The 110,127-nt window shown below is 39.9% G+C and overlaps 2 protein-coding genes and 1 non-coding gene across 7 annotated transcripts; 2 read left to right on the top strand and 1 right to left on the bottom strand.

Annotated features, from left to right (window-relative positions):
- The first annotated feature begins 16,463 nt into the window (after positions 1–16,463).
- On the top strand, positions 16,464–16,570 carry LOC123813293. Its single transcript, XR_006784720.1, has one exon. It is a non-coding gene; the product is annotated as a U6 spliceosomal RNA (small nuclear RNA).
- A 13,614-nt stretch (positions 16,571–30,184) lies between these two features.
- Positions 30,185–91,167, top strand: TCERG1 (transcription elongation regulator 1). 5 transcript variants are annotated; one of them, XR_006784189.1, is made up of 23 exons: positions 30,185–30,295; positions 36,219–36,444; positions 38,629–38,781; positions 39,750–40,143; positions 45,452–45,694; positions 50,761–50,823; positions 51,973–52,173; positions 52,910–53,022; positions 53,741–53,829; positions 60,666–60,826; positions 61,999–62,055; positions 62,210–62,276; positions 64,775–64,910; positions 65,721–65,810; positions 73,555–73,673; positions 78,180–78,330; positions 82,190–82,354; positions 82,647–82,829; positions 85,093–85,272; positions 85,934–86,017; positions 87,313–87,413; positions 88,235–88,328; positions 88,598–88,731. XR_006784189.1 is itself a non-coding variant. In XM_045825668.1 (23 exons), the coding sequence occupies exons 1-23, from the start codon at positions 30,237–30,239 to the stop codon at positions 88,797–88,799; spliced, it is 3,288 nt and encodes a 1,095-aa protein (XP_045681624.1). In that variant the 5' UTR covers positions 30,185–30,236; the 3' UTR covers positions 88,800–91,167. The 5 variants fall into 5 exon arrangements, 4 of the variants coding, with proteins under 4 accessions (XP_045681624.1, XP_045681610.1, XP_045681592.1 ...); XM_045825668.1 differs by lacking the exon at positions 88,235–88,328 and adding an exon at positions 63,350–63,400 and having other exon boundaries at positions 88,598–91,167; XM_045825654.1 differs by lacking the exon at positions 88,235–88,328 and having other exon boundaries at positions 45,536–45,694; positions 88,598–91,167.
- Positions 91,168–92,833: 1,666 nt separating this feature from the next.
- GPR151 (G protein-coupled receptor 151) lies at positions 92,834–94,075 on the bottom strand. The gene has a single exon (XM_045818867.1). It carries the CDS (start codon positions 94,073–94,075, stop codon positions 92,834–92,836), a length of 1,242 nt encoding a protein of 413 aa, XP_045674823.1.
- Between the last annotated feature and the right edge of the window lie 16,052 nt (positions 94,076–110,127).

The following is a 110,127-nucleotide window of genomic DNA, read 5'->3' as shown; positions in this document are numbered from 1 at the left end:
ACCCGGGAGGTTCTTTAATGCTGCATCTGGCTGCTTCATCTCTCCAAGGCCCGCCAGGTGAAGACATCTCAAATGAGAGTTCGGGATCTTGAGCAAGGATGCACACAGTCACAAGTGCCTGCATCTTGCTCACTAGCTGTAATCCTCAAAATAGCTCATGTGTTCAAAGTTGACCACTGTTTTCCAGGTACTATATGCTAAAAGAATCCTATACCAAATTCTGTTGTAAAATGCTTTCAGAAAGCTCCTTCCCCTTTTACAATTAGGGGGTGGAGTCTGGCAAACAAGGGGCTCTCAGCAAATAATGGGGAGTGGCTTAGCGAAGAAGTGCGTGGCCTTCCGAGTCAGACATGCTGCACTGGCGTTCAGGTTCTGCTGTGCAGTTGAGTAGCAGTGTTCATCCTCCCTAAGCCTGTGAATAGAGTAATCTTCATTTCTATCATGGGATTGATACTATTTGTCCTATAAAGGAGCTGAGAGCATGCAGTGAGCATGGGCACAGAGATATAAGGAGCCCTCACTAAATGCTAGCACTTGGTATTGTTGATGCTCCTTGAAATGGGAGAGACACCCTGCAGGACCAGCTGAGTCAAGGCGTGACTAACAAGGACTGAAGAGGAAGACCCTCCAGGCAGATTCGACTGCTCCTTCCCTGCCCCAGGGCCTTTTCCTGAACCTCTCTGAAAACTGGTTTTCTGCTCTCCCTTGGTTGTTTGCATGTCTGTCTTCCCATATACACTGGAGCTCTTCAAGCCTCTCATTAGATGTTGTTTCACTAGGGCCCAGCACAGTACCTGGCACATACTAAGTATAAAGTTGAATTAATTCAAATTGAAGCTTTAAATACTCCCAATGTGGTTTGGGACATCAAGAAAAGGGGAAAGGGGCCTCCTATAAGGAGACCCCATATAGGTTTGGATTCTTTTATTTGTAATAAGCCAAATTGGCTTCATCTAAATTGGCATAAGCACAGGTAACTGGAAAGTCTGGGAGTAGAATTGGCTCATCTGGTGCCACTAGGAATGACTTCACTCCTTCTATCAATCACTTGGAGTTGCTTTCTCTGGTTGGCTCCACGTCAAGAGGTTTTTTTTTTGTTTGTTTTTGTTTTTTGCCTCTGGCTAGCAAAATGGCTGCAGAGCTCCAGACCTAAAAGTTTCCCAGTTTTCAATCCAGCAAGAAAAGAATCAAAAGTGTTTGTCCCATCAAAAGACCCATGGCAACTTTCAAGTAGTCCCACGTCCATCATCTGAGATGATCATGATGTGGTAAGTTGATTGGCTTAGACCTGGGCTGTGTTCTCCTCCCTGAGGTGAGGACAAGTCCCCTTTCATCGTGAACTGAGATTGCATTCTCTGGGCTGATGCTTGTTTAAAATGTAGCTGGGATTTTGTCTTCATCAGGTATGGCCAGGCCAACACATCAGGAGACAACAGCCATTGAAGAGGTGGTTTGTTACCCATAGATCCCAAGAGGAGGGGACATGCCACACCAGGCTGTGCCACCTGGGGAAGCACCAGGGCACAGAAGGAGAAAGCATGGGCGAAGCCTTTACTGTTGTTTTCATAGGAAAGAGTGGGCAAGGAAGCCTGCAGAGCTGGTTTAGAGTTGGATATTTTGACCGATTTGAATAATGTCAGTGGGCTCTGGGATATACAGGTGGTCCCTAGCAGTCTGGTACCTGGCCCTGGGGTGACTAGGGCAGGCACATGGTGTCCAGGACTGTAGGAGCCTGATAAAAGGAGGTGGATGGGGCAAGAGATATGTACTCAGGACCAGTTCGCCTATTAAAGGTGTGCACACAGGCAAGTTGTTCGCTATCTCTAGGAATTAGCTACCCCTGGAAAGGGCAGTCCGGCTCCAAGTCCGCAAAGCCCCAACATGTCAAAGCACCATAAGGAACAACATGATGAATACCGTACCGGCTGTCAAAAAGCCACAGGTATCAACTACAAAGACCAAAGTCTTATATAGGGATGTCATTTCATTCATTTAGCTATTCATTTATTCACTTATTCATTTATTTACTCAATATTTATTGAGCGTCTCTGATGTGCCCCGCCCTGAACTAACTAAAAGGGACATAGAAGTGACCAGACCAGACATGCTTTCTTCCTGTCCTCCTGATAATTATGGTCATTGATCAAATCATTAGAATTCTTATGACTGCCTAGTTCAGTCCTGCGAGAGCTGCCCCATGTGATATGGGATCCATTAATTCATTTTTAATCCACTTATTTGTTTTACATTCTATTGAGATGTTTGGTGTGGAAATATATTCTGGGCCGGTGGAAAAAAGATGTGATCCTCATAAACGGAAATATCCCCCAAGCGAGGACAACCCTTCAGGACATGAGTGGCATTTTAGAGACTACAAAATGCTTTAACTATTCTCCTTTATTCCTCACACGACACCCAATTAGATAGAAATTATTATTACCTCCGTTCACAGCTGGTGAAGCTGAGGTTTTAAGAAGAGGGGAAGTGATTTGTCAGAGCATTTATGATCAGCAAGTGGCCAAGTCCTGTTCTCTTTCCTCTTTACTGGAACCTTCCAAACTGTGGGACCCCCCACCCCACCCCACCCCGCAGTAGCACACAGAGACAACATCAGAATAAATGACCTCACCCAGTGAGAGGTTTATTTCTTGTTCAATTCTCCTTCAATTCTTTTGTTCTCTCAAGTGTATCTTTAACACCTTTCACTGGTTAACACTTCTCTCTCAACCAAGAATGTGCGGCACTCGGTCTCAGGACCTTTAGCAGGTAAACTACATCTAGAATCTCATAACATTGTTTTGCTTTATTATGGCAAGCAATATTATTCTTTCATTTATGTTGGAGATACTAAGTTTTCCTTTGAAATAAATTTATTTTTGAAGTAAAAATGTTGATGTAGAACAAACACTAAATAAATAATAATACAGGTGGTTTGTTGGTATGTGCACACCAGGAGAACAGTGCCCAAACAGCTGCCACCTGGGAGCACTGTGTGGGCCGAGCAAGCAGCAAGGGACTCCTGGAGCGGGTAGAAGGTTCTTCTCCTCTCTTGCCCGGGGGGCGGGGACCAGATCTAGGTCAGGTCCTGCTGCTCACGAGCCTGCCTTGGGCAGCAGTTCTCAAGTCAGGGCCGCAGACAGATGCCAGTCCAAGATGTTGTTTCCAAATCCTTTGTGAGGAAAAAAAAAAAAGGACAACATGTATATCACTACAAGAATGCAATTGTTTTTTCTTAGGTAAGAATGACCTTTCTTCCTGGAATTATCTTCTTTACTTTTTTTTTTGTACAAGTGCATGTGTGCTAAAACGCTCAGTCTTTAAGATAAAGGGATTATAAAGTACAAATTGGCAGTTACAAAATAGTCATGGGGATGTAAAGTACAATAGAGGAAACAGAGTCAATACTACTGTAATAACTGTGTACAGTGCCAAATGGGTCCCGGAACTATCCGGGGGAACACTTTGTAAAGTACATGATTGTCTCACCACTGTGCTGCCCTCCTGAAACTGACACACAATAATATTAATAGTAAACTGTAATTGAAAAGTAACAAATAAATAAATAAATGCTCCTTCTTTAGTGATTACTTGATTGATGAAGTAGATGGCCACTGTTTATTGGATTGGCCCAGTATCTTTACTTGGCAAGACAAATAGGTGGCGATCTTAACCACCCCGTCCTCTATTTTTTTTCCTATATCACACTGCACCTCCGTTCTAGCAGACTTCAATTGCAGGAAACAGCTTGCCTTGTATTGTAAGAGGAAAAAGGTATCGATAGACCCAGCATTATAACTGCGGTCACTAGCAGTGCAAAACGGCCAGCCGTAAATCCTTATTGAACCCAGGCGCTGCTGTTTATCATTGAAGAGATCCTTCTTTCTCTCCAGTGTAACTAAATAAAGACAGGAGATTAGGGAAATAAGATAGCTGTTAAATTAAAGAGGAAAAAAGTTCAAGTTTCAAGGAGGCTGTTACAAAAACAAAGAAATATACAAACCAATCAACGCCCAAACTCCTAGACCAATCAGTAGCTCTCAGTGATCTTACAGACCACCTCACTTGAGATGGGCAAGTGGCAGCCCATTACAGATGATGACCCCACACCCTCTCCAGACTCTGACCGTGGAAATGTGAACTGGTATGACCAGGCTAACTCTCTCATCGAGCAATTTCTTTTCTATTCATTTGCCTGAGAAAATATCATCACCGGGCACAAATAATTAATTATAAGGATGCTCATCAAAAACATCATCAATAGTAGTGAAAAGCTAGATAAAACCTAAATATCCAAGAGATTGGGTAAATCATGGCACATTGATACACTAGAATATTGTGTGAATACATAAAAACATTCAATGCTGTGTAACAATGTTAAGAATCCACTGTTAACAGAGAAAAACAAAAGAGTGAAAAGTACAGAACACTAGATACAGCACGGTTAATTTTTGTTTAAGACTGGTGCAGTACATCTGGATGAGTTCTCTTCTTTTAGTGCAAAGGTGCTTTCTACAAATGTTGACAGTGAAAATGTACTCCTTTTGGTTTAAGGGGGAAAAAGTGATTTCTCTAAATCAGGCTCCATTTAACCTGTTTAAAATGGGTCAGCGACCACAAGCATGAGCTTTAAGATGTGTATGTGTGCACTTGCATTTTGCATTGCGGAAGTGCATCCCCTAGAACCAAAGAAAGACACTAAACCTCTCTGCAAACTCTTTGTAGATTCCCATCTGTGACTTAATAAATATTTGATGCAGTGGCCAGTCAACATCCCTGCATTAGTGAAACTTCTACCCAGGAGCAACTGTGCAGCTCTCAGCGATGAGACCGGAATAAGTTAAAAAGTGTGTATTCATTAGCCACTGCAACAGGGTTGGTTTTATCAGCTGGCAATTTCGCAGGCCAGATTATTGGTTCTGCTGTGTACTGCACGAGGACCAAAAGAAGCAAGCCTGCTTCTTCCCTTAACAGTATTTTCTTTCCTTTGTGTTCACAGCCCTGGAGGCAAATGCAGCGTGACTCACACACCCCTCCCTTCCCCTGGGTTAAACAGCTGCCAATCTTGAGTTTAGGATCTGCCCAGTAACTTCAATGCCAAAAACCTGGAGTGTAATGTAGTTTTGTAAAACGGGGTGGACCACTTATTGTATTACTGTAACCACCCCCATGGTTACAATAGATAATTAAGAAGTCTGCATGAACAAAATGAAGTAGGGCAGAGAAGGGATCTGAAACAAGCTGAAATTAAACCCAACTCCAGAGGCTTTCAGAAGGACCTGAGCAAATTCATTTCCCAAACATCAGTTTATATATCACCTCTTCCTGGAAGCCTACCAGGATCCATCTCCCCTGTTTGGTGCCCCTCCTCTGAGCTTCCATAACTTCTTTGCTTTTCCTGCTAGAGCCCTTAGGCTGTATTGTAGACACCTGCTTGTTTGTATCTCTCCCTACCAAACCGAGCTTCGAGAAAATCATCCTGTCCACCACTGTCCAGCATTAGGATCTGGCAGTTACAAAGTGCTGGATAAATATTTATTGAATAGAGTAAGTTTTTCTTGAAATTACTGCTGCAGAGGAGGGAGAAAATTCAGGAAGATCATAGGCCATCAAGTTAGAAAGTTTCCTCCATTTATTGCTTGGTGCCCTAACCCCCGTATTCTCTAAGCAAGCAGTCATTCAGTTTGCTGATACATTTCTCATGACAAGGAGTTTGCCTCCCTTCAGAATAGTCAGAAATGACCGAGGAAGAGGAGGAAAGTCGAAGACAAACGGCTCAGGTCCTGAACTAAACTGGGAAGTGGTTAATCCAGCTTCCTTTTTCTGTGGGGCCTTGATCTCAGCTGAGCATTAATAACCCCACTCAAGCAGCCACTAGTAGCAGTTTAAGGCTCCATCTTTAATACCAGAGGACCAGTCCTTGAACTCTAAGTCCTTGGACCCTTAAAGGTAATATGATATCTCTTCTGAAGCATCATTTTTATGTTTTTCCTCCACATTTTCAAATATACATATATATATATATATATATTTGTAGAGAGATTATATTTGTAGTTGTGTGTATATATATACATATACATACATATATATATAGGGAAAGAGAAAGAGAGGGATGTAGAAATATATGCATGATTTTAAAGAAATAGTACAAGACCTGAAAGAAGTTCATCCAAATGTTTGGGGCTGAGTCCTCAGACCTCCTGGGGTTAAGAATTCACTCTTGGTCATCAGGGTTCGTTTGGTGGAAAAAATATGAGAAATATTAGTGACTCCACATGTTATTATCTATACCACCAGAAGTACTTGCATTCCCTTTGGTTTCTTTTGGAGATGGGAAAGGATTTCAAAACCACCAGGAACCAGTGCACCATGGCAGAGTTTCAGGCAGCCTGCGTTGGAGTAGAGGGGCAGATATTTGCCAGGAAAAGCCTTGCATTCGTAAAGCCCTGGTGTGCCGCCAGCCCTTACCAAGCTAGTTCCAGATCAGAATGGGAACAGTAAATACTGATTTGATTCAGCTTTGACAGTGTTTGGGTAAGTCACTTCCCCCTCTCAGCCTCAGTTTTCTACAGCTACTATATAAGAAGTAACTAGCTCAGTGCCCAGCACATAACAAGCACTTAATAAACAGTAGTTCCCATTAGCACTATTTATAAAATTAGCATATGTTCAAGCAGAACCACCCCTAAATTTGTGGGCCTAGGGCAAAAATATATACAAATGGAGAACAATGTGTCAAAATATTTCAAAGTTATAAACAACTTAACAAACTGTTAAACACAATAAAATATGTTCTGTTCTTGTACCTTTGAAACAAAATTGAATGCCGGCCTTTTATTGTCCTTTTAAAAAAATTGTTATTTTATTGTGGTAGGAACACTTAACCTGAGATCCGTAACACACATTTTTATATGACTATCAGCAAACTTTAAAGTTGATTGATCTTTAATTTTTTGCCCATATATGGGAGTTCTGTTTGGCTAATGTGTGGATGAGTAATAAAAGCATGTATCACTTGTACATTATGACATATTTGTTACATAAAATTTATTTGTCTTCATTTTAGCAAAGTTACTAACTATATTATCATCAGAATTTTTGAGTTCTAATGATAGTAATACCAAATTATTCAACCTTTGTTAAGTCATTGTACTTTTATTTTTAAATTGATTTTACTATGAAGAAAACTTGCTGTTTAGCCAATAGCAACTGAAATTGTCAATAAAGTTATTGTGGTACCATTTACATCCAGAAATTGACAATGGATTTTACATACATAGCTCAAATTGTTTGATGGGGTCTTATATAAATTATCATAGAAAATATTATAAAATAATCTAACTTTACCAATATAAATCACTGTCACTTATATTGCAACTTTCACTTTCTCTCAAAGCAATATCTACATTCATAAAATATTTAAGCTCTTTGTTTCAAAAATTTCAAGGCTGGAATATTATAAGGAAGACCAAAAAATAGCAGGATGGTCTGTTATTTATTCAAACCTCTCTTTCATTGATAGTGCACCCTTGATTGTTAGTAACCCCAAAAGTGACTCAATAGAAATTAGTTTGGGAATTATTTGTGTGTGAATATCCTCCTTTAAAGTTGACACGAATATTTCTGTATACTTGTTCTGGTTTTCTTATATTTTACAGGAATGGCACATTTATTACATACTTCACATACAGCTTGTTTCAATGTAGAGAAAAAGACAGTCTAGCCAAACTCATATCAATTCTCACTGCTGGAGCTCCTGCAAACTTTGGCTAACATTATTAACAGCAAGCAACAGTTCACACCAAAACACTAGGGACAGAACAAATTTGAAAATAATTTTCTGTCAAAGATCACAATTCTCTTTACTAAAGATTATGTTATTTCTTGTACAATTCTAGTGCATCTCGTTATCTTGTGTAAATTAACTTTTACTGCTTTAATAGCGTTTACTTGGCATTCCCTGTGAGTGTCCAAACGTAGTTCTGGTGGCAAATATGACATTTGTTAAAATCAAGATGTCTCATCTTTGGCCAGATACATCTCTTAAGTAATCATTGAATTGTTTCAGAGACGCCGTCACTTATTGACACAACTGAGAACATATCACTTAATAAGAAAGTCAAATGATCCATTGTCTATGGCTCACAAAAAACAAATACTTGTTCCTTACCAATTGTCATGACCTTACCCTCATTATTATTTTAAAGCAATGCCAAAAATTCAGTTATTTTTACAGTTCAACCTTTTACAATGGGTGTAAAACCAATAAGATATTCATTAATTTTGACTTCCTTAACTTTTTATCTCCTGATAGTTCCACAATATGATAAATGTGAGTTGTTTAATATAATTTCTCCTAATATAATCTAGTTAAATTAGTTAATTTTTAAAATTGTATGTATATTTTTTTCTCATTTTAAGAAGTATTTTAAATTCTTCATTTTTATGTGATTTCAAAATTAGTTTTTATCCATCTTAAATGCTTGGCCATTTTGTCATCAAGTTCGAAAGTTATTTTTGCTACCATACTAGAAAATTTCCACTGTTTTCTATGACTATCGCACCATTGTTCTCCCACAGGTTTTGGCTAAATATAGAATTATTCTATATCATTATTCTGTTAAGAGTAGCACAGCAAAAAACAAAGAATATCACAGGAATATTCTGTATCTGTGTTTACCTGTTTATGGTTTCCTTTGTTGGTTACTATTGATTGTTCACTCATGTTTGAGACTATTTTTAAGTTCTAGTATTTGTATATGCTGAGGTTTTTGTTTGCTTGTTTTTATCTTATTTTTTTCTTCAGTGCAAGTAACATTTTATATCCTTTTACTCAAGAACCTAAGTATTCCCAGGCACAAGTGGTTTTCCCTGGCCAAAGGTGATTGTCAAAGCTGACTGAAATAGGTCATAATAGTAACAAAATACTTTGTCTTTCAACTTAAAATATAAAAAAGTTTCTATACTTCCTTTCTCCATTTGAAAAACATTTTATTTTAATATGAAGTGTTACATTTTCTGCTATATCTATTCAATGGAGAATTCATAACCGATAATTTGAGTCAACTAATGTTTTTCTGGATGCATTCCCATGATTTCAGAAAGGCTATGACAGACTTTTTCCAAGATCAATTTCCACTAAATGGTAAAGATCCAAAGTTTTCATTTTTCTCAACCAATTTGCCAATTTTCTTATAATTTATTTATCTTCTAATGTCAGGCCTTCTGAACTGTGAGTTTTATATAAAACATTATGCTTTTCATTTTCTTCTATTTGTCCAGAAAAGCATTTCATTAGCAAAGAAAGAAAGGTAAGATATGTTTCATCTGACCTATTCAAGTTGTGGATGTGCTAAGACTACATTCATTCCTTATTTTCATTGTTTTGCTCGGTAACTATATCTTCATTAAATAAAGAATTCTAATGCCTGCCATGAATTGTAGGTCAGTCGTGTTTTGCAGAGTGTGCTAACTTTCCTTGTCTGCAATTTTCAAAACTGAATCAGGTCACCCCCTTGTACATGTTCTACCTTTTTCTTCTCAGCCCTTAACTTGCTGAGCTCCATTTTACTGTATTTTGCTGTGTATAATGCACACTCACATTTCTGGCCCAAACTTTCAGGGAAAAAATCTTTTATTTTAATTTTTTAATTCAATGTTCTATGTATTTATATTTAGAAACAAAACTGATTATTGTATTCCAGGGTATTATTTTGCATACGGATATCATTATTGCTTTCTAGTTATACTTTTAACACATAAGCATAAATAAAAGAATTAAAAACATTTATATAGATATGGAATTAGTACTATCCATGTGTAATGCACATCCAAATTTTTCCCTCAAAAATGTGGACAAAAAGGTATGCATTATAGCTGGCAATATATGGTAATATTTTGTGGTTCTATTCAATCTCTACTTGTTCTCATTTTCAGTGATCTTTAGAATTAAAAGATAAAATGTAACCATATCCCAAAGGTTCCAAGTTTGCATATACTTCATTAAATATGTAATTAAAATAAATGTTAAATACTGAAAAATTATAATTATTTTTTCTATATGGTCTCAAAGAGTTATTTTTATTCTAAAATATTTGAAAGTATTAAGAGCAAAATAGAAATAATAATTAATGAACATTAAAATTTAAACACAAATATTCAAATAACGGTGCATTATTTTATTTTTAAATTTAAGTATACCTTATAGAACAGTTTTATGAACATAACTTGTTTATAATTCTTGTATTCAGTATTCATTTATTGCTAATGCAAAAAGTTGGTATCATGCTTCATGTTTCAAGCATGCTATATTTAGACTATGCATGAAAAAGATTTAAAAATAACATTGTTTAATGTTGCTAAATGTCCTTTGACTGCCATGTAACTATTGCAAATACTGTAGTACTTCGTGAACACTTACAGGTCCACAAACTGGAACTCGAAGGAAGCAGGAAAATAGATGCTCAGCACTCCTGGGAAATGATACTTTATTATGCAAGAATCTATAGCATTCTTGACATCTGAGAGGAAGGATCTGACAAGTTAATTAATTTGTCTTTTCTCTTACCCAAATGCTCCCACAGCTCAAATTCTCCTTACACTCTGAGGCAGTGCCCTTCCGTGATGTTGGCAGCAGGGCAGCCAGCATTCTTTTCACGTTTGGATAGTCCCTCTTTGTTTCCAGGACAGAGGACAAGACGAGGAGAAGCATTTCTGGTGGCCTGAGCGGCATTAGTCACCAGTGTGGATGTCTAGGTTTTTGGCTGCTCTGTGTCAGCAGTGGGCATCTGAGTGTGTAGGCTCTTTAATCAATTTACCTTTTCATTGTGTTAAATGGAATACAACTCAGCAATGAAAAGTAACAGACTACTGATATGTGCAACAATATATCTGAATCACAAGAGCTCATACGAGTGAGTGAGAAAAGTCTGGCTCAAGAAATTACATACTCTGCGGTTCCGTTTATATGGCATTCCCTACAAGGAGACACTACAGGGACAGAAATCAGGTCTGTGGGTGCTGGGGTTAAAGAAGGGACATAACTGTAGAGTGGCACAAAAGATATTTTTGGGTGATGGAAATATTCTATAAAAACAATATTTTATTGTTTTTCTATTACAAAATATTCTGTATTTGATTGCATATATTTGTCAAAATCCATTTAACTTTATTCTTAAAAAGAATTAATTATAGATAAGATTATCTATTATAGTTTATATGATCATGTTATATATAATATATAATTAAAAGTTATATATTATAGCCCTGGCTGGTGTAGCTCAGTGGATTGAGTGCCAGCCTGTGAACCAAAGGGTTTTTGGTTTGATTCCCAGTCAGGGCACATGCCTGGGTTGTAGACCAGGTTCCCAGTAGGGGGCACACAAGAGGCAGCCACACACTGATGTATCTCTACTTCTCTTTCTCCCTCCCTTTCCCTCTCTAAGAATAAATAAATAAATAAATAAACAAACAAACAAATAATTTTTAAAAGTATATTATAGCATATTATGTATGTTATATAATGATAAATTATACAGAATTATAAATTATAACACAAATGTATATTATAGTATAAATATATATTTGTGTAACAAAATTAAAACACTTACATATTATATACTGTGATTTTATTAATATTTTATTTTTATTTTTAGAGAGAGGAGAAGGGAGGGAGGAGAAGAGGGAGAGAAACAATGATGTGCAAGAGATATATCAATCAGTTGCCTCCCACACACCCCCAAGTGGGGACTTGGCCTGCAACCCTGGCTTGTACACTAACTAGGAATTGAACCAGCAACCTTTCAGTTCACAGGCCAACACTCAGTCTACTCTGCCACACCAGCCAGGGCAATATATAATTATATAATGTAAACTATATAGTATATAATATATAATTAGACAATATACTATATTATATGATATAAATATAAAATAGAAGACCCACAAGGAAGAAAACAATAAGCAATGGAAACTTTAAAAGTAATTTAAATTTAAAAAGCTAACATTTAAGAAAACTTTCTGGAAATACCTAGACACCAGTACCTATGAAAATCCATTCAGAATAATCAATGTCAATATATATTCTAAAAAGAATTTCTAGACTTTACAAAAAAAAAAATCATGTAGGTAGGTCTAAATATCAAGTCACCTAAATGGGAAAGGAAATGAGATTGCCTTTGAACTTTATTCCAGAAGAAGCAGGGTAACATATTGGGGAGATCCAAGGAAAGAAAACATGAACCAAGGATTTTATATGTAGCTAACAATACTGCAAATTATGAATATGAAAGAACAAAAGGCCCTGGCTGATGTGGTTCAATGGACTGAGCGCCAGGCTGCAAACCAAAGGGTCACCGGTTCAATTCCCAATCAGGACACATGCTTGGGTTGAGGGCCAGGTCCCCAGTGTGGCTGGGGGTTGTGTGAGAGGCGACCACACATTGATGTTTCTCTTCCTCTCTTTCCTTCTGTCAAAAAGAACCAAAGAATATTGCTCCCATGTGCCCTTCCTGAGAAGTTTACTAAAGAAAGTTTTTTTTTTCAGACAAACAGAATAGAAAGATGTTGGCATAAGGACTGATGGTGAGCATTCAATGTTTACCCATAAAACTATAATGATTATAAGAAAAGTAAGTGTCCAGCCCTGGCTGGTGTGGCTCAGTGGATTGAGTGTGGGCTGCAAACCAAAGGGTTGATGGTTTGATTCCCAGTCAGGGCACAAGCCTGGGTTGTGGGCCAGGTCCCCAGTGGGGGCTACATGAGAAGCAACCACACATTGATGTTTCTCTCCCTCTCTTTCTCCCTCCTTTCCCCTGTCTCTAAAAATAAATAAATAAAAATCTTTTAAAAAAAGTAAGCGTCCAGGCAAAGTAAATATTATACAATAATTAAAAAGAAAGAATGGGAAGAGAGATTAAAAATAAAATATACCTGTTTTACAGTTACTGATGAGATAAAAAGATTTATTAAAATAAGATGTTATTGGATAGGGAGGAGAGAGGAAAGAAGAAATCATGTACTGATTTCCATTTTGTTGGGAAACCAAGAAAATAACAAATATGAGAGGGAACTAAGGTTATTAGTATATAAACTTGAGTATAAAAGTAACCACTAAAATAAAACCTTCCTAAATATCACGTATATTTGAGAGAGCAAATAAAATAGATTACATAGTAAAAAACTGCTGGGAACCGCCCTGCCTGCTTTCAGAAGCTGTAATCCCCCCACAGCTAAGGCTGAGTAAGCAACCTTCAGACCAGAAGCCACTAAGGAGACAAAGCTTATCTCCCTGGTAGGGACATTGCTTCTGCTCCTTTTACTTCATCCATAACTGGCCCCCAATGCTTGGTTGGTTAGCCAATGATGGGTAAGATTCCCCAAGAGGGGAATGACCTAAGACAGGCACGATCATGTGGGAGGCCTCCAAGGAAGGACTTTGGGGGCTACAGCAAAAGGGGGTGATGGACCCCCTTGCCCCTCAGCTTTGACAAAGCCTGAGTCCTCATTCCATCTGCGAGAAATGTCCTAATCTCTTGGCTGCCTTACTTCCCTTGCTCCACCTAAGCCTGAAACAATGACAGAGGGTGATACAGCCCTGTGCTGGAAAGGGCGGGTTCCCTGGGCGATCAGGCCTAAGAACGAATATGTAAAATCCTATGAAATCTGCTTTGTTTAGAATGCTCTCAATTAAATGATAAGGGTCCAAACAAAAAGTAAGTTTGTTCCTCAAAGTTTTACAGCTCTTTAGCTATCTGACCCTGACTCAAAATAGGCCCTCAGAGTTCTTTGTTATCCATTGTTTGATCTCTACTGCCTGGCAATGATTAATGAACTTTACCTGAATTCTTGTGTAAACGAACCCAATAAAAGCCCACTGAGGAACATACTCCTGGCCCTTCTCCTTTGAGAGATTGGCCACCTTTCCTCCCCAAGCAGATCATGTCTTGGTAGACTTATTCTCATCCATGGTGGCCAGGGGGGCCCTGTGGGCAAAGCCCCCCTACAAAAAACTAGTGCTGTGAATGACTTGCAGACTTCTGGACAAGATGGAGGCTTAGGTAAACAAGCTTTGCCTCCACTCAAAACTACAACAAAAATTACACCTAAACTGCAGAACAAATTTCACCCAGATATGTCAGAAAGCCCAGATGAATGGAAATCTGACAACCAAGGATTTAAAGAAGCCACATTCATCCAAACTGCTAGGAGGGGCAGAGAGGTGGCAGAACTGTCAGTCCCACATTCACGTGTGGTGCATAAAAATTGGGAGGGATACCTCAAAAGAGAGAAATCCCAGCTTCAGACCAGACCACCCAGCCCAGGGGTCCAGCACCAGGAAGATAAGTCCCCATAACTTCTGGCTTCAAAAACCAATGGGGGTAGTGACTTTGAAAGAAACTGTGGCATTCTCAAGAGACTTCTCTTAAAGGGTCGCAATGGACTCAGGACTCACACAGACCCACACCCTCTAGGATTCAGCACCAAGGCAACAGCTGGAAGGGCACAAGTGGCATATGGGAAAAAAGTAAAGTAACTGGAGGAGGTAAATCCCAGGGAGACAGCTTCCTCTTGGGCAAATCTCCAGGGCCAGGCAGTGGCAATGTCCCCTCTCTAAGTCCTCCCCCACACAGAGTCACAAAGCAGTGAAACATGTTGTCCCCATCCTGGTGACCACCTAAGGTTCTGCCCCACACAATTTACAGGTGCCTTTTCTAAAACAGGCCATGCTACTAAGACAGGGAGTCAAAACAGCTCTACCTAATACACAGAAACAAACAGAGAGGCTGTCAAATGGAGTGGACAAAGAAATATGGCCCAAATGAAAGAACAGAAGACTCCAGAAAAAGAACTAAATGAAACAAAGATAGCCAATCTATCAAATGCAGAGTTCAAATCACTGGTGATCAGGATTCTCAAAGAACTCATTGAGTATGGCAACAACATAAAAAAGACCCAAGCAGAAATGAAGATTGTGTTAGGTGAAGTAAAGAAAAATCCACAGGGAATCAACAGTGGAGGGGATGAAGCCAAGGTTCAAATCAATGATTTGGAACATAAGGAAGAAAAAATCATTCAATTAGAACAGCAAAAAGCAAAAAGAATTTTAAAAAAGTGAGAATAGAATAAGGAGCCTCTGGGACATCTCCAAATGTATCAACATCCAAATCATAGGGATGCCAGAAGGAGAAGAGGGAGAGCAAGAAATAGAAAACTTATTTGAACAAATAACGAAGGAAAACTTCCCTGATTTGATGAAAGAAATAGATATACAAGCCCAGGAAGCACAGAGAGTCCCAAACAAGTTGAACCCAAAGAAGAGTACATTAAGACACATCATAATTAAAATGCCAAAGGTTAAAGATAAAGAGAATCTTAAAAGCAGCAAAATGAAAGCAGAGAGTTACCTACAAAGAAGTGCCTATAATGCTGTCAGCTGATTGCTCAAAAGATACTTTACAGGCAAGAATAGGCTGTCAAGGAGTATTCAAAGTCATGAAAAGCAAGGACCTACAACCTAGGTTACTCTATCCAGCAAAGCTATCATTTAGAATGGAAGAGCAAGGCAAATCTAAAGGAGTTCATCATCACCAAACCATTATTATATGAAATGTTAAAGGGAACTATGTAAGAAAAAGAAGATCAAAACTATGAACATTAAAATGGCAACAAATGCACAACTATCAACAACTGAAGCTAAAAAATCAAACTAAGCAAACAACCAGGACAGGAACAGAATCAAAGATATGGAGATCATTTGGAGGGTTATCAGCTGGGAGGGGGAAGGGAGAGAATGGCGGAAGAGGTGCAGGGATTAAGAAGTACAAATTGGTAGGTTCAGAATAGACAGACGGATGTTAAGAACAGTATAGGAAATGGAGATGCCAATGAACTTACATGCATGACCCATGGACCTGAACTAAGGGAGGGGATTACTGGGGGGAATAGGAGTACCAGGTGGAAGGTGGAAAAGGGAGGAAAATTGGGACAACTGTAATAGCATAATGAATAAAATATATATATATTTTTAAAAACTAGAGACCAGAATGAGGGGGACAAAAGACACAGGAAGAAGGAGCATGATTTAGGTGTGTTTGTGTAATGTGCCATGTGTCATTTTTTATTCACAGAAAGACATCTTTGTTGAAGTAAAAAAATAAAATGACTTGCATATGTAAGATTTCTTGGATACTAAATAACCCGATATGGTAAAGCTGGATACTAAAACATAGAATAATAGGAGTACACATAGCATACTACCATTTGGATAGAAAAAAAAAAGGCAAAATAAGACTATATGTGTATATAGCACATGTGTATATATTTGCTAATTTTTGCAAATAAGAAAAGATAAACCAGAAACTAATAAAATTGGTTATGTACAGGGGTGGAAGAAAATTTTTCTGTTACCTATTCCCTATTGTTTTGACTTTTAAACAACAGTTTTACATTTTCAAAAAATTCAACTAGTGCTTGCTTCAGCAGTTCATGTACTAAAACTGGAAAGATGCAGAGAAGATTGGCATGGCCCCTGCAGAAAGATAACACCCAAATTCCTCAAGCATCCCAAATTCTGGTGCTAATATTAAACTTACTATGGTAATCATTTTGCGAAATATGTATGTACATCAAATCATTATGCTGTACACCTTAAACTTACACAATGTTATATGTCAATTATATCTCAATAAAACTGGAAAGCTAATTGTTAAAAAGCCTGCTACCACAAAGAAAATGTTAAATCAACAAGAATAGGAAAACCCAAACATTGACTACAAGAGGAACATGAAACTACTTCAAGGTTTAAAGGTTTTTAAGCAACAGGTCTTTACCTCTAGGGGGCGATATTCTGAGAATGAAAACAAGCTGTGAACAGCCTTAAGCTTTATTAGTAGGTTTGTGTTGGTAGTGCTGTTAGTATAGTAATTCTGATACTATTGGGTGTATTGTAAGAAGGAGCAAATTAGTATATTGATGTTGGTGAAAACCAGGGTTCTCATTGTGCAAGGAAGAAGATAAAAATATGTGCTGGGGAGAAAATAGGAAGAACCCTGTGGTGTTGGATTGGAGCTGGCGGATCAAAGTAAAGCTGTGATTTGAAATAAAATATATTTCTGCCATCTGTCCACAGAAAGGGCCTAGAAACAATAAAACCCCAATAGCAATGAGCACTCCCACCACCCAGTTCTTGGTTTCTAAAAACCAGTTCCTGCTAGAAGGAACCAAGTCTCCCTGGAGAAATAGCTGATTCCAGGTCTGGATCAAGGAAACTACAAAATGAGCTCAGGACTTCCTCTGCTGGAGGGCAAAGAAACGCTCAGAAACGGACAGGACTGTGTCTGAAGGACACAGAGATTAGGTGGGAGGGGCCGAGTTTGGGACAAATTGAAAATCAAAAAGAAAATTGGTGGTTATGAATAATCTGAGTTCATAATGATGCTCAAGAAAATTTTAAAAGTGAGCACGAAGAAGGAGAAAGCTCCTTTTCGTAAAAGGTAGAGTACCAAATAATAAATATGGAAGACATGATAGTATTAGAAAAAGTGTGACTTGTGTAATCACTAACAGTAATAGTTGATTCAAGCAAGGCCTATTAAATGCGTACCAAACCATTGAATAAAACTTGGGGAACCAGTTATTGTCATATTCTCAGGACATTTAATTAGTAAGTACATCTCACAGATCACTTCTCAATGATAAAGAGGAAATAAATGCCTTCACAATGGAGAGTTCTGGGAGGCAGCACCTTAGTCAACAGATTAAACCCAGCACGACCAGTCACAGGACACCATGAAGGCCATCCGTCGTGTGGCTCCTGAGATACACTAAGACCCAACATCGCCTCTGTAGAGATTTTGCTAAAAACCTTTAATTACAGCTAATTCTGAAGGGAAAAAAAACACCAAAATCCAAATTATGGGACACCCCATAAAAGAACTGGCCTGAAAGTAAATAACAGGAAAGACAGAAACAAAAACAAAAAACCGGTTTCACGATAAAGGAGACAACAGAGATGAGAGCTTTCAAACAGCACATGGTTCTTGATGAGTCCTGGGTAAGAACAAACACAAAGACAAAATTAAGTCAAAATAAGCCCCCCCCCCCAAAAAAAAAGCTTCAAAGGACATTACTGGGGAAGTTAAACGAGATTTTTATATTAGATAATAATATAATTAAAACTATTATAATGACAGTTTGGTTATATGAGAGAATGTTCTGGTTCTTTTGTTTTCTCTTTTTCAAAAAAATTAATTTAGGTTAATTCACTTTTTAAAAAATAACTTTGAAAAAAATTTGAATTGCAGTTGACATACAATATTATATTAGGTTTGGGTGTACAACATAGTGCTTAGGCATTTGCAAACTTCATGACATGATCACCTTGATAGATGTAGCACCCATCTGGCACCAGACATACTTATTACAATGTTATTAACTATATTCCCCCATGCTGTGCTTTACATCCCTGGGACTATTTTAATAACTAGCTTTTTGTACTTCTAAACCCTTTCGCCTTTTAGTCCCATCTTCCCCAATCTATTACCCATCTGGTGACCACCAATTTGCTTTCTGTATCTATAAGTAGAATGTCCTTGTTTCTTGAGAGATAAATGCTGAAGTACTTTGAGGTGAAGCTTCATAAAGTCTCTAAGTTATTTTCAAATAAATCAAAAATACCCCCATATACACAGAAATATGTAACTAAATGTTTTTAGTTACGTAGGTAACTAAATGTTAACAAGTGGTGAAACAAGCTGAAGGATATTTGAGTGTTCTTGGTATTATTTCCTCACTGTTTGTTTTGGTGGGGGGGTTAAAATATTTCATAATACAAGGTCAGGGGAGGGGAATGAACACATGGACTGCAGGGCGGTGCGTGAGTCCAAGGCAATCAATCTGCCAGGGAGCCAAGCTAGTGACCTTGGACCTGGGTGACCCGGCCAGAAAAGATGAGCTATATACTGTATCAGTCAGTATCCTTTTGGCTTCAAGTAACAGGATACCTGAGTCAAAATAGCCTAAACTGTAAGGACACCTAATTATCTCATGTAACAAGAAGTCTAAAGGTAAAGGCTCCAGAGCTGGTTAATTCGTCAGTTCCAAAATGTTATAGCCGTCTACCGTCACTTTCTCTCTGGTTCTCTGGGCTTGACTTCATGGTTGCAAAATGGCTACCACAGCTCCATCTATGTCCTCACATCTCCAAAGCAGGCCGGAGGGGGCAGGCTAGCTGGAAGACTTTGCCTTCTTGTGTCAAGGATAAAACTATAGAACTCTTTCCCAGAAGCAAGCTCCTCCCCCCTGCCGCCACCTGAAGATTCCTTTTACATTTCACTGACCTTACAAACCAGTTCTAAGTCAGCACCTGGGGCTGTTCAGGTGAACAAAACTGATAGGGACAGATGGCTGTTGGTTGAGGCCGTCAACAGGGTTTGCCATGAGAGCCAACGAGACTCATTTGTTCAGAAATCTGAGCCAAGAAACTCGGCCTGCGCTTGTCGTTAGCAGTCAAGCTGGTGGTAAATGAGCAACAAGAAGTTGAGTACAGGTCATGACAAGCTGGCCAGGTACAAGCCGAGGTTAAGAGAGGAAAACCTCTATAGAGAGGGCGAGAAAGCCCTTGGGTGAGAAAGGAGAATGGCACCCATGTGCCCAGGTGGGTGGAGCTGTCTTGAGGGTTAGAAACTGCTCACCCTTCAGCTGCCTGGATCCCTGATACTCCTGGTTGTAATTTCAGTTCCAGGCCACAGAGAATGTACCAGTTAGAATGAACTTGCAGGGAAAAAAGTGCTCTAGCACAGAAAACAGAGTTATTTATAAATGTACAGGAATGCCTTAACCTAGCCAAGGCAGGAAGTTTGGCCTGTCCTTTGGAAGTACTATACCCAAAAAGTGCCAGAACTCGGCAACTTGTCTCTGGCTCATCCTTGGTGTTTCTCCATAGTCTATGTCATTCTTGTCTCTGCAGTAGGATGACACTGCTTCCTGTCCCCTTGTTACCATACATCTGCCCCTACCTTCTAAACTTGCATTCAAGTTTTGGCTCCACGAAGAACACATGTAGGGAGACCCCCAGTCCCAGTCTCAAATTCCCAGAATAAAGAAGCTGAGAGGCCCACGTTGGGTCAGATGTCCAATCTACGGAGTCCACAGGCTTCAGGTCACAAAAGACAAGGATGGGATAGGAGAAAGGAGTCACCGCCTCAAGGCTGGAAACATACCCCAAAAGGTATTCACCATGATGGTTAAGAGTGTTTTTCCGGAGGAGGATGGGAATTTGACCTTCCTCAGGGGTCATTTAGCAATGTCTAAAAACACTTCTGGTTACCACAACTTAGGGAAGTGATGCGACATGCATCTAATGGGTAGAAATCAGGGACATTGCCAAACAAACATCCTAGAATGCTCCCATGACAAAGAATTTTTTAGTACGAAATGTCAGTAGCGCCGAGGCTGAGAAACGCTATCTGTCCTTTTGATTTTAGTAGCAGTTCTTTCAACCAAACAGATCATCCTTACCCACAGAGCACCGTCCCGGGCCCGGGAGGTCAGAAGACTCAGTACATCTATTTGTGGGGCAGAGGGTGAATGAAAACATCACTCTCTGAGTGTGTGGCTGCTGACTGTTCTGCTGATCTCCCCCGTTCAGTGTGCGTTCTTCAGGGACGGGGCCCACAAAGGCAGATGGTGTTGAAGTTCTGCCCTGGTGGGGGTGGGGGAACTGGTAAACAAAAAGAGAGGATGGAATAAGCAGGAACAGATACAAGCAGATACAAGACAGATACAAGACAGAACTATCAACACACACAACTTGCTCCGGCAAGTGCTGAAAACATGAACAGCTGCCTAGCTGGTGCCTGCTCACCCCATACACCATAAGGGAGAGCCGTAAATCTTTAAGCCCCACACAGCTGCTGGCTGTGATAGGGGTGTCTTTTTTTCCACACTACCGTGTCAGGCAGGGAGGGACAGGCTCCAGGCCATTGGGGTTGCTTTTGGCGTAGTCAGTACAACATCTGCTTGTATTCTGGGAAGCGCATTGTGAGCCTGAAATAGTAAAACATCTTTTAAATTAAAAAAAAAATCTGTAAATGGTTCAGAGCAGAGAAAGCATCAGGAACAAGGGGAGAAAGAATTTTTTACAGCCGCTACTTCCCTGAAATTTCTGATAAACCTGAACCTTCTATTTCACAAAGGGGGATACGTCTTCTGGCATAAATCCCAGGAATCAGCTAACTCAGGATCTTTGCTGCCCTCTACTGATTATAATGGTGACTAGCAAGGGGTTGAGAGAAGGAGAGACTTCTCAGTAAATTGCTTCATTCCTTCGTTTAATGTTGTCAACACACATTTACTTAGCTTATCCTCTGTGCAGATTCTGTGTTACGCATTAAATACAGTGGCAAAAGATAGACAACCTCCCTGTTCTCATGGGACACACATCCTAACAAAAAGACAGGGTTTGTATAAGCCAACAAATAAACCTTTTAAGGTTGTTCAAAGTGTTCTTGAAAGCAACTAACATGATAGTGTGGGAGGGGGCAATTTAAGATCGGGAGGGTTGGAAAGAGACATGTGAGCTGAGACTAGGAAGGTGAGACAAAGCCAGCCGTTCTGAGAGCAAGGCCAAGGGCTTTTCAGGCAGAGGGAGAAGCGGTGTGAACTTGACGCAGAAAGGACTTGGTGGGTCCCTGAACACAGGGCAGGTGCAGGGGCAGTGTTGGGGGAAGGCTGGAGAGGCAGTCCACGAATAAACTTGGGTTTTATTCTGGATAAACTTTATTGGGAAGAAGTTATTGAAATGTTGCTCTTTTTGTTTTTAACAGATTATTCTCAGATTAACAGATTTACCTGGCCAGGTAGCTCAGTTGTTTGGAGTGTCGTCCTGATACTCTAACGTTGTGGGTTTGATTCCTGGTTGGGGCACATACAAGAATCAACTAATAAGTAAATAGATAAGTGGAATAATAAATTGACATTTCTCTCTCTCTCTCTCTCTCTCTCTCTCTCTCTCTCTCTCTCAAATCAGTCAATAAATACAAATTTTAAAAAGATTATTCTTTTAAAAACTACCTATTCACTATAGGATAGCAATACAAAATTTCCTAGGAATACCAGGGAGTTTAAAAAGGTGCATACCTTAAGAAAATAAATAAACATCTAGAGGGTTACATTGTCTCCTGTGTGGGTAATGGGAGGTAGGTCACAAGATGAGAGCAGGACACAGATGGGGCTGTGTGGGAGTCAGGCTGGGCCAGGGCGATGCCAGGACAATGCCATGGTGATGCACAGAAATGGGTGGGTTTGAGGTGCCTCCGGGAGGTGCCCCTTCAGCACCTGCTGATGGTGTGGATGTCGAAGACGGGGAGAGACAACGGGCTGCCAAGGCTCCAAGGGTGAGAAAATCAGCTCTGACATGGGGCTCCATTCCCGGCTCCTCGCAGGCCAGTGAGTGAGGGCCATGCACCTGTGGGCCCGAGCTCGCTCCCTTTCTTCGCAGTCTGGGTGATTACATCTGGCAGGTCTCAGGGAGGCATCCCTCATAAAAATGGCTGTAAAGCCTTTTGCTAATATGAAGCCTCCCATAAATGTCAGGTGGTGAGAATTACAGCCCCGCAGGCTCATAAAAGAGAGAGTGTGTCGTGGCCTGAGGAAGCCACAGCGACTGTGAGGGCACCGAGCTGTCTTTCCAAGCTGTATTTTAGTTTCAGGGAAGACGTGACCAGAGGAAGCGGAGGGCCCCCTGAGGCCAAAGTGGCTCGGAGCCTTTTTCGAAAGGCTCAGCTATCAAACCTGTCAGCAACGCTTCCCCTCACCTGGCCCAGGGCCGCTTCAAGGTGAAGTGGAACATATTCTCCATCTGCACTAACTCAGCCAGGAGGGGAGGAGTAGGGGTGTTAGGGAACCTGGCCTCCGGCAGCCGCTGAGTTCAGGGAATAAACAACAGGCTGTTTGCCACCCTTCGCCAGCCTTGACCCCGCCTGCCAGCTAATTAGTACATAGCACCCAGGTGTGCTTCCCTGCTCACCATCTGCCTGGCAATCCTTTGATGTACCCCATATGTCTAACAGACTTGACCCCCAACTCCCTTTCTTTCTCCCCTTTCATCTCTCTCTCTCTCTCTCTCTTTAGTACGTACTCAACGTACAAGCAAAAACCACTGGGATCGTATGACAAGTACGGCCTTGTGCTGGGGGTCCTGGAAACAGGGCTATGGGACAGAGAAATAGGATATGAAGACCCTACTCAGAAAAAGCGACCCATCTAGCTGATGGTCAGCTGGATGGAAACTTCGGGGAGCACAGAGACGCTAGAAAAGTAGAACAATGACAGATGAAGGTGGCTTCAAGCCAGGCACCGATCGAGGCCGTGATCGCAGGTGGCCTCCTGATAACCCAAGGAGGTGAGCACTATTGCCATTCTCATTCTCAGAGGAGGAAGCTGAGGCTCCAGGAGGCCGTGGCTTTTGCAGGGTGACACAGCTAGTGAGTGGTAAGACCCTTTTGAAAACCAAGTCTGCCTGGCCCTGATCCTGCCTGTGCACGTCTCTGTCTCTTGCCTATTGGCGAGGATACGAGATTCCTCAAAGTAGGGAGTAGGGGTTTTTTTGCTCCCCTGTTTTGAGGCCATGCTGTCTTTTGTTTTTCTAAGTTCCTCTCTCCCTCCCTCTCTCTCTCTCCCTCTATCCCTCTCTCCCTCTCTCTGTTTCTCTCTCTCACACACACACACACACACACACACACACAAATTGATCCATTACCCCCATCCTGATGCTTTGGACCTGCATGGCGCTTCAACATTGAGTTAAAACGATGCCAATATTGTTACCTGTTCATTGAGGAGGCATTTTCAGGAGCAAATGCCAATAACCCAAACAACCTCCAATAAACTCCAATACGTGCTTAACCCTCTAAAACACCAATAAATTTCTGGATCAATTTTCCTTTTTATTATTGAATTTATTGGCATTTCATTGATTAATAAAACTAGATAGATTTCAAGGGTAGTTTTCTATATTATAATTGTTTAATGTTTGCTATTAATTTTTTTATTTACCAAAATTATTTCTGACAGAATTAATTTTCACTTAAATTTCAGGGTGAAGATGTGAGTCATCCAGAAGGTCTGTTTGCATCAGGTTTTACTGAGTTTTACGCTGTGTGAGTTTCCTTTAATGACTGTTATTTCTACCAAATCCCACTTTCTTGGGTCAAATTTTGCAGATTTGCATTTCAAAATTTGACCTTTAGTCCATTTTTAGTGAATACCACATTTTACCACATGCAGTCACAGCCATTTTCAGTTTTAACTTGCATTGGTTGTTTTTCCCAGAAATAGTCATTGTGAGTTGGACAGCAAATTGATAGTTTGTATCTGTTTCTTAGCTAACCAGTGAGAAAATGGAGAGCGTTTTGTGCAAAAGAGAGGACTATGTAAAATACAGACAAAGATTCAGGTGTGGTGAGATAAGAACAGCAAAAGGAGATCAAATAATGAGAAGAAAAACTATATTCCCATTGTAATGGGAACAGTTAATGTATATTGAGCACTTACCTGAGTCCTGTTCTAAACACTATAAATGGGTTTATATTCATTTAACCCTCACAACAATTCTTTGCAGAGATATAATCATTATTTCCACTTTAAGATGGGAAACTGTGGCACAAAGGCTGGAAATAAATGGTTCCAAACACACAGCTGGTAAAGGCAGACCCAGGATTCAAACCCAGGCAGCCCGAGACCGAGAAGCTGCAGCTGTTTGTGTCTGTCGACAGGCAGCGCCAAAGCGTCCTCTGGAACGAGGTGGTAGGTGAGTCATAATGTGCTTCCTCCGTCCCATGACTTGCTGCCACTTGAAATGCCCTCCCAGGCCAACTGTGCCCAACACCATGGTATGCGCCCTCTAGGGAGCCAACCTGACCTCCAGGAGGCAGCCCCCCCCCACCCCCCCCCCCGCCCCGGGCCCCACCCAGGCTGGGTCTCTTGCCGCTGGGCTGGGCTTCTACCCATCAGAGCTAATCGTGGTTGGAGATCTTATCATCTGAGCCTCAATTTTTGCTTCCTAGTCTTCCGCAGGAGACCACGAGCTCCTTCAGGGCAGGAGCTGGGCGTTACAGGGCTACAAAAATTCTTGAATGATTGTGTGTCATTTCACTAGTAATGAATTCCATTAACAGCAATTTACTTTATCACTTGCTTTGGCCTAACAAGTTTTTCTGCATAAGGGGACCTGTGACCTTTCCTGGCAGTTCTAGAAACTTCCTAATTCAAAGCTCATTAAGTTTTGACGTTCGAAGGTGAGTGACTGGGATGTGGATTAGATCATTCTTCCATTTCCATTTTGTCCTAAAAGTCCTATAGTACCTGGTGATATGGAGTTTATTAGCAATGGGATCTGAATATGATAAGGGTAAATCAAAGTTCAAAAGCAGAATAAGTCTACCTAGAATACATGTCTGTGGTTATAGCTATAAACTTGATCTGTAACATTAATAAGTGATCCTTATGTATTAACCCAAGCTGCCCAAGTCAGATTTTAGTGTTGCCTAAAACTCCCACCTACTCTACACTTAAGTCCAATCAATCACCTAGTTTTGTTGATTCCGCCTTTTAGCTCCTGAACTGTCTCCTCTTCACCAGCCTCACTGTCATTGTCTCAGCTCAAGGTCCCATTGTGGTCAGTCTTAATAGCTCTCTATTCTTTCCCTAAGCAAGCATCATTTTCACTGTAGTTAGAGAGATCGTTTGAAAAAGCAAAGCTGATCCTGTCACTCCCCACTTATAATCCTTAAATAATAACTTATCACCTGGAGAATAAAATATAACCCCATCCATTTTTCTGGGACCATCTCCTACCTCTCCCCTGTACATTAGTTGTAGAGTTCCTAGTATGAATTCCAAAATATCATCCCTAGTGCATCCTTTCCTGGCCCTTGTTTGCTTCCTCGGTTTCTACCTCCACATTGGAGTCTCCTTCCAAATACATTCACTCCTGCATTTCTGCCTGAACTTCAAGCAGTATGGCATAAAGACTCACAGTAAATGCTGTATTGTGGACCTCCCTGCCCACCATTTAGGTGGTAGGAGTTCAGGCAACTTGCTTTAGATTTCTAATCCCCCAGTTACTTCATCTGTGAAGTGGGGATAATTAGTAGCTACCGTATATAACTGTCATGCATTAAATGAGAAGTTTCATATAATCTGCCTGCTAATCACTTAGTAAATACTAGTCATTTGTCTTGCCTAAGGTTTGGTTTGTCTGCTTCCTCTTCTAGACTATGTACGCCATGACAGTGACTTTCGTGTCTTTAGCAACTCTGACATTTCCTGGAAATTGGTGCTCATTTACTCTTTACTGGATGGACAAGTAAATGGATTTGCCAAATGAACAAATGAATGATCTCTGAACTCAGAATTAGAACACTTGGTCTGATACGTTTGTACAATGGAGAAGAGTTCAAGTAACTTCTAAAATGGTGAGTTATTGCTAGAGCAACAAAAATGTATTACCTCACTCCAAGTCCTGAGACTGGTGTGGTGCTTAATGCCACATTGCAGGCGAGGAGTCTTGTAAATTTTAAGGACAGAGCTTTCAGTTAAATTTAGCTGAGGTTCTAGTCCTGTCTCTGTCACTAGCTAGATGTGTGGATTTTTATGAATTATTTGGAGACAAACTGACGACAGTTGCCAGAAAGCCGAATCTCAATGGGTTGAGAAAAAGCCTCCAGAGAATGGCAGTTTTGCAGTTTATTTCACACATTACAATCAAAGGAAGAAACACAGGAGGGTCACTTGAAATCCAATGGTGGTAGATTAAGGGGGGGGGCAGGAAAATGGGGACATCTCTGGGGTAGATAAAAAGGAAAGTGGAGAGATACGCACTTCTGTTACATTGGTGGGCACGGGGCCGCTAATGGTGAGCATAAAATATAGCCCCATCCATTTTTCTGGGACCACCTCCTGCCTCTCCCCTGTACATTAGTTATATAGTTCCTAGTATGAATTCCAAAATATCATCCCTAGTGCATCCTTTCCTGGCCCTTGTTTGCTTCCTCGGTTTCTACCTACACATTGGAGTCTCCTTCCAAATACATTCACGCTTGCCTTTCTGCCTGAATTTTAAGCAGTATGGCATAAAGATTCAGAGTAAATGCTGTATTGTGGACCTGCTTGCCCACCATTTAGGTGGTAGGAGTGGTAGGAACAGCTCGTGGAGGTGTTCCGTGGAGAAAAGAGGACAGCGAGGGGCTCCGTGGTCTGTACAGGGCCGGGAGGCTGTGCCCTGAGGGGTCTGGACCAAGGGAATGACCCTGACATCCCAAAGGCATGTTACCATTATCGTAGATGCAAAAAGACAGTACACAGGCTCACGTAAGGTAAAGATTGACCTTGGTCAAGAAAGATACCTGCTTAGGACATCCCTGCTCACCATGACCTGCTTTTAGTTAAGATGTTTTAATTGGAAGCCATCCTCTGCGGTTACATTAGGTCTCTGAGATTGTAAGGCCCACGATGCTGACCTCCCTCGAGCTGGTTGGAATGTGGCCCCAGGGTAGGAGCTGTCAGAATTGAGTTGCCTGCCCCGATGCCCTGCTAGTGCCTGAGGATTGTCTGTTTGTGTGCCCCTGTCCCTCCCACCACACATGCAGGGGAAATTAGATCTCAGGGCACCAATTTAAACTCCTACTCAAGGAGCGGGAAATTAAGCTCTACCATTTGGAGGAAAGAATACCAAAGAATTCATGAACATCTATTGAGGCCACCACAGTGTTTTGTAGTTTTGGGTGGGGGGATTTTGAGACTATGCAATCTCCTGCTTCTCCTTCAACTTTCACCCACTGAATTTAGCGTGCATCAGCAGACTTTGCTGCCCCAATAATCACGGTGATGTTTTCAGGGTGATTTTCTGTCTTCCTCATTCCTTCTACATTTATTCAAAATGGTATTTTTAGTGGCTATCTGTTTGTACCCCAGTGGGTTTTGTGACCTGGCTCCTCGACTTGGCCAACTTGGATAAGTCCTGTTCAGAGTATCTTTTCTTCTAGAATATACAGCCACAGGTTTCTTTTATCCTTCCTTTTGTAGTCATCAGATTTTCTATAAGTTTTGGCATTTAAGTACCATCATTGTCAGCTCTCCAACATAAGGTCGAACACGAAGTTTCGATTGTCAAGTCTGTTTTTTGTCCCAAGGGCAATGAGGACCCATTGAAAGAATTTAAGTGGAGGGCATTTTAGAAGCTTCGTTTGGATGCTTCACAGGCAGTGGAATAGAGTGGGCAGTGGTGGAAGCTAGTCTGGGGGAAGGGCTGAATCACCCAGGTGTGGTTAGAGAAAACAGATGCTGTTGCCTTTCTCAACTGAGGCTCTGAAAAGGTCAGCACTACTCTGTGACTTTACTCTGGTTACACAAAACTGGTGCAGGGATGGACATATGAATCCACACCAGCTAATGTGCTGGCCAGCCAGGGACCAATCAGATTTTCTTTCTGAAGAATTTGAACCTACAGGCAACCAGAGACTTGACAGTGATGTTGGGATACCACCAGGCAGGGAGGTGAGCCAGGGTGTTGAATTTGTATGTGTGGTGACTAGAGTGGGTGAGGGGAGGAGGTGGGTTTGCAGAGAGAAGAGGCTAGAGCAAATGGGCAAAGATACATGGAAAGAAGATGGAGCAGAACAGGGAGGGAAGCTCCTTGGGTTCTTGAAGGTTTTCAGTCCCTGGAAAGGTCAGGGCAACGAGCCTTCCTGTCCATAGATTAATAGAATTATTTCCCTTGCAACCCCAAATATATCTTGACTAGAGCTGATTTTCTGATTGAAAGGATGATTTCATCTCTATAAGTTAAAAAAATGTGTGTGTCGGGGGTAGAGAATACAAATACTCTGTCTTCTGCTATTCTGAACATGTGCACAATTACTGAGGACACATCTTTGGACATAATATATTCATAAAGATGCACTTGCTTCCTCTCAGGTATTCTCAGCCTCGTCCTGACAGCCCAGATGCTGATATTACATAATGATTGACTATACAACGATTTCTGAGTTTCTTGTATCTTGAGATCCAATGGAGACGAGAACCTTTTGTGTAAATCAGGTCACAGGATGACGAAGTAACAGTTAGAAGGTAGATGCAATTGAGATGCTGGAAGAGCATTGCCTGCTGCCCTGAGATGTCTACATAGGGTAGCAGTAGCGCAGGGGAGACTTTACCCTCTAACTGTTGGTTTCGAGTAGAGCATAGTGGTTCCAAACATGGATTCTGCAGCCTGACAGCATGGGTTTGGATTCCAGCTTTCCCACTGAATAGCCGTGTGAATCAGGGTGCATTACTTAAACTCAATGTGCTTTTGTTACCTGTGACATAGAAATAATAACAATGCTTACTTCATAGGTTTTTAATAAAGGTTCAAATGTTTTAAGACACTTAACGTGCTTTAAACAGTGTCTTACAAATAAGAAAGAATCAATAAATGTTCCTTAATAAATGGGGTGCTTATGTAGTATGTTCAGTGTACTAGGAACCCAACAAATAAGCTGCTAATATTTTCTAGAAACTGAAGAACAGATACTTCAAACTTTAGGTTGTGAAGAGACTTGCCTTCCCCAACTTTATGCAGCAACTTATAACACTCTTCAGTCTGACACTAATTATTTAATACAATTTAGAATATATTTTTTAGTTGATAATATATTATTTAATAACATGGCTATAATCCGGTGATGGTTCAAGACTCCTGATTCTGAAAAGCTGGAAAATAACTCTGTTCCACAGAAACTCTGTGATTGGTTATAGCTCTACTCAGGTCGATTTTTGATTGGCTTAGGCAATGGAAGTCTCTGACTTAGCTCATACCGCCAGCCTGTGGCCAATATGGCTTCAGAATTGACCTTCCTAGAGGCTGGCAGACACGTGGCTACCACAGGCCAGGCAGTACGTGGGAGGACCTAGTTTTGCTTACCGCGAGAGGGCGCCAGCGGTTCCTTGTTGCTGAAGTCTCATTTCCCATAAAGCCTCCGAGCGACCAATCAACTGGCTGTCTCCATACCGCTTTCAAAGTCGGCGGGCCCTTTCACCAATAGTAAGGCAGATGCCTCCCTCAGCTCGCGGATTGATGGAAAGCTTCACCATTCCTGTCACAGATCTCTGCTGTCTCCGCCTCTCTCCAACGAGATTGATGATCTGTCTGGCCAATAGAAGACGCCCGGTCGGCGGGTGGATGAACGCGGTTTTCTGTAATGGCGGAGCGTGGCGGGGACGGGGGGGACGGTGAGCGATTCAACCCAGGGGAGCTCAGGTAAAGGGCGCTCGTCTTCATTACTTCTCGGCATGCTGGACCCCCGGGGGTAGGCCTGTGGCGGAAATGCGGGGTGGAGGGTGGGTAGAAGAGCCGCGGCGGCTTGGGTCCAAGACCTCATGGGTTTGGAGAAGGGGGAAGGGGAAGGTGGCTTGAATGGGAGAGCCGGACTAGGGTAGGGCCGCGGCCTCCTGTCCGTTTTCGGGGTGCTCCTAGCGGTTTTGGAGGACCCAGCGCTCCTCGAGCCTGCAGCCCCTAGGCCGGACCGGGCGTTCCCGCCTTGGGGCCCCGCCTGGGCCGCATGCCGCCTCCGCCCCGGCCGACACGGCTGCGCGTCGCTCCGGGCCCAGTTTTCCTCTAGGACGCCCCTCCACTCCGCAGTTAACTCCCCGGGACCCCTCACCGCTCCTGGGGCAGCTCCACGCCCGCGCGGCCCTTTAGGGTCTTCACGTTTTCCCGGTTCCTTCTTCCCCATATTGCTTGCTTTGCTTAACTTCTCGTGGCCTTCCTTTATTTCTCTTATCTTTTTATCCCTTATCCGTAGCAGAGGCCGTTTGTTATGTACTTCCGTGTGCCAGTAAGCTCTTAGAGTTGTCTCATTTAATCCTCACAACCGCCCTTTCGAGTAGTTACTTTTCCCATTTTGCAGGTTACAGGCCAGAGCCATTTTTTAGTTAAGTTACTTGCCCATGTTACAGGTGAGGAAACTGAGCCAGTTAGAGGTCGAGGAGGTAGACCAAGGTCGCAGAGGTGGACTGGGAGGTCTAGGAAGTGACTTGAACCCAGACAGACGGGCTCCTGAGCCCGCAGTCGCTATCACGCCTTTGCCTTGAAGAGTACAGTGTCCTTTCTTCTGTCTCATTGCCTATGAATTTGTAACTAAGATTTGGTAAAGTAAAAGTGATGGAGAAATCTTTAGTCAAGTGGTTTTTGAGGAAAAAGAGGTACTAAGCTTTATTTGTATTTGATACATTTTTCCCTCCCCCCGGGTTGGAAAAATGTCATTTCAGTTGTTTAGCTCCCATTCTGAATTGTGCCACTGTCAGCATTAGAAAATGAAAAAGAGCAGTGTAGGTTATGAGCAGTCTATTACTGTCTAGAGTTCAGGATGAAATTGTGTTAGGAAATGGGTATTGCTTTTCAAAGTTTTAGGGCAAAAAATACGTCTTAGATTTTGAATTGTCACACACAAAGATCCTTCCTTTGGCAGGAATAAAATCTTGTCTTATTTCAGAGATCATCTCAAATACTTTAAACCGAATATATGTATTCACTTTGATAATGAGTAATCAAATGCATTGTCAAGGGTTTTCAATATTAGTGATGGAAGGTTTATTCCTGATTCTGATCTCAAGAGATGGTTACTTAATCTCTCGTGGATTTATTTGGGAACATTACTTTGCATTTAAGAAAGTATCTTTCTTCAGCTTTACAATGAGTTTAAATTTTATTAACAGTTAATATGTTGATGCAAAACTGACTTGAATAGGGCTTTAAATTAGGTGATCTGTTGGAAAAAAATTTTATACCTAGCCCCTCGGGTTGGAAGTTGCTTTCAGATCATATTGTACAGACCTTTATTTTGGCACTTTTCATGGTTTAAGATACATTGGCTGTTTATATGGTCTCTTTGATGGCAGAAATTGGGGCTTAGTTTTTGCATATGTATCCTGAAGATATTTGGTGGTGTGTCTGTCATTGTCCGACAAGTAAGATTTTTGGTGGATATATGGTAATACATGAATATGGGCAATTTAAAGATGGTTCACTTATTAGACCCACATTTATTGTGTGCTATGTGACAGTCATTGACCTAGGTGTTGGCAGTAGAGCCTTGAGCCAGACCAAAATCCTTTGTCCTCAAGGAACATCCATGCTAATTAAGACTGATCTAAGTTCTGAACTAAACTGACCGCATAAAAATGAGGAAATCAACCTGCAATTGTGAAGTGACTATACAAGATCACTGAGTAATTGGCACAGTCTGGATTTGCCTCCCATGTATCAAATAGCTTCTTTCCATTTTGTTTCTCCTATTAAAGTATTTGCAGGCTTGTCTTCACCTTTGGGGGGGGGGTTGCATATCTCGATAGAGTACCTCTAGAGAAATAAATTTTGTTCTTGTAAAAAAAGAATTTGTGCTTCTATTTTTGCAAGCAGTCTTCTGTTTTCTGAAAAGGTCGAAAGTGGCAGGAATGCAAATAACCTGCAATAGACAATTTATTTGGAGATCCAAATGTCATTCATCCCTTTATGGTTGAGGGTCATTAAGATACTTTCTAGAATCCTGTTTGTATAGATCTTTTACTCAGTTTACTTAGTACTATCTTATGATGAGGTACTTGCAGTCTAAATTTCCTCAACTGTAATACAAGAGAAAGTGTACTCTGGTGTTACCACTGACTAGATAACTTAAACAAATTATTTTTCTGTGCTCTAGTTTCCTCTGTAAAATTGATTCTAAACCTACCTCATTATGTTGCTGTGAGGATTAAGAGTTAGTACAAATAGTATCCATGTAACTGCTTGGTTTATAGGAAGTGCCAGTGTTCACTGTCATTACCCATCATCTTAGGCACTGGTATGTATCAGTGTATTAAGGGAAAACTACATACTAGTGGGTATAATACAAAAGTAAAAAAGTGAGAGGTTTCTTCGTAGCATTTATCATAATTGAAAACTCAAATTGGGTAATGAGCCAGAGAGGGTCTGGGAGAGGTGGAGGCAGGAAAGGAGGTGAGGTGCCATTTGAACTGAGACTGATGATAAAAAGGGGCCAGTTATATGAAGATCTGGGGGAAAGTATTCCAGGCAGAGCAAACAAGCTCAGAGGCTTGAAGGTAGTGAATTTGAAGTATTTGATTAAAAAAAAGAAGAGTGGAGTCTATAGAGAGTTCAACAAGAGGCAGGTTATGTAGAGCCTAATAATAATAATTATAGTCATGAGAATAATAGCTAGTAGTATTACTAATACAATTAACATGAACACCACTACTATACTAACATTATAGCAACAGTAGTAAAAGCTATACTTAGAGAGCACTAATGTGCTAAATGCTGTTCCAAGTGTTTTATTAGTTCATTTTTTTTAAAGATTTTATTTATTTTTAGACAGAGGGGAAGGGTGGGAGAAAGAGGGAGAGAAACATCAATGTATGGCTGCCTCTCGTGTGCGCCCCTTACCGGGGAGCTGGCCTGCAACCCAGGCATGTGCTCTGACTGGGAATGAACCGGCGACCCTTTAGTTCACAGGCTGGCACTCAATCCACTGAGCCACACCAGCCAGGGCAGCTTTATTAGTTCGTTTGATCCTTGCTGCAGTTCTGGTAGGTTGGTTGTGATGAGGTAGTGCGCATGAACAGCTCAGCACAGGTGCTATACTATGTGGCATCGGAAGATGGCAATTTAAGTTGCTGACAGGAAATTACTTGCATTTTGTCGTTATTTTAGTGGCAGATTTTGAAAGCTATCTAGTCAAATTGACAACGAAGTGCCTTTTATAGGCAGACACAGTGCTAGGTTTCTGAAAGTAGTGACCGGTAAAGTGGTTTACTGTGTGCCAGGTACTATCCGAAATGTTTTCACAGGGGTTATGTCATTGAACAGGGATATGGGCTAGGTTGTATTTCTGTTCCTCAGCTCATTTACATCTGAGCATACTCAGGCTCAAATTATGTAACCAGTCTGACAGCAAAAGGCAGAGCCCTCATTTGACTTTTTCATGATTTAGAGTGTACACGCTTAACTTCAAGCTATTCGGAAGTGTTGAGATTTGAAAGAGAAATACTGTAGATTTTTTGAAAGGGGAGAGGCAGACTCAAGAAATGTTAAGACTAAGTACATTGTTAACTCAAGGCTGAAACAGAGTATCTTCCCTTGCTAGTTACCTTTGTTTCTTCAGTAACAGTAGCCATGTGTCTTGGGAGTACATACAGTTTGGAAAAGACAGAGTATTCTGACATAGCCCATATTCCTCTTTGCAGTCATTGATTTTAACTCATACTTTCTAATTTTGTAGGGTTATTTGCAAATTTGGTTAAATACAGTTGGTATATACAGTTCTAGATGTGTTTACGGCCCTATTCTAAAGGAAAATTGGATTTTATTAGGGGTTTTTTTGTGTGTCTGAGAATTGAACTGTGATGTGGAAAATTTAGGACAAGTTAAAGAATAATCTGAAACAGAGGGTTGAAAATGTAAGAAAGTTGGAAGAGCCTGATGAGAAGAGAATATAAGAATGATTATCTTCAAACGTACATGAGGAACATAATTGTTAATCACTTCTTGAGACATGTAAACTTCATATAATGGAGCGATTTATAGTAGCTGCCAGGAAGACTGATAGGTGCTCAGTAAATTGACTGTGGTAAATTATAGTAAAAATAAGCTTTATAAGATTCTACCTACCCTACTTGTGAGTAGCATAGCTATCACCTCCATGAGTATTCATTTGTCCATTCAACAAATACTTGCTGTGGCCTTCTCTGCGCAGACCTAACTACGTGCTGGAGATGTAAGGGCGAACAGGACGGACAGAATTCCTGCTCCAGAGGGGCTTGCTTAGGTAGACAGCATGATGTAGTGTTTAAGAGCTGTAAGAGCTATTTGCCTGTGTTTGAATACTGGCTTTTCCACCGAACCAGCTTGGTGGCCTTGGGCAAGTTATATGATTTCTGAGTGCCTTTAGTGTCATCTGTAAAACAAGGTTGATAATAGTGTCTCTCTCATAGGGTTGTTGTGATGATTAAATGACTTAAAGAGAGCTCAGAGCACTGCCTGACACATAGTAATTACTGTTAAGACTGAACAGTTTTAATTTTTTTAGAAAGCACTTGGGAGAGGAGACAGATGAAAAATAACATGTGATATTACATACCTGCTTAAAGACCATGGAAAATATAAACTAGGGTATTTAACTAGAGATTAGAGGATGGGGTAGGGTACTGTAAGAAAAAAAACCTTTCTCTTTAGATAGAGAAATATAGTGATTTCTTAAGTTGCTAACTTCATCCCTGTAAAAACTTTGTATTTGGAAATAATGTCAAACTTACAGAAAGTTGCAAAAAATATAGTACACTTAGTGTTAATGTTTTACCTCTTTTACTTTATTATTTGCACGCACGCATGCTCTCTGTTACGCTGAACTGTTTGAGGGTAAGATGCATATACCAAGGCCTTTTACTTTTAAATACTTAAGTATGTATTTTGCTTAATTACAGCGCAGTTACCAACTTGATAAGTTTACAGTGGTGCAGTGCTTTAACCTGTTGTTCATGTACCAGGGCTGTCCATCAATCCAGTATTTTTTCATAGCATTTCTTCCCTCTAGTACAGGATTTGGTCTAGAATTAATGTTGTATTGCCATGTCTCTTCAGCTCCTTTAATGTAGAACATTTCCAAGCTTGCCTTTGTCTTTTATATATAACTTCTGTATTTCTGAACAACATAGCCTCTGCTCCCCCCTTTTCAATAGAACATTTCGTATTTTGTGTTTGTCTAATATTTTCTCATTATTAATTTGAGGTTACACATTCTTGCCTGAAATAGGTGATGTTGTGTCCCTCCTATTCAGATGATGTCCATCTATCTTTTTTAGATGGTGTTAATTTAGATCCCCTGGTCAAGGTGCTGTGCAATTTCCTTGTTACATAAAGGTTTTTTCCATCTTCCCTTGCAAATCATAACCAGCATGAGGGGAGACAGATTTTAAGACCATCCAGATATCCTCTTCATCCAGATTTCCTTCTAGATCTAGTGTCCATTGAGCATTCTTACTGGCGCACATTTTACTATGATGATTGCAAAAGAATGACTTTCCAGCTACACTTGCTCCTAAGGGCCTATTAAATTTGATGTGATTAGAGATCAGTAGCTGTATTGTAATTTTGGGAAAGAAAAATTTATTCATTGTTTTCCACATAGGATGGCTCAACAGCAGGCCTTGAGGTTTCGAGGCCCAGCTCCCCCACCAAATGCAGTGATGCGAGGCCCACCACCTCTCATGAGACCTCCTCCACCGTTTGGCATGATGCGAGGCCCTCCCCCACCGCCACGGCCCCCCTTTGGACGTCCTCCTTTTGATCCTAACATGCCTCCAATGCCTCCTCCGGGAGGGATTCCTCCACCCATGGGCCCACCACACCTTCAGGTAAAGGATGGAGAGGTTGCTCTTTCTTCATTGTTGTTAGTAACACTATTATGTATCAGTTTTGCCTTAAAAACTGTGTTCTTAGTTTCACTTGATAGAAAAATGTAATCCATAATTAACGTGTTGCTCCAAAAGTAGTGGTAACCGTAATTTGAATGGGAATTTAGAATGGGAATTTAGATAGAAAAAGATAATACACAGGAAGGTAGGATTAAATATAGTTCTTACCTCTCTTTATCTCTGAGAATTGTCTTTAGTAATTCATCTTCTCTGGGAAATGAAATTTGAAATTTACTACTCTTTTAGTTATTGCTATTTATTTTCAATGATACATTTTGTCATTAAGTATAAATATATACATGTATATATATTCTGAGTGATTCTTGCCACAAATGAAGCCTAGAATGGAACCTAGAACAACAAACACATTTTGTAAGAACATTGTTTGGGGGGGTTATTTTCTAATTTTAGAAATAGAACTATTGTGAGATTTCTTTAAATAAAAACATGTCTGGCATTTTAACCTGAGGCGTGTACCCCTTTCTAGTGTAGAGTCAGTTAGTGTCTGAAATGAAGTCATGAAGGTGTCATCTTGCAGACGCCCCCTTCTGAGATTGTGATTTGGGGTAGGGGGTGGTTTAGGTGTGTACCTCAGTTTTCTCAGTTTATCCAGCCTTTACAATTCTGAAACCAAATAAATATACTGGTATTTGCTGCCTTTCATTAGCATAGTCAAGAAAACTTACTAAAAATGACAAAAGATAATAAAGTACTACTTGAATAATGTTAATTCTATTTAGATAGGATAGTATTTATGGAAGAGACACCGGTTTTAATACTTTGTTTAATAAATTTATTGACTTCCTTGTATAGCCCCTATCCCCTTAAACAGATTGTTTAAAAGTTTTATATTTTCTTGAAGCTTAGAATAAGAAATAGATTTTTAACCTATTGACTCTGGTATAACTTGTTGCATATGAATTTATTCTAATTTGTGCCTTTAAGAGTTAGAGCTACTTGCAGAATATTATAAAAATGCAGTGGACTAATGTAACCCTCTAATAGAAATATAACAGATGTTGTGATGCTTTTCTGGTCTTGATAGATAATTGTGTGGCTTTACATTAAGTCCAAGAGATTTCCAGCTAATGTGCACAAGACGTGTTTGAGGGGATGTTTTAGAGAACTTGAGTCTGTGTGCTGATGCTTGAAAGATACTGAACTGAATCCCAAAAAACCTGGAGTATGAGGAAGAAAATATTTTTAAGAAAATGAAGTACAGTTTCACATTATTAGCATAGTGTCAATTCCATTATCCAGATTAAGGTGCTTTGAATAATTGAATTTTATTGTTACTTATATATTATAAAGGACATCTTTTAATTCCTGTTCAAAATCTGTTGTTACAATGTTAAACCACGTGTCTGCTTTAGTAAGTGAGGTATAGCAGTTACAGTTGGATTGTGTGGCTCAGGGTCTTAGGTTGTGTCAGCAGTCATTAAAGAATGACTGAAGAGTTATCAGAGATAGGATTGAGTTAGTAATGACACCAGGAAAAAAATTTTTAAGGTAATATACACCATTTAAATTCTTATATTCCACTAAAAGTAAAATGGATAACTATTTTACTGTATCTTCTAAATTTAAGTGGTGCTTATGTCATTGCTGAACTATATATTATTATTACTTGAAAAATAGAAAATTATGAATATTTTTCTATGTAATATATTGTTTCTTGTAGGAAAAGGAAGGATTAGGTATATCTGATTTTTTTTCTATGTTGCTTGTCAAACTATGTTTCTTCTTTGGTTGGTCCCTATTGTAAGTGAAGTGTGGAGGCATTGGTGTGCCTGGTATCAAAAGATACAAAAATCAATTTCTCTCGAAAGTAATCTGGTGCTTAGAATATGAAAATTCCCTTTGAAGTATAAAGAATGAAGCAAAATTCACCTGTAATGCTATTACCCAGAACTAACTACTGTATGCTGATGTATTTCTTTCCAGTCTGTTTAGTAACCATTTTTACAGAGAAACTTCGCTTACACACAATAGATGAATATATTTGAATGAACTAGCACGCTAGTTCAGTTTCTCTTACAGTGCTTTACTTTTGGGTTGAATTTAGTAATTTGAAGGGGAAAAGATAAATGCAAGTTGACCTTGACTGTTCTTGTGAATTAACAGAGACCACCTTTCATGCCTCCACCCATGGGAACCATGCCTCCTCCTCCAGGCATGATGTTTCCGCCGGGAATGCCTCCTGTGACTGCTCCTGGTACTCCAGCTCTGCCTCCGACTGAAGAGATATGGGTGGAAAACAAAACTCCAGATGGGAAGGTAAATTAGAAAATGTATTCAGGCTGTTATCTTCTTGGCAACAGAAGAGTAAGACTTAGAGAGTTCTGGCAGATTGAGATTAATGACTGACGGTATTCTTGCTGCCAATTATAAGAATGAGCCTGGGGTGAGCAGGGCGTGGGGTAGGACTTCAGGAAAGGCTCACTGGATTGGACGTCTGCGCAGAATGGAGTGCCTACGTATGTTTACCTGTGGTTTGGAAGCTTGTGCTTTAAATATGTGCCATGGGTCCCCAAACAACTCTTAGGTTTAGTGTTCACTAGGAGGACTCACAGGACTCAGCATGTTCGTTGTACCCACAGCTAAGACTGATTACAGTGAAAGGGTACAAAGCAAAGCCAGCCAAGAGGAAAAGGGGCATGGGGCGAAACCTGGAGGAAATGAAGCACAAGCTTCCAAGAATCCACTCCGGAGCATGTAGAGTGTGTATATTTTCTCTAGCATGGAATTGTGACAAAATACGTGGAGGACTGTCTACCAGAGAAGCTAGCCTCAGCTGGAGAGTCAAGAGTTGTCACTGGGGACTGGTGCCATCTGCCCAGCACATAATCAAAATTCTAAATTCCCAACGGGAAAGCAGATGTTTAGCATAAACTGCATTATCGTGTAAGCAGTTTGGGCACAGCGAGCTGTTCTTAACCAGTTAGGGAATGGTGGTAACCTTCCCAAAATCCAAGTTTCCAGATGCCAGCCAAGAGTCAACTTTGCAAGCAGGGCTTTCTAAGGTTTGCAGTCAGACCTGCTATGTATCTTTTTTGCACAAAAATAATCTTGGTTTTCCTTTTTATGTGTGTTACCTACTGTCTCAATATCTGAACAGCCAATTTTGATGTGTTTTCTCTTAAGTTTCTTTTTCAATAACTTTTAAGACAAAATGTAGTTGCTTTACTGTTTTTTAATGATAGTTGACAGATTCTATGATACCAGTGATTTTGCTTCCTCTGCAGGTTTATTATTATAATGCTCGGACACGTGAATCTGCATGGAGCAAGCCAGATGGAGTTAAGGTTATTCAGCAGTCAGAACTGACACCTATGCTTGCAGCCCAGGCACAGGTTCAGGCCCAGGCCCAGGCCCAGGCTCAGGCTCAGGCCCAGGCCCAGGCCCAAGCCCAAGCCCAAGCCCAGGCTCAGGCTCAGGCCCAGGCCCAGGCCCAGGCCCAGGCCCAGGCGCAGGCGCAGGCCCAGGCGCAAGTGCAGGTGCAAGCACAAGCAGTAGGAGCTTCCACCCCTACGACCAGTAGCCCAGCACCTGCAGTATCCACTTCAGCATCATCATCCACCCCATCCTCTACCACTTCTACCACGACAACTGCCTCTTCGGTTTCGCAGACAGTATCAAGTGAGTACAAGTCAGCATGTGTTTTCCTTTTTGGGGACTAGGGAAATGGATAAGTAGGGACTGCATTGCAAACTGATCCTAGTGTTTCATGTATTACCCTTGATGTTATTTTAAAAACATTTTTGACCTAAGATTTTTGGGTTAAAGAAAAACAGAAATTTACATTAGTAGAAGGGATTATTTGCCCAGTTGCAATTAATGAAGCAAAACTGGGGAAGTGCAGAGTTAATCTATTCAACTTGGTTAACAGTATTGCTGGGTGCTATGGGCTTGGCAAAGTCAGTGGAAGTCTTGGTTCTTATCTTCCAGAACTTCCAGCTTTTCTAATTGAGGAGGCCAGCATAATGCCTGTAAAACAGAATGTAGTGCGCAAAATTATATAGTTAAAACAGAAGATGTAACAATTCAAGAAAATGGAGAGACAAGGGGTTAAACTACATGGGTATTGAGGTTGATCATGAAGGATTTGTGGTAGAATTTGAATAGGTTCAAAAAAGAGATGTTTCAAGTTGAGGGGGAGCAGCATTAACAAAGTTCAGGAAATGAAGATAAATGTAGTTTGTGGGATTGTTAAGGGACTCTTTTGAGGTGGGAACGTATACATTGGCCAATAAATTGAATAAGAGTGAAATCAGGTTATGAAGTGTTTTAAAAACCAGGCAAATGGGTGACTCAGGCAGGTCTAGGGAGGCTGTCGAAATGCAGTATTCTGGAAGATGTTTTCCTGCTCAGCTTTTGGGTAGTGTTGAAATTGGAAACTGACTAGGAAGTTTTCAGTAATCTTATGTAGTAGTGGTTAGGTCCTAAAGTGGTATATAGGCAGTTGAAATGAGTTGAAAAAGAAGCAGTGAGAAAGGTAGGAGAATTTTCAGGTATAAAGTCACAGAGGCTCAAAGATCTTATCTGAAAAGATGAGAGGTGATAAATAGAATACAGGGGTGAAGAAAGAAGAATCTATTAGTTTGCTTAAAAGATTGTCATTAATATTTACACTGCTACGTTTTATTTGTTGCTACTTACTCTACAGGTTGAAATTGAGCCCCAGAATATTTAAATAATGATTTTTTTTTTTAATTTTATGCATGAAATTTTTTTTTAGATGTTATTTATTTATTTTTAGGGAGGGAAGGGGGGGGGAGAGAGAGAGAGACAGAGAGAGACAGAGAGACATCAGTGTGCGGTTGCTGGGGGTTATGGCCTGTAACCCAGGAATGTACCCTAGCTGGGAATCAAACCTGGGACACTTTGGTTCCCAGTCCGCGCTCAATCCACTGAGCTATGCCAGCTGGGGCTTAAATAATGATGTTTTAAAATTACTTATTTTTAGAGAGAGGGGAAGAGAGGGAGAAAGAGGGAGAGAAACATTGATCTGCAACCCAGGCATGCACCCTGACTGGGAACCAAACCCGTGACCTTTGGGTTTCCTGGCTGGCACTTAATCCACTGAGCCACACCAGCCAGGCAGGGCTAAATAATGATTTAAAAGAATTTTTTTTAATTCTCACCCAAGGATATTTTTTATTATTGATTTTATTTTTTTTTTTTTTTTAAGATTTCATTTGAAAGGGAGGGAGAAAAGCATCAATGTGTGGTTGCCTCTCACGTGCCCCCTACTGGGGACTTGGCCTGCAACCCAGGCATGTGCCCTGACAGGGAACTGAACCAGCAACACTTTGGTTCTCAGGCTGGCTCTCAGTCCACTGAGCCATACCAGCCAGGGCTTCATTATTGATTTTAGAGTGAGAGGAAAGGCAGGTGGAGGTGGAGGTAGGGGGAGAGAATCATTTATGTGAGTGAGAAACATTCAATCAGTTGTTTCTTGTATGCACCCCTGCCTGCAACCTAGTTATGTGCCCTGACCAGGAATCGAACCTACAACCTTTTGGTGCACAGGACGATGCTCAAACCAACTGAGCCACCCAACAAGGGCTAAATAATGATTTTATTAATTTGGTGGTTTATGATACTATTACATAAATACATACATATCCCAATGGGGTGATTATAATTTGGATTATTTTGCTGCATGGATAATAGAGATGGGAATAAGAATGAAAAGTGCCCCTTTCCCCAGAGACCTTGGATTTATTAGTGTAAATTACATTGTAAGGAATGTGTTATATGAGAAATTTAATCATAGTAGATTCAAATTTGACTTTGTTGATACAAGAAGTAACCTAAGAAATAAGGTACATGTACTATGGAGACAGTTTTTTAAAGGCCCTACTTGATAATTTTTAGACAAAAATGTACTTATTAGGGAAGATATAAATGCTTTACAAGTCTGTTTTCTTTTGTAGCTGAGGTAAACTCTGATATGGAAATGTAACAGTGAATTCTGATATGGAAGTCAGCAGCTAGCTGGTTGAGGGTCTTTGCCGTTTTATAGGTCAGTGCTTCTAAAACCTGCGTGACAAGGCCGGAAACTCATGGTTTATGGGGTACCTGTGGTGGTAATGGGAGAGGGGAGATTAACAACAGCAATGTGGTTCTACGCGGAGGCTCTGTGTTACGTTTTGTTCCCTGCCTTCTCAGGAAGGAGAAATACCTTGTATTGAGGAAGGTGGGTAGCCAAACACTTTATCCTATGTGTATTCCATTTTTTTAATTTTTTTGTTGATTTTAGAGAGAAAGAGGAAGGGAGAGATAAACATTGATTTGTTGTTCCACTTATTTATACATTCATTGGTTGATTCTTGTATGTGCTCTGACTGGGGATCAAGCCCACAACCTTGGCATATCAGGATGACGTGCGAACCAACTGAGCTACCCGGCCAGGGCTAGTGTGTATTTCATTTCTATATCAGGGTGGTCTTTGGGCCCATCACTATCTTGGGATTGTCAGCTATTCTATTCAGAACTCCCATTTGTCATTTTTGCTCTGCCCTTCAGTGATTGGGAGGCCTTTATTCTAAGAACAGAATAGCAAAATTACGTTCTTTTCATTGCCTTTAAACATCAATTTTGATGTCTTTCTGAGTGTTCCTGATGTCTGTTTTTATTTCACTTGATTCAGTGTCATGAAGTATTGTCCTGCTACAGTCTTAATATTTCTCCATCTGTTATAGTCACTTTTTTAGTTGAAATCTGAGGCTGGGTTCGTAATGTATTTTGAGGCCTGGTGTTTCATTAGTTATTTTAGCAAATGGAATGAGTAGGAATTTACCCACTATAAAGTCCTAGCTGCCGTTTTCCCAGTTTCCATTTAATTCTTTTATTGCCTTTATCCTTTTCCTCTCCTGACTTATTTCTACTTATCAAATCAGAAAACCCTGTGCCAGCAAGAGAAATGGGTTGCGTGAATACTTTTTGCCATCCCCATTGGGTGTTCCTTTCTACTTGAAATTTGATGCCTCTATGACTCGTTTTGTTTTCCTGACCACAGTACTTTATCAAATTTTGCTAATTCCATCTAAATACTATTGCCATAATATCTTAAAAAAATGTAATTCTGTGAACTGCAGTGTAGACCTGGGTAGATGGGGCTAAAAATTGAGGTATTTATATTTTTAACTCCAGATGAGCATAAACTCATTTAATCCTGTGCAAGTTTGTGAAAAATGCTGATAAATCCTACTTCTCAGGGAAGTTGGGAAGAATAACTAGATATTTCTCAGCCATTACTGTAGATTACAAATGCTAAATGGTATATGTATGGGACTGGGCAAATGTTGCATGTACTTTGTATTTTTCACATTGTTATAAAATTATATTAATATGATACTGTACCCTAAGGCTAGGTCTATGCTAGACCAACAATTCATTCCTGGGCCCCTGAAGATACTTGTTGGCCCTGCTGTCTATTTAGCCAAGGTGAGTCCCTTATTAACAAGTATGAAATTGCTCACATCTCCCAGCCTAAGTGAGTTTTTTTCATTATCAGGCACTGAAAAAAGATACTGACAAATTTTGTCAGTTGGAATACCGGGTGGTTTGTATTAAACAGTGTGTTTTCCCTTAGAATATAGTTGGCACAAACATTGGGAAAGCACTGTTTTGTTTTATTTGGTAAATTCATTCTTAGTTCAATATAGGTAGAGTTTGACATTTTTGTTTACAACAAGGAAAAGATGATGTATTTCTTACCAATGATACATCAAAATGAATTTTGTTTTGGAATTATATGGGTTATGAATAAATAAAAAATGCTTTCTAATATTTGAGTACTGAAACTTTAAAAAATTGAAATACAAATTTTATTTTTAGGTTACAATTTGATTTTAAATGTGATTACTAGACTAGGGCTGGAATGTTTTATTTTCAATATTTAAAAATAATGTGTTAGCAGAACCAAATTATCCTGAATTCCTCATTCTCTTGTCTCTTATACTGGCAACCTGGGCATTTCTTTTTTTTTTTTTTCCTTTTTTTTCTTTTTTTAAGTAATTTTAGAGAAAACCAAGTTGTTTTGATTCCATTTGTTCCTATCCAGTCAGTCATTAGTTACTGCATATCTTTTTCTCTCTGTTCTCTTTTGCTTGGACAATTCCAGATATATTGAAATTGATTTTCCCACCTCTGTTCTTCCTCCTCTTCTTCCTATGCATCTGCCAAGTTAATTCAACAAATGAACACTGATTATTAGTCTTCAATACAGAAACCTTCAGTCAGCCTCCCTCACACTCCTTTTACATTAATGAAATCATACAAATAACATGTGAATGCATTCTTACTAAAAATTCAAACTAATGAAGCATGTATAGTGAAAAAAGTAAAAGGCATACACAGATGTCATGAGTTAATATATTTTCGTGTGTATTCTTCTTGACCATTTTTCTACATTTACATGAGTTCTTTCCTTTCCCTACCCAGTAAAATGCACACTCCTTAGTCTTCTGTTCAAGGCCTTCTCCTTGGTGCCTCTGGCCTACCTTTCCCGCCATAACTCACTGGTTCTGTGCCTAGTGTTTTCTGAACAGTTCTTGTTCCTGCTCTTTGCTTTTACTTACTTTTCCCACTATGTGCTTATATTCTCCTTTCACTTTGTCATTTTTCTTATTGAAATCTTAATCTTTCAAAGCCTACCATCACTGCATAAAATTTTCTGTACCCTGTCATAGTTAGAAATGGTCTTTGGGTCTTCATTTACATTCCTGTACATTTATCCCATTTCACTTTGTATTTTAGTTGTTTTTTATATTTCATTTAACTATGTTCAAGCTTCTTGAAGACAGAGAGACCTTGTTACAAATTTCTTGCAGTGCATGGATGGGCCCTTAAAATACTTACTGAATGAGTGAATGATGATTGACTCTAGTAAAATGGTTTATGAAGGAATGATACATATTTTTGTTCTATCTTTTATCAGCACCCACAACACAAGATCAGACTCCAAGTTCTGCTGTTTCAGTTGCCACGCCTACAGTTAGTGTTTCAACTCCTGCTCCTACAGCCACACCTGTGCAAACCGTTCCCCAGCCGCACCCCCAGACGTTACCTCCGGCTGTCCCTCATTCGGTACCTCAGCCAGCGGCGGCAATACCTGCGTTTCCACCAGTAATGGTACCTCCGTTTCGTGTTCCTCTTCCTGGCATGCCAATTCCACTTCCAGGTAAACCAATAGATTATAATAGTCTTTCCAGCTATGTTTTCATACTGTCAGTTTGTTCTCATGTGTCTGTTGCATTTGAAATTTGCCTTGAATCTCACCTGTTTGAAACGTTTTTTTTGAACGATTCATGGCTAACTGCAGTATTTTCTCTTCAGTTTTGGTAAATGTCCTTTTTGTTGTTGTTTACATGTCTTAAAATTAGAGCCACATTTAAAGTTACACTCATTTTGAATAGTGGCCTCAAAGAATTAAAAGTGATTATATTGTGTAAATATGTTCTAAATGCAATATTTTAAAGGGATTGAGTCTATGAAGTTGAGATCACAAGTCATTGGTAGCTAACACAAGCTGAGTGGTTTATTACATACTGTGCATGGTTCTAATTACTTTACATGTAAGTCATTTAATTTTCACAAATGTCTTATGAGGTAGGTACGGAATCAGGCTAAATTACTTGTCCATGGTCACACAGCTCATAAGTGATGGTGCCGGGATTTGAGCCTGAGCACTTCAGATCCAAATACCATGCTGTTAATAACTAAATTATACTGGAATGAAAGTGTGAGCTATTAATTGCAAAAAAATTTATCTGAAATAGAAATTGCAAGTTTCCCTTGTAACAGTTGTGAAGTAAAGTATAACGTGCACCATTTAAACATTTAGATAATTATGGTGAATTACTCTTTTTTAATTTATTTTTTGTCTTAGGGGAAATCCTTACATCTAGGGAAGGAATTAAAAGATTGTGGAATATAAGTAGGGATTAAGCAGTGATGATATTGAGCAATCCTAATTGGACTGCATTTGCTGTTGTCACACATTTAATCCTTAATCCATGGTCTATTCCCCTAGTATTCTAGTTGAAAATATTGATACCTTAGGTCAAGTACACAGGGCTAGTTTGTAGCAAAGATGAACAGAACCTAGGCCTCTTGTCTTCCAATTTTACATTCCTCTCACTGTCTGGTATTGCCACTTTTGTACTAGTTTCTGTGTAAGAATAGGATTGTGATACTGCTGCTTTTTAGACTTAGACACATTTTAATTATCACTATTGCTCTAATTGTCTTTTTCCTGTGATCGCTTTGAAGAGAATGCTTTTAGATGCTGTACCTTGCAGGAAAGAAACCAAAAATTTTCAAGAATTAGTGGAATTTTTTTGTAGAAAAACCTTTTACATGTTGCTGACATAGTGTTAGGTATTAAATACCCAATAAAAAGTTTAGAAAACCAAAAGTGTTTTCTCTGATAATAGGGATTGCCCTTTTTCTAAATTAAACGTAAGACATGTACTTGGATACTTCCCTCTTTGGACATACTTTTTGTAGAAAACTAAGTGATACAGAATAGCTTGACATTCTTGAAAACATCCTGCCATCATGGTCTGCTTTAGGGTCAGGGACAGTATTAAGACCAGATTCTAGATTCTGAGTGATGTGAAGGAGCTGGGGTTGTTAATTCTGTAGAGAGAAGATTGAGAGTTAGCATAGTGTTCTTGAAGTATTTGGAAGGCTGTCTATGAAAGGACTTTTATTTTGCTTTAGAGGTTTTTAATAGGAGCAGTGAGTGAAAGGTACAGAATAGCAAAATTCATTTCTGTAGAAAATGCAGTTTTGTCACAATAAAATTCATTCAACTACAGCTCCATTTTGATGTTGTGGTCTTTGTTCTGTGACCCTACCTATCAAACGTTAGAACAGGTGGTGGTGAGCATTGGACTGGATGGGGTGTTACATAGGAGGTTTGGAAACAAAAGACATTTAATAAATGGCAGGCACTAATGACATTTTGTAGATCAGTTGGAAGAGAACTTGAGTTAGATGGGCTGTAAAATTTTGTCTAAGATAACAAGATTCTTTGGAAAGGGAGGTAGTGTTTTATAGAAAGAAATATTAATATTTGTATATATAGTAAGCCATCTTTTATATTAATGTTCATTTTTTTCTCATTTTCCCTTTAATTTAGTCCTCCAACGTGCTTTAGTGAAAAAGACTTGCTTCTCTCTTTTTCAAATCTTTGGTTTTATATACACTGAGATCTGTCTCTCGTATGTAATATTAATTATATTAATTTGGCACTAAGGTGAACAGGAGGGATTTGGATGCAGTTTATCTTGGAGCCTTAAATTCTTTTTGAAATAGCGATGTGTGTGGTTCTAATGGGTATGATTAAGGAAAGGATAGTCAAAAACTGAAGAAAAGGTGTGAAAAAATTAGGTAAATATTGGCATAAGAGGTGGAAATGGGCCTAGTAAATTGGATTAGGATTATAGGATTTCTACCTCTATGAGTAGACTATAGATTTTATAGTCTACTTATCGTCTATAATTTTAGAGTCTATAAATAGACTATAATCTGAGAATAGAGTTGTAGCTAAATTGAACAAATGCTCCCTTTAAAAAGATTAAAAACTTAAATATGTGGTTATTTTGTGAGTCTTCATGATATGCATGTAATAATCCCCCAAAGAGAAAACCTGAAGTTTATTTTTTAGCATAAGAAGAAACACACATGACCCTTTCAGTGTGGTGTGTATTTGATACAAGAGCTCTGTGTTGCCCCAGTTGATAAACAGTGACAGTTATGCCTACATACAAAGAGATTTGATTTTCGTCTGCTGAAGTCATATAGTTAAAATTTCTTTTGGGGGGGTTTAATTTGGAGAACAGTCTTTGAGGATAAAGTTTATGTATTGGGTTGGCCAAAATGTCCATCTGGTTTTTTCCCATAAAATAAAAGACACATTTTTCATTTTCACCAATAACCTTTTTGATTTTGATATTTTGAGTATGTCACCTATCTCTTGCGTGGTATAATGTCGATTGTTTTTCATCAATGTCTTGATTTGATCGTTATCAACTTCAACTGGCCTATCTGACCATGGAGCATCATCCACTGCTAAATCTCCAGCGTGGAACTTCGCGAACCACTTTTGACACATTCAATAAGTCACAGCACCTTCTCCATACACTGCACAAATCTTTTTTGTGTTTCTGTTGCATTTTTACCTTGTTTGAAATAAAGCATAATATGCTGAAAATGTTGCTTTTCTCCCATCTTCAGTATTAAAATGGCTACACAAAAATTCACCAATTTTGATGTTTTTTTAAATGAATGCTGATATGACAGCTGTCACAATACAGTCTAAAAAATTATTTCAAATGAAATTAAAGATAAGTAAGCACTACTACTGGAGCCATTGTACAGAAAGAACCAAATGAACTTTTTGGCCAACTCAATACAGGGTATGGCAAAAGTAGGTTTACAGTTGTGAGTACATGAAACAGAGTTTATTTTTGTATTCATTAGTTATTGTATTACTTACTGGTATTACAACTGCGAACCTACTTTTGCCCTACCCTATTCTAGGCATTGAATTTCTAGTGCTGACTTAATAGGTTTAGTGGTCCTGCAGATGGCAGCATTTATACTAATTTAAACTTAATATATGCTGTAACTTCCTTAAGTAAATGAATTTTCCATTGCTTTCTTTAAACATTATGAAAAATAGAACTATACATAAAACTTTACTTAGCATATGTTTATGATCCAGTCCTTTTGTTTTATTCTCAAAGTTAATAGAAAGTTCACTTTAATGTTCTTTATTTAAAATGGTAATAAAGAAAAAGGCCACTTTTAAAAAATTGGCAGTATTTTTGTGTGTGTGTGTGAGAAATAGGTACATTGTATACAAACCCCAGGGTTTAATTTTAATTTTTGTCCCTGAATTAGGAGACATTTCTTATACATTAGTGAGGAAAAGAGTTTATAATTTTTAATTTTATTAGTACCAGTTTAGTTTAGGTTTAGTATTTTTAGCTGAAACAAATAGAAAATGAAATTTAATTCCCCACCCTTTTCCTTCATCCTTCAGCAAAAACTTTAAATTTTTTCTTAAATTCACTCTTTAATTTCCTCAATCAGTCTTAGTTTCCAGCTTTTCCTTTCATTCACTTTTTATATCACCATTGCTATACATCATAATGATTCCTCATTCTAAGAACTGTACATCATTTCCATTCTTTTTTTCTTTATAATCCTTACCTGAGGATATGTTTATTGAGAGAGGAGGAGGAGGAAGGGGGGAGGGAGACAAAGGAGAGAGAGAGAGGGGGTGGGGGGGAGAGAGGGGGGGTAGAGAGAAGGAAACATCTATCTGTTGCTTCCCTTATGTGCACTGACCAGGGACTGAACCCCCAACCTAGGTGTGCCCTGACTAGGAATCAAACCTGCAACCTTTTTGGTATATGGGATGATGCTCCAACTATCTGAGCCATTGGCCAGGGCTCCATTCTTTAATACAAGTGCTACCTTTTAAGCTGGCTTAAATGATGGAGATTTCTGAAGCAAATCAGCCCGTGTAGTCATTAATGAGATTAAAGGGCCATGTTTTTCTTAAAAGTGTTAGTCTGCTTTCACCGTTCCAAGCCCATGGCATTGAAATAGGGCAGACATCGAACATGAATATTTTGTCATTAGTTGAATGCTACCCTCCTCTTCATCTTTGCCCTTCTTTTATCTACAGTGGAATATTTGGATCCATCTCAAACCTTTTTTTCTCCTTTTCCTCCCACCTTTTTGGTCCTATCTTATCTTTTTCTATTTCTGAATGATTGTGCTCCAGGCTTCAGCTTCTGCATGTAGTTCCTACATAGAAGAAGCACAGAGAAAGTGTCCCAGTGTCATGCTGCATCTGCCTTTCACTGGTGTCTAAGCAACAGCAGCATGGGTTTGATGTCCTGTGAGAAAAGGTCCCAGTGAGAACTTGTTATGTGTATGTAATGAAGGGGCTTTCCTTTGTTGAATTTGAAATCTTGAGACTCCTTCAATATTACCAGAGTTGGTTTGATGAAAAGGTAATTGATGCTATCATTTAGAATTAGTTAACATTGGATTTGGTGCCACTTCCCACAAAATGTCAAACAAAAAGAAATTTTATTTCATTCTTGGTCTTTTTCATTGGAAATAGCATTCTAAATTGTAGTGGTAAATTATTTTCCTGAATCCCAGTGGTAGCCGACATACAATGGCAGCTTTCCAACGTATGCTTGCTTATCCATTTTACAGGTGTAGCAATGATGCAAATAGTCAGCTGCCCGTATGTAAAGACAGTCGCTACCACCAAGACCGGTAATTTTTAAAACCATCTTAGTTTGTTTTGTCTGTAAGTTGGCATGGTAGTGAATGTTGTTGTTTATCCTTTTATTTATTTATTTTTGCCCAAGTGAGTGGGTTTTTAAATATTTTTCTTTTTAATGGGCACTATAAATGCAGTTGTTCAATATTTGGCCAACACTTAATTTTCCCAATTGCCTGTAGTATTAGCTTCTTTGGTTCACAAAAGCAAATAAGGTCAGATCTCTTTATATCTTAATTTTTATAATAAGTGTAAACAACTTCATTCTCATATTCATAACATTTAATTTTATTTTTTGATGTGTGTTTTTAAGTTAAATATAAAAAATCATTTCCATGTGTAAAGTGCTGTGATTATTCTTGCATGCTAGTGAGTATATGTGTGTGAGTATTTGTGTGTATAGTATAAACTTATATTTTAAAGTTGCTGATGATAACGACCTAAAACTTAAATCTCGTAGGGGATTTGAGGTTTTTGTTTTTTTTTAATTGACATATTCTTATTTTATTTATGTAATAATTGGCTTTTTTAGCTATCTTGTAAAAAAAAATGTAAATCCTGGCTTACCTTTTGAAAAATAGAAGGAACTTTTTTCTTTTAGGGAAGGACTAAACTGATTTACAGAGTTTACACGGATGTCTGACTTAATCACTATTAAAAGTAGATTTAATAATAAACTCAGTCATTTACTTGAAAACTGATAATTTTATTCATACCCTTTTAGGTACCTTAGAACTAGAAAATAATTTTGCCTCAGGAAATACACTCAGTAAATAAATATGCTCATTGCCTTGATTTCATTACAATTTGAGAAATCCTTATAAAATATATTTCTGTGAATAAGTAGAGAATGCACTCTGCTTTTTGTAATTTATTATGTTAAGAGTTCATAGGTGTGACCCAAATTTCTGACTGTTCTTAAGGTACTTCTTGGGTTGAATGTATGAATCTAATTGAATTTAGGCATTAGAACTTAACCAGGGAAGTAGATTTGAGTAAATAAATCACATTTTACATGACTTTTTTTTGTCCCAACTGGTTCATTCATTACTATTTAATGGAAAAATTTAGCTTATACTTTAAAGCTTTATTTTGAATTGCAATTTGGTACTTGGTTCTAACTTTTTATTATTCTTTTTTAGGTGTATTGCCAGGAATGGCCCCTCCTATTGTACCCATGATACATCCCCAGGTTGCTATTGCAGCTTCACCTGCTACCTTAGCTGGAGCAACAGCAGTATCTGAGTGGACTGAATATAAAACCGCAGATGGGAAGACATATTATTATAATAATAGAACATTAGAATCAACCTGGGAAAAACCCCAAGAACTAAAGGAAAAAGGTATAGTTTATTGACTTGTTGGGACATAGTATAAACAATGATGTTTAAATAGAAGGCTTTTTGAAATTCTGAGTTAATTTCTTGTTAACATAGTTGAGGGATTTTTCTAATTACATAATTGGATTGTTTATTCCTATGTATTAATAAATATGTATTTACTTAGAAAGCCAGTTCATATACTTACATGTTTGTCCCATCATTTTTCCATCTGGAGAAATTAAATTATACACACATACAAATTATTGTTGTGAGGAATTGTATAATTCCCTGTTGTATAATTATTGGTATCCTTATTAAGATTTGATAGTACTGATCAGAAAGGAATGTGTGTATTACATATATTCTGAAATAAATTTAGGCCCTTAGTGTCTCGGATGAAGACTTGTAATTTTCTGTGCCACAAAGTCTCCGTTTTTGTTCCTAAATATCTTAATATATTATCCCTTTTAGCAAAATGAATGATTGCTATGTACAAATGATACATGCATTAGCTGAAAGACTTTATGTCCCTCTGAAATCAGCAGTTCTTTTTAGTGGCAGTTTACTGATTGGTAGAGCAAGGTATTTGAAGTTGAGCCTTACATTATATTCAAGTTAATGATATTACAAGGGTGAACATTTTATTTTTGTGGTTAGTAACTTCTTGTTACAGAGTATCTTAACTGCTTAGTTTCTGAAAGCTTTTGGTAAATTACATAAAAAATATGGAGTGACATTATCTTAACTTTTTAAATAGAAAAATTAGAAGAGAAGATTAAAGAGCCAATGAAAGAACCTTCTGAAGAACCTTTGCCAATGGAGACAGAGGAGGAGGATCCTAAAGAAGAGCCAATGAAGGAGATCAAGGAGGTAAAGGGACACGTGGGAGCCAACTTTGATTGATGTGTACACAGTACTTGCAACTGAGGATCCAGCTGACATTGTTTTAGATGAAATTTTAGGGTTCTTTGAAGTTTGTAATTGAGTTTTTCTTTTGTAAATTTCATGAAATTACTTCTTACAGTAAATCAAGGGCCTTAGAAAGGGTCTTAGACAGAGCTTGGACATGCTTTTCAACCTCCTGATTTACGGACTGGTACATGTTAAAATTATAAGTACAAATTCATATTTGGGGAATTTTGTCTGTCCTGGCATGGAATGAATGATCTCCATACAGCACTAAAAGAGCTCTGATTTTTGTAAGCTTCCTTCTTTCATTGAGGGAACAGTGGTAGTCATGTTTTATTAGTAAGGAAGTTAACAAAAAAACAAATGACCTTTAATGGAGAGGTCTTCTTTGATTTTGTATACTGTATTTCCCATTTCTGTTTCTAAACAAATGGTTACTGAATCTGGAAGAGAGGACCATCTGCTGTTGCCAGGATCTGCTGTTGTGGCATTTGCCTTTGTCTAAAGCACAAGGATTTAGAATTTTATTAGAAATTCCTACTCAGAGTCTCCCCTTCCCGTGCTAGCAAAAGACTTGATGTTGGTTGCACTTTGAGGTATTTGCAGTGATACTTGTATTGATGGGATGTCCTGGTATACTGCTCAGATACTAATTAAATGGGAGTGATATTTCTCATAGGAGCCCAAAGAAGAGGAGATGACTGAAGAAGAAAAGGCCGCGCAGAAGGCCAAACCAGTAGCTACTACCCCTATTCCTGGCACGCCATGGTATGTATGTACTTAGCTTGATTAGGGAATGTGTGTGTGTTTGTTTGTTTGTTTGTTTACCATACTGTTTTGTTACACGGTTTATCCTATAAAAAGTACTTTTAAAAGGTATATGTCAGATAAATATTTTTATCTACTGAATATGTTGGTTTTTGTTTGTTGTATTTTGGGTGTTCAGATCTAAAATTCAGTTGCTGTAGTGTCTTCCTTCATGGTGCTCTCTGTTAATGTTTCTTGTTCATAACTGTGGACTTGAATCACAGTGAGATTCTGAATCCACCGTTTATTGTGTAACATTTTTAAAGTTTGCTTTTGTGTATATAACCACATGTGAATTTGTTTCTAGAACTGTGTAAAATTGTGTCTTTTTATCTAATTGTTTTATCTAATAATCTACTTTTTCTTCTTTAGCTTGGTTCTTTTTTTTTCTTCCCACATCAGTGCTTTCTCTTCTGTTCCTGCTGTAACTCATTTAATCCATCTGTAGTCCACACATTGCAATAAATTGATTTATAATCTGTAGCAGTGATTGTCAACTTTTTCATCTCGTGGCACACATACCCTAATTACTAATTACTGAAATTCTGCAGCACACTAAAAAATACAGATTTTCTGCCGATCTGACAAAAAATTTTTTTTGTCAGATTGACAGGTGTGATTTTGATTCATTCACACTAGATGGCTATTGTGTTGTCTCTTGTCCTTTTCTCTGTGTGACGATCAAGTGAAAAGAGGTCCGTACCCCTGACTTGTCGGGTATTACATGTTTTTAAAAATCTTGCAGCACAACAGTTGAAAATCGCTGATCTACAGCTTCCCCTCCAACATGTTTTTCTTGTCTTTTCCTCCTTATTTTTGTTATAGAAAAAGGAAGCATGTTTGTTCTATAGAGTCCCGCAGTGTGGATTTTATATTTGCATCCCTATGGTATTGTTTGGTAGAGTCCTGCATTTCTGAATTTCCTCTAAACTAGCAAGCAGATACAGAGATGTGATCAGATTCAGGTGTGATCCTTTTGGCAAGACTAGTTCATAAGTGATGATGTGCCTTTCCCTCAGGGTGCATCTAGGTGTTTCTTTGTGTGATGTCAGCAGCCATTGCTTCTTTTTGTGGCTTAGATCAGTGTGGTTTTCAATGAGGAGTAGTAAGTTTGCAGCTCCCCCTCACTCCCTTCTCAGCACCTCCATCAATGGCTGTTTAGTAATGTCTAGAGACATTTTTGCTTGTCATAACTTGGAAGGTGTTAATAGCATCTAATATCGAGTGGGTAGAGAGGCCAGAGATACTTCTAAACATCTACCATGCACAGGACCGCTCCCTACAAGAATTAATTACTTGGCCCAAAATGTCAGTGGTGCTGAACTCGAAAAACCTGGCCTAGATCCATTAAATCATTAAGGGTTGAAAGTGATAGTAATGTATTCCTAACATTCCTTTTCCATTTATTAACTAGAATGCTTAGAGATGCTTCTCCATACTAACATTGGTTACTTACAGGTACAAATTGCATAGGAAAGAATAGATACACCAGTTTTCAGAATAATGAGTTGATTTGACTGTACAAAATCATAGATTTAAATACGTGTTTCCACCCATTGCAGTTATTATCCTTATTGGTGTTTACTTGTTCATCTTTGGCCAGGTATGAAGCCTGTTAAGGTTGACTCCTGAGGGTTTTGTTTTGTTTTGTTATAACCCTATGTTTGATACCTTCCTTGCTTCCTGCTCTTACAAGAAGCTCCTGGGTTATCTCATGAATTTCCCGTCTTGGACTTAGATTCAGCCATTTCTCCACGGAGCCCTGGTTTCTTTTTGCGGGAAGTGGCACTTACAGTCCTCAGTGTGGGATCTAAAGGGAGTTGTTACTACTGAATTAGTCGTTATTTTTGACCTCTTTGGTAGACAAAGATGGAAGACACATACTGCATTGAGAGATACATCATGAGTTCCTGTCGTTGCTTTCACTCAGGTCTACTATAAGATTCTTATGAAACTTAACATCTATTTTCGTTCTATTTACTTACTTGCTTTTCACACACACAAGTCACAGAATAACAGTGCCAACAGTTCACTAACAGTGTCATCAGTAAAGACAGTTTTTGCTCTTTTCCCCAGTTATTTTTGTGTTTAGGGCATATTACTCTAGGGTTGCATGATAACGTTGTGTTTTAAAGGCATTGGGAAGAGTTGTTTTCCATGTAGTTATTTCGCCAACTTGATCCACAGGCTCATTTAAAAAATAACTATGCAGAATAGTTACTTGAATCCAAAATCAAAGTGATGAAAAGTCTGTATTCAAAGAATATATCCCTAAGTTTCTTAATGATACATGGGAGACTTTTTTTTTCAAGATTTTATTTTTAGAGGAAAAGGGAGGGAGAGAAACATTAATGTGAGAAAGAAACATCGATTGGTTTCCTCTTGAATGCGCCCTGACCAGGGACTAAACCTGCTCCCCAGGCCTGTGCCCTGACTGGGCACCAGACCAGCAGCCATTGGCTTTGTGGAATGATGCCCAGCCAACTGAGCCACAGCAGTAAGGGTGATATATGGGAGACTTTTACAAGTATTACAATTTCTCCTTGATTTTTTTGACATCATACATAAATTTTATATTTTGATGAGGTCACATTTATTGATCTTTTATTTATAGGTTCTAGGTTCTGTGTCTTTTTTAGGAAGCATTCACATTCCCTCTCCCATCCTCTGAAAAGCAACTATATGTTTTTAGCGCTTCTACAGTTCATCTGAATACAGTTCATCTTATGCCACTTTGCTTTTAGTGCCTGTTTGCTCTAACTTAAAAAACACCCAAAGAGGATTTTCCTTTTTTAAGAAAAAAGGTGAAAAGCAAATAGCGTTCAGTAATTGTTTTGCAGTTCTTATGGAGGCAGGTAGAATGGCCCTGCTGTGCTCTTTCCCTGGAAATACAGTCAGCATCAAGCTTCTATGGCTTCGAACTGTGTTTGTGAACGCCTGTACTTTCTCTCGGTTTGTTTTGTGCATGTGGCAAGACATGTCCTCAGGTATCAGAAAAGCCTAGGAGAGTTCATCAGGGTGTGACAGCATAAAGCTGGATGTAATTATTTCACTCGTGGTAAACAAAATAAAGACATTGCGCATACCTTGAATTTTCGGTCTGGGAACGCTCAAATTTTTCCATAAATATGAATGGTATTTGCTTCTTTGCTTTACACAATTTCAGCTTAGGAAGCTTTCCTAGGAGTGTTCTACTTTCAAATAGCAGAGGAAACTTCTATATGAAAGATAACCACTTGTTCAAGTTATTTTCCAAATTCTGTCAGTGAAGAAATGTGTTATCATTGTAACTTTAATTCTGAATTTACTATTTTCTGTTTCTTACAAAATGGGTAAGTGCTAACTTTAAGTGAAAAAGATTGTTCAGTGAAGGCAGGGTATACCACTTTATTTGGAGAGTATAATTTTTATTAGTATATCTCTTGCTATCTTCAAATGACTTTCTTTAGAGATAAGCTAAATGTAAAGTGTGAAGTTTCGTATTTCTCTTACCTATACTGGTATTGTTTTGGCATCACACAGCATTGCTTTTTACCTTTTTTAAAGGGTCACAAACCAATTGTAATTTTTTCTCATTGCTTACTAAGATTACATCATACAGATTTAACCTGCATTTATTTTTATATTTTCATACAAAGTGTGGCCTGCCTGTATTGGCCATGTTTGTCTGTAGTCTGTGTTGGGTTTTAACTTACGAAAAATTTATCTTTGAACTTCTAGTCACTTTTGTATTTATAAGGAGTGGCACGGGCTCTTTATTTTTCTTCTATGTAAGTTTCTCTAGTTATTTTTGTTTTTGTAGGTTTTTACTCCAGTATTTTATTACAAAGAAATTGAAACTTACAGAAATAGTGAAAGAATGTTTCTAGAACAGTGAATACCATGTATTGACCACCTAGATTCTGCAGTTAATATTGTATTGTATTTACTTGGTCATTTATCTTTATCCATCCCTAAATGCATCTCCCCATCAGTCTTATTTTTTTGATACATTAAAAGTTACACAGACAGCATGAGTTAGAATAGCATGTTAAAGTAGTTACCGCTGTTAATATGGATCAGACATACTATAAAAATTTAGACTTAGTTTTCTTCCCCAGGAAACATAGGGAAACATGTAACAGGATGGCGTAAGTGTCTCAGGATGGTTCTAATGGAAACTCTTCTAGGGAATTCTGCATTGACTGTTTGGATGAAAATCTCTGATATTTGCTTCCCCCATTGCCCCTACTTTTAGAATTAAGTGCAGACAGAAGTCAGACTTAGAGCAATTTGTATTTTCTAGGATCAGGAAACTAGTTTTTGGCTAGATTTCATGAAGGAACAAAAAAGGTATCCAGTCTGTTTCCTCAAAAGATTTGGGTTTAGTAGTATATTACATGTGTACATATTTATTTTTACTTGTGTTACTGAGGTATAGTTGAAGTAAAATAAGCTGAACATACTTAAAGTTTATTGCCACAGCCAGGATAAATATTGCCAGTATCCCCAAAAGTTCTCTTGTGTCCCTTTTGTAGTCCATCCCTCCCTCTTTTCCCATCCCTAAGCATTTCTCTGCTTTCTGTTATTATTGATTACTTTTGTATTTTCTATAATTTTGTATCAGGAATCACGTACATACTTTTTAAAAATACTTTTTCCATATAGTTTCTTTTTTTAAAATATGACAGCTTTATTGAGATAATTCATATCTCATACAGCTTAATGATTTTTTAAAATATTTTTTAAGATTTTATTTATTTATTTTTAGAGAGGAAAGGGAGAGAGAGAAACATCAATGTGCGGTTGCTGGGGGTCATGGCCTGCAACCCAGGCATGTACCCTGAGTGGGAATCGAACCTGCGACACTTTGGTTAGCAGCCCGCGCTCAATCCACTGAGCTGTGCCAGCTAGGGCTAGCTTAATGATTTTTATTATAATCACAGAGTTGTGTAACTACCAAACTCCTCAGTGCTAGGCACTGGTCTTTCTGTCTAGATTTCTTTATTTTGGAATTTCATATAAATGGAGTCATATAATATATGGCCTTTCATGACTGGCTTGTGTAATGTTTTTCATTGAACGATAGTAATTTTGAGGTTTCTTCCATGTTATTGAATATCATTAGTTTGTTCATTTTCATTGCTGAGTAGCATGCCTGTGTTTGGCTGTTCCATAGTGTATCCGTTCACTGTTTGATGTACCTGTGGGCTTTTTCCAATATCCAGCCCCTTCATGCCTAGATATCTGCCTATTTATAATAGCTCCCAAGTGGATATATCCCAAATTAATTACAACTAATGGACATTCTTGTACAAATCTCTGTGCCGACATATCTCTTTGTTCCTCTTAGGTAAATAACTAGGAATGTAATGCCTAGATTACTTGGTATATAAGCCTCACTTCCTAAGAAATTGCCCAGTTGCTTTCCAAAGTGGTCCAACCATTTTGAAATTTCCCTCAGTGTTGTATGAGTTCCAGTTGCACCATCCTGTTTGGGGTTAACTAAGCTTTAATATTTATGTCTTTTACCAAATCTGGAAGTTTTTTTTTTCTTTTTTGGCCATTATGTCTTCAGATTTTTACTGCCTGGAATCCTCTCCTTTATGGGATCCCAGTGCCATGTACCATGTATGTTAGGTGTTCTGATGCAGTCCCACAGGTTTCTGAGACTGTTCAACCCCGGGCTGTGTGCATCCACCCTGGTCTTCAGAGGAGATCGACACTGATCTGTCTTCTGGGTCACTGATGGTTTCCCGTGTTAGCACCATTCTGCTCCTGAGCCAATCCAGAGAATTTAGTTTCAGTTGCATTTTTCATTTCTAAAATTTCTTTCTCTCTTTTTGTACATTTTCTATTTATTGTGCTGAAAACTCCTATCTTTTCATTAAGTTTGTTTTTCTTTATCTCATGAAACCTAATTGTAACTGCTGCTTTAAATAAAGCCTTTGTCTTATTTCAGTCATAGTGACTTTGATAATTTGAACATCTGGGTTACCTTGGGCCTGGCAGCTGTTGATAAACTTGATTTTTCTTTCTGAAAAAGACCTGGTTTCTACGGGAGTTTCAGCTGCCTGTACCATGCTGCTGTCACGCCCAGTGTGTGACCGGGAGCCGCCCGAAGGGCAGAGGTTTGAGGGGGAGAGCTGGGATGTGCACACCTTCATGATTGCTTTCTGGTTTTGGCTCTCCTACATACTTCTTCTTCTTTTTTTTTTTTTTTTACTTGACAGAGGCCTCACAAAATTGTGGTGTTTGTTTGTTTTTTTCCGTTTGTCCGACTTGCTGGTTATAATGAACAGGAACAGTGAGCTACAGTGGGCGACAGTGCCATAGCGCAATCAGCACTTTTCTTTAAAACCAGATATGATCAGATATAAAGGCTTTGTAGAAGGTGGCATTTCAGTAATATTGGTTTGGTAAGAAAAATGAAGTGTTATGTAGTAGGGCGCTGTGGTGTGTCTCTGTAGTTTAGAACTGAGTAACTGCATTAGTTGTTGCCATGAAACTTATCCTTTGGTACTTTAAAATGTAGCATTCTCAATTTGAGTGTGCGCGACTGAGTTCCTGAACATTTTAAACTCTGACCACAAATTGCTTTGCTTTTCCTGGTTTTTTCAATTTGTTAAACTGCTGTTTTAATCTTAGTCCTCTCTCTTCTCCTAAAAGCCATGTTTGGTTCTCTAAGTCACTCCTAGTGACATGAGCATGTCCTTCCCCTGCGCCACCACCGTCTCCTTTGACAGGATGGCAGTGAAAGACTTGGCTGTAAAATGTGTTCCATAACGTAAGGCAGTGATACTTGAACCACTTCCTAGGTGTGTCGTCTGGACTGGCGATGAGCGGGTCTTCTTCTATAACCCGACCACCCGGCTTTCCATGTGGGACCGGCCTGATGACCTCATTGGAAGGGCAGATGTTGACAAAATTATTCAGGAGCCCCCTCACAAAAGAGGAATGGAAGAAATGAGGAAGCTAAGTAAGTTTTAAATGAGGAATCTATCCTCTGATATTAACATTGATTTACTATTTTAACAGAAAATAGGAGGCCATTTAGAAAAACTTTTTCTTCAAGGAACATAAGAAACTTGAGAAATGGAAATTAGATTGTTATGCTAGTTTGACTTCAGTAGTAGAAATATAAAAAATAGAGAATTCGGATGAAATTGCTGTTTTGTAAAATATTTATATGTGTAGTTTTTTTCCTCTTGTGCTCGTCAAGATTTCATTTTGTGTAGGATGTGTCAGTACCACTGGTGTTCTGTGATGACTGGTAACACTGCAATCCTCAGCCTTTGAGCACCTTTTGTGACTCTCTGAAATAACCAAACTGTATGTTTTTTAAATATTGTTTACTAAAATATTCCAAAATACAAAAACAAGATTTTGTAAAAACACGGAAGCTTACTAGCTTTTTAAGCTAGGTGAAATTTAGGGACGGTAAGCTTTATGCCTGGGTACATAGAACATGTGAACCTTATTAAGAGAGTACCTTTCATCTACCTCGTGTTCTGACAGCATTCCAGTATATATAATGAAGACAAATATTTGTAAATAATTTTTATTGCAGATTTTTTATCAGTAGTTTGCTTTTGTATTGATATGATTGTGTTTGTAGGGAATCCCCCTATGTAGTATAGAAGCACGATAAATGAATCATTTAATATTGTACATACTTCAAATGAAGTAAAGCTTTAATATGTGTCATTTATAATAATTGAGAAATCGTAATGGATTGTGTGTGTGTGGTGCTAACATTTTCTGCGTACAAGTGATTTCTCAAACTTTGCCTACCTGGTGCTAAAAATACTAGGCCCCTGCTTTTCCCCTTGAGCAATATCTGCTGTATAGCTGTGATACTGATAATACTTTATAACCGCGGTATAGAGTCATGCCAAGGGAGTTTTAGGAATCTGTTTTCAAATATTCAGTCCACCTATTTAATAAATATGTGCATCAAAGAATCATTTCAAAATGAATATTTAATGTAAAGGGAGGCTTAATAGAGGAGGTATAGAATTACCATTCTTTATTTAATGTTTCAAAGAGGACTACATGTTGTGGGATGGATATTTTATATAAACAGTAACTTTTTAAGAAGACTGTGTAAGGTATAACTATTCTTTGTAATATTTGAAATGTCTTTGCCAGGGCACCCAACCCCAACGATGCTGTCCATCCAAAAGTGGCAGTTCTCTATGAGTGCAAGTAAGTGAACTAACTGTAAATTGCAGCTTTTTTGTAGTACCTGTTAAAGCAAGTGTTCTGATAGTGGTTAGCAGAGGGAATCACACCTAAATATTTCGGTTGTTTGCTTGCTTATTTTTATTCTGACAGAGGTTAATTAAAATTTATCTTACAGTTAAAGAAGAACATGAATTAATGGAAGAACTTAATGAAGATGAACCTGTTAAAGCCAAAAAACGGAAGTAAGTAATACAGTTTATGTAATTCAGGTAGATTTTAAACGTTGATTAGATCATAGTTAGGCTGTGATTGGGGGCAGGTAATGTGTATGATGTTAGGAGATAGAGGTGATGATTGCTCTCTTAGGCCTGATATTTAAAAGCTTTGCTTAAGAGTGTAGAAATGGTGTACCTCCTGTTGCTAGATTTGCAAAAAAGACTTGGTAATTGAACTATGTATTATGAAGCCAAATGACATTTTAGGAATTAGTTGATAAATTATTTTCAGACATTCATTAGGCCTGGATTTTTTAAAAAGTAAGTTTTCTCCCTAATATAGATCCCAACAGACTCCATTCTAGGTAGCTTTTAAATAGAGACACACAGACTTCTCTCTTTTTACATACTTGTCACTTCCCTAGTCCTTGAATTTGTGGTCATTTTGCCTGGTGAAGAGAAAACCCACAAGCTTAGAAAGTATTCTGAGGGGAAGAGACTGCTATTAATTGGAAGCATGAACTTGGCCAGTGCTGTAGAGTTGGGTAAAATATGAATGTTACTAGTTAGGAGGGGGTGGAAGGGCCGGGTAGACGGTATGTGTGTGTGAGCAGGGTGGGGAGAATGGGACCATCGTTTAGCAGTGTAAAAAGGAAGGTTTGAAGACATGGGACTGGTTTATCATAGTTCTTATCTGCAAAGGACAGATTGAATGCAGCCAAATTATGGCAAAGAAAAACCCAGTAAGACAACCCCTAACAAGGGTTTTGCTGTTTGTTTGTTTTTTTAATGTCTTTACTGGCCACAGTGTTAAAGAAATTAAAGTGTTAAAGAGTCACTCATAACCACCCATAGTAACACAGCTGCTTTCAGTTTTCCAGTTAACTTTTTAGTTCTTGACCAAATGTATTTTTATTAATTGTAATCAACTGATTTTTTTTAATCTAGAATAAGAAATTTGTTTTCTTAATTGTAAATGACTGTATTCATTCTGTTTATGTACCATAATTTTGGATGTTCTACAATGTTAAACTTTTAGGTTGTTTTTAATTGTTTGTTCTTATAGACAACTCTGTAAGGTTTTTAACTGCTTTTATCAGGAGAATGTCAAAGAAGTCCTTTATGTGGATTGCCCGAGCTTCTCTATTTAGGTACAAAGCTAAAAGCCTGTTTTTCCTGGCTTAGTTTTTCTTTATTTCTTTTATTGAGATAGATAGTGATAGTTTGTATTGTGACATTTTTATTTAGTATAATTCTATAAAGGTTATTTGTTTTTTATTATTTATATTTCTTGGATGTCTTTTAACTCTATTTAAATAGTATTTAAATAAATTATTATAAGAGAGTATATTGTTTGGCAAATTGCTTTTACCTGTTTGTTTTGTGCACATCTTAGGTCACAGACTATCTCGCTAAGTTCCTGCAGGTCACGGATTATGTCTTCTGTTCTTTTTTTGTTTTGTTTTTATTTTATTCTTATTCCTCAAATTGTTAATTATCTCTCACTTACCATAATTGTCAGTTAGCCTTAGTTTCATTTAAATTTCCTGGGCTTCTTTCACTTCTGAGTTTTCTAATGTTCTGTGTTCCTAATTCCCTTAAGTTTATGAAGTTAATATGAACCACCTTTGTTTTTATACTTAGCAGATCATATTTAAGAAGGAATATCTGCTCAAACACAAACTATTATTGAATTAAAATTTTTTTGATTATTCACATAAACGGGCCTCCTTCATAGTGTAGATATTTGAGAGGGCACCCAGTTTCATGTTCACAATCTCACTTGAGCACCACACAGCAGCAGGGTTGCCCTTAGCCCCCAGGTGCGTTTTTGGAGGAACAAGAAGTAGTTTAGTCATTGATGAACAGTTCTAATTCCACCTAACTACTCCGGGGCCTATGTTGCTCTCTGGGACCTGTTCTTCAACTTAACTCTCAACTTACCACCCAGAAAGTGAGTAAAGAAAATGTCAGGTAGGTAAGGTGTATATCACACATATCCATCCACTTGGCCAAATTTGCAGATTATTTTAATTTTACTTCCCAAAGAAATATTTTAGATGACTAAGACTTATACCAGTTTTTTATTAGAGTTTTAAAATAGTTTATGTGTTTATAATATAAAGCATTTTGGACAATACTGTTTTTTCTATATCATTTCAAGAACTAAAAATATTCTGTGCTATTTAATTCTAACACATAGAGTTTTACTGCAGTGTAAGATAAGTGTTTTTTTTTTTTTAAGTAAGGTAGTTCATTTTGTGTTATCTAGTGTCAGGGAGAGTAAAAGTATGTATTTTTTCCTACAATGTAGCCATTGTAACATCATTAGATGCTTATTATAACTTTATTATTATAAACAGAAAGTTGCTTATCCCTTAGAGTTCATTTGATACCCTCAATATAATTTGTTTTTGCCAAAAATATGCTGCTTAGTAGTGAGTCTTGAATATTCTGTTTAAGATTTTAGTAAGATTTTTAATTAATATTTTGTCAGTTGATGCCTTATACTTTATTTTTTATAGGCGAGACGATAATAAAGACATTGATTCAGACAAAGAAGCTGCAATGGAAGCTGAAATTAAAGCTGCCCGAGAAAGGGCCATTGTCCCTCTGGAGGCCCGAATGAAGCAGTTCAAGGACATGCTGCTAGAGAGAGGGGTCAGAAAACAATCTTTGGGGGAGATATTTCTGTTTTGTATAAGTAATATAAATATGTCTTGCTAAAAGGTCAAATCTAAGGTTAGTGCTCATGCTGTGGGGGGGAGGTAAGGGGAGCCTGTCAAATGACTTTATCTTTTCAGGCAGCCTTTTTCTTGCTAATTTTATCATGTTTAACTTAATGCCATTTACTATCCTTTTAAGTACAAATAACATTAACATTTATTGGGTCATTAAATTTTGGTGAGTAATGTAAGACGAATATTAACATTGCAGAATGACGGAGTACTTGGAATAGGTAAGGTATACATAATTCTTCCTTTAATATCTTAAGAATGGCTTTTGATTAAAGAACTGGTACTTCATGATCTTATTATTAATGAAGCTTAATTGAGAAGGGGTTTCTTTTGGTTATATTCACAGACTCATTTGAATAAGTAAAATTGTTCAATTTTAAATCATGATATTGTTCACAAGATTGGAGCAAGCATTGAAAATTAAAATACAGATCTTCAAGGCTTTTTCTGATGTACTGATTTTTGAAATGTCACACAGTAGTGGTTATTTTAATGAGTGATTAGGTGTGTGTTATTTCTACACAATATAGAAATGTTCAGAGCCAATTAGTGTGGAAATTTGCTGTTGCTCACCTCCCACTGCTTGTCATTTATTAGTGATGGAAACTTCAGGATGGTTTTTATGATGTCTCCTTTTAAGCAGATGTCCTATAGATTTCAAGCAAAATTATATGACCTTTATGTTTTTAGAGCCAACTTAATCATGAAGGGCAATGCATTTTTTATTTTAAAGGTGTCCGCGTTTTCAACATGGGAGAAGGAGTTGCACAAGATAGTTTTTGATCCTCGATACTTACTTCTCAACCCTAAAGAGAGAAAACAGGTAAAAGGAAAATAACATTATGTAAGAAATGTGTGTCACTTGCCAGTATAATTTTTTTTTTTTTTTTTTTCGTTTTCCTAACACAGTGCTTTAAAAAACACAGTCATATCTTACAACCCAGCCATCCTTCCTCTGTGTGGACATTTCTGCTGCAGACGTGTGTGGACATGTTTGTGTGTGTGGACAAAGGTCTTGCCTCATGAACATTTTATCCTCATGCCTTGTATACACTGAGATCATATCTAAGAAGGTTTCAAAATTCATTTCAAGTGCATTCATTAATTTGAAAATGATGCCGATTTGGGGTGAAAAAGCAGCAAAATATAGATGAGTAAAAAGGGAAAGAAGGCTACTTAAAATTCTACCTAACGGATAGAACCAGCATTGAACATGGGTTTATAGCCTTTCTGATGTGTGTGTGTGTTGAGGATAGAAAAGACTCAGAGCATGTTACGTCCCTCACACATACACAAAGTCCGATATCTGAGTGGCATCTTTCAAAATGTCTTTTTACCATAAGCTTAGAGAAATGGGTGCTTTGGGGTCTCTGCTGAGCTCGAGTTGCTTTGTTGCCATTTATTCTTGTGATGATTCACTAACACATATCATCTCACGGTGATTGCTTCTTCCTCTAAAGCATTGCACACTTCCAACTTGTATAATTATTGAATTACCTGTTTTGCCTCTCCACTGGTCTCTGTAAAAAAAATGGTGAGTATGTTGGATCACTTGCTACAGAGCTGTTGAGCTACAAGATTTCATTTGGGAACAGTAGTGTCCATCTTCCATGTTTGTAATTTAATGGTTGGAATAATTCTGTACACAGTTTGTGTTATTCTGCATGTAAGCCTAATTGAGAGTTTTTATGAAAAGAGGAAATTTACAGTATGCCAGACATATATTTTAGTACTTGTAACAGAAATACATGATTTTCCAAATATCTTTTCATCATCTGCATTTCAAGCACAGTATTTAAAGAAAAAAAAAACAAATGATTTGTGTGTGACGGTCTCATTCTCACCCGAGTCGATGGCCCTATCAAAACCTGTAAATCAACCGTAATTCCTTAGTTGTCCTCAAGGTACATTTCAAGTCTGTCAGCAAATCTCCCTCTAAAAACTTTTCTCAGTCCCACCCCTTCACTGTTTCCCACAAACACCCTAACTCAAGCCACCGTGATCAGCTGTCGCCACCTGTGGAGCCTCCGCTTGATCTCCCTGCTGCCTTCCGGTTTTGCTCCTCCGTAGTCAAGTTCTTTGTCCACGCAGCAGCTAGACTGATTTTGAATTTTAAGTGACAATTTAAGGCAGTGTTCACTTGCTTAAAATCTGTGCAGCACTTCCATTGTGTTTAGGACAGAATGGAACTATATGGCGTGTAAGATTGTGCATACACTTATGCCTGCATACATTTTGAAGCCCTTTTCTTAAACTTATCTGTTCTAGCCAGCTGGTCTTGATATGCATTGGACAAGGCACTCAGGCACATTCTGGTGCTTTCTATTCCCTCTGCCTAGAATGTTTTCTCCCTCAGGTGTTTGCACAGCGAGCCTGTCATTTCATTCAGGTACTCAAATGCCTTCAGGTCAACCTGTCTCTCTGCCTTCTTTACTATCTTATAGCAGTCATAGCTCTCATTGTCTAAAATTACCTGTCTTTTCCTTCTGTAGAAGGTAAATTTTGTGAGGGGAGGAACTTTGTCTTATGCATTGCTTTAAGTGTAATTCCTAGAACAATGCTTAACCTAAATATTGAAGACTTTAAAATTTTTTATGATTTCACTTAAGAATATTTATGGCACTGAGTATTATAGTTTCTGACTGAGTGGAATTACAAGTAAATGTTGGGAACTAAAATCCTTCTGAAGTTTGAAAATGTTTTGAAGATTCTTATTTTTTTTAGAGAGAGGGGAAGGGAGGGAGAAAAGGAGAAAAACATCAGTGTGCGAGAGAAACATCAATCGGTTGCTTCTTGTACACCCCAACTGGGGACCTGGCCCGCAACCCAGACACGTGCCCTGACTGGGAATTGAACCAGAGACCTGTCAGTTCTCAGGACCTTTTGGGTTGCAGGCCTGTGCTCAACTCTCTGAGTCATACCAGCCAGGGCAGATTTGGAAATATTTTGTAAGATGATAGTGTTACCTCCTTACACTTAAATAGAGTGTTAAGCATTGTTCTATTTTGAATAAAAACTCTACTTAAAGGTTATCAGGCCTTTCAAGTAGAAGTTTTTTGTTACTGTATAACTTGAGTATAAGAAATGAGAGAAAGGAGAAGTTAACATTTGGGTTTAATACATATATTTTTCAGTACTTTGTGAAATACTCTCTTGGGAGTATAAAATCAAGGAGAAGGTAATTGAGTACGAGATTACATATTTGCACATGATAACTTCATATCTGAAATTTGTGCTTTGATTTTAAAAAACTTAATTTTCACTGAAAATACCTCAATGTAAAATTACATCTCTTTCAGTCTTGTTAGTTATCTGTAGAATATATATAAATACACACACATCATAATAAAAGATGTATTTTATATCATTGTTACCATAAATTTTAACTTCTAATTTTTCTTATTGTTTTTGATAAAAGGTTACTTAAGGGATCAGAAACATTTTTATTTGTTAAGACAAATTAAAATGTGTGGCATTTTCCAAAATAACCAGGCCATTTCCATGCAGGATGTTAAGCTCTGATGTAGGAAGAAGTTATGCTAACATTTCAAAAATTAAGTGTTTTCATATAGTGTACCTTATTCAGAGCTCTTTAAGATTGAGAGTGTTGCAGTATGGCAATACATTACCAATACACCAGTAATTACTCATGATTGTCACCTGTTTCATCTAGGCCACTGTTTACCTAATCAGTATCAAATTATAAATTGAGTTACATTGATGTGACAATCAAATAATGGAGATCTGTTGGAAAGGAAAGACTGTTGTTCTATACACTGAATACTCAGACAACAGTGTGTACATTCTTTCCCATACCAACCAATTCTCCGAGCACTAGCCGGGTGTCCTGCCATTAAATTGAATTCTGACAGTTTACCAGAGTAGGCATCAGGCCTCACAGATTAGGGGCTCAGTCCTCTTAAGAGTGATCCCACTTCAGACACTAGTCACAAATTGTAGGTCCCCAGCTTACCTACGCTTCTGTTTAACTCAGCTGTGTTTCCGGGGTTCCCATGACGCTTTCTTCAGGTTAATTAATTTGCTGTGAGAACTCAGGGAAATGTTTCCTTTTGTTTACTGGGTTATTTTACAGTGAAGGATATGCTAAGGATACAGGATGAATGGCAGATGATGAGATACAAAGGACAAGGTCTGTCCGTGTGGAGTTGAGGCATGCCCCACTCCCAGCATGTGGATGTGTTCATTGTCAGGAGGTCAGGAGCTCTCTGCACGCCTTTGGTTAGGATTTTTATGGAGGCTTCATTACACAGGCGTAATTGATTAAATCATTGGCCATTGTGGATTTCTAGCCCCTCCCCCTGCAGGTTGAGAGTGGACTGAAGGTCCCATCCCTCTGATTACATGGTCAGTACCAGCCCCTGTCCTGTGGTTATCTAAAGGCTTTCCCAAAATCACTTCATTGACATAAACTTGGCTGTGGTGGAAAGGGGCTTGTTATGAATAATGAAGGACTATTTTTTTTCTCCCTTATTTCAGGAACAGGACAAAAAACCAGATCACCTAGGAAATTATACGGCATTTTAGGAGCACTGGTCAGGAGCTCAGACAGACCAAATCTATATATTTTCTTCTTATATCACAGTGTCACACACATATTTTGTAAACTTATATTGTGAAGAAAAATATACATATAAAAAAGTTGGGAAATCATAAGGGTTAATTTCACAAAGTGAGCATACCATGTAATTAATTACCAGGCTCAGGAAATAAAAGCAGTCGTACAAGATGACGGAGTTCTAGAGATCTGTACACCATATTGCCTGTAGTTGACAGTACTGTTTTGTACACTAAAAATTTTGCTGAGAGCATAGATCTTAAGTGTTCTTATCAAACACAGTAATAAAAAGGGCAGGAGGAACCTTTTGGAGGTGATGGGAATGTTCACGTCACAGCTTGTGGTGACGGTTTCACAGATGTGTGTTTACTTCCAAACTCAGGTTAAATATGTATAACTTTTTGTAGGTCAGTTATACTTCAGTAAAGTGGCTTTAAGGAAAAGGAAGAAATGGAATATTACCAGCACCCCCGGGGCTGCATTCCTCGGAGGATTAAACAGTATATAGCTCTTTAGTATGTGTCTATGTATTTGATTATGCCTATCAAGTGAACTGAACTAGGAATTGTTTTTAAAACTTAACTTCTATAACATTTTGTTCATAAGTTCATGTTATAAGAAAATAACTGCTTAAAACAGAGAACATAAAGCTAAGTGTTTTGGGAAGAATGAACAATAATTAGGAGGAACTTGGAGGTGTAACAGAACTCCTGATTTTCTATGCGATGTTCTTCTTAGAGAATGATTCCTAACCTTGGTGTGAGATGTAAAGTTTTCTCCAGTTTCTCGAGAGAAACTTCTTAATACTTTTTTATAAGTGGGAAAGTATGTACTGAGAAAGGAGAGAGGAATTAGAAACAACTCTCCCTCTCCCATCAGCATGCAAATACTTCATGATTTCCTGCAGTGCTATATTTAGAAAGTATTGAAAATGACCTACCTGCCTAGCAGGGGACCAGTGAGATAATTATAGACATTTCTGTAAAGCTGTTGAAGATAGGTGGGTACATGTTAGACTGACCTGGGAAGGTGCCAGCAGTATTTTAAAGAAAACATTTTTTGTCTTTTCCAAAGATACACACATGTACATATTTAGAGAGCCAAATAATTCTGTAAGGTATGTTAGGAGAAATATTAAGAGTTTTGCCCCAATTTTATCTACCTGAAGACGTTCCAGAGCCTTCTGACTTCCATCTGGACTGGTTTCCCTCTGCACCTGATACACAGCTGTCATTTTTGAGGATGACAGCATTTTACCATTATCTTGGGGGGATTTCCTTCATCTCTCTTGGTTGTTTTGTTTTGTTTTGTTTTGTTTTAAGAGGATAAGTAGGGGGAGTTTACCTGTTCCCTACATCGTAAGTCCTTTCTTTCTTGGTTTATTCCTTTTTGATGTGTTCCATTCTTATAGTAGCTTCTTGAGAGAACGTGCATAGGAAATAAATGGTGGAGGCCTTACATACTTAAAAATGTGTTTCTTGTATCCTAATTTGAGATTGCTTGACTGGGTTGGAAATGTTTTCCTTCAGGATTTTGAAGCCATTGTTCTGCTTCTGGTTTTGGTGGTGTTTTCACTGGTTCTTTTGTGTATGGACCTGTTTGTTTATTGAGCCTGCCAGGTCTTTCCTCAGTCCTCAGTGTTGTGAAGTTTCATGGTGCTTACGTGCCCTGGTGGAAAGGCCTATTGTACTGGGCATATGCTGGCTCTTTGAATGTGGAAACACAATCTCTCAGTTTCGGGAGGTTTTCTTGCATTACTTTTTTGATTTGCTTCTAACTTTTATTTTTTTCATTCTGGGACAGATTTTGCCCTTCTGGGATGGTCCTCAAAGTTTCTTACCTTTTCTTTCTCTACCTCTGCATATTGTTTGAACTTTGTGGATGATTTTCTCACCTTTTTTGTCTAACTCTTCAATTAGATTTTTTAATTCTGTCATGTTTTTGTTTCTAGGAGTTGTTTGTTGAGTGTTCTTGTTTTGTGGTTTCGCTCTCAGTTTTGTGAGATAGCTTGCAATTTTTTGCCTTCTTTTTTTAAAATATCATTTTCCTGCATAGTCTTTGTTTCTACCAAGGTGTTTCTGTTTTGGTTTCTATTGTTCAAGATGGAGTGTTGCGTTAGAAGTCTTATCAGCTCTGACTGCTCAAGATTCGGAGTGAAGCGCTGAAGTGCCAGCTCTAGCTGGGTTCTTATGATTGGGGCTTTATTGTAGAGGAGTGGTTCTTGGCCAGGGGCACTTTGGTTATGGTAGCAGAAGGGGTGCTGCCAAACATCATCCTACCCAAAATGTCAAAAATGTTGAGGTTGAGAATTCCTGCTCTAGGGTTTGTTAAGGATCCCCTGGAGCAAGTAATTTTTAGGCTGGTCAGATTCTGGGTAAGAGCTTCTTCTGGTCGTGACAGGTGGAGTGACAATTTTTGCTGTTCTGATTCTGAGCTCAGGAGCTGTGTCGTAATATGTATTGAATATGTAAATGTTTCCTTAGTTCCCTATGTTCTCAGTTTCGTATGCTTCATTCCTAATTCATGTTCCTCCTGCGATCTCTTTCACAATTGTGTAACTGCACCCACAGATGTATGTAAAGGAGTGAACACTACTATGTTCACATAAAGCTGTATGGACACTGAAATTTGGGTTTCATATATCATGAAAAGTTCTATTTCTCTATTCAGCAACCCCTCAAGAAGGTCAAAGCTATTCTTGGTCTGTATAAAAACAGGCAGCAGGCCAGTTGGGCCAGCAGACCATGATTTGCCAACACTTGCTCTAGAGAATAAGCACTTACTTGCCTTTTACTGATGAAGTTCAGGAGTGGCAGTGCCCCCAGGTGCATAAACTTGGCAAAGGGGATCTAGGGATTGAACTGCTTCCTGAATAGCCTTATTGTAGCAGTTCCACGTTCTCACCTCTGTGGGTGTGTGGTGCCCCCAATCCCTGAGCTGTTGAGAGTTCTTTAATAATAATAACAATGAGAGTTCCTTACCTCCCTCTCTTCCTTTCTTTTATTTCTTTTTAAACCAATTATCCAGTGATTTTAATAAAAGTGGGAGGATACGTTAGAAGTTCTTGCTTGGTCTTTCAGAGAAACAATTTGTTTTTCATTAATTCCTTTGTTTTCATCACTGCTGGTTTAGGGTCAGCTTTCCCATGTCTGCCAAATCCTTTACAACTCGTCTGTCTGCTTTCCATCTTCCAGAGTCACTGTTTCTCTTTTTTGCGTTTCCTTGTTCTTATTATAACTTTAAAAAAGAAATCCCTCTACCATCATTTTATTAGTGTTTGTAGAAGGCAGGAAATAGATGTGCATATTCAGTTAGCTTTGACTATAAATTATTAAGTGTGAAATCCCGGCCAGGTAGCTGATCTGGTCAGAGTGTCATCCTGATATGCCTAGGTTGCAGGTTTGATTCCTGGTCAAGGCACATACAAGAATCAACCAATGAATGTACAGATGGGTATAACAAAAAAAACAATGTGTGCCTGTCTGTCTTTTGCCCCTCTTCCTCTCAATAAATAAAAATAAAAATAAAAACTGGAGAAAAATAGAATAGATGTAAAGCATGGTTATTTTGGTGAAAATTATGTCTTAAAGAGAAGCAGAGAAATAAAGTTAAATATAGATTCCATACTATTAATGTTTTTTCTAGAAGGGATTTGATAGGATTGTGATTTCTTTTAAACGTTTCTAAATTGCTTGAAATTTTTTAAATAAATGTATTCAATATGTAATCAGGAAAAATAAAAATTAAAGAGGCTTTTAACTTTTTTCTATTCTGGAAGCCTAAGCAGAAGGTTGTATGCTTTTATAATACTGTCGACAGAGCTTTAAAGTGAGATTGCTATAGATAATCTGCATGTAATGGAGTTGCCTATACTTTTCTTATTATAGATTGGGCAGAGATGAGTTAGTATTTTTTTATAGATTCCATAGTTTGGTAGTTAAATTACCTTTATGAATGACTAACTTGTCAAATTGGTTTATTTTTGTGACAGGTATTTGATCAATATGTAAAGACCAGGGCGGAGGAAGAACGTAGGGAAAAGAAAAACAAAATTATGCAAGCCAAGGAAGATTTCAAAAAAATGATGGAAGAAGCAAAATTTAATCCAAGGTATGTGGTTCATTACTGCCCACTGTCAAACGATGTGTGTGTTTTCTCCTAAGGTCAGTTTAAAATTTGTATCCATATATATGTATGTGTGTATGTATAAATGTGTATGTATACATTTACATGTATAAATGTATATATGCATATATGTGAGCTATTTTGGAGGTTTGGATACGATCACTGATTTCTGCTTTTCTGATCTTCATCCCTGATCTGTGTCCTGTGGAGGGATCCCTGATGCTCTGGGAGAGGCACTGCTTTTCCGAAGGAGACCTTTGTTTTAAATGTGTTCCTGTGGGAACAAGTCTTCATCCCTAGAAACTGGTAAATCATAGAAAGGCTGTCCCTATCTTGTTAAAGTTTTACATATAATAAATTGCAGAGCAGGGAGGGATATTATTTTGATTGAAGTGGTGAAGGACCTTGCAGTTTTGTAAGTGTCTGGGTTATAGTTTTGTCCAGTGTTTTTAATTGATTGTTAATATGTAGTGAATAATGTAGTGGGCTGAAGAAAATGAGACATTTTAACTTATGTGCCTGGCATTATAACAACAATAACATCAGTTATTGGGTATTTTTTTTTGTGCACTTTAGGTGCATATGTATACATATATCTTCAAGTGCTTGTGTGTGCACAGGCACATATATTATCTCATTCAGTCTTTAAAACAGCCACAGTGATTTAGGTGCCCATGTCATACCTCTCCTACAGAGAAGGGAAGTAAGACAGCAAATTAAGTAACTTGCATGCGTGAATGTGGGATTTCAGCCAAACTCCAGTATGACACAGGCGGTCCGGGTGGGAGAATCACTTTCTTATTTTTGCCTTAGTTGTAGTAGTAGGTGGTTGTGAACACCCCAGAACATGGAGAATTTCTAAAACTATAGTTTGGACTCATGGAGTCTCTGGGTTAAGTAACACTTTTTATAAGTTCATCTTGTTTTAAACGGTTCTTTTTGTCAGTGGAGCTATGTTGCTTGAGATAGTATCTTTGGTATTATAATTTTGTATTTGAACTATGAAGAGAAACCTGCCGTGGCATTAATACAAATTTCAGAAAATAAAGCTAACAGAGGATTTGTGGCTATGAAAAAAGTCATTAGTCTTCAAGGGGTGATCGATTTTCAGACTCACCAGTGGGGCTCCGGCTTTTTCTTAATCCAGAGAGTGCGTTTGAGTTCATGGATCACAGTAGTTGACACTGGGTTGTAAAGGGCATTTTTAGAGGCAGTTGAGGAAATTTGCATATGGATTGTTATTACATGATATTAAAAAATTAGTATGCTTTTCTTGAGTGTTGTGGTTGTGGAGAAGTATTTACTCTCAGGAGATACACGCTGAAATATTTATAGATGAAGTCTCATGGCGCCTACATCTTATTTTCAAATGATTCAGCAAAATGTAACTATCCCTTTCATGGATCTGGGAATAATTAAGACTCTGAAGGTGTTTTCCTTTTGTGGATTTGACAGATTAAGTGTTGCTGTATCTCAGTACCGTCCTGATGTTCTTTTGGAGCAACTTAACTTGTTAGAGCAATCTGAATTACACAGCTTACTCCAGAAAAGAAAGTCACCAGGCACATAACTAGAAGCCTTAGCATCTGGGGCATTGTGCTGTTACGTGTTACTGTATCGATACATTTAATGCTAGCTTAGAGATTAGAACCAGTTTTGGTAAGTAGTGGAAAATAAGGAGGAATGACTGAAAATTGAGAAAATACTGCCCACTGATCTAAATTTCTTTTTGAATTGTGAAAAGACTACCATCACAAAAACTCCATAGTAGAGGTTTTGTTTTTTTTTAAGATTTTTATTTATTTATAGAGAGAGGGGAAGGGAAAGAGAAAGAGAGGGAGAGAAACATTAATGTGTGGTTGGCTCTTGTATATCCACAACTGGGGACCTGGCCCTCAACCCAGGCATGTGCCCTGACTGGCAGTTGAACCAGTGACACTTTGATTTGCAGGCTGGCACTCAGACCACTGAGCCACACGAGCCAGAGCCTCTTTAGTAGAGTTTATAGATGTAAAGCACTGGAACTTATTCCAAGGGAAAGAATGGGTGGGGAGAATTACTTTAACTTCAGTGCCTGTCTCTTCTTTGTCTTTTTTTTTTTTTTTTTTAATACAATTTCAAGTCAACTCCTGATCATTGTATTTTTCCTAATTCTTTACCACCCACCAATATCTACCCCCCCTTATACCCTCCCCCCCAAAAAGGATTTTTATACCATAAACTCAAGTCTTTTATTTATAATGTAGTACTTTTTGGAGTTAAAGGATGAGTCACATAAAAACATCTCTATGGCAACTTAATGCTAAAATTTCATTTTAGTCTGTTCTGGTAAAATATTAATTATTTTACCTATTAAAAGTAATGTAAGTATAAAATAATTGAATTCACATTTTTACATGTTACTTTTACATTTTTAAGAAAGTTTTTTTTTTCTTTAATCATAGTGTTGCTTTTTCTGTCCTAAAATTTTTAAAGCAAGGTGCTTGATTTATCATGGACTACATATGGTACCTTTTGTGGGATACACTTTTACCTTAGAATTTCATTATGGTTACATATCCATTGTTCAAACCAGCTTTGTGATATATCCTGTTGTTTAAATTATTAACGTAATGAAATTAGAAACTGTGAGTAGTATCAGTTGCATATAAAAGATTATTAGACTCTGCCTTTGTTTAGCAAAGCTTAAAAATAGCAATTGTTACCTGTGAGCAGTGCTCCTAATCTCCAGTTGATGTTTTAAATTCTGAAGTTAACCAGCCGGTTTTTTCTTTATAATTAAAGCTTGCATATTATTTTTCCCCTCTAAAAACTATGGAAGTGTTTATTATATGAGTGAATTATCATTATATAAAGTAGAAGCCTCAGCCCTGGCTGGTATAGCTCAGTGGATTGAGCATGGGCCTGCAAATCAAAGGGTTACCTGTTAGATTCCCAGTCAGGGCACATGCCTGGGTTGCAGGCCAGGTCCCCAGTTGGGGACACATGATGGGCAACCACTCATTGATGTTTCTCTCCACCTCTTTCTCTTTCCCCTCTCTCTAAATAAATAAAAAATAAAACAAAGTAGAAGCCTCAAATACTAAAATATATCCAAATGTATGAAAGTTTTGTAACTGCTTTTATTCATAAGGGAAGTTTTTTTTATGTCTTCCTTCATTAGTTCTCATATACCTCGTCTTTGTATTTGGGCTGCTTGGTGTTTGCTGAGCTTTTTTTGATCTATACATTGATGTCTGTGTCCTCGTTTGATTAGATAATCGTTAACTGCTCTAACTTCTAGTTACTGATGCTTTTTTTACTCTACTCTCTTTATTCTTGGGTTAAGCCCATCAAGTGATTGTGTCAGTTTCTTTTTAATATTTTCCATATCTGCTCAGACTGCGTATTTGTTCACTCAGCATGTTTGCAGTTCTTTGAGCCATTTTTTCTTTGATTTTTTTCAATATAATTAAGTAGTTTTAAAGGATTTGCCCACAACAACATCTGAGTACCTTGGGTTTGATGCCTGTTGGTTTTTAAGCTTTTTTTCTATGGATTATGTGTTTCTTTGTATGTTCAATTATTTTTAATTGAATATTGGAAATTGAATAATAGGTAGAGACTCAAGTCTGTCATCTTCCTCTGAAGAGTGAATTCACTCTTCAATTACTGTCTCATCACAGTAATTTTAGGTTTGATTTTATACTTTATTAGTGTGGATCTCAGAAACTGGAGGGCATTTCTCTTAACTTTCCAACTTTGTCTCCCTTGTGGATCTTTGATCTTTGTTGTCCTAATACTGTCCCCCTCCCCCCAGCACTCCTCAGTCTCTGGTGTCTCTCCTTTGCTCCTAACCATGTAGCAACATGGTACAGGGAGTGGCTTTTTTCTGCCTTTGTACAGCTCAGCCTTGCTCTGGACTCATGGAGAATCCTATGTGGCATCCTTCTTGGGCACCCTTTCTATGGCTTCTTTCTCTAGCATTTTAGCACCCAAACTCTGATCTTTGCTGCTTCTAGCTCATTGGGACCATTGTGCTCTGCTTTGGACACTAGTCCTCTGCATCTTGGGAAATTGTCCCAAGGCAAAGGGCAGTGTGGCTTACCTCAGTTTTACTCTACCTGTTTGTTGTCTACTGCTTGAACTCAGGTGCCTTATGTATTTTGTCCCGTTTTGTAGTTGCTTATGGAAGAAGAGCAAATTCAATAAGAGGTAGAAGCTGGACTCGGCCTCATCTCAGGATAGAGCTAGATGAGCTCTTTAAGTCTCTTAAAGCAAATTGCATTTTTTGCTCTCCAGTGTGTGGATCCTCCCACTACCATTCTGATAGTAAACAAATCTCTAACCACATTACCTTTAGACTCCTTTCTGTAGCTCATTGTTGGCTGTTTAGCAGGGGTTGGGACTGTGTCTCTTTGGCACACAATCTTGCTGGAAAAATGACTGCGATGTCTTTCTACAAGCAGAAATAGCTCTACCAAAGCTAGCACACTTGCCATTTTGTTACAGAGCTACTTTTAGTGAATTTGCAGCCAAGCATGCTAAAGACTCAAGATTCAAAGCAATTGAAAAGATGAAAGATCGAGAAGCCTTGTTTAATGAATTTGTGGCAGCTGCACGGAAGAAAGAGAAAGAAGATTCGAAGACCAGAGGTGAGAAGGTAAGATGGTTTTGGCTCCAGTGGTAGGACTGATGGGAGTGGGAGAGGGAAGGGACTCAGCTGGCGCTGTGTTTCTGACATCATCCATGAGTGTAAACAGCTGGAGCCACATTTACTGTTTAGCCTTTTAAGTTAATTTTTATAATTGTTTATATGTATATATTCTGCCTCTTTGCTTCCATAATGCTTATCTTAGTAGCTTCACTAAACTACATAGGTTTGCTTTAAATTGTATTAATACTGAGCTGCCCGGTAAACCCAGAACTGGTTGTTGGGCCTGTCTGTTCACTAGCCAGCGAAGTGTCTGCTAAGATTTCAAGATTCTTTATAGGTGGTTACATTTAAGTTTCAGAAGCTTCTTTATCTTTTTTGCCCTCTAAAAGCATTTTAGTGACTTTTAATCTTTTAGTAAACATATCTTATGTATAAATTATTGCTTATCAGAATTAAAGGTCAGCGATTAAAGATTAATGAGATCTAAATGTCGTTTGCAGCAGTGTCAGGAGCGGAGAGGAGCTCACCGCTGAGGGGGCAGGCACAGGCAGGGGTGGCGGGGGAGGTGGCACCAGTGGGTGTGGACCATCAACGCATGCGGCCACTCTCCTTAGTGTCCCTGTTTGCTTGGCGACGGAGAAGGACCACCTCTGAAGCCTAATCATTCTTGACACTTAAAATTGCCTCCTGTTCCAGGAAGTTAGACTGTTACAAGTTCTATTAAATGTTAGGGAAGTAATACCACTTTTGTTGAGAAGAAAGCCTCTTTCATTGAAGAAAGCAGCAGTGTTAGATGAAATAACTTGTCAGAAATACCTGAAATTTGGCCTCAAAAGTAGATTTTTCCAGAATTATTTGAGTATTAACATTTTTGTGTGTGTAAAATGATTATGCTTTTCAGAGGAAATGTGCAAAATCATATTCTACTTATGTGGTATAGCAGAAGCATGTTAATAAATTACTTGCTACTTTTGACTTTTAATAGTAATAACTTTTGATTAAAGAAAGCCATGTAAATAAATGATTGGTATTGTATGATTAGTGTGATTGCTTTTTTACAAGTTGAATGTTTTTCTCTCCATATGTAACTAATGTTTTTTTCTGAACACTTTTTTTTTTATGTAACTATTGTATAAATTCTGTTTTATAGTGAGTGGATAGACTTGACGGTTTTGTGCTGTGCAGCCTGTCAGTCATTTCAGTCTGACAGCTGTCAATCACTGATACGCAGAGTGTTTAGGGATTCCCTAGTGAGGAAAGAATTGGTATCTGTCTGTATGGTGACTTTGGCCTCCTGCGGTTCTAGCACCTTACATTTCTTCAGTCTTTTTCCTTATTGAAGGGATGAGAGTTGTGCCCAGAATGTGTCCGTTAAAGTAAGAAATTGAATAGACACTACAACTAAATCAACCTAATACATTCAGCTTTATTTTCTTTCGATTGTAAAATGTTAATTCTTTAAATTACAACTTTGGTTTTGTGCTGTTACTAAATTTTTGGAAAAAGTAAAACTTTCTCAGCCAATTTAAAGAATGCAAAATCAGTTATTAACTAGACCATGAAAGCATAGAACATCTTTAAGGGTTTAAATGTATTACAGTGTTTGGTTAATGAAGTTTGATCACATTCTTCATGACTTCCTCTGTATAATCTTATGAAGTATGTTGTATATGTTTTTTGTTGTTGCTTTAATCCCATTTTAACCGTATGATTGAAGAGTAAGATTGGTACCAGTATCATGCTGATATGTTGGAGTTTCTTTCCTTATTCTTGTGATTCTCTAATTGAATCAGTAGCTGCATAGTAAAAGTTCAAAGGTAATTACTTGCTGAATCCAAAGCTTGTAAACGACGTTGACTTTCAGTGAAATCCTTTTTTCTTTTTTCCTTTCAGTGGGGATTTTCAGGCTAAAGGGTGCATTTTCATGTAGCCTTCACCAGTAATTTTCCATTTTATGAAAAAATACCTGCAAAACTCTATTTTTACTAGACTGTTTATTTGCTAGAGTAGCTTCCATCAAGTTTTTATTAAAATTATAACCAGTTTTTATAAAATTGTGGTTCAAATAATTTACCTTTTGGAACAGCACATTTGAAGTTATACATTCTCTTCTTTCAGATTTTTTGCTGAACAACTTAAGTGTTTTTGTTATAGTACATAAGGCCAAGCAAACTATTTCTCCCTATTAGATTAAATAGGCCAGATGGTAAGGTACTTTCATTTTTGGTAAAAAAGTTTTATTTAAAGTTTACTTTGACTATACATCACACATTTTAGGAACTTCGATAATTTTTACTTTATAAGTTTTGTATGTAGTATTTGAAAATCATTTGGTTGATACAAATTCCTATGGCTTAGGAAGATTCCTATTTGATAAAGCTTGCAAGTTTTTATTTAGTATGAATTTTATAAATTTTGCCTTCTAGTTACCATGTGCATCTAGGATTGGGTGTTCATCTTGTTAGGTACAAGGTAGAGAAGGTGAACAGTAAATTCGTTACACCGCTGTATCAAGTAGTTTTCTTTGTCACTGTCTGAAAATGCTGGGTTTATGCGTATTTCTCACTAATCCAAACAGAGTCAAGAGCCAGGTTGAGCAGCTCCACAGCTGATTAGCTCTTTGTCTTTTAAAAAATTCTCTAATGTAGAAATGATTTGCTGGAACCTTACAAGGGTTTTCCAGAAAGGATATCGACTTCCCTTTTAGTCCTCTAATAGGAGAAATGAGGTTATAGGATGAAATGAGAGGGTTGGAATAGACAGGAGGAATGATTCATTTATTTTGTGTGCACACACTTTAAATTCTGATTCCTTTCCTGATTTCTCATTCCCTTGGTGAGGAGGGAAGGCAGCATTTTTAATCTCTGCGTGAAGAAGAGGTTCTTGACTTGGTCAGAAGAAATGACTTGGCTAATTGGGTGTCTTCCCAGGGAGGAATACAAACTTAGATGAGACTAAACTTTAAAACATCTCCTCAAAAGTGCCAAAAATAAATGCCTCATTTATCCCTTCCTTTCCCTATTAAAAAAAAACTTTATAAATACATTTTGGGAGAGGGTTTCTAAGTATTGTATATGTTGGTACTAAAGGATTAATCTTATTTAATGCTTCTAGTATAATATTACTAATTTGATACTTCAGTTGTTATGTATGTTATTTCATTAACACATATTCTTAGTTACGTATTGGTAAAGGCAAATGTGTTTATGACTAAAAAGTACAGAAAATCTGAATATAGTTTTTTTAGTAATTAATTATGACAAAGATAGAAATTCTATAATTTTCTTATATTTAAGGATAAACACATTGCTCTTTTTTGAAACTAAAATATAAAACTTTATTTTTTGTTTTTAGACATTTGACAGTAGTTTCAGATTTATAATGGTTAATAAGACTTGGTGCTCAACTATTTCTAAATTCCCCTATTAATTTCAACAAAAATTTTATTCATCTTTTTTAAATAAATTATTCTTACTAGCTTTATATTAAAAGACTTTACTATCAGTTTATCAGCTGGGTTTTAGCTAAAAATAAATGCAAATTTATTTTCCTTATGGAAACATGGTAGTTCTGAGATCATATGTTATGGACAACATAAAAGTTTTTTATATATCTGAACAATTTCATTGGAGAGTATGATTTGTCTAGAATTTGGTATATATTTTAAGTGATAGCCCATATGTATGTTGATTTTTATATTTCTCATGAAAGAGCAATTCTAATACTGTTACTAGAATTTATTCTTATTTAAGTGTGCTTAAAAAGTTATGTTCATTTTTAAGGTAAGTGAACTTTGTTTTTAGTTGTAAGCATTTAGATATGAGAATTTCTCATTGTTTTTCCTTCATTCTGTTTTGAAATGTAGATTAAATCGGATTTCTTTGAACTATTATCTAATCATCACCTGGACAGTCAGTCTCGATGGAGCAAAGTAAAAGACAAAGTAGAAAGTGATCCACGGTACAAAGCGGTGGATAGTTCATCAATGAGAGAAGACCTTTTCAAACAGTACATAGAAAAAATAGCCAAGGTAACCATTGTGTTTACTTGTACTGGAACTATGGAAGAATAAAATCCTTAATTGCATTAGAAAGGTATTTGTTGCTGCTTGGGGGTTTGGTGGGAGGTTTGGGAATTTTCTTACTGACATTCTTAATATGGGAATCTCTAGTAGTTGATTTGGAAAGGAGGTGCAAGTGTTTAGGTGTATAGTATTCTTGGTAAAAAGTAGGTTTGAAATTTTGTATTTGGCAAACTGAGTTTTATTATGGAAACATTCTGATGCAATTGGTAAAAAGCATAACATAATTTCACTTTTACAGAATTTAGATTCAGAAAAAGAAAAGGAGCTTGAAAGACAAGCCCGCATTGAGGCCAGCCTTCGAGAACGAGAAAGAGAGGTTCAGAAGGCTCGATCAGAACAGACGAAAGAAATAGACCGAGAGAGGGAGCAGCACAAGCGGGAAGAAGCGATCCAGAATTTCAAAGCCCTTCTGTCTGACATGGTATACACGCAGAACTCTTCTGCTGTCTTTGCTGCCGAGTCCTGGGTGTTAGAGATCTATTTCATGATCTCATAGTGGACATCTTAGTATTCTTTAAATTGAGTGGTACAATTTGTTTATTTATAAAGTATATTAAAATTGAGTACTTTGTATTATCCCTGTTGAAATAGGCAACTCCGTAGTAGGTGTTTAACATTTTCAGAAGTTAATGTTTTGTATATATGAAAAGTCATAGACTTTCAGTGTTGAGGCTCTATTTTTATTTTGATGGAAGTCACCCTAAATTATTATAACACAACAGGCCATAGTAAGAAACAGAGTGTTCTGGACATAACTGACCTTTCTGTTGATGGTTTGGGGTCATCACTGTGATGGCCACTTAGTGCCCATGGAGGTGGTGTGAGATGTGGGACTAGAGGTGTGCTGCTCCCAGGAGATAACCTGGGATTTTCTTGAAAATAGTTCCGTATTACCTGCAGTTGTTGAGGTATGTAGGGTGCGTTGTCCCTACAGTGAATGTCCCAGACTGTTCTGCTGTTCTGCTTATTTTTTCCCCTTTTTTGTTGCCATCTTTCCTACTGTTTCTTTTCTTTCTGTCAGTGGGACTTTTCAAATCACTTCTGTCAGGTCTTTAGATTTCTTCCCTTGCTTCTTCTGATCAGTTTTCAGTTTCCTCTCTCTTCTCTGGACAGATGGACTCGTTTCCTTATTTCCCTCTCTGCCTCTGCATCTCCGAAATCCATCTGTCTTTCCCTCCCTCCCTCCCGCACGCTTGTGCACGCCCTTCCTCCCTTCCCCCCCTTTCATTTATAAAGATTTTATTTATTTAATTTTAGAGAGAGGGGAGGAAGAGAAACATCAATGTGTGATTGCCTCTCATGCGCCCCCTCCTGGGGACCTGGCCCACAACCCAGGCATGTGCCTTGACCAGGAATTGAACCAGCAACTCTTTGGTTTGCAGGCGGCACTCAGTTCACTGAGCCACACCAGCCAGGGCTCAGATTCATCTTTACTGCAATCACAGGAATCTTTGTAAAAGGCAGATCTGATTTTGTGACAACTCTCCCCAGTGCTTGCAGAAGGTTAAGGTTCTCTTTACGCTTATGCTTAGGCCTACATTTTGTCTTCAGTCTCCTTAGCATGATATAAAAGACTGTTCATTCTTTGACTCTCCTGCCTTCGTATTACCTTACCTGCTTTGGTTTCCTCTCTTGCCCCCTAATTAGGCTCTAGCCTCGCCGAACTTAACCTTTAATGAACCATACTTCCTTTTAAAGAATCCTGCTGTTGCTCCTTCTAGTCCCTCACCTACAGTGCTTTTAAACTTCCCACCACAGTGGCAAACTTCCTCATTCTCCGAGAGCAAACTCAAACGTCTTGTCTGTGAGACTGATCCCAGCCCATTGGGCAGATCTGATCTCACCGTTGCTTTTATTACCCTTGTGTTCAGCGTGTATCTCTGCAGTACTTACTAGTGTCATTGCAGTTGTTGGCGTGCAGTGCCTGTCTTCCCTAAAAAACCGAGCCCTTTGAAGGGAGGACTTACTTTGTATTCCCAGTGCCAAGCACAGTATTTACCTGACACATATTTAGATGCTTCATAAATATCGATTAAATAAATGTTTTTGTGCTTTTCCTTTTTCTTGCCTGTCTATTCATCCTCACACATTTCTTAGCACTGGCAGCAGTGACTTAACTGCTAATGCCATTACCAACAATGCAGCTTACCTTTCTTCTGGTTGGTGAACCAGCGAATCTGTCTGGTTGTCTGTTTCTGGTCTTCTTAACCGTGTCAATTCTTGCCTATACTTGGAAATGTCACTTCCAGTATATATTGTAGTTGATAAGTCCCAATTTGAGCTCAGGATTTATTGAGTGGTGCGTGTGCGCACGTGCTGCTTGGTGCTACAGTAAGACATGTATTTCTTGTTTGATTTGTATCCATCTCTTGTACTAGAAGTTGGTAAGGTGTTAAATAGAGTACCTGAGTACTATTAAAGTGATTAGAGACCACTATTGATGGAAGTTATCTTCTCTTCATCCTTCATCACCTCTGAACATATACTCAATAGGCTAGGTGCACTCTGAGAAATGATTTCTGGCTTTAAGGAGCGGATTTTTGGTGACTGCTTATTAACTGCTTAACTAAGGTGAAGTCACTAAAAACTTCTTTTTTTAAATGTATCATTCCTAAACAAATAAGCCTTTCATTGTTGAAGCATGGAAACATAAATCTGGTGATAGACAGAGCTCTCTGTTTCAGGTGCGTTCTTCAGATGTGTCGTGGTCCGACACGCGGAGGACTCTGCGGAAGGATCACCGCTGGGAGTCTGGGTCCCTGCTGGAAAGAGAGGAGAAGGAGAAGCTCTTTAACGAGCACATCGAAGCACTTACCAAAAAGAAGAGGGAGCACTTTAGGCAACTTCTGGACGAGACTTCTGCAGTAAGAGTCTCTTATTTTAATCTAGATGAATCTTTGTTAATAATTCCAAAAGGTAAAACGTTAGCGTGATTTTTGGTGTCTTAGTCTTTAGCTCCATTATTGGAATTCATGGGTTATGACACTTCGAGTAAAATGTCGATGATGTACTTGCTATTTAAAATTTATTTCTTCTTGTGGTTTTCAAGTTCATATCTGCTCCTGTGGCTACTATTCAGAATGTCCTTAGCCTGTGTGATCCATCATCAGTCACTCCTTATATACTAAATTTATTAAATTCCTTCTTTTGCTCCATTTTCAATTTGGTGCAGAGCCCCTTATTTGTCAGTGTGTACACTCTGTTGTCCAGGGTTTGCTCCTGTTTATCTGCTCTCTTTTGGTGCTGATTTCTTCCAAAGTTAGGACTTTGCACCTGGAGATACAGGGTTTGCAGGTGATTGTCTTAGGCTACTTTGAAAGTATGGCCATGAAAATAACTCTTGTGGAATCCAGCACAAACAAACTGCGTTAAAGCCGCTTCCCTGTCCCTAACTAGTCCACTTACGCTTGGCATTCCAGGAGACTGAGGGTCAGTGTGTAACGTTACGTACCATGTGTGCTGCAGTTCAGCCCCTCGGTTAAAGTGTGCTGTGTTCATGCTTTTTATCACCTTGTCTTTTCAAAGATTACCTTAACATCCACATGGAAAGAAGTAAAAAAAATCATTAAGGAAGATCCTCGGTGCATTAAGTTCTCCTCCAGTGACAGGGTAAGACGATTTTGTCCTGAGGGCTGTGTGTGTGTGTGTGTGTGAGAGAGAGAGAGAGAGAGAGAGACTTTATAAACATTAATTAGGTGCTTATTTAGCATCACTAGTATATTGACCACAACTAAGCTGATGGTTTTATTGAATAACCTTCAAGTGTATGAGAAATAAATCTGAGTTTTAAGTTTCTATTTTTTCTTTCCTTGCGCAATATATTAACAGGACAGCATAGCACAATGAAAACTTTAAAAAATTAATCCTTGGGGCCCTGGCTAGGTATCTCAGTTGGTTAGAGCATTTTCCCAATACATCAAGGTTGTGGGTTCAATCCCCAGTCAGGACACATGCAAAAAGCAACCAATGGAATGCATAAATAAGCAGAACAACAAATTGATGTTTCTCTCTCCCTGCCTTACTCTCTCTTTAAAATTAATTTTAAAAATGTTTAAAAATTAATCTGTCCCGGCTGGTGTGGCTCAGTGGATTGAGTGCCAGCCTGCAAACCAAAGGGTCACCGGTTCCATTCCCAGTCAGGGCACATGCCTGGGTTGCGGGCCAGGTCTCCAGGTGGGGCCACGCCAGAGGCAACTGCACATTGATGTTTCTCTCCCTCTCTTTCTCCTTCCTTTCCTCCCTCTCTAAAAATAAATGAAAATCTTAAACTTAACCTGTTAAACTTAACCTGTGTTTTGGGATTTTAGAGATTCAATGAAGACATAGTTTTAATTTATGTTATAGCCAGGATCCACTAGATAGACATATTCAGGCTGGCAGTTATCAAAGCGCCTGACTTAAGCTGCACTTGTAGAACACCGTAATGTGATCTCTGGTTCTTACGTGTTCCTGAGACCTTGGAGTAGAGGAACCTCAGTTACTTGAGGTTTGTGAGCTGAACCCTGTTCTGGTGCTCTCTGACTCCTGTGTAGGAAACAGACTGTTAGTGAATGAAACAGTGAATGGTGTCAGGAAGTGTAGCTTACTACAGTCCCTTGTATCCCATCATTCTCTTTTCCTGGTTGGTTTCTCTAGCAGAGCCCAGAAACCCCTAGATCTGCTATTCTTATTAAGTTGTGTTAGACGTATGTGTGGACCACAGAGTGTACAAGGCTGGCTGACGTGGTGGACTGAGCTGAGAGATCCAGTCCCAGTTTCTAGCTTTTCTGATTGTTCAGAATTGATAATAAAGTCTCCTTTTTTTTAGCCCAGAGAGTTTCTTTCCTAACAATTACTAGAAAATAAATGTACCTTATTGCCTTTTCCCCTCTAATCTTACTGTTTTGTTTCTTGGATTTTTTCAGAAAAAACAAAGGGAGTTTGAAGAATACATCAGAGACAAGTACATCACTGCCAAAGCTGACTTCAGGACGCTTTTGAAAGAGACCAAATTTATAACATATAGGTGTGTGCAGTGAAATGTTCCATGTCGGCAGTTGTTGTCTTTACTAGTCCTCACTCTAATGGCCAGAGCATACTATGCATTCACACACATGTTGACATTCTTAATTTTTAAGAATAAGAAGCAGCCAACTATTATCAAAGGCCAAAGACAGCCAGCCCATCTCTGCCTTACTTTTTTTTTTTTTTTTTTTTTAAGAAAGGGCCCAGATGTCGATTCTTATTTTGTGTTACCCATCTATTCACTTTTTAAAACAGACTTTTATTTTTACTTCACTGCTTTTTCAGGAGTACCCCCAACTATATCAGAATTGTATTTCATGCAGAGACTTAAAATAATCCTTCACTATTCTAGATAATCCTTCAGTTATCTTTGACTCCTCTGAAGACTATTCAGTGTTCCTGAACCATTCTCAAGCTTGAAATCGTCTTATTTAAGCTCAGTAAAAACATTTTTTCTCAGAGGAAAGCAGTTTGCTGGATACTTTAAAAAAACTTAAATTATAAACTCAGAGCTTTAAAACCAGATTTCTCTGTAGCATGCCCAGAGTTCCCCCAGCCCCAACGATTTGGCGTTAGAAAAGTTTGGCGATGTTAGTAATCTGCGCAGGAAACCGTGGTTGTTTCATGCTCCAGCATTTCTTCCTTTAAACGAGAAATCTGAAACATCTTAATGAAGGGTATGTGCACGGGAGGATAGATAGTGCTGAGGGTGTGGTTTTTAGGTATTTTGTCTGGATTTTTTGGTCAGGATCCTTAATGTTTTGCATCAGCTTGGGCTTTTAAATTAGATGTGAAGTAAGACTTCTTTCTACATTTTTATAGTTAATTTAGTGAAAGATGTGAAAGTGAAAGCTTGTGAAAGATGCTGGGATTGGCAGCCCCGCAGACTGAAGTCCTCTGTTCATCCACAGAACAGGTACAGCACGGGCAAGATTTACCCACCCACCCTCAGCCCTGATCTGGAGGGACCACCAGTAGGGGCGGGAGGGTAATTCAGCTTCTGAGGCCCTTTCACTCCTTGGAGTCTTTGCTGAGGTGACTTACAAAGGTGACCACTGCAGTGAAATTTTTCTTAAAAAAAAAAAAATGGAAACACAATTAGGAACTAGATGGACATTTCCAGCTCATAACTGAAAGACCTATGAACAGCAGTCAGTAATTCTTGGACTTCTTTTCTTATTTCAGATCCAAAAAGCTCATCCAGGAATCTGATCAGCACCTGAAAGACGTAGAGAAAATTTTGCAGAATGACAAACGGTATCTGGTACTAGACTGTGTGCCAGAGGAGAGGCGGAAACTGATCGTGGCCTACGTGGATGACCTCGACCGCCGGGGCCCTCCCCCACCTCCCACCGCGTCCGAGCCCACCAGACGGTCAACGAAATAATTCTGCACACTCTGCCACAGGGGTATCTATTCATTCAAAATGCTTGCATGAGCCAACTTTCAGGTTTTTACATGTATGTGCATTAGTCAAACTATTGCAAAACCATCTGCTGAACAGGAGGAGGAGCATTCGTGAACAGTTGCTGACAGAGAACACTTGGAAATATTTATGCTTTTCTTTGTGTGGCATGACTGACATACATACTCAAATGTAGGCTGTCTCTAGTAAGTCTCAAATCTTGAAGCTAAATATCATCCTTTTATGAGGTGTGGAAGTCAGTGACTTTTGGTGACATTCTTTCTAGCAGTGTTATACATTGAAGACATAGGAGCATTTGTGGTTTGAACTTGCAAGATACAAATACCACAGACTCCAAGAAAACCTAAGTTGGGGTTTGGTTTGTTTTGATTTTGTTTTTTAAAGCGGGTAAAAGAGAAAACACTGAAAATTGAATTCTTTTCTTCCAGAGGTTAAGATTATTATAATGGACATACTTTTACCTTTGTCTGTAAAGAACACTTTAGTTTTATTTGTTCACTTACGTGCTTTGATTATCCCCTCTGAATTGTAGGCCAAGTCTTGTTTAGCATAAGAGAAGATTTATTTAGTAATTTCTTCTCAGGTGTGGAACCACAGTCATAATTTAACATGTTGGCCAGAAGAGAGAACTGCTGGTTAAACATGCTCACTGTTCAGTGATCTCTATCAATATTCTGGATTAGACAGCAGATTACCTTTCTGGGTGTTCCCTGTAAACTATACTCCTGTTTGAATGTTAAACTTTTGTTTCTAAAGTTTAATTTTAAGATGTTTGAATGTTCAGTTTATGTATTTGAACTACAATAAACCAATCCTTTTTATATATGTGGATTGTATATGATTATGCTACATAGTTTATAAAAACTTCTTTTAAACCTGTTCTTAAAAGCAGCAGCAAATGTAATTTGGTACAAAAAAAAAAGTTGACTTTAAGTCTTGAATATCACATAGTTTTGAAAGGCTTGACTAGACTAAATTATTTGCAGTACAAAACAGATGGGATGTGTAAAGAACCATTTTGGTGCTCAGTCTCTTAGCTGTTTTTTGTTTTCTTGTTTTTGCCTTTTACATTAACACTGACAGTTAATGCTGCTTTTTTTTGTTTTGGCGTCCTTTCAAGGTGTCATGCACACCGTGCCGTGAAACTTAGGCCCTTTGATCCCCAGTTGTTCTTTGTAGCTTTACCTCCCCAGTTTAGAAAGATCCTTCTATTTCATTCCTTCATAGGTTTCTAGTTTCAGTACCCCATAAAGAAAATGTTTAGAAAAATAAATGTCAATAGGATAATCTATTTTCTCTGTTAATCTTACACAAATTGTGATTGTAACAAAACCTAAAAAGAAGGAATACCAACAGATCTGTTACGTGCACAGATACACATCACCCACATACACAAACACATTCACATCTATGTTACGTAGTACTCAGCTTAAATACACTATATGCCTCAAAATTCTGGTGAACTCTGTATGGGGTGACCTGGACGTGATTGCTTCACTAAGGCCTTAACCTGTACAACTGCTAGTCAACAGGATTGTTTCCTTTTTTTCCCCCTTCTCTATTTTTAAAGTTTATTTATATAAATTCATTGAATGATTTTTACGTCTTACGAAGAGTGAAATGGAAGTGTTTGACAAAAGGAACACAACTATCACAGAAACATGACTGTCTCACAAAGGGGAAGCTTCTGGAGCAGTTGGTTCTTTTGAGTCCCACGTGGTGTCGTGTGCCCATTCACGGCATTCTCTCGCTCGCAGTAGAGACGTGGGGAGAAAACGGTTTGGAGATCCCAGGTTTCCTGCTGTTACTACAAAGTATTTGGGGTTGATTGCTCATGCAAGTTGCAGATCAGACTCTTTTCATGCAGATTTCTTTAAGAGATCAGGTTGGGACTCTATGCATCCAGCTCTTAATGAAGGGGTGGTTGAAATTACACTGTTTCAGTCCTGCGTCTTGATTTGCTGCTTATCAGCAGACACTTGACAAATCAATGAGTCCGTTTCCGGGACCTCTGCACAAAGCCTCCTTGTGCCAAACGATGATTTTGAAAGGAGCATTCAAGACAGACTTTACTTCTCCAAAACTGTCTGAAGCGAAACAGTTTTTGTTTGTAAGTTAAGAGATCAAACATTGGAATCTTGCATCCTACATTTACTACATGTAATATACATAAAAACCTTTAATTCAAATAGTTCATCACAGGTGTTAAAGGTAATCCCTTTGTGTAACTATCTTATCACAAAAACAGTATTTTGGATACTCGGGTTAAATTGTAGTTTATGTGATCATGTGAGCCTCAGAATAAAATTTGTAATGAACTGAGTTAAAACAGCCCCTATCTTCTGTGTTAAACAAACCATGACCATTTGTAAAAATAAAAACCCTAACATCCAGACTGAACATTTTTTAAAAAATTCCATCCACAGCAATTTTATATTTTAAATTATTCATCACTTGCCTTAAAGACCATTTTTCTCCCCTGAGAGAATCCTTCAGTGAAAGTACCTCAGAAGTTCCACTGCAGAGTAATTGAGAACCATGGATAAATGTCCTTATTATATGTTACAGGGAAAGAAATATATCATAATCATGTTTATGGGAGGTGCTTTAACTTGCTATAAAATGAACAGTTACTGCCTATTCAAGTTATACTGGTAATATGTTTAGGAGCACAGAATTGGATTTTATTGCTTCCCTTTCTACATTGCCCATCCCCCTTTTTCTCTTGCTACTCTTAATTGTATCACTTAAAACCTCAAACCTGAGGGTTTTTAAAAGTTGAGTGGGGTTCAAGTTCAACGTTAAGGTTACATTTAATGCTACTTAGCAAGAAAGTTCATTTGTATCCCCCTTTTGTAATTAATTATATTTGATGTTTGCCTTCGGTAATTAATACCTGCATCATTAGCCACAGGTTATAATTTATCTTGAGAGAGAGGAGATACTGGGAGGAGCAGGCTCTTTGCAGCTTGTGGAAGAGCTGAACACAGCTCTTCCCCAAACACAGGAGACAGAAGGGTAGTTTTTTAGGTTCTCTTTCCATGTCAGAATAGAGAAAGTCACGCATGGTAAGCTGCTCAAATCCTTAGAAACTGAAGACTCACTGAGGTGGCATTAAAAAGCTCAGTGAAGCAGCTTTTGGCATAAGGCAAAGTTCGAATTTACTAAAACTTGGCCCAAATAAGCTGTGATTTGAAGTTAGCCCAGAACTAGAATAAGGTGATGTTTCTTACTCTGCAATCTTCAGTCCTAGACATTCTGTGTAGATTTTCATGAAGTCAATTTACTTATTTTAAGCAAATGAAGATAGCTCATTGAAATGTGTTCATTACTATGTTAAAGAAAAAAAACCTCAGCCCTGGCTGATGTGACTCAGTAGATTGAAAGCCGGCCTGTGAACCAGGGGGTCACGGGTTCGATTTCTGGTCGGGCACATGCCTGGGTTTCAGCCATGCCTGGGCACATGCCAGGGTCCCCAGTAGGGGGTGCACGAGAGGCAACCACGCACGTTTCTCTCCTTCCCTCCCCCTCTCTCTAAAAATAATTAAAAACAAATAACCTCATTGTGTGGACATAGATTTTGAGCTTTGGTTATGTGGAATAAAGTTTGATAGATGAAGTCAAGGCTAGCAGGCTCAGGAAGAAGCTAAAGGTAAGAGGGTTCAGCTTCTGGCAGATAAGCTCCACTCCAGCCAGTCCATACAGGGCAGAGAGCAGCCCATGGAACAGCCACTGTGAACAAGGACGGACTAGCCAGGCTTGAGTGCCTGTGGCACGGACATACAGCGCAGCCCTTTGGGCAGCCGGGTTTTAATTCTGAAACACAATCACTGCTCCTGACGTGACATTCTACTTACCAAATTGCACATTTTGAAAACGCAGGCTCTGAAGCAAGTTTTGTAACTCCTAAAGGGAATGATTTTGTTTTACATGATAATGTCGGCCACATTTGATAAGCAGCAATACAATAATCACAATTTGTTTTGCTCTGAAACTTATTTAGCACACCCTCCTGTCTCTTGATCTTCGTGTTCCCAGGGAATGGGGTCATTGTCTTGCACACAAGGGGCCGTGTCCCTCTCGTGCCAAAACTGCTCTACGTCAGGGAGGACAGGGATCTCGGCCTTCCCACTTCCCTCTCTTTCTGGTGTGGATACTGGCGACTCAGGGGAGGGCACGGTGTCGGGAAGAACCTCTGAGGGACCAGCTGGTGCTTCCTGGGACTCAGAGGCAGCCAGATGCTTTCTGGTCATCATCCATTTCCATAAGTCTTTCAAGACGTCCTTGGACTCCTCCGACATGGCTAGAAAAATGAGAGGATTTGCTGAGGAGATGGAGAACGTCAGGACTTGAGACAGGGCTACGAAACCTTGTGGTGGGGCCAGGCCTCCGGCCCTCAGGTGCCACACCCACAGCCACGCTACCCACCCAGGGAGCCACAGCACAGCGGAGGTGACGGCGATGCTCACCAGCATCCCTGTGAGCTGCTTCGAGCGCCTCTGGTTTCTAAGATTTTGAGTCTTAGTTCCTCGCTTCTGACACTGGCCATAAGCTCTCCAGAAATAAAAGCTGGTGAAGAGTAACGGGAGGCAAAATACTAGGAGAGGGTAGAGCTTCCCAAACATTGACATGAACTCTTCGGCCACGGCGGGCACGTCCACCAGGCACATTTCCACACCTGCGTGAAGCCTGGTGGTGCTAAAGAAGCATTCTGGCAGGGACAGCAGGCTAGCCACAGCCCAGATGGCCACCAGCACTGACCAGATGGTACAGCTGGGGATACTTACTTGCTTGGCCGGGTCACTTGCATACATGAAGCATCCTTTGGCCACTGCAACGATGGTCAGGCTCTTGGCTGCCATGCACGTGTGGATGAACCAGTCGGAGGATTTGCAGACAAACCAGCCTAGATCCCAGACAGCTCTGGAGTACGCTGTAGCTCGAAGAGGTGCAGAAAACAGCAGGAGAGAGAGGTCCGCCAGGCTGAGGTTCAGAATCAGGGAGTGGATCAGGGACGGCTTTCCTTTCCAGGCGCTGTGAAGGAGGATGCCAATCACGCACAGGTTCCCCACGAAGCCCACCAGGCAGACGGCCACCAAGAGAGCTGGGACCACAGTCCTCCAGTCCTTGGAGTCAGAGGGTAGGTACCCTCCAGCAAAGTGGAGGTGAGCAAGGGACACGTTCATGGTGCTGGAGTTGGAGGCTGCAAAGGTGGCTGCCAGAATCACCTTTTCCATCCTGCCTCCTTCCAGAGGTCAGCCTTTTTGTCTTTTCGCCTTGGCTGTTTTGCATAGGAAGGAAATACACTGTCTTCAGTGTCAAACAACACCGCTGGACCGTCCCCTTGCCTATTTTCTGAGAGCGCAATGTGGAAGGAGGTTGACTGCTAAGCTCTTTCTTTGCTGCACGGAAAATCCATCGACTGCACTGAAGGACAGGCAGCAGGGGCACATGGTTGCTGCTCATTAGCAAGTCTAATATCAAAGTGTCAGCCCCATGGAGGAAAAAACCAATATGCCCATAAATGATAAATGAGGAGAGCATAACATGTAAGTGGATTAGGTTCCTGGGGGGTCAGCAGAGCCAGTCAAGGCAATTATTTTCAACCAGCTATTTCTGAAATCTTGACTGCAGCCTGTAATTCAGTAAACACCACATCCTGGAAACTTACACATGCACCAGAATCACCCCAGGAGTTTGATTCAGCGGCTCTGGTGTACGTTACAGCACATTCCTTTGCTCTTAGAATGCTGAGCAGCCCTTCAGTAGAGGGAGTATTCTGTTCTGAGACGGATTGAAAAAAAACCCAAAACATTATGGAACCAGGGAGAGATTGTAGCTTAGAAGGACCAAGCCCAAAAGGACAGCCCTGGGTAGGAAGGGAGGGCAGATGAGGGCTGCAGGGAGAAGGGGAGGCGCAGAACGCTGGGACTCAGAGTTTGCTGCCTGTGACGCCCGGCGTCCCTGGCTCAGACGTGGGCCTCCACACTCACACTAAGACCCCAGCAACGGGACGGCTGCCACCCCAAATGCCTCAGCTGGGTCCCAGGCTGGGTCCCAGGCTGCTGCTCCTGACAGGGACACCGCCCATAGTGATAATGGCAAAAGGTAGCTCCTGGAAACTCAGAAGCACTGATAAAACATTGGCAAATGTCAGCTGTAGACTTTTTAAAAAAGATTTTATTTATTTTTAGAGAGGGAAGGGAGGGAGAAAGAGAGAGAGAGAAACATCAATGTGTGGTTGCTGGGGGCCGTGGCCTGTAACCCAGGTATGTGGCCTGACTGGGAATCAAACCTGTGACACTTTGGTTCACAGCCGGCGCTCAATCCACTGAGCTACGCCAGCCAGGGCCAACTTTTTTTTTTTTTTTTTTAAATTTCAAGTTACAGGGGCCTCAGCCCCCTTAATTTTCAAAAGACCCCAGACAAAGCAAATTGGTAGCCAAGCTTTTAAGTGGCTTCTGATCAAAGCAGAGCTGCGTGTGATCTCTTACCAGGGCTGGGCAAAGTTTACCCTATAGCTGAGCTCCAGGAAGCGGTGACTGATAGAGGCAAGCCTCAGAGATAGATGGGGTTCAATTCCAGGCCACCGCAATAACGTATTGCCACAGAGAGTCGTCACCTTTTTGCTGGTGGAGGGCCTTGGTTTTCAATTTGTAAAGAATGCAACATCTGTGGAGCTCAATAAAAGGGGGTACGCCCCTAATACCATGATAGATTGTGTGAGTTCTAAGTGCCGCCCTCCCTGCTAAGTTTTCTCGGGACAGAGAGGGTACTGTTAATGCCCCTGCTAGAGGTGACGACATCAAGGCACACAGAGCTGAAAGGACTGCCCGTGGGTCTGAAGACCACACAGACAGCAGATGACAGAGTTGGGAGGGGACCCCCGTGGGTCCGCCCCCAGAGTTGGTATCCATAGCAGTCCGCTATCTGGCCCCACTAAGGGTGCTGTGAGCTACTGGCTCTTAAGCACTGCGACTGTGAGACTAGGTTTCAGCTGAGCAAGCGTATGTCAAGCCCTTTGGCACCAAATACAAAGCCGTGAGCCCCTTCCTCTTTGTCACGCACGCCAACAGCCCCTGGGAGTCCAGTGTGGTAGAGTCCATTTCCTTGGGGAGCTACAGTCCAGTTGAGGAGATAACCAATCAAGAAAGGTCAGTGACAACACTACAAGCGTCCTGGCTGATGATGCCCGGACGAGGGGCACCTGGAGCAACCTGAGAACGGGTAAGGAAGTCAGGCAAAGGCTTCCTTGGAGAACGAAATCCGAGCTGGGGCTTCGCCCTGCACCTGCCTGCTCATCTCCGGAGGAGACTTTTGGGAGCCCATCCCACTGCTGTGGATTCGGCACCCTTGCCACACCCCCGCAGACAGCTGCTTCTCATCAGGCACCTGAGCATGGCTTACTTCAGGTCCCCCAGAGCTGACCTCTCCTTCCGCCTCCAGGTTGTCAGGCTCCGCACAGCGCAGGTGAAGCCCAGGCTGGCGGAGCGGTCCGCGGGGCCTCGCCGACCAGCTACGGCGCATCAGTGAGCTGAGCACGTGGGCTCCATCCGCACAGGCACGGCCTGAGTCAGCCCTCACTCCCACTCCCGAAGTGGTCGGAAGGCCGCATCGCAGGGTTGGTGTCTCCTTCTGCGCCCATGACCTTGCTCTTGCAGGCGTCCTTTCTCCCGTCCTCTGGTTGTGCTCTGTTTTGGACTTCCATTATCCTGTTTCCGTGGACTCTCTTTTGCTGTGGCGCCTTCTCGAGTGGCGTGTCCCGTTACTTGGCATCCGGTGCCATGGAGTGTCGTTCCAGGCTGCAGGTGCTAGCTAAGTGACAGTCCCTTGCTAAGGTAAGTGCCAAGGAGGTCCGGCTGGGTCTCCATGGCCCTTCCGACAAGACAGCCTCCGTCCTCTCCTCCCTCCCCCTTCTCCCGTTAAGACCACTGTAGGAGAGATGGTGGAAGGAGGCGGACTGCCCTTCCTCACAAAGTGGTCACCAAGTCTGGAAACAGGTGACTCTTTTGCCCTGTTATTTCATGTCCGTGACCGTGTACGGTGTGTTTGTGTGCGCTCCAGGCTTCACGCCCATCCTGTGTGTTTCCAACGCCACAGACTGGGAGCCAGAGCGGAGCCTCGTCCCTGCAAGATGAGGCTGTCAAGTCTGGAAGGGGACTCCCTGCATTGTCTGGGTGGAACCTTTATTTTCCAGGTGTGACAGGCGCTCAAAGTGTAAGTGGCTTGTCCGCCATTACTGGTTCCTTGGGAGCAGGACCCCAGCTGGGCTCCAGGAGCCTCAGAGACCAGGGTGGGGCTTTTTGCTCTTCACGCCGTTTTGCACCTTTTTCCTGCCTGGGCTGTTGCCTTTGTAGCAACCTCACGTTTAGACGTGGGTGTGAAGGCCCTTTGCAAAGCAGGAGGCTGATGGGAATATGAGGGGTGGCTGCATTGTGTCAACCTAGGTAGAACTTTCAGCTTTCTTGAAAAAGAAAATCACTCATGGTCCTATCAAACACAGCTGTGGTTGCTATTGTGCTGTTATTTCCTTTCACCTGTTTTTCCTTTTGCAAGAATTGGCTGTTTACTTTGTTGTGGTGCAGACTACAGTGGCAGCTGTGAGTTTTGTCGTAGTGTGATGAGAGGCCCTGGTCAGCCAGAGATGCTGGAGAGAACTCCCAGGGACGGGTTTCACCGCCATGACCACGGCAGTGGTTGCTATTTTGTGGGGGCACATCGTCCTGAGAGAACGGGCTTTCCGCAAGGGAAGGGCTGAAATATCTAGGGGGGCCCCAGTTAAACTGAACTTTAGACGTGATCAGCCCTTTCTTGGCTCCAGCTGTTTTGTTTTGTAGGCTGCCGTTTGCTGTGGGACCTACTAAACAACAGGTGCCGTCATTTAGAGGAAAACCTAGGTGTCGAATCAAAATTCCACGGCCATAATCCCCTTGCAGAATAATCTTTCCCACATTCTTTTAAAAATATCTTTATTGACATATAATTCACATATCATACAATTTGCCCATTAAAAGTAGCCGAACTAGTGGTTTGGGGTATTTAATCTTTCCACAGTCTTGCTCATCCTGAGTGTAGTGATGTCATGCTCTCGGTCCAGTGCAGACTGGAGCTGGTTCTATGCCTCCCAAGTCCAGCAGGTGGCGCCGCATCTCCACACGGGATTCAAACATCCCCGGACCGGTGGAGCCCTGGGAAGGAACGCTGAGTGTTCACGAGAATGGTGGTGAACTGATTGCTGGGTGGCTTGTGGAGAAAGCAGAGTACGTTGCCACCCCCGAGGCCCAGGATGTTTGCCTTCCTTTTTCAAACGGGAGAGGCAGCCCTTGTGGTCTGTAGGTTTCACCCTTCATGGTAATTCTTGGGAGGAGAAAAGTTTCAAAAATTGTTTTCAATCCTTCCCCCATAACAAAATGCTCTCTTTGAAAGGCAAGATGTTTGGACAGACAGGAAGGAAGGCGGCGCATATTTCAGCCTGTGCACAATGTTTGCCTATCAGCCTTTCTGCTGATTGCATTAAAACAAACAAGATTTAACACTTTTCAGTCCTTCATTACAAATCCTCTCAGTCCTTCATTACAAATCCTTGTTGAAAGTTCAGGGAATTCTAAAAGTTTCCTCCTAAAACTACTCTATGCATCGTTGCTCAGTAGCTGTAATTGAGAAGTTTGGGTTTTTCTCACAAAGTAGGTCTATAATTTTTACCCTCATAAAATTTTTAAGCTTTAGGTAGAGGAGGTAGATGATAGTGTCCTTGTTTTGTAGAAGAAGCCGAAGCACCCAGAGGCTGGACTTGCTGGTGGTCCCACAGCCAATGGGGTGCCAACCCGATCCCAGCCCTGGGTCTCAGCTCTGCTCCCGCCCTTCCCACCCGATCAGCCCCCGAGAGCTGGTTTCAGGTGTCCTGAGTTCGCTTCCATTGCTGCTCTAAGAAATGCCCCCAATTTAGTAGCTGAAAGCAACACACATCCTGTTACTCTCCCGGGGATCAACAATCCCAAAATCAAGGTGTCCACCCAGCTGCATGCCTTCGGGAGGCTTTAGGGTGAGCCCACTTCCCTGCCTTTTCTAGCTGCTAAAGGCTCCCACATTCCTCGACTCGTGGTTCCTTCCACCACCTACAACGCCAGCATCGTGGCGCCCCTCCCCCACCTCTGCTTCCGTCATCGCATCTCCCCCTGACCCTGCTGCCTCCCTCTCATAAAGGGCCCTTGTGGTTACATGGGGCCCACGGGGCCATCCAGGATGACCTCCCATCTCAGGATCCTTGTCTTAATCCCATCTGCACACGTCCTTTGGCCACGTAAGGCCAACATGCACAGGCTCCCGGGGTTAGGGCATAGCCCCCTTGGAGGGAGGGACTAGCACCCTGTCTTCCCCGTGTTCTAAAAAAGTTTGGTGGTGGTAAATTTGGGAAGTGCTGGACTAAACAAAAGTAGAAGAGGACTTCTCTGCACCTTAAACATAATTACTGTAGCTTACATTTGTCGAGATGTTAATATTTGCAAAGCATGGCTTCCAGTGGAAAATTTTGCATGTGCTGGCTCGTGTCACGCTCACAGCAATGAGGATCTCTCTTTCCGTTTATCCGATGAAGAAAGTGAGATTCAAAGTCAAGGAGCCTGCCCAAGGCCACACCGCTGCGAAGTGGCCCTGCTGGGATTCAAACTTGGATTTACCTGATGTTGGAGTCCAGGTCCTGGAGATGCGTGATATCCGTGCTCCTGTGTAAGGCACGGGGCTCGGGGTGCAGAGCCGTTCAGGTGAGTGCAGCCGGGGTCATGGCATTCTACGAGGCTAGTGTTCCTCAGAAAACTATGGACTTGGGGTGGTGAACACACAATACTATGTACAGATAATGTGTTATAGAACTGTACCTCTGAAACCTATAACAGATGATGTGTTATGGAACTGTACCCCTGAAGCCTATATAGCTTTACTAGCCAGTCACTCCAGTGAATCCAGTAAAAAAGAGAACTTTATGAAGTGATCCAGTCGGTGCCCTGTATGTCAGTGCTATCTGCCAGAGTGCTATGTGACGGCAACAGGGTTCCCGAACCTCACCGTCCAGCAAGGGAGCCTCAAGTGACCACCTGACCACTTCACATGGGGGTAGGACAACTCAGAGACCTTTAAATTTTACTTAATTTGAATCATTTAAATGGAAATGGTCCCATGTCCCACGGGGATAGTGGCTCCCCGCTGGGCAGCACAGCTCTTCACCCTTCCTAACCGACGTGTGAGCCTAGCCCAGGCCCGTGCGGTCACTCTACTTTTGAGTGTTTACTGTATTTGACAATGCATTGCTACAAATGTCATTCAAAGGATGGTTATTAAAAGCTTTGGAAAATGCTTCTGAAAGGATGTGCCTTTGTCATGGGAGATAACGTACAACAGCATGCCAGGCATCATGGGAGTCGCCGGGCGGAATGTGTGGGTTGTTGGGTCTCGGGCGTGGGGGGAGCTATCAGGGGTGTTGGGTACAGTCTGACACCCTGTGCTAAGGAGAGCTGTCCCAGCTGGAGAATGCTTCTTTGCTCCTTTAACAAGAATCTCTGAGGCTGTTTTGGAAACTGGGGGGAAACCAAGAAAGTGGGACTAAGGACCCACCAAGTCTTCGAAGCCACTGTTTGGGGAAACAGTATGTGCTTTGGTGAGAAAAGATCATCCGTGACATTACATAAAGCCATCCCCCTGGAACTGTAAAAGCAAACCCCAGGTGAACGTTACGACAAACGGTGTTCCCACTCTCATGAAATCTGAGGCGGAAGATCAGTGCCTGCCGCGGGTCGAAGGGATGCCTGTGTGTTTGAAGCCGTGTTGGGTGGAATCATTTTCCAAACACCCTCCGCTCCCCCATCCCTTATTGCTGAGGCCCTCGAGGTACCTCCCTGAAACGCTAGGGTCTACAAATCACAGTGGAATCTAGAAAGTTGTTTCAGAACTCAGGGGTAGGAGCATTTCTGGGTTTCTCAGAAAAGGTGAGAGGTGATACCTCCCAGGTAGCTCTATATGTGTTTTCAAATACTCTCTGTATGTGTGTATAATATTGAAAAGATCCTGCCAGACGCCATTGTAAATTTGCCTTGTCTTTTCATATTATGTTACAAGTAACTCTTCTGGGTTATCGGCAGACCTACGTCTTTAAATGGCTGTGAGTGTTCTCTGTTATGTTTGCACAGGACAGGGTGTAGCCTGGGAAGAAGGGGGTTCCTTAGGATGTCACATCACTGGGCAAGGCCATTCCGTCAACCTTGGGTATGTTCACTGCTCAGAACCAGCCTTAGCAATCATTTTTTAGGAACAGCCATCCTTGCCCACGCACGCCGGCTGACGCTGCGGGTAATCGAGCTGGCGTTCAATCCGCTGCAGCCTTTTGTATTCCTGTGTTAAGTGGGCTCAGGGATGACGTGGATAATTGAACTGTGTTAAGTCCTTGAGTGCTTCATGTGACAACGTCAAGGTCTTTTCCCTGTCCGTAACTGATTTAAGGTCACAAGACTAGTAAGTGACAGTCCTGGAATTTGAACTCAGGCTGTCTGGCTCTGGCACTTGAGCTCCAAAGCATTGACCTGCCTCCAAAATAGGCTTTCATTCTGGTAACTGTGATGCTAGGTGGTGGGGTGTCCTGGAGAGGGGGGCCAGCCCCAGTGGGTGGTGGCAGAGTGCACAATAGCCACTGTCTGTGTTTCCAGTGTGGCTGTTTCTCCTGTGGTGTTGACTGGAGCCCAGCAGCTCCTCACTGGGGTCGTATAGTAAACCCTGCTTACATAGAAATAATAGTTCAGTGACCCCCTTCCGTTTATCTCTTTATGCATGTTTACAAAATTGTATACATTGTGCAATTTTAAATGGGATTCTACTAGGTTCCATCACAAATGAATCCACTTCCTTTTCTACTGTGTGATGTGTGAAGCTGGTGGCCCAGAGACTTTGTTTCGGGGGGCAGGGGGTGGGTGGGTGTGTGCAGGTGACCCACAGGGAAGGTGAGGCAGAGCTCTCCTCGAAGTGCCGTGGATAAATGTCATAGAGTACCTAGTGACAGCGTGCCTTTCCAATTAGCATCTGATCTGTTTCCTGGAATCAGGCAAGTCCTGAATTTTATTGTTTTTCATCAACGGTTTTTGTTTGCCATAATGCCTCCACTAAGGCCAAATCATTTTTTTTTTTTAATTTCATTTTGACAGGCTTAAAAGTGTCTCTTGCTATTTCATCTGTGTTATGTTTAAGAACTATACTTCTGGTCACCACCCGCAATTTTATTTTCCCAGTTACCATCCATTTTTAATAACAGGTTCCTGTATTCACACAATGGCAGGACTCTAATTTATACAGACTTTGTCTCTGAGCCGACACAGTCGCTTAGCAGGTAGCGCCCCCTGGTGACAGCTCAAGATACCAGTCGTTCAGTGGGCGGATGTGACTCACAAGCAAAAACACAGGTCGAATTTTATTGGAAATAGTCCCAGTAGGGACTTGTTGAATGGGGTGTGGATAAAAATACTTTTTATTAGGAAAAGGATATTTGAGTACAGATAGAGGAAAATGAACACATAGATAGAGGTGGTTAAAATGCCTGTGAGGGGATCAAGGACTAAACTGGATCAAGGACTAGCAGCGTGGGCATTGCCCGGGGGCTTGTTAGAAATGCAGAGTCCCCGGTCCCACCCCAGGGTCAGAACCTGCATGTAACGAGAACCTCAACGATTGGTCCATCTGCCCAGGAGAGTGAGAAATGCTGGTGTACAGTGAGGAACAGTGGAAGCGTTTGCCTCGTGGGTTTAAAACTTAGAACTGGGTTAGAACCCCAGCTCGGTCGTTCACTGGCTGTGCGAACCTGCCCGGGTAACATTCCTGAGCCTCAGTTTTCTCATCTGGAATCGGTCCCACAGAGGACTATCTAAGGCAGTGGTCACCGCCATCATCGCTAACGTTTCGCTAACATTTCGCAAAAGTTTAACGAGGGCTCACTACAGTCCAGGCGCCCGTTTCATTAATTCATTAGTGAGGTCATGACGGCTACCGGCTGGGCAAACAGGAAACGCTCATCAAATTAAAAAAAAAGGGATGGGTTGTGATGATTATAGTCACTATAAAGCCTGGCGTTTGAACAGGTTGGGTGGAAGGGGACACGCTCAGTGGAGACTGCAGATTTGGCGAGTGGAGGCGGCGACGCTGGAGCCTGCCGGGAACTTTCAGGGCTGAATTCTGAACCCTGGACCCATTCTTTGGATTAGTGCTGCAAGAAGAATTGCTCAAGGCAAAATCAGTTTTCAGAGAGGTTGCTTAATATTGTAAATAACAGGAAAACTATTTAAAATAGGGGTTCTCGAACTTTGTGAGGACCCCAAAGAGCTTCTTATGTTCGTTATATCTGTCAATATTCACCTTCTTTGCAACTAAACCTGAAAAAATTAAAATATTAATTTAGTTTTAAATAACAATCAACCCACTCCATGATATGCTAAGTAATATTTTTAGCTATGGCTGCTTTTATTTTATTTTTTAATTGTATTTTTCCATTACCATGTATCCTCCTTATACCCCTCTCCCCCAATAAGTAGTATTTTGTAAGAAATAACCACACTTTTTAAAACAAAAAAGTGTGTGAGACGAGTGGTATGGTTTTATGTTTCTGCAAACCTCTCCAGTGCTCGGCTGGAGAGACTACAGCTGGACTCTCCGTCTGCTTCTGCACTCCATCTGCTGAAGTACCACTCGCCAGGTAGCTTCTGGAAAGCTCCACTGTACACTCATGAGAGAAAGAGAGACTGGGAAAGGGCAAATAACATTTTAGTGTCGTTAGAAAATAGTTTTGATCTTGTGTGCCCCCCGAGAGGGCCTCAGGGACTCCCAGGAAACCGGTGGCTTAAAAGATTAAAGCACATTCACTGTAAGCAAATATATACGGGTGAAGACAAACTGTTTATTCTTCCGCATTGATTAGTTGCTTAAACGGACGGTGCTCTGTGGGATTCCAAGGTGTGCTTGGTATGCATGACACAGAGTTTCCGTAAGAATTCTAATGCTCAGTTTTTGCTAATTTGTACTGGTTTTACCCACTTGTGGGCTTTATTGTATTTCTATAGGAGTCTTTGATGAGGTGCAGTTGGCAATGACCTTTCGATTTCCAGTTCAGCTGCAAAAAAGTTGAGCATTTTGCATTCTTGGGCCATTGCTGCTGCTAGTTGGGAATGTGGAGATTAAGTTGCAGGTGCCACCAAAGCATTTCTTGGCTTTCATGTCCGGTTTCATCTGCCAGAGAGAAGAGAATGGTGGTAATAATAATAATAATAATTAATAATAATAATAATAATAATAAAATAAAGCAGTCTCTCTATTTGAATGTGTATCGTGTTGGAGTGAGCTGTGAAATCTTCCCATGCAGACTGGGAATGCCCGGGAAGGTGGTGGCTCCCCTCTGCCTGGAGTTTGCACTTTGCAGTAGTTCAGTGGCAGAGCGACTTGTCTTGGGCTCCCATGATGGCCACTGCGAACACCACGCGGTGACAGGAAGTTTAGCATCCCAGCCTTTGGGATGGCTGAGTGCAGTGCAGCTTGTGGAAACTTTGGGAACAAATTATAAGCTTCAGTCATATTCAGAAATATGGTGAAAAATGATTTCCTAAACTATTTTTTTTTCCAGAAAAAAGTAAAGCTTTGTTATGTCAATGAAGCAATTCTAAATTTCCTTTACAATTAAATCTCAACCATAGTGAATAAACTCTGTATCAGACATTCGGCATTCTTGCTCACTTTTTAAGGGGTTTCTGTTAAAGTCAAGCTCAGTTTTCATTTCTTGAATACATATCATCTGATACTGGGGGGAATCTGGGTAAACAGAATTTTGATTTTGAGTGGCTGTCCTGTTTGCCTGTGATTTGAAAAGCTGGAATAATTTGGTAGTTTTGAGCAGTTGCATAGAATGGCCAGCAGAGGGCGATGGAATAAAGTATTTTGTAGCCGATCACACAAGTGCTGGGTAACGTATGTGGATTCACTTAAAGAGATCGTGCTGGGCAGTGAAGGACTCCATGAACTGGGAGGGGTTCTGGGTCTGGAAGGACCAGCTTGCATGCCCTCGGTTCTGGCGGATGGCTGTTTTGTGGAAGAAAGCCCCAGTGTTGCCAGGTCCTCTGCTTTTCCTTTTTTTCCCCCAAGAGAAGAAGGCATTCCAGATTCTCTGTACACTGCTGTGATTTGAAATATTGCTTAATTTCTTTTAAGGCATTGTTCAGCACTCCTGCCCTCCTCCAAGCCACATTATGTGAACTTGGCCTGTGGTCTGCCCACACCTATAGCATCCCAGGACTGTAAATGGCCAAGACTATTTGTTTCGTTTTATAAAAGGAAGTTGCTCTAGTATTTCCTTAAAAGGGAGGAGAGTGGAATATAAAGCACAAAGGCAAAGTGGCTTTAACATTTCAAGGGAAAAAATCTCCTTTGCGATGAAGCCAGATGATGACACATTTTTGTTTTGAATTCCTTCAGTAGAAGTTTGCCTGCCCGTCTGACAATTCTCCTCCAAAACAAATTATATTTTGGAGTATGTATACGCAGTGTCTGTAGTAAGTGTCCATAAGCCCACTGCTGTGGGAATGACCACATACTCCAGGTTTCGCAGGATTGTTTGACTTTTGAATATCCAGCCTCGTTTCCTTGGGAGTGCTTCCATGCTTGTCAGTGTGGTGTCTTGTCTTCTGATCTGGGAAATGTGGTGACCTCTGGCTGGTGACCCAGAGCCTGCCCTTAGGCGCTGGTGCCACACTGCTGAGTACTGAAATACTCTGCATTTACTCTGGCCCCATTGGCTGTTCCTTTTTTTTAAAAAAATTACTTCATTATTGTTCAATGACAGTTGTCTGCACTTTCTCCCCACCACTCCCCCCCACCCCAGCCAAACCTCCCTCCCTCCCTTGCTTCCACCCTCCCCCTTGGTTTTGTCCATGTGTCCTTTATAGTAGTTCCTGAAAACCCTTCCTCCCACTGTCCCTTCCCCCTCCCCTCTGGCTATTGTTAGATTGTTCTTAATTTCAATATCTCTGGTTATATTTTGTTTGCTTTTTTCTTTTGTTGATTATGTTCCAGTTAAAGGTGAGATCATACAATATTTGAAAGTCCTAGAGGAAAACATCGGCAGGAAAATCTCAGACATTCCACACAGCAACATCTTCCCTGATATGTCCCCTAAAGCAAGGGACATAAAGGAAAGAATAAACAAATGGGACCTCATCAAATTAAAAAGCTTCTGCATGGCTAAAGAAAACAGCATTCAAATGAAAACAGGCTATTCATTGTTTTATTCTCTGCACAGCAACCTGAGCTGTCTCTCAAACACTCAGATTTGATCACGGTTTTCCTGCTTCTGTGTGCTTCCCTTTCACTCTTATTGCTCCTTGGGTTAAGATAGAACTCTCCACAGGCCAGCCTGTGCCCATTTCTCCCGATTTATCTTAACCACTTCCTTCTCTTGCACTCCAGGCACCCCGGCTTTGTAATGACCACACGTTCCTCACCTCAAGCTCTGGAACAAAACTATTGATAGGGGACTCAAGACTTGGAAAATTTTAGCTTAAGGTAAAAAGTTATAAGTCTAGCAAGTAATTTGTATGTTAAAGCTTTTGATTCAGAAACTACAGATAAGGCCCATCCTGGCTCCTGGGAAAACAGCTGACCTCCTGGGACGCTGCTAGAGATTACCGGCTGGGGACAAGTTGGAGGCATCTGGGCCTATGTGTTCCAGGGAGAACAGACGACCACCCTCCCCTGGAAACAGCTAACTGCCCAGGACAGGAATGCTGCAGCTTCACTCACCTAATCCTCCCTGAATTTCAAAACCCTTACCCCACCTTGTTCATCTACCCACCCCCACCTTATAAAAGGTGGAAAGAAAAGACCAGATGGCCTGTTAGAGTATGAACCCATGTCTTCTCAGATCGCTGGCCATCTGAATAAAGCACCCATAAAAGATTCAATCGCTGTCATTGCTTATTGGGTTTGGTAGTGACAGGCAGCCTGAGTGCCAGTGTCTTTTCCAGTTACACTATTGGGTTGGCCAAAAAATCCATTGTGAAATAAAAGACACATTTTTCATTTTCACCAATTATTGATTTGGATATTTTGAGTATGTTGGCTGTCTTCTGTTATTGGCTTCTAGTGGGTAGAGGCCAGGGGTGCTGCTGAACATCTTGCAATGCAGAAGACAGCCCCGCAGCAAAGAATTATTTGGCCAGAATACCAATGGTACCAAGAAACTTTGCAAACCATTTTTGACACATTCTATCAGTCAGTCACAGCACCATCTCATACACTGCACAAATCTTTTTTTTGTGTTTCAGTTATGTTTTTACCTTTCTTAAAATAATAAAGCATAATATGCTGGAAATGTTGCATATTTTCTTCTATCTTCAGTATTAAAATGGCTGCACAAAAATTCACCAATTTGGATGTTTTAAGTGCACACTGATGTAACAGCTGCCACAATACAATCTAACAAAAGTGTTTCAAATAAAGTTAAAGATAACTAAGCACTATCAGAGCCATTGGACAGAAAAAACTAAACGGACTTTTTGGCCCACACAACATTTTAACCCTCTCCTCCCACCCCCCATAGAGCTTTGGTTAAAGTCACAGTAGAGACCACAGGCAACAGGTTCCCTGATAAGAAATACTGAGTAAATGTGGTATTGACACAGGTGTTCTGATTAGGGTTATTCTTTATTCCCTATTTAGAGAAATAGGAAAGAGGATAGAGAATATGAACAAATTGGGAACCATAAAACTTGAGTTACATATGCACAGATGATCTTATCAGTATAAAGTTGAACTTCTAAGTGTTCACTTAAATAGTGTAACCGGAAAAGACACCGGAGTTTGGGCTGCCTGTCACTACCAAACCCAATAAGCAGTGACAGTGATTGAATCTTTATGGGCGCTTTATTCGGATGGCCGGAGATCTGAGAAGATGGTGGGTTCATCCCCTAACAGACCATCTTGCCTTCTCTTTCCAGGCCAGACCTTTTATATCAGGGAATAAACAAGGTGCGGTGAGGGCTTTGAGATTCAGGGAGGATTAGGTGAAAGAAGCTGCAACATTCCTGTCCTGGGCAGTTAGCTGTTTCCAGGGGAGGGTGGTTGTCTGTCTCTCCCTGGAACCCAAAGGCCCAGGTGCCTCCAACTTGTCCCCAGGCAGTAATCTCTAGCAGCATCCCAGGAGGTCAGCTGTTTTCCCAGGAGCCAGGATGGGCCTTATCTGTAGTTTCTGAATCAAAAGCCTTAACATACAAATTACTTGCTAGACTCATAACTTTTTACCTTAAGCTAAAAATTTCCAAGTCTTGACTCCCCTATCAATAGGACAAAAAGATTTTGGTAGTAATGTTGGCTTTCATAGTTATCTTCCAAGGCTTGTAGACCTGTAACTTTGAAGCTGTTGTACTTGTACTTAAAAGGAAAACAGCATTTTTAAAAATGTTTTTAAACTATTTTTTAAATTTTAATCATTGTTCAAGTACAGTTTTCTCCCTTTTATTCCCATTCCAGCTCACCCACTCATCCCTCCCCACTTCCCTCCCATTACCACACTCCCCCTAGTTTTTGTCCATGTATCCTTTAAATTTGTTCCTGTAAACCCTTCCCATTCTCCCCTGAAATTCCCTCTTCTCTCCCCTCTGGGCACTGTCAGCCTGTTCTCTATTTCAGTGTCTTTGGTTATAGTTGGCTTGTTTCTTTGTTTTGTTGTTTAGGTTCCTGTTAAAGGTGAGATCATATGGTATTTGTCTTTCACTGCCTGGCTTATTTTGCTTAGCATAATGCTTTCCAGCTCCATCCATGCTGTCAAAAAGGGTAGGAGCTACTTCTTTCTTTCTGCTGCATAGAATTCCATTGTGTAAATGTACCATAGTTTTTTGATCCATTCATTTACTGATGGGCACCTAGGTTGCTTCCAACACTTGGCTATTGTAAATTGTGCTGCTATGGACATTGGGGTGCAAAGGTTCTTTTGTATTGGTGTTTCAGGGTTCTTAGGATATAGTCCCAGCAGTGGAATTGCTGGGTCAAAAGGCAGATCCATTTTTAGTTTTCTGAGAAAATTCCATACTGCTTTCCATAGTGGTTGTACCAGTCTGCAATCCCACCAACAGTGCACTAGGGTCCCCTTTTCTCCACAACCTCTCCAACACTTGTTGTTTGTTGCTTTGTTTATGATGGCCATTCTGACCGGTGTGAAGTGGTATCTCATTGTGGTTTTAATTTGCATCTCTCTGATAGCTAGCGATATTGAACATCAAAAACAGCATTTTTAAAGATGTTTGTTGAAGAATATTGATCACCAAATGATCACAGGCAAATTTTGCTTATTGATATTCCTGTAATTAACCCACGCAATATATTTAAAAGGAACATCAAACAACACCCCAATTTAGTGTGAATGTCACACCCACCTGCCTGCTTCTGGCAGCCTAGATCGGCCACGCCCCATAGCACTCTCCTCCGGGAACAAAATATTCTGTTTTGTGCTGTCTGATAGGGAATGCAGCTGTGCCACTGAGGAACGGAACAGTCCATTTCATTTAGTTTAAATGAAAATAGGCGCATGTGGCTATTGGCTGCTGCTACAATCTGAGCGTTTATGTCCCTACCCCGCCCTCCAATTCGGGTGCTGAAACCCTGACCCCCAGGTGGATCGTGCTGGGAGGTGGGGCTCAGGGAGGTGAAGGGGTGACGTGGACAGAGCCCTCATGGATGGAGCTAGTGCCCTTACAGAGACCACCCTGCTCGGTCAGCAGCCCCTTCTGACATGGGAGGGCAGAGTGAGAAGTCTGTGGCCAGGAGGAGGACCCTTGCTTGACCACACCGGCACCCGGATCTTGGACTTCCCGGCCTCCAGACCTGTGAGAAATACAATTCTGTTGTTTGTAAGCCTCCCAGTCTGTGACAGGCCTAACTCAGACCCACTGGGGGGTCAGTTTCAGACCCTCACAATGAAGTGGGTTGTAATCTTTTTTGCTGGTTTAGGCTCTTACCTTGAATTTGTAAAAAGCATGACATCTGTGAAGCACAATAAAGCAAAGCCCAGTAAAACAAGGCGAAGACCTAGGCAGGCCTAGAAGGAACGGAAAATCACCAGGTAGGAAAACTGTACTGTGGGAAAATGCTGCCTGGGAAACTGCCTGCCTGCCTACCCAGCACAGACAGATGCCCGGCTAAGACTGGGGTCTGGGGTCGGCCTATATGGCATAACAGGATGCAGCTTTAACTTGAGCCTGACACGATGTATCAAGAACAATAA

Source organism: Phyllostomus hastatus, unplaced genomic scaffold (assembly GCF_019186645.2).
Source record: "Phyllostomus hastatus isolate PE091 unplaced genomic scaffold, TTU_PhHast_1.1 phas_contig_150, whole genome shotgun sequence".
NCBI classification, from domain to species: Eukaryota; Metazoa; Chordata; class Mammalia; order Chiroptera; family Phyllostomidae; genus Phyllostomus; species Phyllostomus hastatus.
The sequence above is the reverse complement of the archived record's forward strand: the minus strand, read 5'-3'. Positions and strand labels throughout refer to the sequence as shown.

What these genes read in the sequence shown, in the direction of transcription:
- TCERG1 (XM_045825668.1), top strand. Translation starts at nt 30,237, where the DNA reads ATGGCGGAGCGTGGCGGGGACGGGGGGGACGGTGAGCGATTCAACCCA. An exon ending in ACAAAACTCCAGATGGGAAG is followed by an intron (nt 38,782 to 39,749) that starts GTAAATTAGAAA and finishes CTTCCTCTGCAG; the next exon opens with GTTTATTATTATAATGCTCG. An exon ending in CAATGAAGGAGATCAAGGAG is followed by an intron (nt 53,023 to 53,740) that starts GTAAAGGGACAC and finishes TATTTCTCATAG; the next exon opens with GAGCCCAAAGAAGAGGAGAT.
- GPR151 (XM_045818867.1), bottom strand. Translation starts at nt 94,075, where the DNA reads ATGGAAAAGGTGATTCTGGCAGCCACCTTTGCAGCCTCCAACTCCAGC.